The sequence below is a fragment of the Symphalangus syndactylus genome, chromosome 17 (assembly GCF_028878055.3).
Source record: "Symphalangus syndactylus isolate Jambi chromosome 17, NHGRI_mSymSyn1-v2.1_pri, whole genome shotgun sequence".
NCBI lineage: Eukaryota > Metazoa > Chordata > Mammalia > Primates > Hylobatidae > Symphalangus > Symphalangus syndactylus.
This window is the reverse complement of record NC_072439.2, coordinates 80,710,679-80,836,532: the sequence shown is the minus strand read 5'-3', so window position 1 is coordinate 80,836,532 and position 125,854 is coordinate 80,710,679. Positions and strand designations below refer to the sequence as shown.

Below are 125,854 nucleotides of genomic sequence, written 5' to 3'. Positions count from 1 at the left end.
AGGCTATAGATTTGATTCAAGGTGGTGTCTTGGTGCTGCGTACCTTAGAAGTCTGTTTGCTTGAGAGTAAATCAATCTGTTGACTTTTGAGATTACTACTGATAAGGGTTCGGTACTGTGCGTTTTTCTCCCCCTACTGGGCTTTTGTTGTAATACTGGAAAAGCGTAGGAGCAGTGATTAGAAGTCTGAGATACAAGTACTCCAGCATCGGTTCCTCCTTGAATTTTTAAGTAATAGAGGGCTTGGGAAGTGACCCATCCTAGAGATGTTACAGTCCTACTTGTCCTCTAGAGCAAAACTCTGACCAATAACAGTCTTCTTGAACACCGCACGTGCGTCCATACCCCAATGGTAAATGAGATGGATCTGTTCCTCTTTGTGGTCGTAGTTTTACTTGACTGTATTTCTTTATTTCTTGTGTTTTCTTTCTTTCTTCCTTTTTCTCCCTTTAGCTCGGGTTTTCACCTCACATTCCAGGGGTTTGTGTTTCTAAATGTTTTTCTCGAACCAATGTTTTTCAGCAGTTTTAGAACACTGTTACTCCAGAGTAGGGAATTTTTTTAAAAAAGCAACACTGAATTGCTAGTCAAAGTAAATCTTAAGGCAATATTTCCCAAATTGTGTTTCAAGCACAGAGTTATATGAGATATTAATAGGTAGACCTTGGTGGGGAAGAATATACTAGGGATATTTTTCCTTACAAAATTTATTTTTTATTTATTATTATTATTTTTTTGAGCCAGAGTCTCACTCTGTAGCCCAGGCTGGAGTTCAGTGGTGCAGTCTTGGCTCACTGCAGCCTCTGCCTCCCGGGTTCAAGCGATTCTTCTGCCTCAGCCTCCCGAGTAGCTGGGATTACAGGCACTAGCCACCATGCCAGCTAATTTTTGTATTTCTTAGTAGAGACGGGGTTTCACCATGTTGGTCAGGCTGGTCTCAAACTTCTGACTTCAGGTGATCCACCCCCCTCGACCTCCCAAAGTGCTGGGATTACAGGCGTGAGCCACCGTGCCTGGCCTATTTGTGATTTTTAAAAATGTTTTATTTTTTGTAAAGACAGGGTCTTGCTTTGTTGCCCAGACTGGTCTCCAACTCCTGGGCTCAAGAGATTCATCTACTTCGGCCTCCCAAAGTACTGGGATTACAGGCTTCAGCCGACATGCCCAGCCTAAAATTTATTTTTTAATAAGAAAATGCTAATTACATAATATGTTTTTTGTTATGTGATGATCTGCCCTTAAGAAGTCATGTGTTATAGCAGAAAAAGCCATACCTGGTACTTGAATGCATGACACCATTCATTGGTGCAGGAGTAGCATTTACTATTCAATTCACAGTTGATATGTTTGCCTTATATGTTAGCCATTGGTCTTAGGTGTCATCTTGCTTTCAAAGGTTTTTTGCAATGTTATTCAGTGTTTAAAATACCTATATGATATAAAAATATCTGTATGATATAAGCATCTATATGACCAAACTCATCACTCAAGGATTAGAAGCTGAAAGAAGGTTTTAAAAAAATAATGATTCTCAGGCTGTAAATGAAACAAAAAATGATATGCTTCAAAATTAAATAATTGCATCCTAAGGGTTCTAAAGGCAGGAGGTGAAATGTCCAGTTTGTAGCTATCATTCTATTCTAATAATCAGAATTATAATGACAGTTACTTGCCTTTTGGGTTTATTTCCATTGAAAATCATAACTTATACTCAAATATGCACCAAAACATTCTCTAATAGCACTTAAGTCACTACTAAGCTTTGAAGTCCTTTGTAAATAAAAGTCAAGTTGATTATGTAGCAGTATACTTTAGATGTATAAAATTGCCAAGTCAAACAATAAAAACACACCAAGAGATAACGATATGAGCTACCATATAGCACTTTTTTTTTTTTTTTTTGAGATGGAGTCTCACTCTGTTGCCCAGGCTGGAGTGCAGTGGCGTGATCTTGGCACTGCAACCTCTGCCTCCCGGATTCAAGTGATTCTCCTGCCTCAGCCTTCCGAGTAGCTGGGACTACAGGCACGTGCCACTATGCCCAGCTAATTTTTGTATTTTTAGTAGAGACGGGGTTTCACCATATTGGTCAGGCTGGTCTTGAACTCCTAACCTCGTGATCCGCCCACCTTGGCCTCCCAAAGTGCTGAGATTACAGGCGTGAGCCATCACACCTGACCGAGACTCCATCTTAAAAAAAAAAAACCATACACACACACACACACACACACACACATACACACACGTACTTTTAAGATTTCAGTTCTTTTCAAGTTAAGATTTGTGTTGCCCCAGAATATCTTGGTGAATGTCCCATGTGCACTTATGAAAGAATATTTTGTTTGCTATTGTTGGGCAGAATGTAGTTTCTTACCAAGTTGATGATTTTGTTAGCATTGATGTTTCAAAATATAATTGTGGATTTCTTTATTTCTCATTTCACTTCTGTGTATTTTTACTTTGTGTGTTTTGGAGCTTTGTTGTTAGATGTATACACATTTAGAACTCTTGTGTTTTGATACATTGACTCTTTTTAATCAATCTGTACTCTCCTTATTCCTAGTAATATCTTTGTTCTGAAATCTACTTTGTCTGATATTAATACAGCCAGTCCAGCTTTTTTTGATTAATTTTTCCATGATATTTTTCCCATCTTTTTTCTATCTATTTTTATATTTAAAGTGAGTTACTCGTAGACAACACATATTAGATCTCTTTTTAAAAATTCCAATCTGACAATTTCTGTGTTTTAATTGCTGTGTTTAATTTACATTTAATGTAATTATATGGATTTAGGCTTGCCATTTTATTATTTGTTTTCTGTTTTTCCTCTATATTTTTGTTTTTATGTTTCTACTTTCCTGCTTTCTTATGGATTATTTGAAAAAGTTTTAATATTCCATTTTAATTTCCCATATTGTAGTTTTAATATATTTCTTGGTAATTTTTTGGTAATTCTATGGATTATAATATACATACCTAAACTTTTGCGGTCTACTTAGTATTATTATTATACCACTTCAAGTAAAATGTAGAAAGAAGCCTTGCAACCATATAGATTTACCACTGTCTCCTACCCCACTCCCTGATCTTTATGTCATTAGTTGGTATATGTATTACATTTATATATATGGAAGCCCCATCAGATATTTTTATAATTTTTGCTTTCAACAGTCATATAGAACTCAAGAGGAAAAATAGTCTTTTATATTTACTTATCCATTTACATTTATGTTTTGCTTCATTCCTGAAAATCCATTTTTCCTTCTGGTATGATTTCCCTTTATCCTGAAGAATTTTAGCATTCTTTTTAGAGCAAGTCTGCTTGTGACAAATTCCCTTCGTTTTCTTTCATTTGAGAATATTTTACTTTTGCCTTCATTTCTGCAAAATATTTTAGCTGATTATACAATTCTTGGTTAACGGTTTTTCTCCCCTCCCTGACCCATCAGTACTTTAAAGAATCATCATTGCATTTCTTAGGAGATAAAGAGCAAACCCTGTACTTTCCTCAAAATTCCACTATGTGAGCTAAGAGATCTAGCATCTGAGAAGTTCACCTTAAAACACTTAACAGTCAATGTTTTTCATTCCAGCCATGCCTTGCCTAGAGTCAGATATGAATGTCATTACTATTACACAACCATGTTAAAGTCTAACTGCTCTACTTACACTTAGCACGGGAGGATTCTGGCAAAGCTCCTTTCCATACTTGAGATACAGAACAATTCTGGCCACAGAAAGGAGACAAATATGCAGTGTTCTCAAGTTACCAGGAGTGCACTTATGGAAAAATCAAAGCTTCAAAACTTGTAAAAGACTATTTTAGGCCAGGTGTGGTGGCTCATGCCTGTAATCCCAGCACTTTGGGAGGCTGAGGTGGGTGGATCACTTGAGCCCGGCAGTTTGAGACCAACCCGGGCAACATAGCGAAACACCGTCTCTACAAAATAATACAAGAAAATTAGCCGGTCCTAGTGGCATGCACCTGTAGCCCCAGCTACTCGGGTGGCTGTTGCTGAGGTGGGAGGATCCCTTGAGCCCAGGAGTTTGAGGCTGCAGTGTGCTGTGAGCATGTCATTGCACTCTAGCCTAGGCGACAGGGCAAAACCATGTCTCCAATAAATAAATAAATAAATAAATAAATAAATAAATAAATAAATTTAAAAAACATAAAAAGACTATCTTCAGGTCTCATCTGTGGTCATTCAGATAGTTTCCCTCAATACTTAATTTTTCGTTTTTCTCTAGATTATATCAAGATTTAAAAATTTAGTTGGGAGGCCGAGGTGGGTGGATCACGAGGTCAGAAGATCGAGACCATCTTGGCTAACATGGCGAAACCCCGTCTCCACTAAACAATACAAAAAGTTAGCCGGGTGTGGTGGCGGGCACCTGTAGTCCCAGCTACTCGGGAGGTTGAGGCAGGAGAAGGCGTGAACCCAGGAGGCGGAGCTTGCAGTGAGCCGAGATCGCACCACTGCACTCCAGCCTGGGCGACAGAGCGAGACTCCGTCTCAAAAAAAAAAAAGATTTAAAAATTTAGGTTTTAAATGGTTTGATTCTGATATGTTGAGGTATTGTTTTATTTCTTCTGTTTGTGTGTGTCTAGTTCCTGAATTTGTAAAATTATGTATTTCGCTAATTTGGGGAAGTTTTCAGAAATTACTTTTTCCAAATATTTTTCTGCCCCAGTTATTTTATTCTCTTTTGGGAATCCAGTGACAAGAATGTTAGCTGTTTTGAAATTGTTCTACATGTCTCTAAGGCTCTGGTCATTTTTTTTTTTTCCAATCTTTTTTCCTCTCTTTTGTTCCTCATATCTATCTATGCTGGATATTTTCTGTTGCTATATCTTGTAGTTCACTTACTTTTGTCTCTGTCATATCTGTTCTGCTATTGAGCTCACCCAGAGATTTTTAAAATCTTAGATACTGTATTTTTTAACTCTTCATTTTCTGATTGGCTCTTTTTTCAATGGTTTCTGTTCCTCTCCTGAGTACCTATACCTTTCTGTTCATTTCAAGTTAGGTCTTTACCTCAGGGACCATAGTTAGTAGCTACTTTAAAGTCTTTCTCTGATAATTCCAACATTTGGATCAACTCAGGATTGGCATCTGTTGATCGTCCTTTCCCTTGAGAATTGGACGCATTTTCCTGTTTTTTTTTTTTAATACGTCAAGTCATTTTGGATTGTATATTGGAAAATTTGAATATTATGTTGATTTGATTATGTGTTCTGTTATCCTCTGGATAATATTAATTTTTTGTTTGTTTTAGTAGGCAATCCATGTGACTAAGCATACTCTTGCTTTCTGTGGAAAGTGATTCTAATCTCAGTTGTCATTTTAATGCCTTTCCTATGCTGCTTTGTTCCTACCCTGTGGATGTGCTTGCTACTCAGGGGTTAGTCTTAGCTATAGTTAGAATTTTCTTTTTCATTTTTCTTTCCGACTCTTATTTTGGGTTCAAGGGGTACATGTGCAGGTTTGTTACAGGGGTAAATTGCATGTCATGGGGGTTTGGTGTACAGATAATTTTGTCACCCAGGTAATCTCATAATACTCGATAGGTAGTTTTCCGTCCTCACCTTCCTCCCACCCTCCACCCTCCAGTAGGCTTCAGTATCTATTGTTCCCTTTTTTGTGTCCATGTATACTCAATGTTTAGCTACCACTTATAAGTAAAAACATGCAGTACTTGATTTTCTGTTCCTGTGTTAACTTGTTTAAGATTACAGCTTCCAGCTCCATCCATGTTGTTGCAAAGGCCATGATCTCATTTTTTAATAACTGTGTAGTATTCCATGGTGTATGCATACCACATTTTCTTTATCCAGTCCACTGTTGATGGGCTTCTAGGTTGATTCTGTGTCTTTGCTATTGTGAATAGTGCTGCGATAAACATACGCATACCTGTGTCTTTATGGTAAATGATTTATATTTCTTTGGATGTATACCCAGTAATGAAATTGCTGGGTCAAATGGTAGTTCTATTTTAAGTTCTTTCAGAAATGTCCAGACTGCTTCCCACAGTGACTGAACTAATTTACATTCCCACCACCAGTGTATAAGTATTCCCTTTCCTCCACAACCTTGCCAGCATCTGTTATTTTTTTGACTTTTTAATAATAGCCATTCTGACTGGTGTGAGATGGTATTTCACTGTGCTTTAAATTTGCATTTCCCTAATGATTAGTGATATTGAGCATTTTTTCGTAGGCTTGTTGACCATGTGTTTATCTTCTTTTGAGAAGTGTCTATTCATGTCCTTTGCCCATTTTTAATGGGGTTGTTTGTATTGTGCTTGTTGATTTGTTTATGTTCCTTATGGATTCTGAATATTAGACCTTTGTTGGATGTGTAGTTTTCAAATATTTTCTCCCATTCTGTACTTTGTCTGTTTGCTTTATTGGTAGTTTCTCTTGCTGTGCAGAAGCTCTTTCATTTAATTAGGTCTCATTTTTCAATTTTCGTTTTCATTGCAATTGCTTTTGGCATCTTTGTCATGAAATCTTTGCCTGGGCCAATGTCCAGAATGGTATTTCCTAGATTTTCTTCTAGGGTCTTTATAGTTGTAAGTTCTCTATTTAAGTCTTTAATGCATCTTGAGTTGATTTTTGTATGTGGTGAAAGTTACAGGTTTAATTTTAATCTTCTGCACGTGACTAGCCAGTTATTCCAGCAGCATTTATTAAATAGGAAGTCCTTTCCCCATTGCTTGTTTTTGCAACTTTGTTGAAGATCAGGTGGTTATAGATATATGGCTTTATTTATGGGCTCTGTATTCTGTTCCATTGGTCTATGTGTCTATTTTTATATAAGTACCATGCTGTTTTGGCAACTTTTTTTTTTTTTTTTTTTGAGATGGAGTCTCGCAGTGTTGCCTAGGCTGGAGTGCAATGTCAAGATCTCAGCTTGCGGCAACCTCTGCCTCCCAGGTTCATGCCATTCTCCTGCCTCAGCCTCCCGAGTAGCTGGGATTACAGGTACCTGTCACCATGCCTAATTTTTTTTTTTTTTTTGATATTTTTAGTAGAGACGGGGTTTTACTATGTTGGCCAGGCTGGTCTCGAACTCCTGACCTTGTGATCTGCCCACCCTGGCTTCCCAAAGTGCTGGGATTACTGGTATGAGCCCCCTCGCCCTGCCTGGTTACTCTATCTTTATAGTATAGTTTGAAGTCAGATAATGTGATGCTTCTGGCTTTGTGCTTTTTGCCTAGGATTGCTTTGGGTATTTGGCCTCTTTTTTGGTTCCAAATGAATTTTAGAATGTTTTTTTCCAATTCTGTAAAAAATGTCATTGGTAGTTTGACAGGATTAGCGTTGAATCTGTAAATAGTTGTGGGCAGTATGACCATTTAAAAAATATTGATTCTTCCTATTCGTGAGCGTAGAATGTATTTTCATTTGTTTGTGTCACCTCTGATTTTTTTCAACGGTGTTTTGTAATTCTCACTGTAGAGCTCTTTCACCTCCCTGGTTATCTGTATTCCAATTCCTTTTTGTTGCTATTGTGAATAGGATTTCACTCTTGATTTGTCTCTCAGTTTGGATGTTATTGGTGTATAGAAATGGTACTGATTTTTGTACATTGATTTCATATCCTAAAACTTTGCTGAAGTTGTTCATCAGATCTAGAAGCCTTTGGGCAGAGACTATGGGGTTTTTTAGGTATAGTGTCACATCATCCGTGAAGAGAGAGAGTTTGACTTCCTCTCTTCCTGTTTGGATGCCTTTTATTTCTTTCTCTTGTCTGATTGCTCTGGCTATGACTTCTAGTGGTATGTTGAATAGGAGTGTGAGAATGGGCATTTTTGTCTTATTCCAGTTCTCAAGGAGAATAGTTCCAGCTTTTGCCCATTCAGTATGATGTTGGCTGTGGGTTTGTCATAGATAGCTCCTATTATTTTAGGATATGTATCTTTGGTGTCTAGTTTGTTAAGGGTTTTTAATATGAAGGGATTTGAATTTTATCAAAAGCCTTTTCTGCATCTGTTGAGATGTTCATGTAGTTTTTGTTTCTGTTTATGAGATGAATCGCTTTTATTGAATTGCAAATGTTGAACCAAACTCTGTATCCCAGAAATAAAGCCTACTTGATTGTGATGGATTAGCTTTTTGATGTGCTGCTAGGTTTGGTTTGCTAGTATTTTGTTGTGGATTTTTACATTTATGGTGATCAGGGATATTGGTCTGAAGTTTTCTTTTTTTTGTTGTGTCTCTGCCAAGTTTTGATATCAAAATGCTGCTGGCATTATCAAATGAGTAAGGGAGGAGACCTTCCTCCTCAATCATTTGGGATAGTTTCAGTAGGATTGGTACCAGCTGTTCTTTCTATGTCTGGTAGAATTGGGCTGTGAATTTTTCTGGTCCAAGGCTTTTTCTGGTTAGTAGGTTTTTTATTACTGATTCAGTTTTAGAACTCATTATTGGTCTGTTCAAGTATTCACGTTCTTTCTGGTTCAATCGTGGGATTAAACCAGATTCCAGGAATTTATCCATTTCTACTATGTTTTCTAGTTTGTGAGGTATTGGTAATATTCTTGGTCAGTGGTAATGTCCCCTTTGTCCTTTCTGATTGTGTTTATTTGAATCTTCTCTCTTTTTTCTTTATTAGTCTAGCTAGCAGTCTATCAATCTTATTTATTCTTTTAAAAAACGCACTTTTGGTTTTGTTGAGCTTTTGTGTGGTTTTTCCTGTCTCTGTTTCATTCAGTTCAGTTCAGCTCTGCTCTTCTTCTGCTACCTTTGGGGTTGGTTTGCTCTTGTTTATCAGATTCCTCTAGGTGTGATGTTAGGTTGTTGATTTGAGATCTTTCTGACTTTTTGATGTGGGCATTTAGCACTATCATCTTTCCTTGTAACACTGCTTTAGCTGTGTCCAGAGTTTCTAGTATGTTGTGTGTTTATTTTCATTAGTTTCAAAGAATTTCTTGATTTCTGCCTTAATTTCATTGTTTACCCAAATGTCATTGGGGAGTTGATTGTTTAATTTGCACTTAATTGTTTAGTTTTAGTAGATCTTCTTGGTATTGATTTCTGGTTTCTTTGAGTTGTGTTCCAAGGGTGTGGTTGGTAGGATTTTTTTTTTAAATTTGTTGAGAATTGCTTTACAGCCAAGTATGTGATCAATTTTAGAGTATGTGCCATGTACAGATGAGAAGAGTGTACATTCTATGTTGGGTGGAATGGTCTGTAGATGTCTGTTAGGTCCATTTTGTCAAATGTCAAGTTAAGGTCCCAAATATCTATGTTAGTTTTTCTGCCTCAACGATCTGTCCAGTACTGTCAGTGGGGTGTTAAAGTTTTCCACAATTATTGTGTAGTTATCTAAGTCTCTTCATAAGTCTCTAAAAACTTATTTTATTAATCTGGGTGCTCCAGTGTAGTGTGCATATATATTTAGGATAGTTAAATCTTCTCATTGAATTGAATACAGAGCTACTGCCAGTAAGAATGCTCAGTTGAGTGTGGGACAGCTGTTCCTGGGGGCCTTGCCTTGTGAAGAGCATGGGGTGGGGACTCAGAAGGAAGAGAGACTAGGCTCCTCTCTGTTTGGCAGCTGTGGTATCCTGGAAGTGGCAGTGAAGTGACCAGTCCCTTTGTTCCTTCTCCAGAGCAAGGGCAATAAGGGCAGCACCACTTCAGCTGCAGTGGCAGAGTGGATGTGGGTTGTCTCTGGGATTTCCTCATCAGTGAAATGTAGAGCTGCCACTGACTGAAATGTTCAAGTCGGGGCAGCAGAGTTGTGCTGGCAGCCCAGGTTGAGAGGCCCTGCCCAGTGAAGAGTAACAGGGACCCGTATGGAAAGCGGCCTGGCTACTTTTCCATAAGGCAGCTATGCTGTGCTGAAGCACAGTCGTCCTTAAGCTCTTTCTCATGAGCCCGAGGCCAGTAGGAGTGGGGCTGCTCAGTGGTAAAAATGGTGGGCCTGCCTATTACATCTGGGGGCTCTGTCCCAGGGAAATGCAGAACTGCTACCAGCCTGAGAGCTCAGGTGGGGCTGGGGTGGTCATGCTGGGGTCCCAGGCCAGTGGGCCTTGTCCAGCAAGGTACAGCGAAGGCAAGGCATGCAGTCTGCCCACTCCTCAGCCGTATAGGTTTGGCCCTTATCCTAGGGGCATGAAAGAGAGCCTGGCCTCCCCCATTGCTGGAGCTATAGCTACTAGTTCCGTGAGCTAGTAGGGGTCCAAGGCCCCTTGGTCTCTGCATGTGCCTGAGTGGTGGCTTTGCCCCGACTCCATGCAGCAATCTGTGTCGGTGCAGAGGCCTTAGGTGGAAGGGGTCAGGAAGGATCTTCTGAGCTCAGAGTTGCAAAGGTCCATGGCAGAAGTGCGGGTACCCAGGGGCTCTCACTCACCATTTCCCCACATTGATTGGGGAGTCTCCCTTGGCTCCACACCAATCCTGGGTGAGCAGCTATCCTGTCTCACTCCTCTCTGTTCTCCATGGGTTACATTGCTTCCTTGATGAATCCTAGAATGTCCTCCTGGATGATCCAGTTGAAGAGCTAACGTTTGCTTACCACTCTGTCTCCTCTCCATGAGAGCAGTGCACACTAGCCGCTTCTAGTCAGCCACCTTTTGTAATTTAAATTTTAGTTCAGGTTTTAAAACCTTGGCTATGCTTCTTTTGATCTGTGCAACCTTTATGAAGCTCAGGGATAAGCTCAAGTCTTGCGTAGGCTCATATACAGACTTAGATGATCCCCCTTTCCAGCTCTCTCCTCTCTGGAAATTCCCACACATTCTGGCCTTCTGAGGCCCCTTTTCCTAGTTCCTCTGTCCAGAAAGATGGGTTTTTATTGCAGTTTTAGCCACTCGTGCTGCTACTCTTCTGCACAGTTCTGTGACTAGGGCCTTTCCTTGGGGAAAAGCCATGAGATAGAAAAACAAAGACCTAGGAGACTTACCTCTTGGAGGTAGCACCTCAACATTTTTGAGTACCTTCCATGACCGACTTACTTTTGTTTACTTTTCAGAGTCCTCAAGTAGTTATTTCATTTTATCTAGAGCTTTAGAGGGAGAATTAGGCTCTAGTGGGCTTGTCCTACCATACTGGAGGTAGGACTTTTAAACTATGGTTAAATACTTTATTATTTGTTTCTTTATATGAGTCATGGCACAAGAAAGTAAGTTCCATGAGACCAATACTGTTTTCCTAGCACTTAAACAGTATTAAAAGTGCTAGATTTATAGAAGGACTCAAATTGAATGGGAAACATGTCGATATGTATGCTGCTTGTTAGAAAAGGAACAGATCTTTATTACAAATGGAAGTGTGGCACCAGACATCACCTAGTGTCATGTGTTACAGAGACAAGCACTAGCAATGAAAAGAAAATCTACATCTCTCAACAATTAAGAAGTATCATCTCAAAGTATAATTAAATGTAATAATTTTCAATTTATTTGGAGTGAAGCAATAGATTATTTGCAGATAGTATCTTTTAAACACACAGAGTATTATCCACAAGTAAAATTTGTATTAGTTTATTTGAGCTATCTTATGAACTATATATTTTTAACTTTAAAAACATTTTTATTGATACATAATATTTGCACATATTTATGGGGCATATGTGATATTTTGTTAGTTGCACAGACTGTGTAATGATCAAGTAGGGATATTCACGATATCCCTCACCTCAAGTTTGTGTCATTTCTATGTTTGGGGAACATTTCAAGTCCTCTCATCTAGCTATTTTGAAATATACGTTGTTGTGAACTATAGTCACCTACTCTGCTATCAAACATTAGAACTTATTTCTTCTATCTAACTGTATGTTGTACCAATTAACCAACCTCCCTTCATCCTCTGCCGCCAACACATGTACCCTTCCCAGTCTCTGGTAACCATCATTCTACTCTCTACCTCATGAGATTAGTGTTTTAGCTCCCATATACGAGTGAGAACATGCAATATTTGTCTCTCTGTGCCTGGCTTATTTCACTTAGCATAATGACCTCCAGTTCTATCTATGTTGCTGCAAATGACAGGACTTCATTCTTTTTATAGCTGAATAGTATTCCATTATATATATGTATTATATATATATATGACATTTTCTTCATCTATTCATCCATTGGCAGATAGATACTTAGGTTGGTTCCATATTTTTCCTATTGTGAATAATGCTACAATAAACATGGGAGTGCAGGTATCCCTTTGACATACCAATTTCTTCTCTTTTGGATAAATACCCTGAAGTGGTATTGCTGGATCATATGATAGTTCTATTTTTAGTTTTTTGAGATATCTCCATACTGCTTTTCATAATGGCTGTACTAATTTACATTCCCATCAACAGTATGAAGCGTTCCCTTTTCTCTGAGTCTTTGCCAGCATCTGTTATTTTTTGTCTTTTTAATAACAGCCATTCTAACTGGGGCAAGATGGTATCTCGTGATTTTGATTTGCATTTCCCTGATGACTGGTGATGCTGAGTATTTTTTATATACTTTTAGCCATTTATATGTCTTTTGAGAGTTGTCTACTCATGTCCTTTCCCCAATTTTAAATGGGATTATTTGTGTTTTTTGTTTTTGTTTTTGTTTTTTATGTTTTTTTTTTTTTTTTTGCTGTTTAGTTGTTTGAATTCCTTGTATATTCTGGATAATAGTTTCTGGTCAGATGAATAGTTTGCAGATGTTTTCTCCTATTCAACAGGTTGTTTCTTCACACTGCTGATTGTTTTCTTTGCTGTGCAGAAGCTTTTTAGTTTAATATAGTCCCATTTTTCTATTTTCGTTTTTGTTGCCTGTGCTTTTCAGGTCCTAGGCCTAAAATATTTGACTAGACCAGTGTCCTGAAGTGCTTCCTGTGTATTTTCTTCTAGTAGTGTTATATTTTCAGATATCTTTTAAGTCTTTAATCTATTTTGAGTTTATTTTAGTATATAATGAAATATCTGCCTTATTCTGCATATGGATATTCAGTTTTCGCAGAACCATTTATTGAAGAAAGTGTCCTTTCTCCCATGTATGTTCTTGGTGACTTTGTCAAAAATCAGTAAGCTGTAAAAAAATGTGGATTTATATTTAGGTTCTCTATTCTGTTCTATTAATTTATGTGTCTATATTTATTCAAATATATTTTTCTTTGGGTTACTATATCCTTGTAACAGTTTGAAGTCAGGTAGTATGATGCCTCTAGTTTTGTTCTTTCTGCTTAAGATTGCTTTGATTATTTGGGCTCATTTTTGTTTCCATATAAATTTTAGAATTGTTTTTTCTATTTCTGTGAAAAATGGCACTGGTATTTTGAGAGAAATTTCATGGGATCTGTAGGTTGCTTTGGGTAGTGTGGTCATTTTAACAGTATTAATTCCTCCAATCCACACGCATGAGATGTCCTTTCATTTGTTTGTGCCCACTTCAATTTCTGTCATCACTGTTTTGTAGTTTTCCTTGGAGAGCTTTTTTCCCACTTTGGTTATTTCTAGGTATTTTACTTTTTGGTAGGTATTATAAATGGGATTTCCTTCTTGATTTCTATTTCACCTAGTTCATTATTAGTGTAGAGAAATGCTACTGATTTTTATATGTTGATTTTGTATTCTGCAACTTTACTGAATTTGTTAATCAGATCTAATAGTTTTTTGGTGGAGACTTTAGGTTTTTCTAAATATAAGATCATGTCATCTGCAAAGAGGGATAGTTTGACTTCCTCTTTTCCAATTTAAATGCTTTTTCTTTTCCCCCTTTCTCTTGTCTGATTGCTCTGGCTAAGACTTCCAGCACTATGTTGACTAGTACACAGTGGTGAAAGTGGGCATCCTTTCCTTGTTCCGTTCCAGTTCTTACAGGAAAGGCATTCAGCTTTTCCCCATTCAGCATGATGTTAGTTGTGGGTTTGTGATATATGGCCTTTATTATGTTGTGTATGTTCCTTGTATGCATAGTTTGTTGAGAGTTTTTTTTTCTAACATGGAGGATGTTGAATTTTTCTGCATCAATTGAGATGATCAATTGAGTGCTTTTTCTGCATCAATGCATCAATTGCATCAATGCATCAATTGACTGCTTTTTCTGCATCAATCGAGATGATCATATGGTTTTTGTCCATCATTCTATTAATGTGACATATCACATTTATTGATTTGAATATGCTGAATTATCCTCGCAACCATGGGATATATCACACTTGATCATGGTGTATAATCTTTTTGATGTGTTGTGGGATTTGGTTTGCTAGTATCTTGTTGAGGATTTTTGTGTCTGTGTTCATCAGGGATATTGGCCTGTAGTTTTTGATGTTGGGTCCTTGTCTATTTTTGATATCAGGGTCATGCTGCCCTTAGGAGAATAAGTCAGGGAGGATTCCCTCTTCTTCCATTTTTTTGAATAGTTTGAAAAGAATTTGTGTTAGTTTTTCATTGAAAGTTTAGTAGAATTTGGAAGACACCTGGTCCTTGGTTTTTGTTTGTTGAAAGACTTTTTGTTACTGATTTAACATCGTTACTTATTATTGGCCTGTTTTGGTATTCTATTTCTTCCCGATTCAATCTTGGTAGGTTGTATGCATCCAGGAATTTATCTATTTCTTCTAGGTTTTAATGTGACCTTTTTTGTTTCTGGTTTTGTTTGAGTCTTTTCACTTTTTTTTCTTGGTTAGTCTAGCCAGAAGTTTATTGATTTTGTTTATCTTTTAAAAAATCAATTTTTGGGCTAGGAGCGGTGGCTCATGCCTGTAATCCCAGCACTTTGGGAGGCTTAAGTGGGCGGATCACCTGAGGTCAGGAGTTCGTGACCAGCCTGCCCAACATGGCGAAACCCTGTCTCTACTAAAAATACAAAGAATTAGCCAGGCATGGTGGTGGGCGCCTGTAATCCCAGCTACTCAGGAGGCTGAGGCAGGAGAATCGCTTGAACCCAGGAGGCAGAGGTTGCAGTGAGCCAAGATCATGCCACTGCACTCCAGCCTGGGCGACAAGAGCGAAACTCCATCTCAAAAACAAAAACAAAAAAACCCCCCAAAAACCATTTTTGTTTTGTTGATCCTTTGTATTGATCTTTTTAGTCTCTATTTCATTTAGTTCTGCTCTGATATTTGATCTTTACTATTTTTTCTACAGATTTGGGATTTGGTTTGTTTTTGCTTTTCTGTTTCTTTGAGGTGTATCATTAGGTTATTTGAGAGCTTTGTGGGTTTTTTTTTTCCGATGTAGATGTTTGTTGCTATAAACTTCTCTCTTAGCATTGCTTGCCATATCACATAGGTTTTGGTATACTGTATTTAAATTTTCATTTGTGTCAAGACATTTTTTGATTTTCTCCTTAATTTGTTCCTTGACCCAATGGTCATTTAGGAACGTGTTGTGTAATTTCTACTTGTACAGTTTCTGAAGTTCCTCTGGTCATTGATTCCTAATTTTATTCCACTGTGGTCTGAGAAGTTACTTGGCATAATCTTGATTTCAAAAAACTTGTTGAGGTTTGTTTTCTGGCCTGACATATGGTCTATCCTAAAGAATGTCCCACGTGCTGATGAGAACAATGTATATTCTGCAATTGCAATTTACAGAATGTAATTCTGTAAATATCTCTTATGTCCATTTGGTCTAAAGTGCAGTAAGTCCAATATTTCTATGTTACATTTCTATCTAGATGATCTTTCTAATGCTGAGAGTGGGTTGTTGAAGCCTCCAACTCTTATTGTATTGGAGCCTATCTCTCCCGTTAGATCTAATAATATTGTCTTTATATACCTAGGTGCTCCGTTGTTGGGTGCATACGTATTTAGAATTGTTATATCTTTTTGCTGAATCGATCTCTTTATTATTATATTATGACCATTTTTGTCTCTTTTTACCATTGTTGACTTACCATCTGTTTTGTCTAATGTAAGTATAGCTACTCCTGATCAGTTTTGGTTTCCAATTTGTATGGAATATTTTTTTCATTCCCTTTACTTTCAGGCTATATGTGTTTTTACAGGTGAAGTGAGTTTATTGTGGCAGCATATAGTTGGGTAATTTTTTTTATCCCTCAGAGAGCCTACAAATTTTAAGGGGAAAATTTAATTCACTTACATATTCAGGGTTAATATTGTTCTGTGAGGGCTTATTCTCGTTGATTTATTAATTGATTTCTGGTGGCTTTGTATATCCCTTGTGCCTCTCTTATTGTTTTATCATTGTGGCTTGATGATTTTCTATAGTGGTAACATTTGAGTCCTTTCCCCCCCTTATTTGTATGTTTGCTATACCAGTGAGTTTTATACATTTATGTGTTTTCATGATGGTAGATGTAATTTTTTTACTATCAGTTGTAGGACCCTGTAACCATTTGTTATAGAATCAGACTAGTGGTGATGCATTCTCTCAGTTTTTGCTTGTCTGGGAATCAAGCAAAAACTTGCTTTCTGCTTCATTTGTGAAGGAAACCTTTGCTGGGTATGGTATCCTTGGCTGGCTTTTTTTTTTTTTTTCACTGCTTTGAATATATCATCTAATTCTCTCCTGGCCTGTAAGGTTTCTGCTGAGGAATCTATAGTTAATCTGATGGCAGGGGTCAGGGAGAGTTCTCTTATATATGATAGATGCTTTTCTCTTGCTGTTTTTATTTTTTTATTTTTATTTATTTATTTATTTATTTATTTATTTATTTATTTATTTATTTTTGAGACGGAGTCTCGCTCTTTCACCCAGGCTGGAGTGCAGTGGCGCGATCTCGGTTCACTGCAGGCTCCGCCCCCCGGGGTTCATGCCATTCTCCTGCCTCTGCCTCCCGCGTAGCTGGGACTACAGGCGCCTGCCACCTCGCCCGGCTAATTTTTTTGTATTTTTAGTAGAGACGGGGTTTCACCGTGTTAGCCAGGATGGTCTCGATCTCCTGACCTCGTGATCCACCCGCCTCGGCCTCCCAAAGTGCTGGGATTACAGGTGTGAGCCACCGCGCCCGGCCTCTCTTGCTGTTTTTAGAAGTCTCCCTTTGTCCTTGACTTTTGACAATTTGACTATAATGTGCTGGGAGAAGACCTTTTTAACTGTATCAATTTGGTGATCTCTGAGTTCTTGTATCTAGATATCTAAGTCTTTGGCTAGACTTGGGAACTTTTAAGCTATGATTTCATGAAATAGACTTTCTATTTCTTTGGTCTTCTATTCATCTTCTGGAATGCCAAAAATTCAAACATTTGATTATTTTATGATGTCTCACATGTCACATAGGTTTTGTTCATTCTTTTTCTTTTCTTTTTTAAAATAAATTTTGGTCTGGCTGGATTATTTCAAAAGACCTGTCTTCAAGTTCTGAAATTCTTTGTTCTGCTTGATCAAGTCTACTGGGGAAGCTCTGAAATGTATTTTTAAATTTTATTTATTGAATTATTCAGTTCCAGGATTTCTGTATCATACTTTTTTATGATATCTATCTCATTCATATCCTGAATCACATTTCCGATTCCTTTGTATTCTGTGATTTCTTGTCTCTCACTAAGCTTTAAAATTAATATTTTGAACATTTTTCCCGGCATTTCATACGTCTCTTTTTTATTGGAATCTGTTGCTGCAGAATTATTGTGTTCTTTTGAGACATCTTATTTCCTTGCTTTTTCATGTTTCTGTGTCTTTATGTTGATATCTGCACATCTGGCATAACAGTTATTTCTTCCAATTTTTGGATTGGATTTCTTAGGGCAAGATTTTTTTCTTGAAGATGTATCTGTGCTGTTGGTTGGGTTGGACATTTTGGCTTTGATTCTAGGTGCATGCAGTAGTGTAGTCTCTGTATGATTTCTTTGGCTATAAATAATGTCAGTGCTGTTTGTGATTTCTTCGGCTATAAATAATGTCAGTGTTGTTTGTGATTTCTTCAGTGGCTTACGCTGTGGTTGTTAGTGGAGGCTGTGGTTAAGTTTTACTGGGGACACAGATGCCAGCTGGGGCAGTCCTTGTCCCATTGGTAATGGTAGGTTCAGCATACCTGTTCTTGAGTCACCAGGTGGTATACGCAGCCAGTGATGCTAGTGGGTGTAAATGGGCTGGTTCTTGGGCCTCCAGATAGTTTGGTCAGGTGCCAGCAGTGGCAGTGGTGAGCTAGGTGACTGGATGGGTCCTTGGGCTTCTGGGCAGCATGCATGGTGTGGGCAATGGCAGTAGAGGTGGCAATACAACCCTCAGGCTCCTAAGTGGCACATGCTGGTGTTAGCAGTGGCTACAGTGGGTGCATGGGCCAGCCCACAGGCCCCCAGATGGCATGTGTGGGTGGATGCCAGCTGTGGTGGTGGTAGCAGCAGATAGGATGGGCTCATCTTCAGCCCCCTGATGGGGTGGATGGGGTGGAACGATCCTCAAGTCCCCAGGTGGCGTGTTCACGCACTGGGAGTTGGGGGAGGGGATGTGGCAGGCCAAGTGGCTCTGTCCTCAGGCCCTCTGGTGGTACACATAGTGGGCAGTGTGTTATAATCTTCAGCCTCCCCGAAGCAGTGTTTGTGTAGTAGCAGCAGCAGTGGTAGGTGGCGACAACCTGTCCTTAGGGGCATGGAAATGTGCTATGCCCCTGCTGCTTGGGAAGGCAGGGTTGCTGTCAGTGGCAACAGCTGCAAGCAGGCAGACCTCAGGCTCTGGAGAGTGCATGCTTTGGCACCCATGGTGGTGGCAGTGTTGGCAGCAGGACCGCCAATCCTCAGAGTACTTTCAAGTGCCCTGCTGCTGGAGTGGGCAGGTTTGCTGCCAGTGGAGAATGCTTTGGCTCTTGGTAGTGGCAATGGTGGCTGCACCAGTGATGGCAAGCATGGAGGTCCTGTCCTCAGGGTGCATGCAGGTGTACTGTGGTCTTGCTGCTGGCTGAGTTGCTGTCAGTGGCAATGACCCCAGGCAGGTGGGTTTCTGGCTCTGGGGAACACATGCTGTGACTCCCTTTGTCCTGGGTGTATCCTCCCTCATGTGCTACACCACCTATTTCAGGGGTGTGCTGGAATGCTGGGAACCCTTCTGCTCCATTAGGTTCAACTGGCGTCATTCTGCTGCAGTCCTCTGGCTGGATGTGGGAGGATGACCTAGGGCTCTTGGTCCCCAGATCAGGATTCAGTCTTGTCAGGGCTGAGCTCCCAAAATGTCACTGTGCTGCAGCTGCTAAAATCTCAGAGGGGTGGTGTTTGGGACCCAGTGTGAGCTCCCTATCTGGAACAATACTGTTGTGAGGTCCCCAGGCAGCTCCCTATGCTAGTCTCAGGGCCCAGGAAGGTTGAGGGGCTCTCCCATGGCTAGAGTCATGAGAGTTTGTGGTGGGAATGTGAACTGCTGGGGATCTCTCACTTACCCTTTGCCTGCACTGAGAAACCTCTCTGGGTTCCCAGTTGATCCTGGCCTAACTGGATACTTTGCTTTCCCGCTCCTTCCATGCCTCAGGTGTTTGCTGTCATTTCTCTGTTGAATCTTAGTGTTCTGTCTTAGGTGCTCTATTCAAAGTGTGATTATCTACTTGCTATTTTGGTTTTTCTTTATGGAGGAGGTGAGTGCTGGATGCCTATAGTCAGCCATCTTGAAACTCCTCTCTATATGTTACAAATATTGTTTCCCAGTTTGTCATTTATCTGTTAATTTTGTTCATGATATCTTGCATAGTGCAGAATATTAAAATGTTTATATAGTCAAGTCTACCAGTCTTTTCTCTTTTTAGTTTTCAGGCTTGGTGTCATACAAGGAAAATTCTGGCTGGGTGTAGTGGCTCATGCCTGTAATCCCGGCACTCTGGTAGGCCGAGGTGGGCAGGTCTCTTGAGCTCAGGAGTTCAAGACCATCCTGGGCAACATGGTGAAACCCTGTCTCTATCAGAAATACAAAAAATTAGTCAGGCATGGTGGTGCATGCCTGTAGTCCCAGCTATTTGGGAGGCTGAGGTGGGAGGTTCACTTGAGCCTGGGGGGCAGAGGTTGCAGTGAGCCAAAATTTTGCCACTGTACACTCCAGCCCGGGCTACAGAGTAAGACCCTGTCTCAAACAACAACAACAACAACAACAACAACAGAAAATCCACCTTTACTTTACAAAGATAAAATACTATTGTATTTTTTAAATCACTTAGTTTAATTTTTACAGTTTATATATATATCACATGTTGAGGCATGTATATATAAACTGTAAAAATTAAACACGTGCAAATTTATATGTATGTGTGTGTGTATGTGTGTGTATAAAAAACTGGGATAATGTGATTCCCCCAGTTTTGTTCTTTTTGCTCAGTATAGCTTTGGCTACTCTGGGTCTTTTGTGGTTCCATATACATTTTAGGATTGTTTTTTCTATGTCTGTGAGAAATGTCATTGGTATTTTGATAGGCATTGCATTGCATCTGTAGATTGCTTTGAGTAGTATGGACATTTTAACAATAGTGATTCTTTCAATCCATGAACATGGAATATCTTTCCATTTTTTTGGTGTCCCTTCCATTTCTTTTACCTATGCTTTATAATTTTCATTGTAGAGGTCTTTCATGTCTTTGGTTAAAGTAACTTCTAGGTATTTAATTTTATTTGTAGCTATTGTAAATGGGATTACTTTATTGGTTTCATTTTCAGATTGTTCACTATTGGCATATAGAAATGCTACTGATTTTTTGGCCAGGTGTGGTGGCTCACACTTGTAATCACAGCACTTTGGGAGGCTGAGGTGGGCAGATCACTTGAGCTCAGGAGATCAAGATCAGCCTGGGCAATATAGTGAAACCTTGTCTCTACAAAATTAGCCAGGTGTGGTGACACATGTCTGTGGTCCCACCTACTCAAGAGGCTGAGGTGGGAGGATTGTTTGACCCTGGGAGGTGGAGGTTGCAGTGAACCAAGATTGCACCACTGCACTGCAGTCTAGGTGACAGAATGAGATTCTATCTCAAAAAAAAAAAAGTACATAAAAAGAAAGGAAGGATACTAATTTTTGTTTATTGATTTTATTACATCCTGCTACTTTACTGAATTTACCAGTTCTAATAGTTTTTTTTTGTAGATTCTTTAGATTTTTCCAATATAAGATCATATCATTTGTAAACAAGGGTAATTTGACATCTTCCTTTGCAATTTGGATGCTCTTTGTTTCTCTTGTCTGATTGCTCTAGCTAGGACTTCTAGTACTATGTAGAATGATAGTGGTAAAAGTGGGCATCCTTGTTTTGTTTCAGATCTTAGAGGAAAGGCTTTCCATTTCTCCCCATTCAGTATGATACTAGCTATGGCTCTGTCATATATGGCTTTTATTATGTTGGAGTATGTTCCTTCTATACCCAGTTTTTTGAGGCTTTTTATCATGAATGGATGTTTTTGTATGTATGTAATATATAAATAAAAATATGTATTATATATATTATATATTTTTATATTTATATATATATATTTTTGAGACAGAGTGTCATCCTGTTGCCCCAGCTAGAGTGCAGTGGCATGATCACAGCCCAATGCAGCCTCAACCTCCTGGGCTCAAGAAATCCTCCTACCTCAGCCTTCTCGGTAGCTGGGACTAGAGGTATGTGCCATCATGCCAAGCTAATTTTTAAAGTTTTTATAGAGACAGTGTCTCCCTATGTTGTCCAGGTTGTTTCAGGGATGTTGGATTTTATCTAATGCGTTTTCAGCATTAATTGAAATGATCATGTGGTTTTTGTTCTTCACTCTGTTGATGTGATGTAGCACATTGATTGATTTCCATGTGTTGAATCATACTTGCATCCCTGGGAAAAATCCCACTTGGTTATGATGACTGATCATTTTAATATGTTGTTGAATTCAGTTTGCTAGCATTTTATTGAGGATTTTTGTATCTATATATCAGAGATATTGGCCTTTGGTTTTCTTTTGTTGATGTGTCTTTGTCTGGTTTGTTATCAGGGTGATCCTGGCCTCACAGAATGAATTTGGAAGTGTTCCATCCTCCTCTATTTTTTGGAATAGTTTAAGAAGCACTGGCATTGGTTCTTCTTTAAATGTTTTGTAAAAGTCATTAGTGAAACCCTTGGGTCCCAGAGTTTTCTTTGGTGGGAGACTTTTTATTATGACTTTGATCTTGTTACTTGATGTTAGTCTGCTCAGGTTTTAGATTCCTTCATGGTTCAATCTTGATAGGCTGTATGTATCTAAGAATTTATCCATTTATTTGAGGTTTTTCGATTTAGTGGCCTATAGTTGCTCATAGTAGCTACGAATGATCCCTTGATTTTCTGCAGTTATCGGTTGCAATGTCTCCTTTTTCATTTCAGATTTTATGTATTTGGGTCCTCTCTCTTTGTTTTTTAGTTAATCTGACCAAAGGTTTTGTCAGTTTTGTTCTTTTCCATACAAAAAACAACTTTTGATTCATTGATCTTTTGTATTGTTTTCTTCATTTCAATTTCATTTATTTCTGCCATGATCTTTATTATTTCTTTTCTTCTAATAATTTTGGGTTTGCTTTGCTCTTGCTTTTCTAGTTCTTTAAGATACGTCATTGGTTTTTTTTTTAAGTTTTTTTTTTTCTTTTTTGATGTAGGCACTTATAGCTATAAATTTCCCTCTTATTGTTGCTTTCACCATATCCCATGGGTTGTGGTATGTTGTGTTTCCATTGTTGTTTGTGTCAAGAAATTTTTTTAATTTCCTTCTTAATCTCTTCATTGACCTGCTGGTCATTCAGGAGCATATTGTTTAATTTCCACGTGTTTATATAGTTTCCATCATTTCTCGTGTTATTGATTTCTAGTTTTATTCCATTGTGGTTAGTTGAAATTATTTTAATTTTTTGTATATTTTAAGACTTGTTTTATGGCATAACATATGGTCTATCCTTGATCCATGTACTGAGGGAATGTGTATTCTGTAGCTGTTTGATGGAATATTCTGTAAAGATCTATTAGGTCCATTTGGTCTACGGTACAGATTAAGTCCAACGTTTCTTTGTTGATTTTCTGTCTGTTCAATGATGAAAGTGGGGTATAGGTCAGAATAATACTCATTTCTTATGTACTTTAGGAGTATAGGTAAAAATAATAGTCACAATGCAGAAGAAAATCCTTTTGATTTTGAAAACTTTCCCAAAATGTTGACTTGGAAAGAGCTTAAACATTCACTAAAAGCTTCTATTGTCTCTCTCTCTCTCTCTCCCTCTCTCTCTCTCTCTATATATATATATATATTCAAATTTTTAAAAATACACTGAAGGAATGGAAACACATCAACACTATACTTAAAACGTGTACTGTGCATCAGGTTTTCATTCCATGAATTCATATTCATTTTTTATTTTTATGCATGAAATTTTACTGGGTAGTGGAATTTACCATCCCTGTTTAGAGTTCTGCATTGATGACATATCCTGTTCAATGTCATAACCCCTAATTAACCAGCATGTTCACCCCAAATGGATCCATTTATGATACATGGAGAAAGAACTTGTTTTTGTTGGTGGTCAATTTATGCCTGTATGGACTGATCACATTGTGCCTTATTCAGCAGGCATAATCACAAGTTCTTTAAAAAAATAATAAAACGGGGGGAGGGGGGAGGGACAGCATTAGGAGATACACCTAATGCTAAATGACGAGTTAATGGGTGCAGGAAATCAACATGGCACTTGGATACATATGTAACAAACTGCACATTGTGCACATGTACCCTAAAACCCTAAAGTTTAATTAAAAAAAAAAAAACAACTCAACAGTAAAAATAACAACAACAAAAAAAAATAATAAAACATGTAAAAGTCACTTGACGTTTCAGAATCTAAGTCCCTTTTTAATTCCAAAAATACATGAAACAATATTTTCTTGGTGAGTATTTTCTCATATACTTTGCTACTTTGACAAAGATTAATTCATTTAAGTCTTATTTTTAAAAAAATGACTCAAGTGTCTCTTTTTTTAGGTAGCATGAGTATTTCAAGATAAAAGAAGACAGCTTGGTTCCTAACTAAGCCTGTCCTTCCCGACCTTGGTACTTACTTCATTTTTATATTTCTTTAAGATTAAAGCAAGACCAAGGGAGGTACAGCTTCCCCCTGAAAAATCACAGTTCTGTTTGATGCATCGTTTCCCTCGAGGGGAGAGAAGATAACACCTGAACTATGTCAAGGAATTAACTGTTAATGATTTCTGTGTACAAATATTTTAAGTTGGGAATGTTGAGAAACTTGAAATTTATATGGGAACTTCTTTTCCCTTTCCGAAGCCATTCTTCAGAAAAAAATTCAAATTCTTGTCACAATTCAGATATGGGAAATTATTTTGCTTTATTTTAAAATGAATTTTTTTGTTAAGTCTGTATTCCCTTTATTGTGTAAATCAAAAAAAAAAAAATGACCGAGACAAGTCTCAGTCATTTTAGGTTTATTTGCCAAAGTTAAGGATGTGTGCCTGGGAGACAGGTCTGTGCCTTTCTCTGAAGATGATTTTGAGGGCTTCGGTATTTAAAGGGGAAAGGGCAGGATATTGGGAAATACACAATTTTCATGTGAGAAGTGGGAGGGGAAAACAGTCATTCATGCCTTTGTCTGGATCAGTGAATCTGCATTTTTACATAAGACAACATCGACAAATAGAGCAGAAGAAGCAATCAGATATACATTTGTCTCAGGTGAGCAGAGCGATGATTTTGAGTTCTGTCCTCTGTCCCCACACCTGTGAAGATAGGCTATCAATTTACATTGCCATGGTGAGCTTCAGCAGAACTACTTTAGTGTAGAGATCTCAGGGCCCACAAGGATTTCCTTGTGGGCAAAGTGTGAGGGAGGTGTGTAGCTTTTCATCTTTGTAGCCATCTTATTTAGGAACCAAAATGGGAGGCAGGTTTGCATGACCCAGCTTGACTTTTCCTTTAGGCTTAGTGAGTCTGGGGTTCCAAGATTTATTTTCCTTTCACAGATGTCTTTATGTGTAAGTATTTAGATGTTTTATCTGATCAGGAAGATGATATAAATGCCAGTTTAGTGGTTTTTAGGAAGTGATTAATGCACGAACACGCGTTCTTGAACTTTCCTCCAATCACACAATCTAAGACTGTTTATGTAAATAAGAGCTTAGACCAGTGGATCTCAAACTCTAGAGAGCTTCAGACTCACTGTGAAGACTTGCTAAAACACAGATTGCTGGGTTCTACCCTCAGGGTTTCCAAGTCTGTAGTCCTGGGAAGGGATTTATAAATCTGTATTTCTAACAAGTTTCTATGTGACGCTGATGTTGCTGGTCCCCACACTCTGAGAACCACAGATTGAAACTACTTGGTTAAATTATTAGTGGCTATCAACCATGGTTCTGCCCTTACACACTTGAAGGATAGAATGTTAATGGTAGCGTGTCAATTTAAGGGTCAAGGCGTGGCTCGTGGGAGCTTATGCCTGTAATCCTCACTCTGTCACCCTGGCTAGAGTACAGTGGCATGATCGTAGCTCACTGCAGCCTCGACCTCTGCGGCTCAAGTGATCTTCCCACCACGAACTCCCAAAGCACTGGGATTACAGGAGAACACCCACACCTGGCTAACTGTTTAATTTTTTGGTAGAGATGGGGTCTCACTATGTTGTCCAGGCTGGTCTTAAACTCCTGGCCTCAAGCAACCTGCCCACCTCAGCCTCCCAAAGTGCTGGGATTACAGGCATGAGCCACTGCGCCTGGCCTATCCTGCCTTTGTGCCAGGTAATCCTCCTCATGTGTATTACAGTCTCTTACCAACAATTTAGAAACCTCAAGTGCTCTGAAAACTACAGGTTTTTTTCTTTTCATAAATCGTGTAGTGGCAAAACCTCATATGATCTGAACTCATTTGGTGGCACAGCGTGACCTGAACTATAAAAACATGAAGCTATTGCTTAGTCTGGTATTTTTTGTTGTTTTTGTTTGTTTTGTTTTTCGAGACAGAGTCTTGCTCTGTTGCCCAGGCTGGAGTACACTGGCACGATTTTGGCTCACTGCAACCTCTGTCTCCCAGGTTCAAGAGATTCTCATGCCTCAGCCTCCTGAGTAGCTGGGTCTACAGACTCACATCACCACACCTGGCTAATTTTTGTATTTTTAGTAGAGACGGGGTTTTGTCATGTTGGCCAGGCTGGTCTCGAACTCCTTACCTCAAGTGATCCACCCGCCTCAGCCTCACAGTGTTAGGATTACAGGTGTGAGCCACCATTCCCAGCCTGCTATTATGAAATTAGATGCCATTTTAATGTCCTTTTTTTTGAGCCATTAAAGCGTGTATTTTCTAAGAACAAAGACATTCATTCACATAACAACAGTGCAATTATGAAAATCTGGAAATTTAACATTGATGTACTTTTTTCTATAATCTTTATTAAAATTCTATCAGTTATTCTAATAATGTCCTTTAAAACATCAAAAAAATCATGATCTGTGACCCAATCTAAGGTCACACATTGCATTTAGTTTCCAAATGTTTATTTCTTTAATCTAGAACAGTCCTTCAGACTTTCTGCCTTTCATGACATTGACATTTTTGAAAACCACAGACCATTTATTTTATAGAATATCCCTCAGTTTGGAGTTGTCAGATATTTCCTCATGCTTGGATTCAGCTTACATACTTTTGGCAGGAATACTACATAAATGCTGATTTCTTCTTAATACATCACATTGAGAGGCACATGTCAGTTTGCCCTAGTATTCGTGATATTAACTTTGATCACTTGGTTTAGGTGCTTTTGCCAAATTTCTCCACTATAGGTTACTATTTTTCCTTTTGTAATTAATAAATGATATATGAGGGAAATACTTGACTATGTAATTATTCTGTTCCTAAATTACTTTCATCTGCTAGTTTTAGGATTCTTTGATGATTCTTGCTTAATCAATTGTCATCATTTTAGAATGATCTGTTTTCCTCTGGAAGCATGTAGACTCTATTTTAGGTGTACTATAATTTCGTGATTCTGATGCTGGAATTTGATGATAACTAGTGTATTCTTTTTTTTAATTCATACTACTGAGTGCTCAGTTGATTTTTTAAATGGAGATTCTTCTCCTTTGGAAAGTTTTATTTTCATTATTTTTTACCATTTTCTTTTTTCTGAAATTCTCATTGGTCAGATATCATACCTCCTGTGTCATTCATTTTTATTTTTGTTAATATTATCTGTATTACAGTCTGTCTCTTTAATCTTCTCTTTGCTGTACTATCTAGAACTTATCAGTCCAGTACCTCTATTGAATTTTTAATTTTTATGACCATGCTTTTAATTTTATAGAGCTATGTTTTCTCTTAATGTTACTTTTTAAAAAATCACATCTTGTATATCATTTATGTAATGTGTTCTTTGCATATATGCATAACAAAATGTCTGGATGTTTTGTTCATTTTTCTCTCATCTAGGTTGGATTTCCATTTTCCCTGCTGTTTTGTTTATTTGAGTATTGTATTGTTAGGGGCTTTCCTCAAATGCCTGGTGACCCAGGCTATCAGTTTATATTTTATAATGAGGCGCCAAAAAAGCTGGGTAGTAGGCTTCATTGGAGGGCGATCAGCTGTTAGGATCTGCAGAACTAAGGCACCTGGTTCAACCATAGTTTGAGCCTCCCAGGGGTTAAGTGAGGTGAGTCAATATGCTTCTTTTTGGTAGTTAACTTATGGCATCCTCCTCTTCTTTGTTGTCTTTCTCCATCTTTTTTTTAATCTTCCAAAAATTTGTTGACATCTTTTGTAAGTTGGTGTTCCCAATTTTCCTTATTTTCCCTGTGAATTTATCCTTTACAAAAATACATTTAATGCCATTTTTAGGTAGGACTAAAGGGAGAGGAATTAAACTTCTGTAGTCAATGTAGCATCTATTTCTGGTTATTTTAATGTATTTTATTCTCCTAATGAATTTTATAATCTGTTTTCCATGTTATACCAGCTTATCTATCTATCTACATATGGGAATTTATTTAGAATTGTATTAAATCTATAGATTAATTTGCAGGGAACTGACATTTTAACAACACCGAGTTTTCCATTCTAGGAATTCTCCATTTTTTAAGTGTGCTTTGATATGTATTTCAGTAAATTACTACCAGGTCCTTTAAATAGAGCTTATATGTTTCTTATAATCTTGTCAATAGATATTTCATTGTCTTGGTTGCTATAGGGAACAGATCTGTACTCCAACATTTCCATTACATTTTATAACTAATTATAGAAAATAAAACTGATTTGTACATTTGTCTTGTATCTGATCACCTTGATGAAATCCCACAAGTTCTGAAAAAATTTAGTTGATTCTCCTATAAAAATGTGTATAAACATAATTTGCAAATGTATATCATATTTTATAACAAAAGCATGAGATTAAAGTTGTTTTTCTAAGCTTGATGTATTTTGTTAATATATTTTATTTTCTTGCAGCAATTAATTTGTGAGACTTTTTTTCTATTTCTTTTTATCCAAATTATACATGATATATTAGAAATTCCTCTGATGGAGATTTATTATACACTTTCATTTGAGTATTCCATCATCAAATGAATTTGAAAAATCCTATCTTAAAATACTCAACACCTAAAACAGTGCCAGGTACTTAATAGCAGCTCAACAAGTACTTACTAAATGAATGAGTAAATGTTTTCAATCTTCTCAGTCATCTTCCTCAGGCTTAATTCTCTAAACCCTTATAGACGGGACATTTTCCAAAAACTCTCCAAAGTGAATATTTCACAACATCTCTGGACACCCACATTAGTGTTTAACAAATTTCAATGTCAGGAAACTTCTTTACTTTCAGGCTATTTTGCTGTAGCTTAAGTCATTTCCTTTCATTTTCTTTAGTACTCCTAGAGAGCAGGTTACTGGTCGCTGTGTATGGATATGAGAAGAGCATTACATGGAACTCAAAATTTAAAGATTTGCTTTACAAATTCTTTCCTCTTTCCTCCACTTTGATTCCATAAAATGAGGATAATTCTGGGACCTAGGGGGAAAAGTAGATTTATTCACTGAAAAATATTAGAAAACCATGTCTAACAATTTTAGAGAAGGGTAGTATTTAAATATGAAGGAAAAGTGATACTTAAATATGAAGATGTTTAGCTCACTCTCCTCAGAATTCTTTGGAAAAATGGTCTCCAAACTTGGCCACATTTTTTTTTTTTTTTTTTTTGAGACGGAGTCTCGCTCTGTCGCCCAGGCTGGAGTGCAGTGGCGCTATCTCCGCTCACTGCAAGCTCCACCTCCCGGGTTCACGCCATTCTCCTGCCTCAGCCTCTCCGAGTAGCTGGGACTACAGGCGCCCGCCACCACGCCCGGCTAATTTTTTGTATTTTTTAGTAGAGGCGGGGTTTCACCGTGGTCTCGATCTCCTGACCTCGTGATCCGCCCGCCTCGGCCTCCCAAAGTGCTGGGATTACAAGCGTGAGCCACCGCGCCCGGCCGGCCACATTTTTTAAATACCTGAGGAATGTAATAAAATATAAATATGTTTAGTCCTCACCTCAGATATATTGAATTTGGATCCTAGATAGGTGTTGCTTAGAAAATGTAATAAAAACAAAAAACTCATAACAGTAATTTTCCAGGTGAATGGCCAGGTTTACCGTGTTAAAGTTTCTTATAGTCAGAACTTGATTTAAGTTATGTAAATATTATTTACTTTGAGCCATAGAGTGTATTATTGTTATTTTATTTTTCATATACCTTTTCTTTTTTCTTTTTAAGAGATGGGGTCTCGCTATGTTGTCCAGGCTGGCCTTGAACTCCTGGGCTCAAGCAATCCTCCCACTTTGGCCTCCCAAAGTGCTGGGATTATAGGCATGAGCCACTGCACCCAGTCTCATACACCTTTTAATATTTCTTGGAGTTAAAACTATCCTATATTTTCATTTGTTTTATCTTTATGTATATATTGCTAATTCTTTCCACACTCAGTCAACTATATATAGGATGAAACCTGTTAGATAATTTATGTCATATGCATTTTTCCCCAGAGCCTTATATTCTCCAATTTTGACTATTTTCAGTCTAAAACAACACAAGTGCATGGTTCCTATATTGAGATTTTACGGATTTTCTGTGTCAAATCTGCTTATTTTATCTCATGTCATTTTCCTTCTTTCTGTATTCCCTAATTTTAATAACATGTATTAGCTACAACATCCTAAGAGAGCATGAGGCATACATTTCTGAGACCTTACATGTCTGAACATTCTTTGTTTGCCCCTCACAAGTAATTAATACTGTCTTTGCTTGGGCTATGATAACAAAATACCATAACTGGGTAACTTAAACCACAGAAATGTGTTTCTCACAGTTCTGGAGGCTGAAAGTCTGAGCGCTAATATGGCAGGTTTCTGGTGACGGCCCTCTTTCTAGCTTACAGAGTGCTGCCTTCTAACTGTGTCCTCATATGGTGAGGAGAGTAACAGAGTAAGTTTTCTGACGTCTCTTCTAGGGACACAAATCCCATAATGGGGTTTTCTACTCTCATGACCTCTTTTTTTGTTATTGTTATTAGACTCCTGTTCTGTCACCCAAGCTGGAGTACAGTGGCATGATGATAGCTCAATGTAACCTCAAACTCCTGGCTCAAGCGATCCCTGCCTGTCAGCCTCTCAAGTAGCCAGGACTACAGGCACATGCCACCATGCCCCACTCTTTTTTTTTTTTTTTTTTTTTTTTAGAGATGGGGTCTTGCTATGTTGTCCAGACTGGTCTCTAACTCCTGGCCTCAAGTGTTCCTCCCATCTTGGCCTCCCAAAGCTTTGAGATTACAGGTGTAAGCCACTGCCACTGGCCCCCAGATGGCCTCTAAACGTAATTATCTCCCAAATACACCATCCCTATATACCATCACACTGGGGGTTAGGGCTTCAATATACAAATTTTGGGGAGTCATAATTCATTCCATAGCAAATCATTTAGTTGATTATAGAATTAAGATAGAAGTTGGCTGAGTGTGTTGGTTCACGCCTGTGATCCCAGCACTTTGTGAGGCTGAGGCGGGTGGATCACCTGAGGTCGGGAGTTTGAGACCAGCCTGACCAACATGGAGAAACCCCATCTCTACTAAAAATACCAAATTAGCTGAGCGTGATGGCACATGCCTGTAATTCCAGCTACTCAGGAGGCTGAGGCAGGAGAATCGCTTGAATCCAGGAGGCAGAGGTTGCGTTGAGCCGAGATCACGCCATTGCACTCCAGCCTGGGCAACAAGAGTGAAACTCCATCTCAAAAAAAAAAATATATATATATATATACATATATGTTGTATTCACCCGGAATTTTGAAGACATTACCTCATTGTTTTCTAGATGCAAGGTTGTTGAGAAGTTTCATATCATGTTTGTCCTGGTTTTTTGTATATATTTGTCTTTCTATCCTGGAAGCTTTTAGTATCTCCTTTTTATTCTGATGTTTTTATGTTTTGGTCTGGCTCATTTTTTAATACATTGTGCTCAGCAATAGGGAATCCTTTTATGAAGTTGGAGGCTTATGTCCTTCAATTCTGGGAGAATCTTTTAATTATTGATATAATTTGGATATTTGTCTCACCTGAATCTCACATTGAAATGAAAATCTCCAGCGTTGGAGGTGGAGCCTGACGGGAGGTGTTTGGGACAAGGGGGTGGATTTCTCATGGCTTGGTGCTGTCCTTGCAATAGTGAGTCCTCATGAGATCTGGTTGTTTAAACGTGTGTGGCCTCTCCCCGACTCACTCTCTCTCTTGCTCCTGCTCTTGCCATGTGACACATCTGCTTCCCCTTTGCCTTCTGCCATGATTATGATTGTAAGCTTCCTGAGGCCTCCCCTGAAGCTGAGCAGATGCCAGCATCATGCTTCCTATACTTTCTGAAGAACTGTGAGCCAATTAAACCTCTTTATTTTATAAATTATCCAGCCTTGGGTATTTCTTTATAGCAATGCAAGAACAACCTAATACAATTATGTCCCACTTTTATATTTGTTCTTTCTTCTTGAAGTTCCAATAATTTGGGTGTTTGAACTTCTGGATTAAAGCTCTATTTTTTGAGCCATTTTTTTCTCATATTAATCATCGCTGACTTTTGGGCAACCTTTTTCAACTTTACCCGATAGTACTTCTACTGAATTTTTATCTTGATGGTCGTGCTTTGATCACGTATATAATCATTTCCTAGAGCAATTTTTTTTTGTCTTGTGTGGTGGTTTAGTATGTCCACAAATTTTTTGATGCTCCTGTCAAAAAACTGTAGCCTGATAACCCTCTTCTTGCATATGGACTAGATTAGTAACTTGCTTCTAATGAGTTTTAAAAAAAGAGCAAACAATGGTGTGTGACTTTGGGTACTAGATTATAAAGGACACTGTGGCTTTCTGATTGCTTTTTCTCTTGATTACTTGCTCTGGAAGAAGTCAGTAACTATGTCATGAGAACCCACCAGAATCTTATGGAGAGGTCTGTGTAGCTAAACTGAGGTATCTTACCAGCAGCCATGTAATGAACCATCTTAAAGAGGGTCCTCCAAATCTTCAGAAAACTGCAGCCCCAGATGACAGCTTGACTGCAATTTTATGAGAGACTCTGATTCCAAACCATTTAGCTAAGTTGCTCCCAGATTCTTGACTCACAGAAACTATGTGAGATAATATTTGTTGTAAGCTGCTAAGTTTCGAAGTAATTTGTCATGCAGCAATAGATAACTAACATGCTTTGCCTCTGAGTGTTCTTATAGTATCCTGCTCTTGTTTCACAGATATCCTATTGTCTGTTATTTCACAGGACATGAATAGTCATTATTTGTGTATTTTAAGTTTTCATTTGCTCACTGCATTGTCTAATTCTTTTGGATTTCATTTTTTTTTTTTTTTTTTTTTTGTATAAAGGATAGTTGACAAAAAGCCAAAAAGATGGAAGGGGATACAGATTCTGGGAGTGAGGTGTGGGGAGAGGAGGCAAACAAATGTCCAAGTCGGCTACAAAAATCAAGAAAAATAAAGCGGAGTAAATGATAAATATCCTATAAAGGAGATAATTATGTATAATCATGGGAAGCATTAAACGTAGTCTGTCAACCTGATTTAATCAATTATCATTGGCACTCAAATTTCTTTCTTTCCTTTTTTTTTTTTTTGAGACAGAGTCTCGCTCTGTTGCCCAAGCTGGAGGGCAGTGGCATGATCTCGGCTCACTGCAACCTCCACTTCTGGCTCAAGAAATTCTCTCACCTCAGCCTATGCAGTAGCTGGGATTACAGGTGTATGCCACCACACCTGGCTATTTTTTTGTATTTTTAGTAGAGACAGAGTCTCACCATGTTGGCCAGGCAGGTCTTGAACTCCTGGTCTCAAGTGATCCACCTGCCTCAGCTTCCCAAAGTGCTGGGATTACAGGCGTGAACCACTGCACCCGGCCTCAAATTTCTTAATTCACATTGACAAATATTTCTAATATAATGTAAGTTAGAAGTACTCGGTGGTGATTCTATACTGTTGCACTTGAATTCTCCTGTCCTTAAGCTGTGTGATGGATAAACCAAGACGTTACAAGACTGTATTTAGAAAACCTACATATTATTTATCTAACAAGTGGACTGAATGTGGAATTAGTTGAAGAGTAGTTTTCAGACAAAGATAAAGGTCAATAGAATCTTTGTGAACCCCATCACCTACTGTCTGTGTCCTTGAGTAAGTTTCTTAAACTTTAAGAGCCTCTTTTGTAAAATGGGGTTATTTATATATCTACAATAAGGTTGTTATAACAATTTAATGAGATAAATTACTTAGCATAGTGCATGGAACATTTTTAGCCTTTTTTTTGTCTTCTTCTCCTAACTTCTCCTTCTAACTTCTCTTCTCCCCACTATTCTCTTCCTTATACTACCTCTCTCTCTCTCGCTCTTTTTTTCTCTTTTCTTTTTTGCTTCTCCTCTATACTTCTCCATAGTATTAGTATTACATAACAATGAGTTATCATGAACTTTGGATCTGTCTTGGAAGGGCTTCTGACTTATTGACAAGTTTTCTTTTCTTTTCTTTTTCTTTCTTTCTTTCTTTTCTTTCTTGACAGGTTATTGCTCTGTCACCCAGGCAGGAGTGCACTGGTGTGATTACAGCTACTGCAGCCTTGACCTGCTGGGTTCAAGTGATCCTCCTGCCTAGGTCTCCTAAAGTGCTGGGATAACAGGCATGAGCCACTGTACCCAGCCTTTATTGGCCAGTTTCATAAGACTTATCAATATGCTACCACACCCAAAGATATTGGTACCTACATTTATGAGTCATAATCAGACCTCAAACACAGAAGCTTGACTTTCTATAACACACGTAAATCACTGAACAAAATTTTACAGAAAGCCTACTCTGTGAGAGAAATTGCTGGGTGGTGGCTATACCACAATATGACATACTGCTGAAAGTCTAGTGGAGGAGGCAGTCAAATATGCGATTACATGGAACTATCACTAATACAGGCATTTTCAGAATGTTATGGGAGCCCTGATATGCTTATGATGGTCACTGAAGGCTTGGCAAGAAAGAAAGAACTTGAAAGGGATGGTATGTGTGTTTGTGGTTGTCTGTGTGTGTGTATAAGGATGGGCATCTTTCCACATGTAAGAAATAACATATGCAAACTACAGAGGTATGAGAGTATATTATTATGATTGGAGACTAGTAAGTAGCTGAGTGTAAAATCTGAGGACCTGCTATGTATCAAAGTTGTGTGGTAAACATAGAGTCTTCAAAGACAAAAATATAGTTTTTGCCTGTGCAAAAGCAACAAATTAAGTCTGTGCTTACTATCGGAGAATTATAAAATCAGCAGAGGAAATACTCTCATAGCACTTCGTTATAGTCTTTGTTTAATAATCTATCAATGTTTAATTTATTATCAATGTATTTGTTACTTAATCTGTCAATGCATTTAATAATCTATCAATATTTATTGGATAAAGAAATAATGACAAATCTTGAAAAATGTTCAAGAGTCAGTCAAGATGAAGCTTTATTTCTCTTTCCCAGATATTACTATTGCCTCTACTCACTCCAGTGTTTCAATATTTATGGGGTACCCATGTGTTTTCTTTTATGTATTTGGCCCTTCTCATTGTTTGCTGCCATCTAGTGTAATGAAGTTGATGTTGTAATGTTTTGTTAACTAAAATGATATTCTGTTGGTTTTTGAGGCGTACCGCCCTTCATAATTCATTTAAAAACAAGCCCTAATCAAAATTTCAATAAAAGGTGAGAGAGTGCCATCATTATAATGATATTATTTAATAGTGTATAATGATAATTTTGGAGATTAGATTCTATGCATTAAAGCTAAGTAAGTGAAAGAACCTGTATAAAATTCGAGAGACAGTAGGGCCAGTAATGGTAATTAATATGATTTTAAAAACTAAATACACTCTGAGGTAATGAAATGAGATGAGGTGCAATCTGAAACACCTTCTGTTCAATATCACTGTGTCCTGAATTCCTGTACTTCATCTGCTCAAAGTTCATTAATCTTTTGCTGACAATGATTTTTTTTTTTGTGAGACGGAGTCTCGCTCTGTCGCCCAGTCTGGACTGCAGTGGCGTGATCTCGGCTCACTGCAAGCTCCGCCTCCCGGATTCAAGCCATTCTCCTGCCTCAGCCTCCCGAGTAGCTGGGACTACAGGCGCCCCCCCACCACGCCCAGCTAATTTTTTGTATTTTTAGTAGAGACCGGGTTTCACCATGTTAGCAAGGATGGTCTCGATCTCCTGACCTCGTGATCCGCCTGCCTCAGCATCCCAAAGTGCTGGGATTATATGCATGCACCACCGCTCCCGGCCGGCAATGATTTTTAAAATGTAAAAATGAGGTAGGTAATATTATTTCTTGATAATTAAAACAACTGTAAGTAAATTAAGGTCAGAAAATATCACTTAATTTATTCACTAGCTTTCACTGTTGCTATGGTCTGAATATTTGTGTTCCCCTCAGATTCATATGTTGAAACTTAATCCCCAATGCAAGAGTGTTAAGGTTGGGGCCTTTAGGAGGTGATTAGGTCAGGAGGGCAAAATCCTCACCGTCATGAATGTGATTGGTGCCATTATAAAAGAGGCCCCAGGGAGCTTGTTTGTTCCTGCTACCACATGAGGACACATAAAAGGCACCATTTATGAGGAACAAGCCGTCACCAGACACTAAATCTGCTGGCATCTTGATCTTAGACTTCCCAGCCTCCAGAACTGTCAACAATAAATTGTTTTTGTTTATAAGTTACTCAGTCTAAGGTATTTTGTTATAGCAGCCTGGATGGACCAAGACAATTGTCATACACTTATTATAGTGTCATTTTCTCTCTCTCCCTCTCTACTCCGCTTTCTTTTTGCCTTCTGTGAAATAGGAAATGTTTTTATTTTTTATTTTTATTTCACTTTTAGAAAACTTGTGGCCCTAAAGAAAATGTTGGCTGGGTAGGCGTGCCATGACAACATTACTAGACTTTTCAAAGCAAATGTAAAATTAAATTGTTTTTGAAACCAGCGTTTGCTGTGATGGAAGAGACTCCAGATGAAGGACTTCCTTCTGTTCCAGACATAGGGCCTCTTAGAATTTCCTCTGAGAGTCATCAAATTAGAAATGGAATGCCTTATTAGAATATTTCATCTTGGTTGGGCATGGTGGCTCAGGTCTGTAATCCAGTGCTTTGGGAGGCCAAGGTGAGATCGCTTGAGGCCAGGAGTTTGAGACCAGCCTGGGCAACATAGTGAGACCCTGTCTCTAAAAAAAAAAAAAAAAAATTTTTTTTAAATTAACCAGGTCTAGTGGTGGATGCCTATAGTCCTAGCTACTAGGGAGGCTGAGACAGAAGGATTGGTTGAGCCCAGGAGTTTGAGGCAGTGAGCTCTTATTACACCCCTGCATTCTAGTCTGGGCAACAAAGTGAGACCCTGTTTCTTAGAAAAGAAAAAAGAATATTTCATTCCCCCCCTCCCCAATTCTCCATCCACTTCTACCATTAACATCATGAATTCCTACATATGAGAAACTCTAGGCTGGCCCTGGGGAGCCTGAATTCTAATCCTGGCTGTTTGTTGTAAGTAGTGGTGTGACCTTAGTCCAGACACATAGGCCACTCAGGGTCTCATTTTCCTGTTTTATACATTCGAGCATTGGGTTTAGGTGTGTTTTTGTTTTGCTTTCCATTTCTAAGATTTTTTTTTTTTCCCATGCCATTTACTTTGCAGAGCTTTGTTTATCCTCCAGATTTGGGAGGAAAGCAAACCTAGATTAGAAAACAGTCCCTGAAAAGGGAGGAAAATAGCTGCGGAAAAGTTGTTGGAGAAACAAGAAAGGTTAACTCCTTGTCTTTTTTTTTTACGTCCATCTGCTCTGCTTAAAAGGTAGCAGAATAGTTTCAGGTGTATCTCTCATCCTCCCCAAATTAAAAACTGGCTAGATTGATTCTGAACACGTGTTTCTGTTACTCAAAGGATACAATATCCAGTATTGGGAAAGATGTAAGTTCACAATAGATAGTTTATCACAGGGAAATGCAAAGCACAGGTGAGATAAAATGAAATGGAAAGTACAGTACTGCAGTCATGTTTAAATATTCAAAACACCACAGGAGATAAAGAATATACTGACTCCTCACTGAGAAGTTGTAGGCTGTGACCATCTTCTTACGTTACTTGTGGAAACTGGAGTTCTGCTATATGAAGTAATTACTAATTCTCTAGAGTGGTTTATGGAAATTGGTTTTATTGTCTCATAAATAGGATATTAGAAATAATGAACAAATTATATGGAGAATCTGAAAAAGAAAGAATTTCACCTTTAAAAGTGAGGCAACTTAATTTCATTTGGAGATGGCAGCAAGGAACCACTTAACTTTATAAAGAAAATTAAAGAGTTATGTGTCAGATTGTGAATTCATCACTGCTGAAAACCTTCCCAGGAGCTTGTATTATGGAGAAAAATATTCAACCATTTAGTTATGCTTTCTTTTCAATTTTCTTCTTTAAGGCTCCTATGATCTATCTAAAAGTATTTATATAGCACCAATTGTTCCCCACTATCTCAAAAGCCCCTTTTTAAAAGCATGAAAAATTTTAAGAAAATGCCTACCTTATAGTAATTATATTTTTGTATTTAGTAATTGGGAGAAAACACAATATATAAAAATCTCCCTGAAGTTAGACCACTTTTAATGGAATTTGATTAACTGTACCCAACATCTCTACATATTTCAAACATAGTGTATATATTATCTGGAGATACTGTTTCAGACTACAGATAATTTTTGTGTGCCAAAGGATTGGATGATCTCTTATATATCTCCGCACGGCCGAAGGTCCAAAGGTAGGTACCTGACTGCTCTAGAATAATGACACTCAACCAGATCGGGGAGGGGAAGACCTGAGATACAAGGTGTTGAGCTTTTGCTCCTATAGTTAGCATTATGAAAACAAGGGGTATATTGAAGGTGTGTTTCTTCCCCCTCAAACATTATCCTGCCCCCTCCCCACCATCCTTCAGTTCTTCTCTAGGAGCTGGGGTTCCTGCACTTAGTAGTTTCATGCACAGTGAACACTTAATAAGACAAAACCAAACAAAAACACATAAATGCTCGGGAGAGGGAATAGGGAAATTGTATGATTAAGAACATCAAACAACCACCACTGACTGTTATGGTCATATTATAAAAGAAGGCACATAAAAATTAGGAAGACGATAGATCTCAACATAAACAGTCAAATTTGAGTTGAATAAATTTAATATAATAGAAAATTGAATGCATTGTTCTTTTTCTTGTTTTCTGACAGACTGGTGAAAATATATTTATGGACTGGTGATTGGGAATCACTACTTAGAAGATAAAAATATGATCTTCATTTCTAATCACTTATAATTTTGTTGAATATTTTTATTTTTTTCTATCTAGAGCTTATGTTTAAATCTGTTTTAAAAGTTTCAAATAAAACTGTAGTTTCCTCCACGTTGAAGAAAGCTTCAAACTTAGGTGTAACATGCAATGTTTATTTATTTGCTTCTATTCTATTATCTTCCTCTGGTTATATTTTGTCATAAAAATTACTTTGCCTCATTCCTGAAAACTATTCGAGGTGGCTTATGGCATATTGTAGTAAAGTTAAATAAACAGAAAATGGAATTAAAATTTTTAAAAAAAGGAAATACAGCAAAAAAAAATGCTAGAGTAAAAAAAAAAAAGATGGGAGTCCTGTGTAGATTTTAGAGGTGAGTTTCATATTTGAATCTAGGATCCATAATAGCCAGAAAAACGAGTGAAGATGATTGATAAATTATCTATTACTGTATAACAAATTACCTCAAAACTTAGCTGCTTAAAACAACAAACATTATCTCTTAGGATCAGGGACCTAGGAGTGGCTTAGCTGGGTGGTTCTGGCTCAGAATTTTTCACGAGGCTGCAGTTAAGATGTCAACAAGGGCTGCAGTTATCTGTAGGCTTGACCGGGGTTGAAGGATCCCCTTCCAAGATAACTCATCACATGGCTGTTGGCCAAGTCTACTGACCTTGGCTCCTTGCTGGACTGGCTATTGGTAGGAGACACCAGTTCCTTACCATGCCTCTGAACAGGGCTGCCTGGGTGTCTGTATAACATGGCAGCTGGATTTACCCAAAATGAGTGATTTAAGAAAGGTAGAGAGGAAGCTATATTGCCTTTTATGATCTAGTCTGGGAAATGGCATACTAACATTTCTATGGTATTCTTTTGGTCACAGAGACCATCTCTGGTACATTGTGGAAATCAATTAAACAAGAATGTGAATATCAGGAGGCTGGGATCACTGGGGGCCATCTTGGCAAGATATCCACCACAGGGATCAAATTACAAGATACAGTGTTATTAACTTGAAAAAAAAAAACCAGTCTCTTAGGAAAAGGAAAGTTGATTTTTTTTTCTAGACTGAGGTAGGAAAGACATTTATTTCTTTGAACTGCATAAAAGGGACATTATATGAAATTGTGTACAATGCTCTCAACAATATACCAAGAATAGCTCTAGTAGTGAGTTATATGTGTTTTTTCTGTTACTCCCTTAATGTAAATTGATGGCATAAAAATGAAGTATCACTCAGTGAAAGCACTGATGAAAAATCTACACAATCAATCAAAATTCAAAGTGGTCAGTGTCCTAGTATGATCCAAGCATAATCTTCAGGGAAACGGAAGTGATGCTTCTCAAATTACGGTAATTTTACCCCTAGAATTATACATATTAGTGTGCTGGGGGTAATTAAAACCAAAGAATTCACAAGTCTCATCTTTCTGAAATCTATGTTAAGATTTTGGAGGAAAGTCGTGGATTTTTTTTTTTTTGTGGAGGAGACAGTCTCACTCTATTGCTCAGGCTGGAATGCAGTGGCGCAATCTCTGCTCACTGCAGCCTTAATCTCCCTGGACTCCTTGGCTGAGGTGATCTTCCCACCTCAGCCTCTTGAGTAGCTGAGACCACAGGTGTGTGCCACCATCCCTGGCCAATTTTTATATTTTTTTGTAAAGATGGGGTTTCACCATGTTGCCCAAGTTGGTCTTGAACTCCTGGGCTGAAGTGATCCACCTTCTATGGCATCCCAAAGTGCTGGAATTTCAGGCGTAAGTCACTGCACCCGGCTGGATTTTTTTTTTTTTTTCTTAAAACATTTGTCGTATAAATCCATAAGCAAAAGCAGCAGTTATCGTTTGCATTTATACTAATTTTATATTTTATATTTGTTCAATTTTTATATGTTTTTATATTGTTACAAACCAAGAATTGCTAAGAAATTTTGACTTTTATATCATTGGTTTATTTGCTCTCCTCCCCACCCATACACAATTGGGTACATTATTACTATGAGTCTAGATTATGTAAATGCAATTTCCTCCTCACTATCCACTCCCTCCAAAGTAGTGCTTGCACCCAGACCATGTGATTTCTCAGTTGTCCTATAGAGGCTTACATATTCGTTATTTTGAAGAATGAGGTTGCATCTTTTCAAATTCCTATATGTATTTGTTTGTGTATTTACTTACAATTTTGATTATAGAGAACATTTCATTCTCACAAATCAGTGTAACTTACTAACATAATTTCCCATAAACAAATCTTTTGTTTACATATGTGAAGCTCTGCTTAGTTTTACTTCCTATGCCAGTGAGTTTTCTTGTAATACAAATATACCTGAAATTCCATTTTAAGAACTATTGTAATAATTCTCTTTGTCATCTTAAAATATTACACATTTTAAATTACATCTTCAATTAGGACCACCCATTGATGGTGGAAAATAAAAATTTAGATGCATACGCTTAAAACCCATGAATATATAAAATGTTCATACTAAAATAAAATAACCAAAATGATCAAAGGTTGTGAACAAGTGGAAGGGTCCCTGAAGACTTCCTCATTAAACTTCCCAGAAAAAAAGTTAGCATTACTCCAACTACAGCAGAGTGAGCAGTAGGAGGCAGCAGTAAATGAAAAATGGAGAATGTACTCCGATTCTAGGTTATGGATGGTAGCATATTAACATCAAAATCTTAGTGGCTTAAAGCAATGGCTTATTTCTCACTTGCCTAGTTGATTATAGATCCGATAGACTCTCCAGGGCAGCTCCCTTCCAAACTGATACTCAGGTATCTAGTCTGCTTTCATATTGTGACTCATCGCAAAACACAGCTTCCATATTTGGAAGATCATGTACTGGCTGTTAAATGCTTTGACTTGGAAATTGCTTACGTATTTTCTTTCCCAGCCCAGAATACTTACATTGAGATTATCTGGCTGCAAGTGTGTAAGGAAATGTGGAGAAGCATATAGATATTTGGTGGGCAGGAGATGCCTCTTCCGTGGATATTTCTCTAAGCATTAATCTTATTGAGGATGTACAAAATAGCTTAAACCTTAGTATGATTTATGGGGACGAACTCTGAGTAACTATATAAAACAACCTCTCTTTTAAACACCTCTAGTGGTGTTTAAAAACCAACCACACAAATGAAGAAAGTCATTAAAAATTTTCAAACTGAAAAAAAAATCATACAATAATTTAAACAGAAAAATGATATAATTAAAGCCACCTATAAAATCGTTTCAGAATCCTTGTGGGTAACGAAGCTACTGACCAGGAGGAGATTTGATGAAGATTTGGAACTGCAGATTTGGCCAGAACATGTTTTGCCTCAGAAATTGGTATTCGAACTGAAACAGTGGACCTTTTTGAACTCTATTATTGAAGGACACATTTTCATATGCTCAAAGCGTATTCACACGTTACATTGAAGACAAATATTGATCTAGTTTTTCACTGATTTTTGTTTACTACTGTTTGCAATGAGAATATTTGTGAAATTATGTCTATTTGCAAAGTGCAAACAAAAATATTTCAATAAAATACATGAGTTGTTAGTGAACAGGGTAGCAACTTAAAAATAATAAATGGGGCCAAATTAATCACATGTAAAACTTTGGGAGTGCTTATATCATGAATTTATTAGTGAACACTGCTTCTGTTATGTATTTAGACTAGTCAAATGCAATGGCAAGAAGTGGGGAAGTAGAAACAGGAGTTCAATTTATAACTGACTAGGAACAAACAATTGACGTAACTCACTACCTTCGGATCAGCCTGCTTCATTTTGAGAACATCCCATCTCAAAACCATTTCTCTTTACTTAGTATGTTTAAAAGGATGGTACATGATAAATTGTGAATGTTTTCACTGAAAACAATAGTATTGCTTCAATCAAAAATGAAGTTTGAGCATGGTGTGCAGAAAGTTGATCTTGAAGACTGCAAACTATTTAAATGTGATAAAAAATTACAGCTTCAATGGTAAAATGTCACTATATTCACTGAAAATGTTTTTGGACAGGTAATCCCAAGATTGACCCCAGAGTAGGCAACCTATCAGTCTTCCTTATGTCATTAGTGACTTGTTCTCACAGAATATCCGACAGTAACTTGAAATTTCTGCTTGCTTTCTGTCTTTGTAGCTGCATTCTAAGTGTCTTTCCTTGATTATTTCTCCTCATAGCTTACAATGTAGTAAAAACAAACAAGCATACATACAACAAGCATACATACACACAAACTTCTTGTCATCTCTGTTCACATATTTTTGAGACTCTGGGATTCCCAAAATATTGTTACTCCAAGAGAGAAGAGAAAATTGACAAGAAACTGAAACTGATACTTGATAATAGCTTGCTCCAATCTGATTTTGCAAAATTGATACATTCATTGCAATGGCATCTTACTCATTTATCACAAGACATGCTTTTTGATTCATTTTTTTCCTTGCAGTAACTAATTTAAAATATTGTTTCTATATTCAAACATATAAAGTAGATTGTAAGAGTTCTAATAGGCAATTTCTGTTCTGGAGCTATCCATTGAGTTGGAGATCTGTACCCTGAGAACCTTCAGAGGCACCCATCTCTCTCTATTAAGAGTTAGCACTCTCATCTCCTATTCCCAGTATGGGAAGACACTACGGAGGCCTCTGCTGTGCGAAGCAACACAGGCTCCCTCAGGATTTGCATTACCTTTCCTGGCTGCCTGGCTGATAACTAAGACTAAGTAACAGTATAGCCCATGCAGGAATGAACTAGACTTGACATGGAAAGAAAAAGACCATGTCCCAAAGAAGCTGCAAGAATTAGTCTACCTGCACTGAAAGGAGCTATGGAAGGTTCTTGGCCAAGGTCTGTAATTAAAGACTGGATGAAGAAGAGTGTATTGACTTGGGGCCACTCTCCTGGGATGTGAGATTTCCTGACAAGGACCCTAGAGTATAGTGCAGACTCATTGCTAGGGAGGCTCTTAGAAGCTTAGAAAATGTGACAGCCCAGGCTGAATGAAATTGAAATGCCTACATCCCTCTCGTCATAGCAAGAGGGATATAAGATCTTGCTCATAGAAAGAAAATTTGTGGGCCAGGTGTGGTGGCTCAGGCCTGTAATCCCAGCACTTTGGGAGGCCGAGGAGAGTGGATCACGGGTCAGGAGATCAAGACCATCCTGGCTAAGACAGTGAAAACCCATCTCTACTAAAAATACAAAAATATTAGCCGGGCGTGGTGGCAGGCCCCTGTAGTCCCAGCTACTCAGGAGGCTGAGGCAGGAGAATGGCGTGAACCCAGGAGGCGGAGCTTGCAGTGAGCCGAGATTGCGCCACTGCACTCCAGCCTGGGCGACACAGCGAGACTCCATCTCAAAAAATAATAATAATAATAATAAAATAAAAAATAATAATAATGAAAGAAAGAAAGAAAAGTTGTGAATTCCTGGGCTTTGTTCCAGGAGAAATTGTAGTCTCTCCTTTCTGGCAATTCTGAAGGAAAATATAGTCAGCTATTTTTATTATATTCAATATGAAATCTAGCCTGGAATCATAGTGCTCATTCTAAATAGCAATAATTAATTATTATTCCTCTGCTTTATTGAGCTATAGCTCCCTTTTGAGACACAGTGATGGATATTTTGCTTACATGTTTTATCTAATTTAATCTCAATATCTTTTCTGTCAATTTTTATTATTATGCTTATTTTGCAGATAAGTACCTTGAAGCTTAGAGAGGTTAAATTACTAATATTAATGAGATCCATGGTCCAGATGTCATGGAATTCTCTTCAAGGTGCCATTACCAAAATGCATGGTCTGAAACTGTCCCCATTCCTTTTCACTTGATTGAAAATTCTGATTCCCAGGAGAGGTCACTGATTGGACTTAGCTCGGATCCTCACTCCCTGGCTAGGAGAGGGTGACACCCTGACTGACAGTCATTTTATGCTGTGTGTACCAGGGTAGAAATAGTTCTGTAAGGGAAAATCAGAGTACTGTTCCAAAATGATTGCAGAGGCTGATAATATCTACTATTAGGTCACATTACCAGCAGTGTCAAGAAATGGAGGTAGAAATACTTGGTAGTAGGAAAAAATAGGAATTAGTTTAGTTTAATTCCAACATCCCACTCCCAGCTTCTGAAGAGGTTATATTTATCTGAGTTCTGCATATCCACTAGCTTTCAACAATTCAAACTCTTTTTTTTCTTAAGAGAACAGGATGCCATCTGTCTCTATAAAAGTGTGCACACACATGTGTGCATGTATGTGTGTTTTGTGTACTGAGAAAGAGAACAGAAAAAGAGAGAGAGAGAGACAGATTGAATATGCTATTTGGGAGCTTTGAAAATGGTGAGTGTCCCAGCGTGTTGGCTCACACCTGTAATCCTAGCACATTGGGAGGCTGAGGCAGGCAGATCACTTGAGGTCAGGAGCTCAAGATCAGCCTGGCCAACATGGTGAAACCCCGTCTCTACTAAAAATACAAAAGTTAGCTGGGCATTGTCGCACACACTTGTAATCCCAGTTGCTCAGGAGGTTGAGGTGGGAGAATCGCTTGAACCCAGGAGACAGAGGTTGCAGTGATCTGAGATCACTCCACTGCAGTTCAGCCTGGGCAATAGAGCAAGACTCCGTCTTAAAATAAAAAAAAAAAAAAAAAAGAAAATGGAGAGGAATGGGAAGATACGTGCTGTTTTAGAAACAGGTACTGGATGATGGCTGGGCGCAGTGGCTCACGCCAGTAATCCCAGCACTTTGGGAGGCTGAGGCAGGCGGATCACAAGGTCAGGAGATCAAGACCATCCTGGCTAACATGGTGAAACCCCATCTCTACTAAAAATACAAAAAAGTAGCCAGGCATGGTGGCACATGCCTGTAGTCCCAGCTACTCGGGAGGCTGAGGCAGGGGAATTGCTAGAACCCGGGAGGCAGAGGTTGCAGTGAGCCGAGATTGCGCCACTGCACTCCAGCCTGGGCGACAGATTGAGACTCTGTCTCAAAAAAAAAAAAAAAAAAAAAAAAAAAAGAAAAGAAAGAAAAAAAGAAACAGTACTAGAATAAGTCAATCTGCTCCGCTTTGGCATGATGCTTCACACCCTGGAAGTGGGACAGCTTTGGATGGGGTCTAGTTTCATCAAGAAAAAGGGGGTTAAGATCTGTAGGGCATTAAATACATTCAGGTAAGTTTTTTTAGCTCTTGACTTAGAATAATCAAAAGAGAAAGAGGCATATCTCTTTTCTGAGTTGCTGCTAACCTCAAATAGCACTTGGAGGTAGTTGGCGAAATGGAAGGAAACCTTCGAAATGTCATAGTTTTAAAAACCCGAGCCAAGTTCATTGAATTGTATGATTTGCTTTATAATAGGCCTTTCCTATTAGAGCAAGGGTACATATTCAAATGACTTCAGGGCCAAGTAGATAATAGGTGGATCATAAGATGATAAATGCCAAATGACACTCTCCCTCAGTACGGGTCATACACTAAGGAGTAGTGGGGACTGTGGGTGGTGAGGAATGCATGATGTATGTGAAGGCAGCAGCTGTTATTTACCCACACCTCTCTGTGGAGACCAGAAGTCCCAAGTGCAGGAAGGGAAAGCTTGAGTCTGGTGCCTGAGACCACTTGGCCATTCTGACACACTCAGCAGCTGTTACTTAGTTGTAGCTGAATATTGCAACGTGGACTGCAGTCCTAGTGTTACTAGATAATGACAAAACCTAACACGTAATTCTGCTTTAAGTACTTTATATAAATTAATTTATTTAAAGACCCTGCTTTAAGTACTTTATATAATTCTGCTTTAAGTACTTTATATAAATTAATTTATTTAAAGACCCTGCTTTAAGTACTTTATATAAATTAAGTTTTTTAATCCCAGAACAACCCTATGATTGCATACTATTATTAGCCCCACTTAGCAGATGAGAAACTGAGGCATGAGAGAGGTTAAGTAACTTGTCTGAGGTGACATGGCTAGTGAGAGGCATAGCTAGAATTCAAACCCAAGTTCAAATCCAGAGTCCATGCTCTTAAGCATGATGCTCAGATGAACTCTTGATTTTCAAGAGAAGCTAGGATTTGTCTCATGTGAAATCTACCGATTTAAAAAATGTTAATGACTAAATAAAATAAGCCCGTGTACTGAATTTAATACCAGCTAGGACTTCTCGATTGGGCTTTAATATAAACACTGGAGCTGCAGCAGTAAACAGAAAATAAGATGTAAATTAATAACGTAGGAAAATCACAATAATCAGTGCAGGCAGAGATTTGGGAAATTCCCAAATGCCAACGCATAGAAAGTTGTCAGGCATAGTTAGTGCCTACATCTTGGTTTCTAAATACCATTCTTCAGTGAAAAGACCTAGGGCTCTATGGACATGAGGTTGATTCCAGGACTATGACAGGGAAAGTAGGAGGAGAAGCCTAGAACATCTTGTGGTGCAGAAAATAAGAAAGTGCTTAAATAATAATGGGAATACATCAAAGGACACAAGAGACAACTTTAAGGACTTTCCATTGGCCAAATCTAGGACAATTTGTGCAACAAATTAAACGATGACAATAATGGGTTATAGCCCATAGAATAAAATAAATGCACGAGTCCATACCAATATAAATAAATAATTGAATATATAAATAAATGGGGGAGAACGGAAAGCTCTTTCTTACAGCTGAATTCTAACTAATACATGTAGAATAATAATGGAAAATGGATTATTACCATTTGGCAAACACCACAGTAACAATTATTTCAGGCAAGAATCATCCATGGATGCTAAAATCAGTGAAAGTATGATGATCTTGTAAACAGAATATTCACAAAGTATTAAAGTATCTTCCCACAAGACACTTATTAGTTATAAAGATAAAAAGAGTAACTTTATGGTGGAAGAAACTGGGAGACACCACCTTAAATTATCAAAGGTAACACCACCAATAATTAGACATATTCACATCATATGCCTTCTGTTATGATGCACTGTAAAGAACATAGTCTCAGCTGGGTGCAGTGGCTCACACCTGTAATCCCAGCACTTTTGGAGGCCGAGGTGTGGTGGATCATCTGAGGTCGGGAGTTTGAGACCAGCCTGACCAACATGGTGAAACCTTGTCTCTACTAGAAATACAAAAATTAGCCGGGCATGGTGGCATGAACCTGTAATCCCAGCTACTTGGGAGGCTGAGGCAGGAGAATTGCTTGAACCTGGGAGGCGGAGGTTGCAGTGAGCCAACATTGCACCACTGCACTCCAGCCTGGGCAACAGAGTGAGACTCTGTCTTAAAAAAAAAAAAAAAAAAAAAGAGAACATAGCTTCACTTCTGTGATATTCTTGTCAAAAATACAAAACCTGAATTTAATCATGAGGAAACACTAGACAAACTGAAATTCAGTGATGTTCTACAAAACAATTGACCAGTACTCTTCAAAAATATCAAGGTCAAGAAAAGCAAAGACTAAGGAATTATTACACACTAAAAGTGATATGAAATCAAATGCCACATTTGGTTTTTATTTTCTCCTTTCCAACTTTTATTTTAGAATCGGGATACATGCGCAGGTTTGTTACAAAAGTGTATGTGTGATGCTGAGGTTCGGGGTGTTATTGAATCTATCACCCAGGTAGTAAGCATAGTACCAACAGGTAGTTTTCAGTGCTTGCCCTTCTCCCTCTCTCCCGAGTAGTCCCCAGTGTCTATTTGTTCCCATCTTTATGTCCATGCATACCCAGTATTTAGCTCTCACTTATAAGTGAGAATATGTGGTATTTGATTTTTTGTTCCTGCATTGATTCAGTTAGGATAATGACCTCCAGCTGTATTCATGTTGCTGCAAAGGATATTATTTCATTCTTCCATAGCTGCATAGTATTTCATGGTATATATGTGCCACATTTTCTTTATCCAGTCTACCTGATGGGCAACTGGGTTGATTCCATGTTTTTGCTGTTTTGAATAGCTCTGCAACAAACATACAGTTGCGTGGGTCCTTTAGGTATAATAATTTATTTTCCTTTGGGTATATACCCAGTAATAAAATTGCTGAGTTGAATGGTAGTTCAACTCTTAGTTCTTTGAGAAATCTCCAAACTGTTCTTCACAGTGGCTGGACTAATTTTACATTTCCACCAACAGTGTATAAATGTCTGCTTTTCTCCACAGCCTTGTCAACATCTGTTATTTTTTGACTTTTTAAAAAATGCCATTCTGACTGGTATGAGATAGTATCTCATTGTGGTTTTGGTTTGCATTTCTCTTATGATTAGTGATATGAAGCAGTTTTTCATATGTTTGTTGGCAACTTGTATGTCTTCTTTTGAGAAGTGTTTGTTCATGCCCTTTGCCTACTTTTTAATGGGGTTATTTATTTTTTGCTTGTTGAATTATTTACGTATAGATTCTAGATATTAGACTTTAGTCAGATGCGTAGTTTGTGAATATTTTCTCCCATTCCGTAGGTTGTCTGTTTACTCCCTGGATAGGTTCTCTTGCAGTGCAGAAGCTGTTTAGTTTAATTAGGTTCCAAATCAATTTTTGTTTGTGTTGCAATTGCTTTTGAGGACTTAGACTTACTTTTTTTTTTTTTTTTGCCAAGGCTGGTATCAAGAAAGATATTTCCTAGGTTTTCTTCTAGGATTTTTATAGTTGGAGGTCTTACATTTAAGTCTTTAATCTATCTTGAGTTAATTTTTGTATATGGGGATAGGTAGGGGTCCAGTTTCATTATTCTGCATATGGCTAGCCAGGTATCCCAGCACAATTTATTGAATGAGGAGTTCTTTTCCCATTGCCTATTTTTGTTGTGTTTGTCAAAGTTCAGATGGTTGTAGGTGTGTGGCTTTATTTCTGGGTTCTTTAGTCTGTTTCATTGGTCTGTGTGTCTGTTTCAGTATCAGTATGATGCTGTTTTGGTTACCGTAGCCATAGGAGCAGTGTCCAATCTTTTGGTTTACTTGGGCTACATTGGAAGAAGAATTGTTGTGGGCCATACATAAAACATGATAACATTAATGATAGCTGATGAACTAAAAAAATTGCAAAAGAATCTCATAATGTTTTAAGGAAGTTTATGAATTTGTGTTCGTCACATTCAAAGCCATTCTGGACCACAGGTTGGACAAGCTTGCATTATAGTATAGTTTGAAGTTGGATAATGTGATGCCTCTTTTTGCTTAAGATTGCTTCGACTATTTGGGTTCCTTTTTGATTCCATATAAATTTTAGAATTTTTTTTTAAAATTCTGTGAAAAATGATGTTGGTAGTTTGATAGGAATACTGTTGAATCTGCGCATTGCTTTGGACAGTATGGACATTTTAACAATATTGATTCTTCCAATTTATGATCATGGAATGTTTTTTCGTTTATTTGTATCACCTCTGTAGGCTTTATTCCTGGGACGCAAAGTTGGTTCAACATATGCAAATCAATAAATGTGATTCACCACATAAACTGAATTAAAAACAAAGTCCTGTGATCATCTAAATAGATGCAGTAAAAACTTTTATAAAATCAGACATCCCTTCATGATAAACACTCAACAAACTAGTCATCAAAGGAACATACCTGAAAATAAGAGCCATCTATGACAAACCCACAGCCAACATAATACTGAATGAGCAAAAGCTGGAACCATTCCCCTTGAAAACTGGAACAAGACAAGGGTACCCACTCTCACGACTCCTATTCAACACAGTACTGGAAATCCTAGCCAGAGCAGTCGGTCAAGAGAAAGAGATAAAAGGCATCCAAATAGGAAAAGAAGAAGACAAACTCTCTCTCTTTGCTGATGATACGATTCTATACCTAGAAAACCCTACGGACTCTGCCAAAAGGCTCTTAGAACTGATAAACAACTTCCGTGAAGTTTCAGGACACGATATCATTGTACAAAAATTGGTAGCATTTCTATACACCAATAGTGTTCAAGCTGAGAATCAAATCAAGAATGCAATTCCATTTACAATACACACACACACACACACACACACACACCAGGGATACATCTCAACAAGGAGATGAAAGATCTCTGTAAGAACAATTACAAAACACTGCTGTGCTGGCAACATATAATTTTGAATGGGATCCTGGTTCCCCAAAAAGGACATGATTGGTATAATTTGTAAAATTTGAATAAGGTCTATAGACTAGTTTAAAAATATTCTATCAATGTGAATTTCGTGGTTTTTATTATTATATTATACGCTATACATTAATATTTGGGAAACCTGTGTGATGGTTATATTGGAATTATTTGTACTAACTTTATAATTCTTGTAAGTCTAAAATTATTTCAAAATTTAAAATCAAAACGAAGTCAAAAATTGTCAGACATGAGCTGGGCGCGGTGGCTCATGCCTGTAATCCCAGCACTTTGGGAGGCCGAGGCGGGCAGATCACGAGGTCAGGAGATCGAGACCATCCTGGCTAACACGATGAAACCCCGTCTCTACTAAAAATACAAAACAGTAGCCGGCCGTGGTGGTGGGCGCCTGTAGTCCCAGCTGCTCAGGAGGCTGAGGCAGGAGAATGGCGTGAACCCGGGAGGCGGAGCTTGCAGTGAGCTGAGATCGCGCCACTGCACTCCAGCCTGGGCGACAGATTGAGACTCTGTCTCAAAAAAAAAAAAAAATTGTCAGACATATGCAGTGAATTTCATTGAAGGATGACCAGAGAACTGCAAAAATAGCTAGTTTGAGAGTAGTGAGTGACCACTTGAACAGCATGTTTTCTGGTTTCAAGACAAGGCTTTGTATCAGCTAGTATAGACCAGGTTATGCTGTGATAAAAAGAAACCTAGAAATCTTAGTAGCTTAACACATAGAACTCTATTTCTCACTCACACAAAGTCTACTATGGGTCTGGGAGGGCAACTCCCGAAGCAGCAATTCTCTGTTTCTACTTCTCATGTGGCTTCCACAGTGCCTTGACAGGGAGGATAAGCATAGACAGTCTTCCTCTTTGTCCAGGAAGTTCCATGTCACTTCTGCTCAAAGCTCATTGGCCATAAGTAGTCATGTGATCCCTCTAACTGCAAAAAGATTGGAAAGCATGGGGGAAGCCTATTGATAGCAATAAATGCCTTTGCCACAGTGCTATTATCTTGCAGATGAGGAAACTGGCTCGTCCAAATTAAGTAAATTCTTCAGGGCCATATAGTTTATTAATAGTGTATGAAACTTATTGTTTGACTTAATTATTTCCAAACAATTGATGAAAAACCTTTTTTTTCTCTGAATGTCTCATATGGTAAAAAGCCAGCAAGGGAGTCTCAAAGGCTTATCCTCATGAATGTAACCAGAATGGAGGATTCACAAGATGGCTCCCAAGAACTTGTTAATATGGGAAAGATTGTAGCTTGAGAGTTTAATTAAATCCACACTTGGTAGGTTAATAACTTGACCATAGGGTATACATTGGTGTGATTTTCATTACCACTGACCTAACGTCTCTATCAGAGGCCCACTCTCCCTTCCCTGATCCTACGATTACACTCTGTAGGTCTTGTTTTTTATTTTTATTTTGAAAATATAGCATACATACAAAAAAGTATATGAAAACCTATATGTATAATTTAAGGAAAAATAATTCATATTCATATACCCACTAATGGGCCGAGTGTTTTTAATTTAAATACCCTGGAATCCCTGGATATATTCTTGCTGGATTGCATGCCAATCATTCATCTCCAGAAGGAGTTACTATCCATAATTTGTGTTAATAACTCCCTTAGTTTTCTTTATTGTTTTTACAACCTGGTAACATGTCCCTAAATAATAAATAGCTTAGTTTTGCCTGTTTTTAATCTTTATATAAAGGTAATTACTCTTTATGTGTTCTTCCTTGGCTTATTTTTTCAGTTTAGCATTGTTTTTGCGATTTATCCATGTGGATGTAAGTAGCTGTAGTTTAATTTTCATTGCTTTGTAGTATTCTATTTTATGAATGTATCATAACTTATTAATAAATTCTACCTTGAGGAGTGTTTGGGTTATTTCAATTTTGTTTTTTAACATTATAAACAGTACTGCTGTAAATATTTTTCTTCACATTTCCTAATGAACATTGGTAAAAGTTTTTCCTGGATTTTATATCTAGGACTAAAATTGTTAAGCTGTAGAGTATATACATGTTCAACTATACTACATAATTAAAAACTGTTTTCCGAAGGGTCTGTGCCAATTTAACTTCACCAAAAATGAGAATTGCTTCATATCATTATCAAAACTGGGAATTTGAATTTTCAAGTTTTTTTCTCTGATATGGTGATGTGAAATGATATCTCATTGAGGTTGTAATTTTAATTAAAAACTCCATTCCCCTGATAATTATGTTAAACATCTTTATATAAGTTTATTAGCCATTTGAGATTTATTTTCCTTGAAATTCTTTTTATTACCTTCGCCTATTTTTCTATTGGGTTTTATCCTTTTAATTAATTCACAAGAATATATATTTATAAATATACATATATTTATAAAGAATTCTTGTGTGTTGTATACACATGTATAATTTTAATCTTTTGTTGGTTTCTAATCCTTTTTTTTTTTTTTTTTTTTAGGCAGGGTCTCACTCTGTCATCGGGGCTGGAGTGCGGGGGCATGATCACGGCTCACTGCAGCCTCGACCTCCTGGGCTCCAGCAATCCTCTCACCTCAGCCCCTGAGTAGCTGAGACTACAGAAGCACACCACCACACCTGGCTAATTTTTGTATTTTTTGTTGAAGTGGGGTTTCGCCACGTTGCCCAGGCTAGTCTCAAACTCCTGAGCTCAAGCGATTCACCAGCCTCAGCCTCTCAAAGTACTGGGATTATAGGCGTGTGCCACCACGCCCAGCCTGATTTCTAATCCTTCATTGATTATACATATGCCAAAGATTTTTTTCAGCTTATGGCTTTTTATTCTCTTTGTGTTGTCTTTGTTTTGTAGAATGACATTTATATTTATGACTTTATCTTTACAACATTACATACCCTTTGCACAGCAAGACCTTATTAAATATATAAATTGCCTTGATAAGGTAAATCTTTGGGGGAGATTCAAAAAACTGAGGCTTTCAGACCTTTAGTATGTTTGGGAAGATTAATGGTTGACAGAGTTTGCAATATATGATTATAATACAAATATAAAGAAATCCAAGAAACAGACTTTTTTTAAAATCACGTCCAGACTCCTAATAAATTGTCTTTCTAGACAAACACTTTTCCTTGTGATATATTCATTTTGTTCTTTTGGTTTTTGTTTATCTTATAGTCTCTGATGATTTCTTTGAAAATAAATTGCAATATAATAATATTTTGAGTTATTGCACTAGCCCAATAAAACAAAGTTGCCTGTTTGCCTCAGTACATTTATACTGTTTAGAATAGGATGTGCTCATTTGCCCAGTTATTCTCCAGAACACATAATCGTCATTTATTTCACTGATCTTCAACTGATTTCAGGAAGATCTTAAATTACTGGTGGATCTCCTCCTATTAAATGGAGACCAAAAGAAAAGTGAAATTAAACAATAGAAACAATTAAATAAACTTGAAGAGAAGCTGACCAAGATATATAAATTAGGATATCTAAGTGTTTTTCTAAAATCTTTAATCTTTCATGACTACATTGAATGTTTATTAAAGTTTACTGTACAATTTTCCATTTATCATTTGAAAGGCCTTATTATGAAGGCAATTCTTCCCATTTGATGACAAACATCAGCCTTAGGGTGAAATTTGATTTTCCTTGAGATACAAACTTCCTTCTTCATTTCTAAAGTAAAGTTTTATTGTTTCTCCAGTGCCTGACCAACCTGGATGCATTGGTAAATCCAGTTATTTGCTTTCCACAGGATGCTGAGTAGTTGCAAAAGAGAGCCGGGCGCAGTGGCTCGAGCCTGTAATCCCAGAACTTTGGGAGGCCGAGGCGGCGGGTGGATCACGAGGTCAGGAGATCGAGACCATCCTGGCTAACACGGTGAAACCCCGTCTCTACTAAAAATACAAAAAATTAGCCGGGCGTGGTGGCGGGCGCCTATAGTCCCAGCTACTCGGGAGGCTGAGGTAAGAGAATGGCGTGAACCCGGGAGGCGGAGCTTGCAGCGAGCCGAGATCGTGCCACTGCATTCCAGCCTGGGCGACAGAGAGAGACTTCGTCTCAAAAAAAACAAAAAACAAAAAACCAGAAAAAAAACAAAAGAAATTGCAAAGGAGTGAGATGGTCTTCCTACTCACCTCCAATCTTTGGAACTGGGGTTATCTTTTCTGTCAAGGAACCTTATTAACACTGTATTTTCACTACCTCAATTACTAATACCCAGCATAGCCTTTGACTAGGCGATTGCTGGGTCAAATTTCTGCCTCTAGGTCTTTGAGGAATCACTACATTGTCTTGCACAATGGTTGTACTAATTTATACTCCCACCAACAGTGTAAAAGCATTCCTTTTTCTCCGCAACCTCGACAGCATCTTCTTCTAGGATTTTTATAGTTGGAGGTCTTACATTTAATCCTGAATCCATCTTGAGTTAACTTTTGTGTATGGTGATAGGTAGGGGTCCAATTTCATTCCTCTGCATATGGCTAGCCAGGTCTCCCAGCACCATTTATTGAATAGGGAGTCGTTTTCCCATTGCTTTTTTTTGTCAAGTTTGCCAAAGATCAGCTGACTGTTATTTCCAGGTACTCTATTCCATTGGTCTATGTGTCTGTTTTTGTACCAGTAGCATGCTGTTTTGGTTACTATGGCCTTATGATATAGTTTGAGGTTGGATAATGTGATTCCTCCAGCTTTTATCTTTTTGCTTAGGATTGCTTTGATTGTTTGGGCTCTTTTTTGATTCCATATGAATTTTAGAATAGCTTTTTTCTAATTCTGTAAAAAATGATGTTTGTAGTTTGATAGGAATAGTGTTGAATCTATAGCTTGCTTTGGACAGTATGGCCATTTTAACAATATTGATTCTTTCAATCCATGAATATGGAATGTTTTTCAATTAGTTTGTGTCATCTATGATTTATTTCAGCAGTGTTTCATAGTTCTCCTTGTAGAGATCTTTCACTTCCTTGGATAGATGTATTCCTATTCCTTTTTTGGTTGCTATTGTAAGTGAAATTGTATTCTTCTTGATTTGACTCTCAGTTTGAACATTACTGTTGTATATAAATGCTATTAATTTTGTATCCTGAAACTTTACTGAAGTTGTTTTTCAGTTCCAGGAGCCTTCTGATGAAAGTCTTTAGGGTTTTCTAGGTATAGAATCATATCATCAAAGAAGAGAGCTAATTTGACCACTTTTTTTTTTATTTGGATGCTTTTTCTTTGTTTCTCTTGCCTATCTGCTCTGGCTAGGACTTCCTGTTTGTCTTCTTAATTAGCATGCCAGAACAAAGAGCTTAGGGATTTCTTTGTTTTGTTCTCTGCTGTCTCCCCAGCATCTAGAATAGTACCTGACACATAGCAGGCTTTGACTGAATTTGTTAAATGAATGAATACATGAATGAGGTGATGGATTCCCCTAAAGTAATGGCAACTTTTTTGGACACCAATGAACCTTTCTCTACTCATATATGTTTCTAGATGAAACTTCAACTGTAGACATGCCTCTATTACCTGTGGTTGTTGTTTCAAGCCCTTATTTTGTTAAGGAGAGGGAGGGTGGGATTGCCTTGCTTGAAAAGAAAAACTAATTTGACAGTGAAGGCCAGAGTTATAACAAATCATAAATAGTTCTATCAACTTCAAGTGCACTCTTTTTTCAAATGCATCTTGTAAGTCACCTTGACATTAAAGAACATCAGCACTGGTATGGACCTCTAGGACTTTGTCAGGCATGACTGTCATTCTTCAATAGCTTGGAAAATACTAAAGGCCAATGGTGCCATTTTGTAGATTTTTTTTAAGCAGCTTACATTTAAATTTGAAGAAATCCTACATTTCTATCATCTATATATATAGAGAGAGATAGAGATTCATAAAATGTTATATTTGTCTATGACTGAGATATAATCTAATCCAAATAATTTATTATGCAAATAAAGATGATGCCCAGTGCTATTGATTTATCAAAAATCATTTCAGAAATGAGTGGCATAATCAGTACATCTATCTAGGTTCCTGACACCTAGTTCAGTTTTTCCTTCCAGCACTTAAATATCATTCAGTATAGTAGTTACCAACTTACCAATTGAAGTAGCTGGTACTTCACAGCAAGACCCGCTTCTCTGAGCTTCTCCTTCTGACCAGAGATGATGGATCCAGGCATGGACATCTGACCTACTCTTATTCAAGCAAATTCTGTTTCAAGGTTGTTAAGTTTGGAATAGAATGATAGACACTGAGATTCGGTCTTCCCTGATGGTGGAAGTCATGAGCTGAAAGCCTTGGGAACTCTGGGCACCCATGTTTCCTTCCTTGTGGGAGAACCAAGGCTGCAGTGAAGCAGACTGAGCTCCGTTTGCCCTAAGAAATATACAACTCCTAAAGAGCAAGAGAGACTCCAGACAGCATCTGAGTCCTCACTTCCAGGTTCCCAGCTGCCTTCCCTATAGTAGGGCTACTAGAGAATCTCAACAGTCTTTTCATTCCTTTGGACCAAATCAATTTGAGTGTGTTTCTGTCATTGTCACAAAAAATATACATACTGAATACCTAGAAGATTTATAGCAACATTCTAATCTCCCAAGGAAAGACAAATCAATACGGAGCTTCTACTACATGTCAGGTACTGGAAATACGTTGTTTTTTCAACGTAACAATCCTATGAAGCTGGTCTTGTTTTCTGCATTTTAGATTAGGGAAGTGAAGTTCCATGCTAAGTCAGAAGGCATTAAGTACCTGCATTCGAATTTGAATTCAGATGCTCAAATTCCAAAGTTTGTAATCCTTCCAATGAGTCACATTGCCTTAAATTCATTGTGATCTATGCTTTGCTACTCAAAGTGTGACATCACCTGGAAGCTTGTTAGAAATGCAGAATCACAATCCCAACCTCAGACTACTGAGACATTATCTGCACTTTAAAAAGATTGCCAGGTGATTCGCATGCACGTTCAAGTCTGAGAAGCTCTGATCTAGCAGAAACCAACGTACAGGGAGATGTAAGGTGAATAACTTTGAACTGTAACCTCACATTTCGGAATCATCTCTAAAATGAGTAAAATAATATCTACCTCTCTGGAATTATTGTGACTGAGAAAAGAAAAATATCTCAGAGCAGTCTGAGCTATGCAAGGTGTACAAAATTTATTAGGCCAAGAATAACATGAATATGGGACTTCAGTCATTCATGCACTAACCTCCTCGTGCCTAGGGCAGTTATTTAAAGGCATTTGTTCCTGACTAGCTGCCTCACTCACTATCTCAATGTTCTGGAATTTGTGTTACAAAGAACAATGTATAGTCAAACAACAGCTTAAAATTTTTTTTTAGAGATGGTGTCTTGCTATGTTGCCCAGGCTGGTTTCAAACTCCTGGCCTCAAGGGATTCTGCCACTTCAGCCTCCCGAGTAGCTGAGATTATAGATGTGAGCCACTTCACTGGGTCTCATGTTTTGTAATGTAAATTCTTGGTAAACAACTTAGGAACTGCCTCTTCTTCTGCTTTATAAACCTACTTGTAACTGCTGCTAACTGGAACGTATATTCAGGGCAATCTCTGCTCCCAGGTTGCAATCCTCAAACTTGCCCCAATTAAACTCTCTACTTATATTAAATTTGCCTCATTTTTTTCTTTAGGTCAACATGAGGATGATATGAGCTAGGGTATAAAAGCCCTAGCTAGGGCACTGAGCTAGGGTACAGTGCCTGGCATAGTAGGCTCTTACTGTAGTATCCTTGTATTCCAACATTAAATAAATGTATCATTCTTCTCGTTGTTGGACAGCATTGATAAACACATACACAAAATGATGCAGATAAGAATGTATGGATGCATAATGAACAAACATTTCCTCAAAATAGTATTGTGACTGCAAGCGTAAAAGGTCAAAGGGAAATATGGTTGGATTTTCTTTGTCATAATGGGTATGCAAAATTAAGTTCACACTAGTGATGTCAATAGCAAAGCAACAATGAAAGCTAACCAATTTGAATAAGAGACACAGTATTAAAACAAAAGTTAACTCCAGTAATTTTAGAAGTAGCAGAGAAGTTGTGTAGGTTGAGAGAGGGAAAAGAATATTGGATCAGAAAAGGAATACAGTTTTTAGGAAAGTTGCTAATTATTTCTACTGCTTTCAGATCATAAGACCTAAATTGGATAATCATATAACTCACAAGATACAGAAAAGAAATGTGATTGCTATTGTATTAAAAATATTCATTTTCTCTCTTGTATATTGATAGACCTGTCCATAAGGAAGAGTGTAGAATTTTCACAATAGTACCAGCAGACAATAAAGTATTTTAACACTTGAATATAATTCAAGACTTTGGTAATTTTTCTCTATGCCAGAAATATTACATAAAAGAAAATAGATTCCATTCACTAAAGAGAAAAAGCATACTTTCCCCATTTTCATTAAATATTGTACATACAACGAAGAAAATCACAAAATGTTAGTGAAGAGCATGAAAGTCTTCAAATCACTGTACAGTGGTAGGAAAGAGAATAGTGTAAGATTTTAACTTATCCACGAATGTATGTATACATTTGACGAAATTCAATTGAAATCCCAATGGAAGTTGAGGAATTTGACAATGTAATTCTAAAGTTAATCAAGAAGTATAAAGAACAAATACTAAGCAAGGAAATTAAAAATAAAACAAAAAACTAGGAATGAGAGATACACATTTTTAACAAAGTAATCTATATACATAGTTTAAAGAGTCACAAAAAGGTAGGGGGACTTATATTAATCTCTGCATAAAAAATTACCCCAGGCTGGCCGGGCACGGTGACTCACGCCTGTAATCCCAACACTTTGGGAGGCCAAGGTGGGTGGATTGCCTGAGGTCAGGAGTTCAAGACCAGTCTGGCCAACATGGTGAAACCCTGTCTTTAATAAAAATACAAAAAAATTAGCTGGGCGTGGTGGCGGGTGCCTGTAATCCTAGCTACTGGGGAGGCTGAGGCAGAGGTGGAGGTTGCAGTGAGCCAAGATCGCTCCATTGCACTCCAGCCTGGGTGACAGAGCGAGACACCATCTCAAAAAACAAACAACCCCCCACCAAAAAAAACCAAAAAGCCCCCAAATTACCCCAAGCTTAGCAGTTTATAACAACATTCATTACCTCACATGGTCTCTGTGGTTCGGTCTCTGGGACTGGTTTAATTGGATGGTTCTGATTCAGGGTCTCTCATGAGGTTGCAGTCAAGTCAGGAGGCGGCCATCTAAAGGCTTGACTGGAACTTGGACGATCTACTTCTAAGGTCACATGCCATGTGGGCCCCTCCAGAGGGCAGTTTCAGTGAGGCAAGGGTCTCAAAAAGAGCAAGAAGTTCATCTTCACAAGTAGCTCTTTTAATAGGTTCACATTCTGATCTTTTAGGAACAAAAATTTCCAGAAGCAAGTAACCCCTAAGTTTTGTTCTGCTTGCTCTAGTTTTGTTAAACATAGGTACAGGAAAGTATGGCTGGTCTCAGAATCATTTAACATAAGACAGGAAGCTATGTTTGGTTTTAACATTGTTTAGCACAGGAGCAGGGTATTATGTTGGCTTATTTCTCAGATCTATGAAGGGAGGTATGGGATACTTGGCATATATGCACCCAGGAGGGACTGGTAAGTGCAACTTTAGAGTTAGAATAGACTTCACAGAAGAGGTGTCATAGAAGCTGCGACCCATAGGATGAGTAAAACTTCCTTTCCTTACCTGTCTCTCTCTTTCTTGTCTTGTCTTGTCTTGCTTTGTCACCCAGGCTAGAGTGCAGTCACCCAATCTCGGTTTACTGCAGCCTCAACCTCCTGGGTGCAAGTAATCCTCCCTCCATAGCCTCCTATCTAGGTCTACAGGTGCATCCCACCATGCCTGCCTAATTTTGTTCATTTTTTGTAGAGATGAGGTGTCACTATATTGCCCAGGCTGGTTTCAAACTCCTGGGCTCAAGGCCTTCTCCTGCTTCGGCTTCCAAAGTGCTGGGACTACAGGCATAAGCCACCATGCCTGGCCTAAAATTTCTGTAAGTAAAAAAATATTGGCCGGGTGTGGTAGCTCATGCCTGTAATCCCAGCACTTTGGGGGCCAGGACAGGCGGATCATCTGAGGTCAGGAGTTTGAGACCAGCCTAGCCAACATGGTGAAACCCCATCTCTACTAAACATACAAAAAATTAGCTGAGTGTGGTGGTGGGTGCCTGTAACTTCAGCTACTCAGGAGGCTGAGGCAGGAGAATCATTTGGGGGGGGTGGAGGTTGCAGTGAGCCGAGATAGCACCACTGCACTCCAGCCTGGGTGACAGAGCAAGGCTCCATCTCAAAAAAAAAAAAAAAAAATATATATATATATATAGAGAGAGAGAGAGAGAGAGAGCGAGTGAGAGAGAGCAAGTAAACAAAAAACTAAAGAACTACTTTTAACATAAAGAGACAATGGGTTGATATTCTCAAAAGTGTATACTACATAATTAATGAGATTAGTCTCCAAAAGAAAAATAAAGGACAAAATCAAACAATTCTCAAAAAATAACTGCAAAGTTTAAATATGTAAAGACATGAAAATGATAACATACCATTTTGTTGCTTAGCAAATTGTAAAGAAGAAAAATTTTGTAATAAGCAACATTGTGTGTGAACAGTGAGAGGATCACACTCAGAAAAGGCCTAGTGGGAATGTTGAGTGGGCCACTGTTTTGGAAAGCCAATTTGGCAAAATGTATTATAAGCCTTAAAAGTGTTCATTCCCTTTGATCTAGTAACTTCATAGTATAATAATTTAATCTAATAAAAGTAATTATAAATTCAAATCAAGATATATGAACAATGATGAGGTGCTGTTTATTTTAGTGAGAAAGAAACTCAATGTCCAACGATAAGTTAATATTTAAATTTTTTTTTTTTTTTTGAGATGGAGTTTTGCACTGTTGCCAGGCTGGAGTGCAGTGGGGTGATATCATCTCACTGCAACCTCTGCCTCCCGGGTTCAAGTGATTCTCTTACCTCAGCCTCCCGAGTAGCTGGGACTACAGGTGTGTGCCACCACGCCCAGCTAATTTTTGTATTTTTAGTAGAGACGGGGTTTCACCATGTTGGCCAGGATTGTCTGGATATCTTGACCTTGTGATCCACCCGCCTCGGCCTCCCAAAGTGCTGGGATTACAGGCATGAGCCACCGTGCCTGGCTGAATGTTTAAATTTTACTATGTCTATTGGATGGAATATTATGGAGCCATTAAAAATGCCATGTTCTAGGATTATTTATTGAAAGCACTTGTGGTATAAGTAATCAAAAAAGGTACATATATAGCGTAATCCAATTTCACTAAAAATATGTCTTTACGTGGGTAGAAAAACGCCTGAAAGGAAATGGTGCAAACTTAATAAGAAAAAGCATGGCGTGACTATGAGAAGTCTATTTCTGCTTTGTATCTTTATGCATTTTATACAATGACGAGGTGTTATTAGTTTTCTTCTGTTTTTAAAAGTTTCCGGGCTGGGCGCGGTGGCTCACGCTTGTAATCCCAGCACTTTGGGAGGCCGAGGCGGGCGGATCACGAGGTCAGGAGATCGAGACCATGGTGAAACCCCGTCTCTACTAAAAATACAAAAAATTAGCCAGGCGTGGTGGCGGGCGCCTGTAGTCCCAGCTACTCGGAGAGGCTGAGGCAGGAGAATGGGGTGAAGCCGGGAGGCGGAGCTTGCAGTGAGCCGAGATCGCGCCACTGCACTCCAGCCTGGATGACAGAGCGAGACTCCGTCTCAAAAAAAAAAAAAAAAGTTTCTGTATTGTAAAATATGACAGATATTGAAAAATGCATTAAAAAGTACATTTTAATGCATTATTAGAAGTTCTATTCCTTGACCACCACCTGTGTGAATGGTGAGGACTACTGTTCCAGTACTAGTAAGGTTTAGTAAGTAGTAAGGATAGTGGTTATTATTTAGGAAGTTAGTAATTTAGTAAGTAGCTTAGTATTTAATAAGTAGTAAACTAGCAAACAGTGCGGACACTGGAGTAGCTGGTAAATGGTGAAGGTTCCTCACCATTCGCCAGCTTCTCCAGAAACCTTCCATGTTTCTTCTTCCAATCACACCCCATCTGCCTACCCCCAGGGAAAAAGAACCACTCTTCCGATTTTTATTGTAATCAATTCTTTGCTTTTTGTTATGGCTTAACACCCAAGCATTCATTCTTAAACATTGTAATTTGATTTCGCCTGTATCTTAAAATCTTTTAAGACTTTAAAAAATCTCCACATTCTGCTTTCATTCCATGCCCCGCCTTTTCTGTGTAATGTACTTGTTGTATAAATCAGGTCATTGTCCTACAGTCTGGATTTTGCTGAGCTCAGGCCCATAGTGTAGTTTAAGGTATTTCTTTGCCTTCTGTATTTCTTGCAAGCTGGAAGTTGAATCACAGATGTGATCAGAAGCTGACGGATGGGTGGTTTAGGACACATTTCTAAATTCAGACTCTAGAGCTCCCTCTGCTCTTGTCCTCCTGTCATTTTTCAAAGGCTGTGACTTACTTTCTGAGATCTCCTCGTTCCTTCCTGTTTTTTTTTTTTTTTTTTTTTTCATATTTCTCTAACCTATACTCTTTGGATTCAAATCCCAGCATTTTCTCTTCCGTTTGGGAAAGGAGTTTGGGATAGTTAGTTCCAAGAGTTTATGGGTACCAAACTGCTTCCATCTATGGGAAAAATGAAAATCAGAATATAAATTTTAAAAGTGGTCCAAGATAGCTACAGGTTGGAGATATGGGTAATAAAAACCAGGTTTATGAACTAAGCTGTATTCACACCTGCAGGGCTGGAGTCTGTCAAATATTTCACTGACTTGTAGTGATTACAACCTTGCCTATCAGATAAAACACAAAGGCAGGATAAAATCAATCATTCCTTTCCAGACCCTGAGGCCTACATGTTTGTTAACCACATATTTGCTTTATCTTACATATAATGTCACTGAGCACCAATCAAAACTGTAAAACATCCCCTTTGCTTCACTACTCCCCTTCTCTCATTTTCTAGTAGCAGAACCTATAAATACTGTGTCTTGTGTAGTCTACTCAGGAACACACTCTCAGCTAGCTCCGAGGTCTGTGTTTCCAGGGTTATTAGTCCTCAAACTTGGCCCAGAAACTAACTTTAAATTTCTTTAAGCTACAGTGCCTGTTATATAACCATTCTGTCCACAAGTCCTGTCAAAACTCACCTCTTACCCATTGCACAAATCCACTCTTAGAAGTGCAAAGCTCCTCTCAGTTTCAGTTACTGTTCTCAAATTGGCTCTCTGAGCTTTCCAGTGAGTCCCATCAGCTACAGCTGTCCCTCAGTATGTGGGGGATTGGTTTCAGGACCCTCCAGACGCAGCATACCCAAATCTGCAGCTGCCTTGATATAAAATGTCATAGTATTTGTATATAACATATGTATATCCTCCAGTAAACTTTAAATCATCTCTAGATTGCTATAATACCTAATACAATGTAAATGCTCTGTATATCATGTTTATATTATTTTTAAATTAAAAAATTATTTTTGATCCATAGTTGTGGATGCAGAACCCAGTGGATATGGAGGGCTGAGAGCACCTCGGTTTTCTTCTGTCAGTTGCCCTGTTGTTTCTCTCTACTTTCTCCTGTTGATGCCACACAGGTCTTGTAGCTATTGGTGGTTTGTCCCCACTCCCTCCTATATTTTGTTATAGCTGGCTATAGGCCTTTGGTTTTGCTATCTATTTTGCGTGCCCCCCCCCCTTTTTTTTTCAGAATACACATTCTTCTCAAGGTCCATTTTTAAAATTAAGGGAATTCAGGGAAAAAAAATTTGTGACTGCTGTTGCCATGTTTCCACTATTTCTTCATATTTTATTTTTAGGTTAAAAAATGTTACAATATTATTAAAATGCACGAGAGGCTATTTTGCTGGATTTGAGATTTTTGTATTGCTTTACTCTGATTGTAAGGAAGGATTGTGTTGAAAAGCAGAGGTTATTATGAGAGACGATGAATGTTGGAGGCATTCTCTGATGATTTAAAGAAAGATGTTGGTCTGGAAGACATTATGTGATATGAAAGAAAAGATATGTGGAGTCTCAAAGGATGACACAAATTCCCATACAAGAGAGGATCTGACCTGACAAATTGTATCAGTCCATGGAGAGGGATGAGTGTTTCTCTCCTTCTGATTGTGAGTACATCATGTAGCTTTCTGGATAGATTCCCAAAAACTCAAGCCATGCCACCAAAAGTTAAGTGTGTTAGGACAATCTGCTTGGTAAATAAATACAAATGTAGATTTTCTCAGTATAGGATCTAGCATAATGAAAAATAATTATCCTTATTTTAATGTGAGAGTTCCTTTCTGACAAATTCATAGAGTTTCCCACATAATACTTAAATTAAAAAAGGAAACATTGCAGTGAAGTACATTGTCAGGCACTATAATGCCTATTACGGAATGGAGAAAATAAATTCCTCATTCATTCATACATTTATGCAATCAACTATGGTCATCCAAATGTACTGGTTATACTATATCAGGTCATGAAAGTCAGCATATAAAAACATTTCTTTGAAAAAAATAATTAAAATTAGTCTCGATGTTGAGATCCTGTTCTTTTTAAAGAGAGAAAAAAATTAGTCAATTCTACATGTACTTCTATTACCCACAAATCTCTCCTGTCTCCAAGTCATTTCTGGCTAATACGTAATCACTTCAAAATGATCTGCTTCCCCTTATTTTTCTGAGGATAACCCTAAAATTTGGGGTGGGGTTGGGTGGAGTGGGGAGGCAGGTGGCAAGAGGAAGTAGACATCAGTGCAAACACCCCTTGGCTTTGGCCTCAATAGGCGATGTCTATTTTTTCTCTGCTATCAGATCAGTGATCTGTTCATTCAGTTCTGTCCTTCCTCTTTCCGACCTGTAGGCTCATCAGCCCCCTACAGCTCTCTGTCAGCTCCTCTGAATAGTCTCTAATGCCATCAATGCTAAAAAAAAAAAAAAAAAAAAAAAGGTTTAGGGACATTCCTCTGGCTCAAACAGTTCAGGCTAACATCCTACTCTCTTTTGACTTATTGAGGGGAAACCCCAGACCTTGATTGCTTTTCTGATCCCCACTGGAAATAGAGCTCAGATGCCCCCAATCTCTAGATCTTCAAGCACATGTGGGAACTGTATTATTTCTAGCTCCACAGTTTCTTTCAAACGAATCCCAAGGACTGGGTGTGTGTGGCTGGTGGGTGGGTGGGGATTTATAGGCCTTTCTTTGGGATATACACCAATATCTCTGGGGAGAGAAAAGTGGTTCCCCCATCTTTGTGGCAGATTGCATTATTGTTTACAATTAACCACACAACCCCCACTCCAAAAAAATTACAATCCATGCCCATTGCCATGTGATTTGCCTATGAAAGAAGTAGACTTCTCCACTTACTTGGGGTTTGGCCATATGAAAGGCTTTGGCCAATGGGATTTGAGTAGACATGTCATGAGACATTGGAGAAGCAGCTTTAAGAGGCTTCACAAGTTTCTGACAGCTTTCTGGCTCTTCCCATCTACCTTGAGAATTGCCAAGTCCCACATAGGGGCAGCTTCTTCAGCTTGGGCACTGGATTGAGGAGACCCATGGAGCAGAACCTTAGCTGACCCAGCATGTAATACAAATAAGAAATAAACCTGTGTGGCCATCAGCCATTGTGACTTTTTTTTTTTTCAACAGCAAAAGTGATGAATATATTGTTTGTGGCTTGTTTTCCTTTCACCTTATGTGCTGAAACTCATGAAGTCCAGCTAATTCTAAACTACAAACTCTGACTTATGAGACTACTGTCACTGCCATGAGCTTCAAATGTCTATTACACAAGCATCAGATTTGCCTTTTCTTTCTCCCCGAGGCAGGGAAGGAAATGCCCTAGCTGTCTGAGAAGAGTATGTGAGCAGAGAACATGGAATTGTTCAGATTTTTATCCTGATGGACAAGAATACATCAAACTATCAACCATAAAACTTGAAAACTCCAAGACATTTATCCTTCCTGGACTCAAGGTATTTATAGGGCAGAGGAAATATCTCTTAAGTAATTATAATGTGGGACAACAAATAGTGTGTCGTCAAGGTGTGCAGAGAAAAGTGCTGTGGGAGCTCGTGAAAGAAGAGGCCTGGAAGGATAGGTAGGATTTGACAATTCAAGGGGAGGGGAGAGAAAGCATTTTGCATTCAAGATGCAGACAGAGCTAAATTACAGAGGCAGGAAATTAAGGAGCATGGATGGGGGTGTGAGTGAAATGAGGAGAGGAGACTGGTGGAAGGTCAGATCGGAAAGGCTCCCCAAGGCCTAGTTGTGGTCCTAGATAAGGAGTGTGGACTGTGAAGTTCTAAGACTGGCTAAAGACCATATAGAAAAGGGGCTGGAGAGTGGATTTCAGCAGCATTTATTATTTTAGAAACAATATAGCCCTTTAAAATAGTGACACATAAAGTAAATGTACATATACAGCTGGAAAAACAATTCAGGTGATGGATTACTCTCCCCAAATGGCTGGTGTACACTGTGTGTATATGTTTGTTAAACAATCGTTTTACTTACGAAGTCTTTTATGGTTTGCTGTTGTTGGTATTGTATTGGTGCATTTTTCAGCCAAAGAAACAGCCTTAATTTCCTGCAGTTGTTTCCCTATTACTAGGGCACATCTTACTATACTTAGATCTCCTTGGCATTTTAATTCGTGTTTTAAAAAATAACCACACAATAATGCGAATGTAGTTAACGCCACTGAACTGTACTCTTTTTTTTTTTTGAGACGGGGTCTTGCTTTGTCACCCAGGCTGGAGTGCAGTGGCGCGATCTCGGCTCACTGCAAGCTCTACCTCCCGGGTTCACGCCATTCTCCTGCCTCAGCCTCCCGAGTAGCTGGGACTACAGGGGCCCGCCACCACGCCCGGCTAATATTTTTGTATTTTTAGTAGGGACGGGGGTTTCACCGTGTTAGCCAGGATGATCTCGATCTCCTGGCCCCGTGATCCACCTGCCTCGGCCTCCCAAAGTGCTGGGATTACAGGCGTGAGCCACCGCGCCCGGCCTGTACTCTTAAAGTAGTAAATTTGTTATCGTTTGCCACACACAAAAATAATACCCCAGCAGATCTTCATACGGGTTAATTTACGCTAAAAGTCTAGAGCCGGAATTTCCTCAGCTCATCACTCAATGTTAACCCTGAGGATGTCCAGGTTGGTTATGAAGGATGTGACATCCTAGCGTTGGCCACCCTTTTCCTGGTCCTTCCTGTCTTGCAGGTGAGCCTCTGGGGGTCAGGAGAAAGTCTCCTCCATCTCCTGCTCACTTTCGTGTAGGGGAGGGGAAGTGTGTGTGTGGGTGGGTGGGGGCGTTTTGTGTGAGGGAGGCCACTACTGGGCAGGCAGCCACGCTTCTCTTCCTCCATCCTGGGGCGGAAGTGGGGAGAGCAGCAGTTTAAAGGTTCTGTCGCAGCAGTTTAAAGGATCCACTCAGACGCCTTAACCGCCAACCAGCAGGCTAAGGGAGGAATAGAATGAACAATGTTTGGATCCCAATGACTGGAGATGAAAGTTGCAAAAGCTCTGCCCAGGCTTCTACCAAGGATTAACTTTCCAGCTCATCTGCTGAACAGCTCTTCGGGGCTGTCTGCTGAGATTGGCGGTGGGAGCCTTCCGCCTCTCACTCGTGCCTTTGTTCCCCAAGCCGGCCTAACCCCGCGCCTCTGCGCTCGCGGCCACGGCACCTGACCCACGCGCCGCCCGCCGGGGATGCGGGAGCCGCCACTGCTGCCACTGCCACCGCTGCCGGGCCTGCTCCGCCAGGCACATGCGCAGTGGCGACGCCGAGCCGGCGCCCTCAGTCTCCTCCTCCACCGCCTCCCGGTTCCGCAGTCACTTCCTGCAGCTGTTTCCCTGTGGGTCGGGTTGGACTGACTTTTGACAGTCAGCCTTCGGCTGCGGAGGGGGCTTGGCGGCGGCCAGCGAAGAAAGTTGCTCCGAGAAGAGGCTGGGTCGAGCTGGGACGAGCCGGGCGCGCAGGGCTGGCGTCGCGGGCGTCCCGGGCGGACGCGGCGCCGAGACTGCCGGCGCGTCCCGGGTGTTCCGGTAAGTGCGGGCGATTGGGAGCCGCGGGGCTTTCAGGACGAGCCCCCGGAGCGCCGGGGACTAGCGGTTCCTTTCCGATGCTCTTTCCAACTGCCCTCCACGTGATAGGGCTTGCGCTGCTTCTATTTATCAGTTTGCTTGTTTCAGGCATTTCACGTGGACCAGGTGGATCATCTGTACGTGCAGCTGCCTTGGCCCTCTCAATTGCCCCCGCCCCGTGGGAGTCGGGGGATTCCATCCTTCGTGATGGCATCCTTACCGGGTTGAGGTGCGTGTGTGGGTTCGTGTGTATGCATGCACATCTTAGGAATGTAAGGTGGATGTGGGCGACGCTGAACTGTCTGTAGCTTTGATTCAAATCTGTAAACAGTTCTCTAGGATTAGGAACCGTCACAGCGGAGACTGAAAAACATTCGCCAATTCACCAAGGCCTCTTCCCCAGTTTTCTGCGTTCTTTTGAGCCTTCTTTATAGGATATACCTTGCCTCAAGTGATTATTATTGTTATTATTTTTACTTTTCTCCCTCTCATTCCTTCTTGCTGCGTTCTGATGACCTTTGAGTAATGCTTGCTGCCTTTCCCTCATTTCCAGAATTCCCAATTGCAGACTTACCTAGTTTGCTGAGGTGCTGCTAACCTGTTCTTTTATTCTATTCTCTTTCCTCTGTAGATTTCTCCAAATGAGACAAGAGATTGTCTTTAACACAGTATGTGAAGAGTAGGCCCCAGTCCAGTCATTAAAACTAAGTATGCTATGATAATTAATTTTCTTTAAACAGGGTACCTTGTGAAGCTTTGATTTTCTTTAATGTCGTCTTAGCTCCTTTCCAAACCAGGACATTAACCAGCATAAATCCTTCATTTATGCCATTGCAAGCATCAAAGTGACTGGTTTTTAAGATTTGAAGAATATTTATGCCAGTCTTCAAATTAGTCCCTTTTAAACCACTGCAACAGTTGAACAGATCTGAGTTGCATATTTTGGGTCTCTGTATTCCATCATTCATGCATTCACTGAAGACTTGGTTTTATTCATTTTAAGATTTATATTTTATGCTAATTTTTGTTTGCAAATGTACTAATATTTGATGCAATTGTCATATATAGATTTTTTTGAGGAGTCGACATTGTGTTGATTGTTAAATGTAACAAGAAATAAATTTGGGATATCAAGCTACTTTTTAAAAATTGTAAAGATCAAATGCGATAATGGGTAAATCTGTGTTTGGCAAGAATTTTTTCTTTAAATCAGGTAACTTTATCACCTCTGGTAGGAGGCCTTTTGTACCTCTGTGCTTTGAGAAGGATCTTTATTTTGAGGGAAACCTGTAGATAACACGGGGGGAGACACATGCTAGAATTTCCTCAAGTGAAAGTGAGCTTTCATAAAACAAGTCCAGACATGCCTAGGCAATTGGTAGCATTTTATTTTCTGTTTATATTGCTGATTTCCTTTATCCAGAGGTTTTGACACCCCCCCTCCACCTTTTCACTAATGAACTAGCAGAATGTTTGTGGCAATTTGACATCAGTAGCTTTTTAACATTATGAAGTATTATTATTAGGTAGTTAAACTTTTTAAAAGCTGTTCTTTGTCTACTTAGTTCCGTTTTCTAAAATGACCATATCTGTCTTTGCTTTCTGGATTATCTTTGCTTGATTCAATTAAGAGAAATAATACCATTACAGAGAACCTGACTTTTTAAATGTTAAAACTCTATATTGCTTTTCTTTATGTTCCCAGAGATATGGGCAGTACACTTCTGCTTAAAAATTAAATAATACTATCATTTTTCTGAATTTTGTGATTAATGAGAAGTATTGTTAAATTCTGTGACTAATACTTATGCACTTTGCCCTTAACTACATTATTTTCCCATCACGCTGATTTCCTTTGTTGCCTCCCCACCCCAAATTTCGTATGAAAGTTGTTACTTGATTTTCAGGTGCTGTGTGGTTATCAAATGTGGTAAAATAGACTTTAACTTTTCAAAATTTACTTGATTCATTTTAGTAATTCTATTATTGCCTTAATGTACACATTTCCATTGCAGATGGAAAATTTCAGCAGCTTAAAATAGCCATGTTCTATTGACCAAGAGAAGAGGTTTTAATAATACTGTATTGAGAGAGTGGAGGGAATTGTGGATTTTGAAATAAGGATTCTAATTTGGGTTAATTAGAATCTTGGGAACTCAAAGGGTGTACTGTGGTTCATTTTGAGACACTCAGGGTTAGACGACGCCATCTTGGGGGGGGAGGCAGGAGACATTATGGATAAAGATTGAAGAGGGAGAGGAACATTTTGGGTCTTTTCTGAGGGAATTATAATAGAGACTATCAGTTATTTGTTAAGAAGGAGGAGGGAAATAGCCTCAAGACTGAGGAACTGGAATTATACTGTGGCTTATGGTGGTGTGATCCATTACTCCACTGGACATTTCCTTGATACCTTATTTTGTGTAGGTAATTTACCTAGAGAAGGAGGAAAAATTTGCATTTTACAGGGACTGATGAATATAATCTAAGGCTGTATGAGGCAGGGCCGTAAACTCAAGAGCTCACAGAGAACAGGCAAGTAACAAGTACAGGCAGCAGCTGAGTGGGGACTGAGGTGTCCCAGAGAAGGCAGGCCTGGCTAGAGGGCACAGTGCCTCTGAGCGCTAACTAGCTAATTGCGTCCCATATAGGAATGTGGGCCAAGTGATGCCAGATCATCCTTTTTCAAGAGAAGCCACGAATCTCTTGAATTTTAAATGCTAACAACTAATTCGACTTAAAAAAATGAAAACGAAACTGTATATTCCAAACAGCACATTTGTGGCTGTATGCGGCCCACAGGCTGTTTGCCACCTCTGCTATAAATTTGCTCAACTACTTAAATGTTGCTAGTTGATTAGAAGGAACATATTTTATTTATTTCTGTCATGCTTTAGGCTATTCCTAGAGTTCCTTGAAATTTTAGCTATTTCTGTAAGTGCTTTAAGGATTCTGCAAGGTGATATTCTTTTATTCACTCTTTTTGATATTGGTTGGTTGGAAGATATGTGTGCTAAGATTTTTAGCTGGTGGTCTTTTTTTTTTTTCTTTTGAGTCACAGTCTTGCTCTGTCACCCAGGCTGGAGTGCAATGGCACGATCTCAGCTCCCTACCACCTCTGCCTCCCCAGTTCAAGCGATTCTCCTGCCTCAGCCTCCTGAGTAGCTGGGATTACAGGCGCTCGCCACCACACCTGGCTAATTTTTGTATTTTTAGTAGAGACAGGGTTTCACTATGTTGCCTCGAACTGGCTGGTCTCAAACTCCTGACCTCAGGTGATCCACCCACCTTGGCTTCCCAAAATGCTGGGATTACAGGCGTAAGCCACCACACCTGGACAGCTTGTGGTGTTTTTGTCTGTGCGTGATTATCATTAAGAGTGTTTAAGTGTAAGTGTGCCTGAGGGAAGGGGTCTGGACTAGGCGACCTTTGATGTCCATTTCAGCCATGTGACTTTTAGATTTAGCCATGGATGCAATGCTATTAATGTTCATGGGCCAGAGGGATAGCAGTTGGAACTGTGCCAAGCAAAATGAAGCCAAATCTATAAAGCCATTCTCAGTGGAAGAGCACCGTGTTAACATGAATTAACAGGCAAGGGAAGTCTGCTAAATGAGGCCAAAGGAAAGAAGTCCCAAAGATGGGTTTGGAGAAGTAGAAGAAAGGGTCAGATTATGTTGTCATTTATGTGTTATCTTGCTGAAGTCTCATTTTCAAGTGAGTTTTTTGTTTCTGTTTTTTTGCTGTTGATTCAGATTTGAAGACCTTGCTTCTCATCACCCACTGGATTATGCCCAAGGCTTTCCTACCCAATGATCCTCTTGCAACACGCCGTGCTTCCTCCACCTAAGCAGCCCTCACCCTCGCCTCCTATGTCAGTGGCCACCAGGTCTACAGGAACCTTGCAGCTTCCACCACAAAAGCCTTTTGGGCAGGAGGCTTCCTTGCCTCTTGCAGGGGAAGAAGAGTTATCGAAGGGAGGGGAGCAAGACTGTGCCCTGGAGGAGCTATGTAAGCCCCTGTACTGCAAACTCTGCAATGTCACCTTGAACTCTGCACAGCAAGCCCAGGCTCATTATCAGGTAAAGGGAGAAAAGAAAACCAGGCATTTAGTAGGGTGAACATTTCAGGGCTCTGGCTATTTAGCAGTTGTCTCTCCAGATATGACTGTGCCTGGAATATCAAGATGGCTTAGAGAACAACTAAGTATGAATTTGTTTGATTAAAAGCCTTATGTTTTTACTTTAAAAATAAGTATCACTTTTTGTAGAATGGATCTCAACCTGTTACACTAAGCTGTGTGGCATGCGATAGCTTACCAGTCTTTGTAGGCAAATGTAAATTATCTATGCTGGCATTTGAACCTGTAGTCTTAAGAAGAACAAGTATTTAAACCACGATTTACCAGCCTGGGTGACAGATCGAGACTTTGTCTCAGACAAACAAAAAAACCCATGATGTACCGAACTCAATTCAGCGTAAAATTGTTTAGAAGCTAATATAATTTGCATCATTTCGAGGTGACCTCTGTGCATGACTCTTATGCTTTCTGTTTTTGACTTCTAACTCTTATATATCCTATCACTGGTAAGGAAAACACAGGTATCTTTTTGTGGTGAGAATCAAATGACTTTGCAATATTGAGCCCTATCCTTCATGCATAATAAACATACTCTGATTTATTTTAGCCCATTAGTGTAAACTAATACTGGGTTTTAAGATTTAAAGCTTTCCCCTCCATGTTGAATAGCTAGTGGAAAGGACCATTTTAAAGGATAATATTACCTAAGAACAAATGGAAAATTAAACTTTGGTTAGCAAGAGAGGGTACAATATTTCTTTTTATTCTAGACATTTGTATATATAAAGTTAAATAATTTCCTTTTTTGGAGAAAAGAGACCTGGGAAATAATCAAGGACAAAACTCACTGAATGATGTCTTCCCGGGTCATCATTGATTTGATTATTTATTATCTGCATGAAAATCTCTAGTAATAAGAGAGTGTGGTAGAAGACTGTTACACAGGTATTTCTTCTGTTGTGCACTATAACTTTCTCCAACTGAAAGTTTTTGTTTACTGTGGGTGTTAAGTCTTTTCTGTTTTGTTTTGATCCCAAAGACTGATTATCGTGTTGCTTTTTGATTGTATGTCAGAAGTATTTTGATGGTCAATTGTTTTCTCTGGTTTTTAGGGGAAGACATAATATGTTGCCTTCTTTAAGTTCCCATTATGTGGTTTTGTTTTGCCCTCAGGTGCAGAGTTGAGTTAATTATATCTAGCAGCTCTTGACATATGTCATCATTGGTTCCTAAAGGCCTCTTCTGGTTTTATTTTTACATTTTCCCTCTTTCCCCAGTATCTGCTGTCATCACCTGGCTCTCCTGTACAGTTGTTTGATACAGGGTCTTCCTTTGCCTGTCTTTACCATTCAAGCAGAGTCTGTTAGGATGATTAAACTCAACTCCAAGACTGTATTAGCTTTTTTCATTTATTCCTATGGAATGTTCAGTTTTATAGCCTAAGACTCACTTTGAAAAAAGAAGCCAGGGTTCTAAAGGTTTAATTATTAACCGTATGAAGCCCCTAACAAATCATTAACTTGGGGGCAAACCCACTTGTATGCTATATACATATATAATTATCTTTATTTTTGTTTTTGAGACAGAGTCTCGCTCTGTTGCCCAGGCTGGAGTGCAGTGGCGCCATCTTGGCTCACTGCAGCCCCTGTCTCCGGGTTCAAGCGATTCTCATGCCTCAGCCTCTCGAGTAGCTGGGACTACAGGCACACACCAGCACACCCAGCTAATTTTTGTATTTTTGGTAGAGATGAAGGTTCGCCATGTTGGCTAGATTCAGCCTCCCAAAGTGCTGGGATTACAGGCGTGAGTGACCTACCACACCCAGCCTGTAATTCCCTTTTAAGGAAGAGTTGTTTACTTTTATGAGGGAAAACTCTTGGGCAGTGTGTAATTTTAACATGTGTGTGGATTATACATATACCTTATTTCTTTTTTTCTCCTAATAAAACTTTTTGACTTCGTGGACTTTGAAAGGTGCTACTGATGATACATAGAGAAGATTCAGTTTGATGCAAGGTCTTTGGATTATAAGGCTAAAACTAGATAAGCAGAATCAACATTTGTTTTTTTCTTTTATTTTACATTTTTGCGTGTTTGTTCTAAACTTTTTGGTTGACAAGATCAGTAATTATACTTAATTTCAGTTTCCTCAATGATACAGTGAATAAATAAATTAGAAAATATAAGAAAAGGGAAATACAATTTAGGTAAATTTCTCAAAAATCAGAATTTTTAAGTGGAAAGGTTGAAGGAGAACAGGATGTAATGGGACAATTTAAGCAGCTAAAAACCAGGGTAAAACATGGGAAAGAAAAGAGAAAACATGGGAAAGAAAAGTAAAACAGGGTAAAAACATGGGAAAGAAAAGAGGCAAACAAGTAATCAGAAAGTAGAAGCTTACAGAAAATGAAAAGTTTGGGTATAATAAAGTATATTGCTAAGAATTTAGAAGCAAAGATTCGAATGAGACTGATGTTATTGGTAACTCTTAAAGAGAGAAAGTTTTAACAGAGAACTAAGGCAAAGCAGTTCATGTGTAAAAATACAGAGCAATTACTTTAGGGTAACATAGAAGAAAGGTAATCTTACAAGTGTAATCTGGATTTCAATAAGATAGAAATGGTCAAGGTGAGAGTGTATAGTGCAAAGTGTAGATCAGAATAATAAACAGAGTGTGAACATAACTCTAGAAGTGGGTGAGCTACCAAAGAAGGAAAGCATAGAAATGTTAGCCAAAAAGATGCATCAGAGGGTGTACATGAATAAGCAGTAATAAAAGAAAGATTACTGAAGACAGGGCTAAGACCAGGCCAGGTGTGGTGCCTCACACCTATAATCCCAGCACTTTGGGAGGCTGAGGCGGGAAGATTGCTTGCGTTCAGGAGTTCAAGGCCAGCCTGGAGAGCATAACAAGACTCTGTCTCTACAAAAATACAAGGAAATTAGCTGGGCATAGTGGCAGACACTTGTAGTCCCAGCTACTCATGAGGCTGAGACAGGAGGCTCACTTGAGCCTGGGAGATTGAGGCAGCAGTAAGCTATGATCATGCCACTGCATTCTAGCAAACAAAGACAACAACAACAAAAAACACACAAAAAAGAGAAGCATGAGACCAATGAGTAAGGTTTACCAAGCACAGGAATAAGTAGAATGCCAATGATTGTAGACTAATAAAACAAAGTGGTTTAGGATTAAATGAGATGATGGATGTAAAATTTTATGTCAAGACTAAAAACTTACTTTCTAATTTTTAATACAGAGCATTACCAAGCTGTACCTTCATTATTTCAGTTATGTGTGAGATAAAATGGGTCATGGGTAGCCTGTTTATGAGCTAGAAACACATTTGTGTGAAGTGATAAATCACTGTGATTACATTACTCAAAACTTTTTAGTCAGTTGATGCCATTGTTGAAATCGTGGAGTTTCAAATTGCCTCGGGTATTGTAAACAATGGTGGTTACACTAGAGCCGGACTGTATCATGTTCCAGTAATCCAGGACACGCAGTGGAAACTGCCCAATAAACACTTCCCTTTAAGCTCACTAGCGTTTTTTCCTGACATCCCAGTGTTCCCAAGCTGGGGCTACCTTAGCAGTGACCCATGTGTATCTGTAGTCATCACAGATTTAGTTTTATTCCAAGGACTTTTTAAAACTGGTCAGTTGGCTTCAAAACATCATCAGCTGTTGTTTTATTTTTAATGAAGCCGTCGAATCTTATATTCTTAAAATTAGGGCTTTGGGTATAACTTAATTTAAAATCCAATCTTTGGAGGAGAAACATATTTTCATTTTATTAAAGTCTATCTGCAGGCTTCAGGTTACTTAGGGCAAGACTGGCATGGGGTAACATACCACTGTTTCATCAGCATAAATGCCCAAAGGAAGAATTCCTTTAGCAGGGAAGGTTATTAACAGAAATAAAAAAAAGCAAAAACCATGGGTGAATTTTGCTAAGGCATCCACAGTTTAAAGTCACCAGTTTATTTGCTAATTTGCATGTATATATTTGACAGGATCTACTTACTCAAAGTACATTTATAAAATTTGTCATAAAGATGGTTTTCTATTTGTGATATTTAGTAGCCAAATAACAACCTACCATGTTAATTAGATTGATTAGAGAAAGAGAACACAGGTGAAAGAGTAGTTTTAGAATTAGGATGCTGAGTGTAGTGGTCTTAATTCATAATTCATAATGAAGAGAATGCTATTAGATTTTTCCAAAAATTTAAAGCACTGATTTTGGCACTTACATTTTAATATTGATCACCCAGGTTTGGATCAGTGAATTAAATCTCAGCTAATTTTCATGTATTCAAAATTCTCCTATCTGATTTTTTTCCAAACAGACTTGGGGTGGACTGAGAATGGCCAAAACACACTTCAGATTTGGTTTTAATGCATGTGCTTTACATGTGGCATATATGCTTTGGAATCTAACAGCTTTGGGCTAGAATCTTGGCTCAGTTACTTTAGGCAAGACACTGAATCTCTCTTTATTCAATATCTGTAAAGTAGGGGTCATTGTACTTCCTCTGCAGGATTGTGAGACTTGCATATGTTATCTTAATAAATGCTGGTTGATTGAAATAGGTTGCTATTATTTAGAAGTGTTTGGGTCTCAAATGAGCAGAATGAGATGGTCTTACTGTTGTTACTACCTTGATAGTAACTTGCTGTAGGACCTTGTGTAAATAAGCAAAACTTTGTTTTCCTTGATCGTTCTCCCGAGATAGTCTTTTAGATCCAGATACCAGGTTACCTTAAAAGATTCTCATGAAGAATAATTCAACCAACAAATGAGGCAAAATAAAGTGATTTTCAAATGTAAATATACTTTCAACCGTACTACTCGTCTGTCAGCTTAGTCCATTTACCCAATAATCAATCCTTGTTGGTTTTCTTGTTCTGCTCTCTGAAATCACCAGCTCTGTAGGCTTTTCTAGCTCTTGCTTTGATCACTTTAGAGGACAGAAGCTCTCTGTGATCCTGCCAGTTTTTTGCCTCCTCCTCTAGTCTACCCCTAACTCATTTCTTCTTATTTCAAAATGATAGATACCCTTTCTTTTGTCCAAGTTTGATTCCTCATCCTGTTTTCTGGATTTCATCACCTTTTCACATCAATCAAAAACTATGCTCAAGTCTCTTCTATATAAATAAAAATAGCAGCAGCAACCTTCTGTTTACTTTTAATCCCTTCTGTTAGCAACCTTTCTCCTCTCTTCTCCTGCCCTTAGCATTCTGCAGGTAGAATTGTTCCCTTCAGGTCTTCATTTCCCATTCATTCCTCAGCCCACTGCACTCTGATTTCCATTCCCATAGGCCACTGCAATGGTCCTTTCCAGGGTCACCATGATCTTACAGGCCAACTCTAACTCCTTCTCACTTGACCCCTTTGTAGCATTAGCCAATGGTAACAACTTTCTCCTAAAAAATTTTTAAAATATTTTTATTTAAAATAATGCCCGAGGAACCAAAGGGTTTATAATGAAAAGTAGTAATTACCTATTCTCCACCCATTCCCTACGTTTTTTTCCTCTCTATTCTCTTCTTTCTGACTCCCAACTTGAGCTGGGTATAGTTTTACTTTGACACTGTTAAGATTGATGACATTTTTATCCATTCTGTCATCAAATTAAGTTTTCCACGCTCTATTTGCAGGCTGATGCCAATTGTTGAAAATTAGCATTCAGTTTTTGCATTATTATGAATAGGGAATTTTTATTATTATGAGTAGGGAAATATTGTTCACTGCAGAGCTGTTTCCTTTCCTATATTTCCAGTGTCATGATCCCATGCTACTCACAACAGATGTTCAGATAGGTAACCCTTTCCTGAATGCCACCAGTTGCTCAAAATTGTGTCTATTTTAGTTTGCTTCATATGTGGATTATAACTTTGAAATAACTTTTTGTTTTTCCTTGAGTTTCTGGTACTTAAAAAAAAAAAACTAGAGAGAAGAATCTTAAGCCTTTCAAAAAAGGTATTAGCATCTCAGTCTTTCTTTATATTGCTTACAACCCATTTCATTTATCTTCATGAAACCTACTGTTTTCTGATTCTGATTTTGACTAGTTGTTCTAATTTGGATTAGTTGTTCCATATTTGAATCACTACTTCATTGTGTAGGTTTTGTATTTCCCAGAGTTTTTAGTTGCTTTTCTTCTCCCCTCTTTTTCTTGCATTATATTTTTCATATCATCGTTCTCCCTGCCATCCCTAAATCTCAATCCCACTATTTATTGTGTGGAATTTTCCTTTTATCCTAGATCCCTCTATCTCCTTGCTCCATTTTCAGCTGGTGTCTGCTGGGTTTGCTGCACAGCTTTGTCAACTTTGGACTTAACTGCTCTTTAGGTTGGACCACTATTTTCTAAATATATGTGTTTTCTTTTTTAAATCTTGTTTTGTTGGAGTATATTGTCACATTAAGGAAGAAAGAATGAATATAAATGTATAACACATTTTTTTCCTTGAAATAAAATGAGGGAGTAATGGGAAATAATTTTTTTTGAGCCCTTTTGTTTCTAAAAAATGTTTGCATTGTGCCTTCATATTTGACAGTTCAGTTCCAGGTTGGAAATTATTTTTCTTTGGAATGTTAACAGCTGCCCTCTCTTTTCTGTTTTTATCTAATGTTGCTGAAGAGAAATCTTCTGATTCTTATTCTTTTGTTGGTGACCTGTTTTAATTCTGTGTCTTTCTTTTTTTTCCCCTGGAAGCTTTTAGGCTCTCCTTTTCATCCTTGTAGTCTGAGATCTGACAATGATGGTTATGTCTAGTTTTCCCCTGGATACTTTTTCATTTGTCCTGGTCAGCACTAGTAGATCCTTTCAGTTTGTGTACTTCTGGTTCTCTTGCTCTGGAGAATTTAAAAAATATTCCTTTTTTTTTTTTTTGAGACTGAGTCTCACTCTGTTGCCCAGGTTAGAGGGCAGTGGTGCAGTTTCAACTCACTGCAACTTCTGCCTCCTGTGTTTAAGCGATTCTCCTGCCTCAGCCACCTGAGTAGCTGGGATTACAGGCACCTGCCACCACGCCCAGCTAATTTTTTTGTATTTTCAGTAGAGACAGGGTTTCACCATGTTGGCCAGGCTGGTGTCGAACTCCTGACCTCAGATAGTCCACCTGCCTTGGCCTCCCAAAGAAAAAAATATTCTTTCTTAGTTACTATTCTCTAGAATTTTTGTTTTTCCTTCTAGGAATCCTGTTAGCCATTATCATGGTTCTGCTGGATTGATTCTCTTATTTTTCTAGCTTTATTGAAGTATAATTGATGGATTGATTCTTTATATTGTTTGTCTCTGCTATCTTTTATCATTCTTTTCTTTTTTTTGTTTTAATTTGAGACATGTTCTTGACTTCTAATCTCATATCGAATTTTTTTTTTTTTGCAGTTGCAAGATTTAATAGAGTGAAATAGAGTGAAAACAGAGCTCCCATACAAAGGGAGGGGACCCAAAGAGGGTAGCTGTTGCTGGCTCAAATGCCTGGGTTTATATCCCGATCATTGTCCCTCCCACTGTGCTCTGAGGCAATAGGTGATTGGCTATTTCTTTACCTCCTGTTTTGCCTAATTAGCATTTTGGTGAGCTCTCTTATTGGTCGGGTGTGAGCTAAGTTGCAAGCCCTGTGTTTAAAAGTAGACGTGGTCACCTTCCCAGCTAGGCTTAGGAATTCTTAGTGGGCCTAGGAAATCTGGCTAGTCCTGTCTCTCAGTCCCTCTCTCAACAGGAAAACCCAAGTGCTGTTGGGGAGGTTGGCTGATGACCGCTCTCACTACTTCCTGCTGAATTGGGGCCATAGTAGGGGTTGTGCAGTTGAGATTTCCCCCGGAGGGGTGCCGACGATGTCATTAACATTGGAGAATGGGCTAGCAGGTTGGTCCAGGGGTCCGTGGTAGATTTTAGTCGTGGACTGCATCTGGGGCTCCATTTGAAGAATGATTTGTAGTTTTACAGCTTCGATTCTGGAAGAGACAAACTTAACAAGGAGGTTAAAGATACAGGGATTGAAATGTATGGCCTGCAGTGCAGGGGATTATTTCTTTGGCACACTTCACAGGCCCTGACTATCTGCTTGATAGTTTTGAAAAGGCCTGGTACAGTAAGTAATACTTTGGCCATCTGATGGGTGCTATCAATGCCTAAGTGAAAGGTTTGGTGAAGGGTTTTAAGTAATTTCCATTGGTTAGCTGCAGGCAAAAGTATTTCTCCATCTTCGGTGGCTAGCCATCCTGAGGGGAGGAAACTATGTGCTCGTGAGGTTCCCCATTCTATTTCTTCTTCTGAGTACTGGGGCTTGGTTTCCCAGAGGGGATTACCCCATATAGGGGTCCTTCTATAAGCATTTCTAATGGAGGGTCCTGCCTTGTGGCTCTTTTGGCTTCATTATCCGCTTGGCATTTCCCTTCTATTTCCCTTTCCTTTCCTTTCTGATGACCCTGGCAGTGTAAGACTGCCACCTGTTTAGGTTTCTGTACAGGCAATAATAATCTCCTAATGGCTTCCCGATGCTTGATAGGTGTTCCCTCGGAAGTTAGGAATTCCCTTTCTCTCCATATTGCTGCATGGGCATGGAGGACTAGGTAAGCATACTTAGAGTCTGTATATAGAGTTATCCTTTTTCCTTCTCCTAATTCTAGTGCCCAAGTGAGGGCTATTAGTTCTGCCAGCTGAGCACTAGTTCCTGGAGTGAGGGGATTACTTTCAAGTATTCCATTATCACTGACCGCTGCATAGCCCACTTTTCAAAGTCCTTTTTCTACAAAGGAACTTCCATCAGTATACAAGTTGAGGTCGGGATCACTCAAGGGAACCTCTAAAAGGTCCCCTCGAGCGGCGTAGGTTTGAGCAATTACTTGTTGACAGTTATGTTATATCTTTTCTTCATTGTCTGGAAGAAATGTGGCTGGGTTAAGAGTTGCACAAGTGCTCAGTCACAGCACTGGCCCTTCAAGTAATAGAGCCTGATATTTAAGTAAATGGTTGTCTGACAGCAAGTCTCCTTTAGCAGTGAGTATGCCGTTCACATCATGTCCACACAGTAATATCTCTTCCCTGTATTATTTTAACTGCTTTAGATACTAAGACTGCTACTGCCACCACTACCCATAAACAGTGAGGCCAACCCTTTGCCACTACATCAATTTCTTTACTCAGGTGTACCACAGGTTGCAAGCCCATCCTTTGGACCTGTGTAAGGACTCCTAGAGCTATTCCTGTTTTTTCTGTGACATATAAAGAAAAATCTCATCCTGTTGGCAAGCTTAACACTGGGGCTTGGGTTAGGGCCTTCTTTAGGGCCTGGAAAGCTACTTCTGCTTCAGGTGTCCATCTTACTAAATGGGTATTGGCTTTCTGAGTTTCTTTAATTAGTGTATAGAATGGTCTGGCTATTTCACCGTACCTGGGAATCCATATTTGGCAGAAACCTGTTATGCCAAGGAACCTCTTAGTTGCTTTAGGGTTTTGGGATGAGGATAAGCCCGTATAGGCTGGATACGTTCCTCACTGAGGGCCCTGGTGCCTTTGGATAATTTTAGCCCTAAATATTCAACCTGCTGTGAGCAGAGCTGAGCCTTTGGTTTGGAAACCTTGTAGCCACAGGTAGCGAGGAAATTTAAGAGCGCTTGGGTGGCTTGATGGCACAAGGTTTCTGAACGGGCGGCTAAAAGTAAATCATCCATGTACCGAAGGACAGGAATGTCCAGGTATTATGAGAATTGGCTCAAGTCTTGGGCTAATGTCTGGCCAAATAGATGGGGGCTATCCCTGAACCCTTAGGGTAAAACAGTCCAGGTGAATTGAGATGTTAGGTTTGAAGGATCTTCAAAGGCAAACAAGAATTGAGAGTCAGGATGTACAGGGATGCAGAAAAAGGCATCCTTAAGGTCCAGGACTGTAAATCACTCTGCTTCCTCTGGTATTTGGGAAAGCAGAGTCTAAGGGTTAGGTACAGCTGGGTGTATAGGGACAGCGGCCTCATTGATAATCCTGAGATCTTGCACTAACCTCCACTGCCTGTTGGGTTTCTGTACTCCTAAAATTGGAGGATTGCAGGGGCTATTGCGTGGTTTCACTAGGCCTCGGGCTTTTAGGTCCGTAACAATCTTTTGGAGTCCTTGTTGAGCCTCGGGTCTAAGGGGTACTGCCTTTGGTAGGGAAAGGAGGCGGAATCCTTTAGTTTAACTTGAACTGGACGAGTATTCTTTGCTCATCCATATTGTCCTTTTGTTGCCCAGACTTCAGGATTAATTTCTTCCTCAAGCAGGGGATAGCAAACGGGTGTTCCTTCTCCTATGTTCAGGTGTATAATGGCCCCTGCTTTTGCTAGAATGTCTCTCCCTAACAAGAGAGTGGGGCTTTCAGGCATAATTAGAAAAGCATGTGAAAAGAGTAAAGTTCCCCAGTCACAACTTAGTGGCTGGGAGAAGTATCTAGTGACTGCTGTCCTAGGACCCCTTGGATAGTGACAGATCTGGAGGACAGTTTTCCAGGACAGGAGAGTAAGACTGAGAAAACCGCACCAGTGTCCAGGAGACAGTTAACCTCCTGGCCCTCAATGGTCAAGCATACCCAGGGCTCTGTGAGGGTGATGGCAGGGCTGGCGCTTGCCCCGGGCACCCTCAGTCCTGCTGCTGGATCATCTGGTTAGTGGCTTCTGACTCAGAGGACCGACCTTCATCCCCTGGGGCAGTGGGCCTTCCAATGATTCCCTTGACATAATGGGCATGGACAAGGGGGCAGCTTATTTCTACTTGGACAATCTTTTTTAAAGTGTCTTTGTAGACCGCACTGGAAGCAAGCCCTATTAGGCATTCAATTTGCCCAGCTTTTCCCTTTTCCAGAGCCTCCAAAGTCCCCTTGCCTGAGGGCCATGACTAAAGCGGTGGCCTCTTTTTTATCCCGTTTGTCCCATTTCACCTGCTCCTCCTGATCTCTATTATAAAAAACTGAGGTTGCCAAGTTCAATAGGGTTTTTAAGTTCTGCTCCGGGCCTAAGGCGGACTTTTGAAGTTTTTTCTAATGTCTGCAGCTGACTGAGTGATAAACTTATCCTTTAAGATTAGTTGGCCTTCAATAGAGTCAGGTGACAGGGAGGTATGCTTCCTCAGTGCCTCCCTTAGTCTCTCCAGAAAGGCGGTAGGATTTTCTTCCTTCCCTGTGTTATAGTGGACATCATTGAATAATTCATAGGCTTCTTCCTAGTTTTCCTTAGTCCTTCTAGCACGCAGGTTAGCAAATGTCTGCGGCACCAATCTCCATGTTCTGATTCTGTGTCCCAGTGAGGGTCTACACTGGGAACTGCCTGGTGCCCTGTGGGGAATTGTTCTTTCCTCTGTTGTCATCCTATCGTTGACCTGACCTGACTGAGATACCAAAGATCGCCAAACTCTCGGGCTGCAGTTACAGCGGCACTTCTCTCATTTGGGGTTAGTGTCTGATTTAGTAGTAACATTGTATCTCTCCATGTCAGATCAAAGGATTGTCCTAACCCTTGTAAAACATCAATATAACTGTCAAGGTTATCTGAGAATTTACCTAGGTCTATTTTAATTTGCTTTAAGTCTGAGAGAGAAAAAGGTACAGGCACTCTGGCTGGGCTGAATTCTCCTCCTCCCACTGCTTGGAGAGGCATAATCGGGGAATATTGGCACTCTTTGGTTCATTGTTTACCCCTTTGTCTATCTCCTTTTGGACCGTTTGGGTTAAAGGGGGGTCCTTGTTAGTTGGGGAAGGAGTCAGGGGGACGCTGGTGTAGGGAGGTAGACTCTGAGGGCTTCCCGTAGGGCATAAACCACACTTTTTTACATAATTGTGAGTTGTCTCTTAATGAAAAGAAAGGTTGCACATATGGCACTTCACTCCATTTGCCCTCCTTTCTACAGAAGAAGTCTGGCTGTAAGATGATGTTATAATTTATACTTCCCTCAGGAGGCCAGGTTTCTCCCCCTTGAAGAGGACATTGTGGCCAGGTGGTACTGCAGAAGACTATAAGTCATTTCTTTCTTAGCATCTGAGGGTCAAATTGGTCCGAATTCTCTAGAATACATCTTAGGGGCGTTTTTGCCTTAGGGGGAACGTTTCCCATCGCTTTGGAGGTCCCTTCGTGGTTGCCAAAATGTTACTGGGGGGTCCTTGCTCCCAGAGCTCCCAAGATGGTGGCGGACCACTTCAAAGATGGCAGTGGGCCACTTCCAAGATGGTGGCAAGCCTTGTGTTCTCTGACCTGGGGTTCTTGGCCTCAGGGATTCCAAGGAATGGAATCCAAGGAATGGAATCTTGGGCCATGCGGTGAGTGTTATAGCTCTATTAGAAGCCGTGGGTCACAGAAGAGAACCATGGAACCCAGTGACTAGTGTTCAGCTCGATTAGGATGAACCTGGGCACTTAGCCATGCAGGAACAATGGCAAGCCTTTAGCCCGATCGGGAGCGGCAATGGGCGCCTCGCTGGATCAGGAGCACAGCGGACACCCTGCCAGATCCAGAGGGATGGAAGTCAGCGGCGGGTCTGCGATGGAGGCAAGCAGCCAAGTGTTGGATGGCGAGCGAAAGCTGCTCCAGCGGTAACAAACACGGACCGGAAGAGTGCAGTTGCAAGATTTAATAGAATGAAATAGAGTGAAAACAGAGCTCCCATACAAAGGGAGGGGACCCAAAGAGGGTAGCCTCATATTGAATTTTTTAATTTGACAGTCATATTTTTAATTTTTAAATTTAAATGTTACATTTCAAACATTAACATTTTACATAATTACAGTACAATTGTCAAAATCAGGAAATTAACACTGATTTAAATAAATAAGACTTCTGGATTTCTTATTCTCAATTCATAGATATTCCGTATCTATATTCTATATCTATACCTGTGTTCTAATTTTATTTATTTTGATTTATTTTATTTTTTTGAGATAGAGTCTCGCTCTGTCGCCCAGGCTGGAGTGCAGTGGTGCAATCTCTGCTCACTGCAACCTCCGCCTCCTGGGCTCAAGCAATTCTCCTGCCTTAGCCTCCTGAGTAGCTGGGATTACAGGTGCCTGCCACTGTGCCTGGCTAATTTTTGTATTTTTAGTAGAGACAGGGTTTCACCATGTTGGCCAGGCTGATCTTGAACTCCTGCCCTCATGTGATCCACCCGCCTCGGCCTTTCAAAGTGCTGGGATTACAGGTGTGAGCCACCGCGCCCGGCCCAGGTTGCTGCAAATGCCATTATTTCGTTCCTTTCTATGGCTGAGTAGTATTCCATAGTATATATTAATATATGCCACATTTTCTTTATCCACTCGTTGTTTGATGGGCATATTTTTTCAGTTGCAAATTGTGCTGGTATAAACGTGTGCACAAGTATCTTTTTCATATAATGACTTCTTTTCCTGTGGGTAGATACCCTGGAGAGCGATTGCTGGATCAAATGGTAGATCTACTTTTAGTTCTTTAAGGAAGGAATCTCCACACTGTTTTCCATAGTGGTTGTACTATTTTATATTCCTAACAATAGTGTAAAAGTGTTCCCTTTTGACCACATCCATGCCAACATCTATTATTTTTTGTTTTTGATCATGGCCATTCTTGCAGGAGTAAGGTGGTATCACGTTGTGGTTTTGATTTGCATTTCTCTGATAATTAGTGATGAGCATTTTTTTCATATGTTTGTTGGCCATTTGTATATCTTCTTTTGAGAATTGTCTGTTCATGTCCTTAGGCCACCTTTTGATGGTGTTGTTTGTTTTTTGTTGCTGATTTGTTTGAATTCCTTGTAGACTGGATCTTTGTTCTTTGTTGGATGTATAGATTGAAAAGATTTTCTCCTACTATGAGTTGTCTGTTTACTCTGCTGATTATTTCTTTTGCTGTGCAGAAACTTTTTAGTTTAATTAAATCTCATCTATTTATCTTTGTTTTTGTTATGCTTGCTTTTGGGTTCTTGGTCATGAAGTCTTTGCTTAAGTCAATGTCTAGAAGAGTTTTTCCAATGTTCTAGAATTTTTATGGTTTCAGGTTTTAGATTTAAGTCTTTGATCCATCTCTAGTTGATTTTTATATAAGGTGAGAGATGAGGATCCAGTTTCATTATTCTACATGTGGCTTGCCAATTATCCCAGCACCAGTTGTTCAATAGGGTGTCCTTTCCCCACTTTGTATTTTGGTTTGTTTTGTTGAAGATCAGTTGACCGTATTTGGCTTTATTTCTGGGTTCTCTATTCTGTTTTATTTGTCTAAATGCCTGTTTTTATACCAGTACCATGCTGTTTTGGTGACTATAGCCGTATACTATAGTTTGAAGTCAGGTAATGTAAGGCCTCTAGATTTGTTCTTTTTGCTTAGTCTTGCTTTGGCTATGAGGGCTCTTATTTGGTCCCATATGATTTTTTTTCTAGTTCTGTGAAGAATGATGATGGTATTTTGATGGGAATTGCATTGAATTTGATGATGGTATTTTGATGGGAATTGCATTGAATTTGTAGATTGCTTTTCACAGTGTGGTCATTTTCACATTGATTCTACCCATCACGAGCATGGTTTGTGTTTCCGTTTGTTTGTGTCATCTATGATTTCTTTCAGCAGTGTTTTGTACTTTTCTTTGTAGAGGTCTTTCAGCTCTTTGGTTAAGTATATTCCTATGTATTTTATTTTTTTTTGTAGGTATTGTAAAAGGGATTGAATTCTTGATTTGATTCTCTGCTTGGTAGCTGTTGGTGTATAGTGGCGTATAGCAGAGCTACTGATTTGAGTATATTAATTTTGTATCCTAAAACTTTGCTGAATTCATTTACCAGTACCAAAAGCTTTTTGGATAAGTCTTTAGGATTTTCTAGATACACAATCATTTTCATTAGCAAACAGTGACAGTTTGACTTCCTCTTTACTGATTTGAATGCCCTTTATTTCTTTCTCTTGTCTGATTGCTCTGGCTAGGACTTCCAGTACTAGGGTGAATAGAAGTGGTGAAAGTGGGCATCCTTGTCTTGTTCCAGTTCTCGGGGGGAATGCTTTCAACTTTTCTGCATTCAGTATAATGATGGCTGTGGGTTTGTCATAGATGGCTTTTATTACCTTAAGGTGTGTTCCTTCTATGCTGATTTTGCTGAGGGTTTTAACCATAAAGGGATGCTGGATTTTGTCAAATGCTTTTTCTGTGTCTATTGAGGTGATCATATGATTTTTGTTTTTAATTCTGTTTATGTAGTGTATCACATTTATTGATTTGAGGATGTTAAACCATCCCTAGATGTAAAACCATCCCCAAATCCCTGGTGTGAAACCCACTTGATCATGGCGTATTATCTTTTTGATATGCTGTTGGATTTGGTTAGCTAGTATTTTGTTGAGGATTTTTGCATCTATGTTCATCAGGGATATTGGTCTGTAAATTTCTTTTTTTTGTAATATCCTTTCCTGGTATTAGGGTGATATGGACTTCATAGAATGATTTAGGGAGGATTCCCTCTTTCTTTGTCTTTTGGAGTAGTGTCAGTAGGATTGGTGTCAGTTCTTCTTTGAATGTCTGATAGAATTCAGCTGTGCATCTTTCTGGTCTTGGACTTTTTTTTTTATTGGTAACTTTTTAATTACCATTGCAATCTCGCTGCTTGTTATTGGTCTGTTCAGTTTCTATGTATTCTTGGTTTAATCTAGGAGGGCTGTATATTTCTATCCATCTCCTTTAGGTTTTCTAGTTTATGCACATAAAGGTGTTCACAGTAGCCTTGAATGATTTTTTGTATTTCTGTGGTATTTGTTGTAATAGCTCCCATTTCATTTCTAATTGAGCTTATTTGGATTTTCTCTCATATTTTCGTGGCTAACCTCAATAATGGTTTGTCAATTTTATTTATCTTGTCAAAAAACCAACTTTTTGTTTCACTTAATCTTTTGTATTTTTTTTTTGTTTCAATTTCACTTAGTTCTGTTCTGATCTTGACTATTTATTTTCTTCTGCTGGATTTGGGTTTGGATTGTTTTGTTTCTCCAGTTCTGTGAGGTGTGACCTTACATTGTCTATTTGTGTTCTTTCAGACTTTTTTTTTGAGATGGAGTCTCACTCTAGACTAGATTAGAGTGCAGTGGCGCGATCTTGGCTCACTGCCAGCTCTGCCTCCCAGGTTCATGCCATTCTCCTGCCTCAGCCTCCTGAGTAGCTGAGACTACAGTCGCCCACCACCACGCCTGGCTAATTTTTTGTATTTTTAGTAGAGACGGGGTTTCACCGTGTTAGCCAGGATGATCTCAATCTCCTGACCTCGTGATCTGCCTGCCTCGGCCTCCCAAAATGCTGGAATTACAGGCATGAGCAACCATGCCTGACTCAAACTTTTTGATGTAGGCAGTTAATGCCATGAACTTTCCTCTTAGCACTGCCTTTGCTGTATCCCAGAGGTTTTCATAGGTTGTGTCACTATTATCGTTCAGTTCAAATAATTTTTTAATTTCCATCTTGATTTTATTGTTGACCCAACCATCATTCAGGAGCAGGTTATTTAATTTCCATGTATTTGCATGGTTTTGAGGGTTTCTTCTGGAGTTGATTTCCAATTTTATTCCACTGTGGTCTGAGAAAGTACTTGCTATAAGTTCAATTTTCTTAAATTTGTTGAGACTTGTGTTGTGGCTATTATATGGTCTAGAAGAATGTTTGATGTGCTGATGAATAGAATGTATATTCTGCAGTTGTTGGGTAGGATCTTCTGTAAATATCTGTGAAGTGCATTTGTTGTAACGTATAGTTTATTGTTTCTTTGTTGCCTTTCTGTCTTAAAGAGCTGTCTAGTGCTGTCAGTGGAGTATTGAAGTCCCCCACAATTATTGTATTGCTGTCTATCTCATTTGTTAGGTCTAGTAGTAATTGTTTTATAAGTTTGGAAGCTCCAGTATTAGGTGCATATATATTTAGGATTGCGATATTTTCCTTTTGGACTAGTCCTTTTATTATTGTATAATGTCCCTCTTTGTCTTTTTTAACTGCTGTTGCTTTAAAGTTTGTTTTGTCTCAAATAAGAATAGCTATTTCTGCTCACTTTTGTCGTCCATTTGCATGGAATATCTTTTTTTACCCCTTTACCTTAAGTTTATGTGAGTCCTTATGTATCACATGAGTCTCTTGAAGATAGCAGATACTTGGTTGGTGAATTCTTATCCGTTCTGCCATTTGGAATCTTTTAAGTGGAGAATTTAGGCAATTTGCATTCAGTCTTAATACTGAGATGTGAAGTACTATTTTGTTCATTGTGCTGTTGTTTTTTTTTTGCCTGAATACCTTGGGTTTTTTTCCATTGTGTTATTTTATAGGTCCTGTGAGATTTATGCTTCAAGTGTATTTATGCTTTTTGTGTATTTTGAGGATTTGTTTCAAGATTTAGAACTCCTTTTAGTAGTTCTTGCAGTGCTGGCTTGGTAGTGGCAAATTCTCTCAGAAGTTTTTTGTCTGACAAAGACAGTATCTTTCCTTCATTTATACAGCTTAATTTCACTGGATACAAAGTTCTTGGCTGATAATTGTTTTGTTTAAGAAGGCTAAAGATAGGACTCCAGTCCTTTCTAGCTTGTAGGGTTTCGGCTGAGAAATCTGCTGTTAATCTGAGAGGTTTTCCTTTATAGGTTACCTGCTGCTTTTACCGCACAGCTCTTAAGATTCTTTCTTTCATCTTGACTTTAGGTAACCTGATGACTGTATGCCTAGGCGATGATCTTTTTGCAATGAATTTCCTAGGTGTTCTTTGAGCTTCTTATATTCAGATGTCTAGATCTCTAGCAAGGCTGGGGAAGTTTTCCTCAACTATTCCCTCAAATATGTTTTGCAAACTTTTATATTTCTCTTCTTCCTCAGGAACAGCAATTATTCTTAGGTTTGGTCATTTATCATAATCTCAAACTTCTTGGAGGCTTTGTTCATTTTTTAAAAATTCTTTTTTCTTCGTCTTTATCGATATGGGTTAATTCGAAAGCCTTATCTTTGAGCTCTGAAGTTTTTTCTCCTACTTGTTCGATTCTATTGCTGAGACTTTTCAGTGCATTTTGCATTTCTCTGAGCATGTCTTTTATTTCCAGAAGTTGTGATTGTTTTTTATTTATGCTATCTATTTCACTGAAAATTTTCCATTCATACCTGTATTATTTTTTGATTTATTTAAGTTGGACTTCACCTTTCTCTGGTGCCTCCTTTTTTTTCTGAGACTGAGTCTCACTCTGTCGCCCAGGCTGGAGTGCAGTCACATGATCTCAGCTCACTGCAACCTCTGCCTCCCAGACTGAAGCGATTCTCCTGCTTCAGCCTCCTGAGTAGCTGAGACTATAGGCGAGCACCACCACATCTGGCTTTTTTTTTTTTTTTTTTTTTTGTATTTTTTGTAGAGGTTGGGTTTCACTATGTTGGCCAGGCTGGTCTTGAACTCCTGACCTCAGGTGATCTGCCTGCCTCAGCCTCCTAAAGTGCTGGGATTACAAGCGTGAGCCACCGCGCTTGGCCTGGTGCCTCCTTGATTGGATTAGTAGTTGACCTTCTGAATTCTTTTTCTGGCAATTCAGAGATTTCACCTTGGTGTGGATCCACTGCTGGCAAGCTAGGGTGATCTTTTGGGGGTGTTAAAGAACCTTGTTTTGTCATGTCACAAGAATTATTTTTGTGGTTCTTCCTCATTTGGGTAGACGATGTCAGAGGGAAGATCTGGGACTCAAGGGCTGCTCTTCAGATTCTTTTGTCCCGCAGGGTGCTCCCCTGATGTGGTGCTCTCACCTTTCCCCTAGGGATGGGGCTTACTGAGAGCTGAACTGCAATAATTGTTATTTTTCTTCTGGATCTAGCCACCTAGTGGAGCTACCGGGCTCTGGGTTGGTACTGGGGAGTGTCTGCAGGGAGTCCTGTGATATGATTCATTTTCATGTCTGTCAGCTGTGGATACCAGCACCTGCTCTGGTGGAGGTAGCCAGGGAGTGAAGTGGACTCAGTGAGGGTCCTTGGTTGTTATTTTGGTGAAGTGTGCTGGTTTTGTGTTGGTTGGTCTCCAGCCAGGAGGTGACGCTTTCAAGAGTGCGTCAGCTATGGTAGTATAGAGATGATCACGTGGTGGGTGGGGCCCCAGAGCTCCCAAGAGGTTATGTCCTTTGTCTTCGACTACCAGGGTGGGTAGAGAAGACCATCAGGTGGGGGCAGGGTTAGGCATGTCTGAGCTCAGTCTCTCCTTGGGTGGGGCTTGCTGCAGCTGCTCTGGGGAATAGGGGTGTGAACGGGCCAATGGAGTTATGTTCCCAGGGGGATTATGGCTGCCTCTGCTGTGTCACACAGGTCACCAGGGAATTGGGGGAAAGCTGGCTGTTACAGGCCTCACCCAGCTCCCATGCATCCCACAGCCCGAAAGGCTGGTCTGCCTCCCACTGTGCCTCATCTGCAGCACTGAGTTCATTTCCAGGCAGCTGGTGGGCAGGGCTGAGAACTTGCCCCAGACCACAAACCTCCCAGCTGAGAAAGCAGGCAGACTCAGTTCCTCAGCTGTCCCACGGAGCCTGCAGTGGCAATCCGCCTCCTTCAAGGGGTCTGTGGATACCCTCGGCTTTCCTGGTATGTTCCTGCTGTAGTTCTTGGAGCAAAAGTTCATGATGTGGGTCTCCACACACTGCTCTGTCCGTCTGAGTGGGAGCTAATAGTTGGTCCTGCCTCCTGTCTGCTATTTTCCCTGCAAATTTGCATACTTTTCTTAGTTGCCATTATTATCATTACGTTGTGGATGCCGTATCTGCTTGAATACTACTGGGGATGCTGCTTTGGAAATAAAATACCTGATATTATCTAACCTTGACCCCTCCACTATTACTGGGTACCTCTTCTGCCTTTTCGTGGACTGTGTTCCTGTAGTCATGCTCTTCAGCTCCTATATCAGCTGTTCTGCTTTTAGTGACTTCTTCCTGTTGTCATACAGATAAGCCTGTAAAACCCATCTTTCAAAGAGTTTTCCATTGATCCCATTTCTCTGTCTAGCTGCATGCCGGATTTCTCTGCTCCCTGTCATAGAGCTCTTCTGCATAATTGCCTGTACTGGGTGTTTTCCTAGTTAAACCACTTCACATGACCTTTATCTCTCACTGTTCTACTGAAGTGATTCTTAGCTAGGCCAGTTGTGACCTCTGTCTTTGCAAATCCAAGTATCACTTCTCTATCCTGACTTTATTCACAGTAGCTTTTGACCTGATGAACCACTCCCTTTTTCGGTTATTGTTCTGTTGAATGATTATGAAATCCTTCAGATATAAGGTACCAAAAATATAATAAACATTTGTATTTGCCATCTAGCTTATAGAGTAAAAATTATTAATTCAGCTGAAGTCCCCATATATCTGTTCCCAATTGTATCCCTATCCTATGCCCCTAGATGTAGCCACTATACTGGATTGATATTTATTGTTACCACACATTGTTTCTGTGTATTTGCTACATATGTGTTCCCCTATATAAGTATATAGTGTTGTTTTTTATATTTTTAGACCATATATTAAAAATTATTCTTACATATCTTCTTTTGCAGTTTGCTCTTTTTATTTAGTATTTTGTTATGAGACCCATTCATGTTCCCATGCATGGCCCTAGAGTGTTTACTTTCACTGCTGTGTAGTGTTCCTCTGTATGAATAATCTACAATTTATCTATTATCCTGTAGGTGGTCACTTACATTGTTTCCACCTTTTTTGCTGTTACAAACAATACTTCTAGGAGCATCCTTATGGATGTCTCCTAGGTATGTTTCTGTTTGGTAATACCTGGAACTATAGTTCCTGGGTCATAATGTATTTAACTAGACTCTTCTTTTGAGCCACTTTGTTCCAGACTTCTATGACACTACACTTGTCTGGCTTTTATCTTATTTCATGGGCATTCTCAATCTTATTTTTGGATTCTTTGCCACACTCGATATTGTAGTGTCTTAGAGGTTTGTCCTTTGCTCTCTATCACCGAGTTGTCTAGTAACTTACCTAGTTTCATGGTTTTATTTAATTTTATTTATTATTATTATTATTTTTTATACTTTAAGTTCTGGGGTACATGTGCACAACATGCAGGTTTGATACATAGGTGTACATGTGCCATATTGGTTTGCTGCACCCATCAACTTGTCATTGACATTAGGTATATCTCCTAATGCTATCCCTCCCTTAGTCCCCCACCCCCTGACAGGCCCTAGTGTGTGATGTTCCCCACCCTGTGTCCAAGTGATATCCTTGTTCAATTCCCACCTATGAGTGAGAATATAAGGTATTTGGTTTTCCGTCCTTGTGATAGTTGGCTGAGAATGATGGCTTCCAGCTTCATCCATGTCCCTGCAAAGGACATGAACTTGTCCTTTTTTATGGCTGCATAGTATTCCATGGTGTATATGTGTCACATTTTCTTTTCTTCTCTTTTTTTTTTTTTTTTTTTGAGACGGAGTCTTGCTCTGTCGTCCAGGCTGGAGTGCAGTGGCGTGATCTCGGCTCACTGCAAGCTCCACCTCCCGGGTTCATGCCATTCTCCTGCCTCAGCCTCCCGAGTAGCTGGGACTACAGGCGCCCGCCACCACACCCGGCTAATTTTTTGTAGTTTTAGTAGAGACAGGGTTTCACTGTGTTGGCTGGGATGATCTCAATCTCCTGACCTCGTGATCCTCCCACCTCGGCCTCCCAAAGTGTTGGGATTACAGGCGTGAGCCACCGTGCCCAGCCACCACATTTTCTTAATCCAGTCTGTCATTGACGGACATTTGGGTTGGTTCCAAATCCTTGCTATTGTGAATAGTGCTGCAATAAACATACGTGTGCATGTGTCTTTATAGTAGCATGATTTATAATCCTTTGGGTATATACCTAGTAATGGGATTGCTGGGTCAAATGGTATTTCTAGTTTTACATCCTTAAGGGATTGCGACTCTGTCTTCCACAATGGTTGAACTAATTTATACTCCCAGCAACAGTGTAAAGTGTTCCTATTTCTCCACATCCTCTCCAGCATCTGTTGTTTCCTGGCTTTTTAATGATTGCCAATCTAACTGGTGTGAGATGGTATCTCATTGTGGTTTTGATTTCCATTTCTCTGATGACAAATGATAATGAGCATTTTTCCATGTATCTGTTGGCTGCATAGATGTCTTCTTTTGAGAAGTGTCTGTTCATATCCTTTGCCCACTTTTTGATGGGGTTCTTTGTTTTTTTCTTGTAAATTTGTTTGAGTTCTTTGTAGATTCTGGATATTAGCCCTTTGTCAGATGGGTAGATTGCAAAAATTTTCTCCCATTCTGTAGGTTGCCTGTTCACTCTGATGGTAGTTTCTTTTGCCATGCAGAAGCTCTTTAGTTTAGTTAGATCCCATTTGTCTATTTTGGCTTTTGTTGCCATTGCTTTTGGTGCTTAGTCATGAAGTCTGTGCCCATGCCTGTGTCCTGAATGGTATTGCCTAGGTTTTCTTCTAGGATTTTTATGGTTTTAGGTCTAACATTTAAGTCTTTAATCCATCTTGAATTAATTTTTGTATAAGGTGTAAGGAAGGGATCCAGTTTCAGCTTTCTACATATGGCTAGCCAGTTTTCCCAGCACTATTTATTAAATAGGGAATCCTTTCCCCATTGCTTGTTTTTGTCAAGTTTGTCAAAGATCAGATGGTTGTAGATGTGTGGTGTTATTTCTGAGGGCTCTGTTCTGTTCCATTGGTCTATATGTCTGTTTTGGTACCAGTACCATGCTGTTTTGGTTACTGTAGCCTTGTAGTATAGTTTGAAGTCAGGTAGCATGATGCCTCCAGATTTGTTCTTTTGGCTTAGGATTGTCTTGGCAATGGGGGCTCTTTTTTTGGTTCCATATGAACTTTAAAGTAGTTTTTTCCAATTCTGTGAAGAAAGTCATTGGTAGCTTCATGAGGATGGCATTGAATCTATAAATTACCTTGGGCAGTATGGCTATTTTCACGATATTGATTCTTCCTATTCATGAGCATGGAATGTTTTTCCATTTGTTTGTGTCCTCTTTTATTTCCTTGAGCAGTGGTTTGTAGCTCTCTTTGAAGAGGTCCGTCACATCCCTCGTAAGTTGGATTCCTAGGTATTTTATTGTCTTTGTAGCAATTGTGAATGGGAGTTCACTCATGATTTGGCTCTCTGATTGTCTGTTATTGATGTATAGGAGTGCTTGTGATTTTTGCACATTGATTTTGTATCTTGAGACTTTGCTGATGTTGCTTATCAGCTTAAGGAGATTTTGGGCTGAGATGATGGGGTTTTCTAAATATACAATCATGTCATCTGCAAGCAGGGACAATTTGACTTCCTCTTTTCCTAATTGAATACCCTTTATTTCTTTCTCTTGCCTGATTGCCCTGGCCAGAACTTCCAACACTATGTTGAATGGGAGTGGTGAGAGAGGGCATCCTTGTCTTGTGCTGGTTTTCAAAGAGAATGCTTCCAGTTTTTGCCCATTCAATGTGATATTGGCTGTGTGTTTGTCATAAATAGCTCTGATTATTTTGAGATACATTCCATCAATACCTAATTTATTGAGAGTTTTTGGCATGAAGGCTGTTGAATTTTGTCAAAGGCCTTTTCTGCATCTATTGAGATAATCATGTGGTTTTTGTCATTGGTTCTGTTTATGTGATGGATTATGTTTTTTGATTTGTGTATGTTGAACCAGCCTTGCATCCCAGGGATGAAGCTGACCTGATCATGGTGGATAACCTTTTTGATATGTTGCTGGATTCGGTTTCCCAGTATTTTATTGAGGATTTTCGCATCGATGTTTATCAGGGATATTGGTCTAAAGTTCTCTTTTTTTTGTTGTGTCTCTGCCAGGTTTTGATGTCAGGATGAAGTTGGCCTCATAAAATGAGTTAGGGAGGATTCCTTCTTTTTATTGATTGAAATAGTTTCAGAAGGAATGGTACCAGCTCCTCTTTGTACCTCTGGTAGAATTCGGTTGTGAATCTGTCTGGCCCTGAACTTTTTTTGATTGGTAGGCTTTTAATTATTGCCTCAATTTCAGAGCCTGTTATTGGTCTATTCAGAGGTTCAACTTCTTCCTGGTTTAGTCTTGGGAGGGTGTATGTGCCCAGGAGTTTATCCATTTCTTCTAGACTTTCTAGTTTATTTACGTAGAGGTGTTTATAGTATTCTCTGATGGTAGTTTGTATTTCTGTGGGATCGGAGGTGACATCCCCTTTATCATTTTTTATTGCGTCTATTTGATTCTTCTCTCTTTTCTTCTTTATTAGTCTTGCTAGCGGTCTATCAATTTTGTTGATCTTTTAAAAAACCAGCTCCTGGATTCATTGATCTTTTTGGAGGGATTTTTGTGTCTCTATCTCTTTCAGTTCTGCTCTGATCTTAGTTATTTCTTGTCTTCTGCTAGCCTTTGAATTTGTTTGCTCTTGCTTCTCTAGTTCTTTTAATTGTGATGTTAGGGTGTCAATTTTAGATCTTTCCTGCTTTCTCTTGTGGGCATTTAGTGCTATAAATTTCCCTCTACATACTGTTTTGAATGTGTCCCAGAGACTCTGGTACATTGTGTTTTTGTTCTCATTTGTTTCAAAGAACATCTTTATTTCTGCCTTCATTTCGTTATTTACCCAGTAGTCATTCAGGAGCAAGTCGTTCAGTTTCCATGTAGTTGTGCAGTTTTGAGTGAGTTTCTTAATCCTGAGTTCTAATTTGATTGCACTGTGGTCTGTCTGAGAGACAGTTTGTTGTGATTTCTGTTCTTTTACATTTGCTGAGGAAGACTTTACTTCCAATTATGTGGTCAATTTTAGAATAAGTGTGATGTGGTGCTGAGAAGAATGTATATTCTGTTGATTTGGCGTGGAGAGTTCTGTAGATGTCTATTAGGTCTGCTTGGTGCAGAGCTGAGTTCAAGTCCTGGATATCCTTGTTAACCTTCTGTCTCGTTAATCTGTCTGATATTGACAGCGGGATGTTAAAGTCTCCTATTATTATTGTGTGGGAGTCTAAGTCTCTTTGTAGGTCTCTAAGGACTTGCTTTCTGAATCTGGATGCTCGCATATTGGGTGCATATATATTTAGGATAGTTAGCTCTTCTCATTGAATTGATCCCTTTACCATTATGTAATGGCCTTCTTTGTCTCATTTGATCTTTGTTGATTTAAAGTATGTTTTATCAGAGAGTAGGATTGCAACCCCTGCTTTTTTTTTTTTGCTTTCCATTTGCTTGGTAGATCTTCCTCCATCCCTTTATTTTGAGCCTCTGTGCGTCTTTGCACATGAGATGGGTCTCCTGAATACAGCACACTGATGGGTCTTGACTCTATCTAATTTGCCAGTCTGTGTCTTTTAATTGGAGCATTTAGCCCATTTGCATTTAAGGGTAATATTGTTATGTGTGAATTTGATCCTGTCATTATGATGTTCGCTTGTTGTTTTGCCCATTAATTGATGCAGTTTCTTGATAGCATTGATGGTCTTTATAATTTGGCATGGTTTTGCAGTGGTTGGTACCAGTTGTTTCTTTCTATGTTTAGTGCTTCCTTCAAGAACTCTTGTAAGGCAGGCCTGGTGGTGACAAAATCTCTCAGCATTTGCTTGTCTGTAAAGGATTTCATTTGTCCTTCACTTATGAAGCTTAGTTTGGCTGGATATGAAATTCAGGGTTGAAAATTTTCTTTAAGAAAGTTGAATATTGGCCCCCACTCTTTTCTGGCTTGTAGGGTTTCTGCCGAAAGAACCACTGTTAGTCTGATGGGCTTCCCTTTGTGGGTAACTCGACCTTTCTCTGGCTGCCCTTAACGTTTTTTCCTTCATTTCAGCCGTGGTGAATCTGACAATTACATGTCTTGGGGTTGCTCTTCTCAAGGAGTATCTTTGTGGCATTCCCTGTATTTCCTGAATTTGAATGTTGGCCTGCCTTGCTAGCTTGGGGAAGTTCTCCTGGATAATATCCTGAAGAGTGTTTTTCAACTTGGTTCCATTCTCCCTATCACTTTCAGGTACACCAATCAAACATAGATTTGGTCTTTTCACATAGTCTCATATTTCTTGGAGGCTTTGTTCATTTCTTTTTACTCTTTTTTCTCTAACCATGTCTTCTTGCTTTATTTCATTAATTAATTTGATCTTCAATCACTGATACCCTTTCTTCCACTTGATCGAATCAGCTATTGAAGTTTATGCGTGTGTCACGAAGTTCTCATGCCATGGTTTTCAGCTCCAGCAGGTCATTTAAGGTCTTCTCTACACTGTTTATTCTAGTTAGCCATTCATCTAACCTTTTTTCAAGGTTTTTAGCTTCCTTGTGATGGGTTCGAACATGCTCCTTTAGCTTGGAGAAGTTTGTTATTACCGACCTTCTGAAGTCTACTTCTGTCAGCTCGTTAAAGTCATTCTTTGTCCAGCTTAGTTCAGTTGTTGGTAACGAGCTGCGATCCTTTGGAGAAGAGGCACTCTGATTTTTAGAATTTTCAGTTTTTCTGCTCTGGTTTCTCCCCATCTTTTTGGTTTTATCTACCTTTGGTCTTTAATGTTGGTGACCTACAGATGGGGTTTGGTGTAGACGTCCTTTTTGTTGATGTTGATGCTATTCCTTTCTGTTTGTTAGTTTTCCTTCTAATAGTTCCCTCAGCTGTAGGTCTGTTGGAGTTTGCTGGAGGTCCACTCCAGACCCTGTTTGCCTGGGTATCACCAGCGGAGGCTGCAGAACAGCAAATATTGCAGAACAGCAAGTATTGCTGCCTGATCCTTCCTCCAGAAGCTTCATCCCAGAGGGGCACCCACCTATACGAGGTGTCCATTGGCCCTTAATGGGAGGTGTCTCCCAGTTAGGCTACACGGAGGTCAGGGAGCCACTTGAAGAGGCAGTCTGTCCATTCTCAGAGCTCAGACGCCGTGTTGGGAGAACCACTGCACTCTTCATAGCTGTCAGACAGGGACTTTGAACTCTGCAGAAGTTGTCTGCTGCCTTTTGTTCAGCTAAGCCCTGTCCACTGAGGCAGAATCTGGAGGCAGCAGGCCTTGCTGAGCTGCGGTGGGCTCTGCCCAGTTCGAGCTTCCCAGCCACTTTGTTTACCTACTCAAGCCTCAGCAATGGCTGACGCCCCTGCCCCAGCCAGGCTGCCACCTTGCAGTTTGATCTCAGACTGCTGCGTTAGCAGTGAGAAAGGCTCCATGGGCGTGGGACCTGCCAAGCCAGGCACGGGAGAGTATCTCCTTGTTTGTTGGTTGCTAAGACCTTGGGAAAAGCACAGTATTTGGGTGAAAGTGTCCCATTTTTCCAGGTACAGTCTGTCACAGCTTCTTTTGGCTAGGAAAGGGAAATCCCCTGACCCCTTGGCTTCCTGGTTGAGGTGAAACCCCATCCTGCTTCAGCTCACCCTCCGTGGGCTGCATCCACTGTCCAACCAGTCCCAGTGAGATGAACCATGTATACCTCAGTTTGAAATGCGGATATCACCCGTCTTCTGCGTCCATCACGCTGGGAGCTGCAGACCAGAGCTGTTCCTATTTGGCCATCCTGTATTTTATTTTATTTTATTTTTTGAGACACGGTCTCGCTCTGTCACCCAGCTGGAGTGTAGTGTTGCAGTCATGGCTCACTGCAACCTCAACCTTCTGGGTTTAACCGATCCTTCCACCTCAGTGCTCCCGGTATCTGGGACCATGGGTTTGCACCACCATGCCTGGCTCATTTTTTTTTTTTTTTTTTTTTTTAGAGACGGGGTTTTGTCATTTTGCCCAGTTTGGTCTCAAAGTCTTGGACCCAAGTGATCCTTCTGCCTCAGCCTCCCAAAGTGCTGGGATTATAGGCATGAGCCACTGTGCCTGGCCCTAGTTCCATGATTTTAAATTCCACCTACATACTGATAACTCAGATTCTATCTCTAACCTGACCTCGTTCATAAACTCCAAGTTGGTCTCTCTTTGGACATCTGAAAGGGATCTCAGACTTAACACAGCCAAGTGGGTCTCTTGATGTCCAGCTCTTCCCTCTTTCTCTACATTGCACGACTGGAGCCATCTCATGCTTCAGCTTTTAGCTGACATGTATCTCCCCAGAGAAGCCTTGTCTGTCCACCCCACCCTATCCCTGTCCATTATCTGTTACATCATCCTATTTTATTTTTTGCAGAGCAGTTGTCAGTCACTCTGTTTTCTTTGGTTGTGTGTGTGTACATATATATATGTACATGTATATATTCTGTTTATGTCCCCTAGAAAAGTTTCTTGAGGGCAGAGACTTTGCCTTTGTTCACTGTTTTTTCTCCTTTTCTTAGAATGGTGGCCAGAGCATAGAGGTTAGTCAGTAACTATTTAACTCTGTTATCTTCTGCCAGAGTTGTAGATTCAAATTCTCACCTGTTTTTAGAAGATTTCTAAACCTTCTTAGCCTTGACTTCCTTAGTGCTAATGTTGCAGCTTTTGTAGTTCAGCAAGCGGGAGGAAATGGCACAATGTCTTTTTCTCCCCCGTTGCTCAGTGAGCGGGAGGGAGGGTTGCAGTGTAAGGATTCCGTTGGTGCTGCTTCACCAGCCAGAAATCTCTGTGGCTGCTGTGTCCTCTGCCTGGGGCCTCATTCCACCAAGCTCACTCCGCCCACTCAGCCTGGCAGGCTGTGCTTGGCTTGTGCCTTGGCCTGGATCCTGTGCCCACTGAGGGATCTGCACTCAGCCCGTGGCTCCACTGGGTGTGTTGCCAGCAGCTTCTGCATTGGGTGTTGTCGTCTAGATGAGGGGAATGTGGGTGGTGCCCAAAAACTCAGAGATGTCAGCAATGGCAGAGTCCCAAGGTGTGTTACAACTTTCACCCGGGGAGTCCCAAGATCTGACCTCCCAAGAAATGTTGCAGCTTTCTCTTGTTCCCGCCACCTGTAGCTTGGCGAACAGGGGCATGTTACAGCTCATTCGGTCCCACCATCCGCAGCTCAGTGAATGGGTGTTTGTTACAGGTTGGCCTATTCTGGGTTCTTGTCCCGTGACCAAGAGGAATAAGAGGAATAAGGTACATGGACACTGGAGAGTGAGTAGGGTGGAGAAGAATTTCATTGAGCGACAGAAAGAAAGCTGTCAGTGGAGAGGGGGCCCAAGAGTGATTAGCCCTCTGTGTGAGAGGGGACCCAAAAGAGGTTTGCCATCTGTGGGGTTGAGTCTGGGATTTTTATGGTCTCAGAATGGGGGAGTGCGTGCTGATTGGTTCACGGGTGGGCTTGGAAAAAGCACTATTTGATTGCCTAAAAGGTGTCGAGGAAGTTCTCACTCTGGTTGTGGACTCCACCTGGAACTGGCAGCTCAGTTTTCAGGCTTTAAACTGCCTTTGGCATGAAGGTTGGGTTTCACAGGGACCCATCCCTGTCTGCCTAGGAATTTGTCTGTCTCCAGTTGCTGTCACTAAGCCACACATTGCACTCTCTTGGATTCATTAAAAGGTCTTTCGGTTGTCTCAATCTCATATTGAGATTGAGATTGTTGACTCTATCTTCTTCCCCAAAGCCTTTTTTCCTCCCCACACCTTTAAAAATTTTTCATAAATATTTCCATCTACCCTGTGGTTCACCTCCTTTCTACCCTCTTTTCCAATATGCTATTACTTGTTCTTGCCTTCTTCATAGTTCCTGTGTCTTTCTCCTTTATCCAGCCATTATCTTGCTTCAGGCCCATTTTGCAAGCTCTTATCTGTCTCCACTCTGTCTAGGTGATGGTTTTTGGCTCCATAGCTTTAAATACCATCCACATTCAGATCATTCCTGAGAGTCTGTCTTCATCCTGACCACACTCTTGAACTCCAATTTGGTTGTGGGCTTCTACGATAACATACTGTCTGATTTTTATCTTACTTTTTGGCTAGACATTCTCAATCTCATTTTCTGGATCTTCATTCTCTACTAGACTCTATATTGCAGTGTCTAGGATTTTGTCCTTGACTCTCCTCTGTGTATCTTCCCAGCTTCCAGCTTTGGTCTGCTACCCTGATGCTCATCTTTGTCAAATACAATCAAGTCATGCACTGCTTTGCTTAAAGTTCCTCAGAGGCTCCCTGCTGCCTCTGAAGTCCAAGTTCTTTATCGTGGGCAAAGGCATTAAGAATGAGCCCCCTGTGTGTTTCCATTTCTGCCTCTCCTCTAAAGGATCTAGAAGACCGTTATCTCTCCTTGTGGCCCCTCAACACTGAAGGCTGGGCTTTTGCTCTTGCTATTTTGTCGGTGCACAGTTTTCTTTTCCCTTCCTTCTTACCTCCCCTGTAAACATTTGCTAATTTAAAAAGATGAGTCAGTGGCGCCCTTTTCAGGGAAGTCTTCCATGATACATTCAGGCAAGAGTAAGAAATTCCTTCTCTGTGTTCTCCTAGCAGTTTATTATCTTCATTATAATACTTGGTTCATTTATCCAACAGTTATTTATTGCTTGCTTGCTATATTCTGGAAACCATTCTAGGTGTTGGGATTAGAACAGTAAACAAGACAGATAAGGTCCTCATTTTCAAGGAGTCTACATCAGAGAGCGGAGGAAAGAGAAAAAAACAAGTAAACAGGCCAGGCGCAGTGGCTCACGCTTATAATCCCAGCACTTTGGGAGGCCGAGGCGGGTGGATCACGAGGTCAGCAGATCGAGACCACGGTGAAACCCCGTCTCTATTAAAAATACAAAAAATTAGCCGGGCGTGGTGGCGGGCGCCTGTAGTCCCAGCTACTCGGAGAGGCTGAGGCAGGAGAATGGCGTGAACCCGGGAGGCGGAGCTTGCAGTGAGCTGAGATTGCGCCACTGCACTCCAGCCTGGGTGACAGAGCGAGACTGCGTCTCAAAAAACAAACAAACAAAAAACAAGTAAACAAACTATATTATTTTAGATAGTGATTAATGGTACTAAGATAAAATAAAACCAGACAGTGTGGTAATATGATGGAGTGTGTGTGGTGTGGGGAGGGGGAATGGTTGTGACACTTGAGAGTGAGTGAGGTCCAGTTTGAGTTGAGACTTGAAAGATTAGAAGGAGCCAGCCATACAGAGATCTGTAAGAGGTACATTCTAGGCAAAAGGAAAAGTTAAGTGCAAAGGCCTTGGAGCTGGTGTGAGCTTGGCATGTTTAAGGAGCACATGCAGCCTAGTGAGCCAGGAGCATAATGAGCAGGGGAAGGAAGCAGTGCTGTCTGACATAAGACCCGAGAGGTAGACGGGGCCAGATCATGTAGGGCCTTACAGGTAAGATTTGTCAATTAGACGGGGCCAGAACATGTAGGGCCTTATAGGTAAGATTTGTCAATTAGATGGGGCCAGATCATGTAGGGCCTTATAGGTAAGATTTGTCAATTTTAAGTATAGCAGGAAGCCATTGGAAGAGTTTTATGTGAGGGAGTGACATGGAACTGATTCATGTCAAGAATTATTACTTTGGTTTATAATGAGGAGAATTCTAGGACAAGATTAACAGCAGAGACCAATTAGGAGTTGTTACTTAATGCAAATGACCACCGTTACCTACTGCAAACGAAAAATATTGGTACCTTGGATTACTGTGGTATTTGTAGTATCCATGGAGAGAAGTGGAGTGATGTGAGATGTATTTTGAATGACAAGACTTGCTGATGGGTTGAATGTGTTGGGCTTAGGAAAGGATGGAATCAGGAAAAGGACCCCTTGGTTTTTCTTGGGTAACTTTGTGGATGATGGTGCCATTTACCTACTGTGGATGACTAGTGGTGGTGGTGATGGTGATGATGAGGAAGTTCTATGGAGGAGGAATCAAAAGTTATTTTAAGTTGGATATGCTTCTTAAGACGTGAAAGTATGGATGACCAGGAGGAAGTTGGATATATGGTTAATGGTACTAAGATAAAATAAAGCAAGACAGTGTAGTAATATGATGGAGTGTGTGTTGTGTGGGGAGGGGGAATGGTTGTGACACTTGATAGTGAGTGAGGTCCAGTTTGAGTTGAGACTTGAAAGATTAGAAGGAGCTAGCCATACAGAGATCTGTCAGAGGTACATTCTAGGCAAAAGGAACAGTTAAGTGAAGGTCAAGGATGGAGATTGATGATTTGGGGAGTCACCAACTTACTCATGGTATTTGAAAGCTATAGGTCTGGATAAAATAACCTAGAGTCAGAGAATAGAAGAGGGCCAAGGGTGGGTCCTTGGACATTGTAGAGTTTAGAGGTCTGATAGAGGAGGAGAGGCGGGGAGGGAAGAAGAAGGAGTATAGATGATAGAAAGAGGAATGTTTCAAGAAGGAAATGAACTGTATCATGCTACTTTGAGTTCCAGTAAGATGGAGGCACATATGTGACCACTGGATTTGACTCCGGAGTTCACTGTGACCATGGTAAAAGCACCTTTAGGGTATTGAAGTGAGGAGAAGATGGATCTTAGTTCATTACTCTATTTAGCTGCTTATGTATCTGTCTCCTCTTCTATGTGCTAGTCCTTAGTTGATTTCTAGGGCTTAGCATATAAATAGATGGTGAATAAATGTTTGCCTGCAGGTTTGAGTTTTACAATGCAGTTTAAAGAATAATATACTGTTTTACCCTTATTTAGAATGCTTTTGTGCTATTGACCCTTGCCACTAGTTTGTGTCAGTTCAAGGAATATAATCATGTGACTAATAAAACGTGATGAGAAAGGCAAGTTCATGTTAGTAGAGGTTCTTAGTGCATGTTGAAGCCATCATGCTGTAGTGGAAAGGGCCATTCTTTGATTTGGAAGGCCTGTCTCAGGCTTTGGCTGTGCTATTTAGCCCTTGAGAAGGGAGCTGGGGGCAAGTTCCTTACAGTCTCTGGATCGCAGTTCCTTGGCTGTCATAAATGGACAATATTAACAAATTCCTCTTACAAGATTTTTGTGAGCAGCAAATGAATAAATGCAATGAACATCCTTTGTAAGTAAAAAGATACTCTGTAAGTGCAATTTTTAAAGAATAATTGGATTATCCATTTCATTACTAACTTATAAAGTACATTAGATCAGAGTGTCATGAAATTCATATTTAACTGTGGCATATAAATGGCAAGAAGTTCGGTGAGGACATAAGTCACTGGAAAATGTGATACTTCTTTTTTTTTTTTTTTTTGAGACAGAGTCTAACTTTGTCACCCAGGCTAGAGTGCAGTGGTGTGATTTCAGCTCACTGCAACCTCCACCTCCCGGGTTCAAGTGGTTGTCCTGCCTCAGCCTCCCGAGTAGCTGGCATTACAGGCGTGCGCCACCACGCTTAGCTAATTTTTGTATTTTTAGTAGAGATGGGGTTTCACCATGTTGGTCAGGTCTTGAAGTCCTGACCTCAGGTGATCCACCCTCCTTGGCCTCCCAAAGTGCTGAGATTACAGGCGTGAGCCACCGCACCCAACCAATGTGATACTTTTTAAGAAACATATAGGAAATTAATTTCCTTTGGCTGTGTTCTGTTGTCTTTCCCAGATAAATTTAATTGTTCTGTTAGAGCCAAAGAGTAGGCTCTTTTACTTCAAGATCTAGCAATCAAATCTAGCACTATAGTAGTCTGTTTACCCCCAGGGTTGTGTATGTATGAAGAAATAAAATGTAGTTAGTATTACTTGTGTATTTTTCTTTTTTTTAAAAAGTAATTAAGTAAATACATTGATTAACTCAGTTTGACACACTTTCTCATGGTGATTAGTTTTCTTTCTTTTGTTTTTAATCCATAGGAGATATCAAGATCCCTAGTAGATGCCTAAAACCGTGATATTTCTGAACCCTTCTATATACGTTTTTTTTTCCTGTACATACATAACCTATGATAAAGTTTAATTTATAAATTGGGCCAGTAAGAGAATAACAACAATAATTAATTAGAAAAAAGAACAATTATAAAAATATACTGTCATGGAAATTATGTGAATGTGGTCTCTCTCTCAAAATATCTTAATATTTTTGGACCACAGTTGACCATGGCTAACTGAAATTGCTGAAACTGCAGATAATGGGGGACTGCTGTACTCATTTTGTTTTTATTTCTAGGGTAAAAATCATGGTAAGAAACTCCGAAATTACTATGCAGCAAATAGCTGTCCTCCTCCTGCTAGAATGAGCAATGTGGTCGAGCCTGCAGCTACTCCAGTTGTTCCAGTCCCTCCACAGGTGAGACATGTGTGTCAGGGTGAAGCAGCATTAGGGTGGAAGCTGTAGTATGCACAAATGGTTATGGATGACATTTGTTGTCCATGTGTCCATTAGGGTACAGTTGGGAAAATAATCCTGAAAGATGCTACTTGGTACTTTTAACTCCTTGAACTACAGTGCTGGATTTAATGCAGGCTGTTGTTATATGAGTCTTTATACATTTCTTAAAATTCTGGGCTAAATGGGCTGGGTGAGGTCACTCACGCCTGTAATCCCAGCACTTTGGGAGGCTGAGACGGGCAAATCATGAGGTCAAGAGATCGAGACCATCCTGGCTAACACGGTGAAACCCTGTCCCAATTAAAAATACAGAAAATTAGCTGGGTGTGGTGGCAGGCACCTGTAGTCCCAGCTACTCGGGAGGCTGAGGCAGGAGAATGGTGTGAACCCGGGAGGCGGAGCTTGCAGTGAGACGAGATTGCACCACTGCACTCCAGCCTGGGCAACAGTGTGAGACTCTGTCTCAAAAAAAAAAAAAAAAAAAAAAAAAAAATCTGGGCTAAATGATCCTGAATGTCTAGGCTAACCCCAAAATGAAAAGAGAGATTTTCAAACATGTGTTCCTTTATTGCAGTTCATCCCATTTATTTCAGATTTTGTCTTCCAGTTGCAAAATTAGGTGTTTGAGATTGCTTATTACTTACCTCTATTCAGAGAGCCTGTGTAAACATGTTTTGGACCTTGCTATTATGAAACAGACTTGAAAACCAAGTTCTTTTGCTCTTTGGGAGATAGAACAGGTGATTTAGGCAAGATATTCCCGTACCTTAGTAGCCTCTGAAACATGGAGTCTACTCTTAATCTGTCTTTGAAGTGTTAGATGTCCATAAAACAATACAGTGGTCATAAATAATAATAGTTATAATTGAGTACATACCGTGCCAGGCACTGTGCTGAGCATGTTTCATACGTTGTTTCGGTCAGGGCTGGGACTACGATGAGGTGATGGATGCACTAAACTTGGGCATCAAATTTAAGAAGGAGCCAAAAAACTCAGTAATAAAGATAGATATTTAATACAATATTTTAGAAATGTAAAATTGATGTAAAATAGTGGTGAACAAAACATTAAAAACTTAAAATAAGTATTACGGATTTTCCTTTTGCTCCAGGCTGCAGTATGACTTGGCGTGGCACTGTTGTTACTGATTCTGAATGTAAAATTTTGGCATTTTATTCCTCCTTAATTTTTTGCATTAAATTTAATTTTTTAAGCTGGGTGTGGTGGCGTGTGCCTGTAGTCTCAGCTACTTGGGAGGCTGAGGCACAAGAATCACTTGAACCCGGGAGGTGGAGGTTGCAGTGAGCCAAGATTGTGCCACTGCATTCCAGTCTGGGTGACAGAGCGAGACTATCTCAAAAAAATAAAAAGAAAATTTAATTAAAAAAAATTCCATTAAAGTATTATTAATCTTGATTACTGAGTTTTTTTAATGCTCCATTAAATTCTGAGCCCAAGGCAAGTGTCTCACTTGCTTCATTTTAGTCCCAGGCCCTGACCTCATTTAATGCTTGCAACAACTTAGAGGTATTGGCCATATTACTCAAATTGGTTTCCATAGGTCAGCAGTTTCAGCCTCACTCGAAGTTTATTAGAAGCTTAGATGAGCTAAGTAACTTTCTATGGTGTTACATGTTTTGTAAAGTGGTGGAGCAAGAATTTCTTTTTTTTTTTTAATTTTTTATATTTTTTTGAGATGGAGTTTTGCTCTTGTTGCCCAGGCTGGAGTGCAATGGTGCAATCTCGGCTCACTGCAACCTCCGCCTCTTGGGTTCAAGCAATTCTCTTGCCTCAGCCTCCTGAGTAGCTGGGGTTACAGGTGCCTGCCACCACACCCCGCAAATTTTTGTTATTTTAGTAGAGACACGGTTTTGTCATGTTGGCCAGGCTGGTCTCGAACTCCTGACTTCAGGTGATCCACCTACCTTGGCCTCCCAAAGTGCTGGGACTACAGGCATGAGCCACCGTGCCCGGCCCAAGAATTTCTTTTGATCTTAGACCTTTGCTTCTAACCAGCTTGTATCATTTTACTTTTCTGAGTGTTAGTTTTTAGTATTTAAAAGTGTGGGTAGCAATTCTGGCTGTTCTTCCTTCTCATGGATTTGTGGGGAAAATGAGATATATAAAAAACCAAATCAGAGAAGAAGAAGATACCCAGAGAGATCTTCAAGCTGCATAGTTTTCCTGTCACTGGTTTCTGAAGGCTGCTCTAGAATAGCTGCCCCCAGTGGGGGCTGTTTTCAGTGGGCTCCACCCTCCTGGGCAGGCAGCCTAAGCCTTTCTTCAGAGCATACCCCAGAAAAAACTTCCCTTCCAAGTGAAATGATGCTATTTTCTGCAACTGTTCCTGATATATATGGTTTCCAGAATCTTTATCATGTACTATATTATTCTCTTCTGGCCAAAACCTGGTGTGTCATTTTTTTTGTTAACCTAATATTTACTGAGTGCCTACTATCTTCTGGGCACTCTGTTAGGCTCTCTTTAACATGTTATTCCACAAACTGAATACAATTATCTGGATTTGCTACTCATTTTTAATTTTTTCCTGATTATATCCGTAGCTAGTTTGTAGACTCTTTGTGGACAGGGGCTCTTTTTAAAAAAATATATGATTATCCCTTCTGGACTAGACAGCAACCCTAATAAAGAGTTAACAGTCACTAAATGCTTGTTGATGGATTCTGCAGACTTTACTCATTCCTGTAATGTGATTTTAGGCCTTACCTATTTTACCCATGACTTACTGTCCTAAATCTAAGGTTTTTAAACTCTTTAAAAAAATGTCTTGAGTGGCGACAGCAACTAGCCATTTACTAATTTGGTACGTAAGTGATTATATGCAAAACCATGATTAAGTATCTCCCAGCCTTTTTGTTTTTCTGGAATGAATTATTTTCTTGATGAAGCTTAATGCTTGTGGTCATGCCATATCCTTTGGTTGTTTTTCAGCTCTTAGAAAGACCTTTGAGGAGAAGGAGGAAGCTCCGTATTTTTTTTAACCTTGTTTCTTCTTGTGTCTTTGATGTCAGATGGGCTCCTTTAAGCCAGGAGGCCGAGTGATCCTGGCCACAGAGAATGATTACTGTAAGCTCTGTGATGCCTCCTTCAGTTCCCCAGCTGTGGCTCAGGCTCACTATCAAGGGAAGAATCATGCCAAGAGGCTGCGGCTGGCGGAAGCTCAGAGTAACTCATTCTCGTAGGTATTGCCATTTTCTCTGAGGCCAAAGTGTTATGTGAGATTGACTGTCTTTAAAGAAAAAGAGTAGAAAGGGATTCTTGTTTAGAAGACTCACTCTTTTTTAAACTTCTTTTCTCCAGGGAATCCTCAGAGCTGGGTCAACGGCGGGCCAGGAAAGAAGGGAATGAGTTTAAGATGATGCCTAACAGGAGAAACATGTATACAGTACAGAATAATTCAGGTATCTTGTCTGTTTCCACATCCCTTGGGTACATTCTGTACGTGGTCTCCTTTGTTTTTATTTCTTTTAATGATATTAGATAGCCCTGAGAATTTGGAGTTAGTCAGTGTTTTATTGAATTAGTCTAGTGGTGGCCTTTCAGGCTGGTGTGTATTTCAGGTCTCATTTATTTACTGTATTATTGTAAATAATAAATATTTATTTTGGTTTTACACTATAGTCTGTGCTTTAGGATCTCTTATCATTGTCCCTTTATGTTTGTTTATATTTGCCAGCTGAGAAATGTAAAAGACATGATAAAAATGTGCTACTTGGTTTAAAGTTGTACCATGTTAAAAAAAAAAAAGATTCTAAAGCAGTGTTTTTTAACCAGGCTAGTGAAACAGAATCACCCAAGGAGTCTTTACAAAATACCTGAACCATGACTTAGAGATTTTCAATGAGTAAATTTGGAGCAGGACCCAGACATATGCGTGTTTTGAAAATGCTTGCTTGATGCTTCTGATATACACATTTAGTTCACAAACACTGATTTATAGGAATAAATTCTGCATTTTCTGCTTGTCTTCAGTAGGGAGAGTGGGCTGAGTAGTCCCTCACCCTCTCCTCTACTTCAGCCTCTGATTCATGCACATGCCAGCAGAGGTCATTTACTTGAACAGTGAAACAAATAGAAAACAGAGCTAACTGAAAAGCCAGAGAAGCCGACTAAAAAAAGGACATATAGAAAGCACAATTCAGGCCAGGTGCCCGTGGCTCATGCCTGTAATCCCAGCACTTTGGGAGGCTGAGGTAGGTGGATCACCTGAGGTCAGGAGTTCGAGACCAGCCTGGCCAACATGATGAAACTCCGTGTCTACTGAAAATACAAAATTAGCTGGGCATGGTGGCATGCACCTGTAATCCCAGCTACTTGGGAGGCTGAGGCAGGAGAATCGCTTGAACCTGGGAGGTGGAGGCTACAATGAGCTGAGATTACACCACTGCACTCCAGTCTGGGTGACAGAGTAAGACTCTGTCTCAAAAAAAAAAAGGCACAATTCATTATGATTAATAAAAATCTAAACATATATTAGTAATTATAATAAATGTAAAATTACCAAAGTCCAAAAAATGTTAAATTGGATGAAAGAAATCCATCTGAAATGAAAGAAGCTGGGATAGCTGTATTAATATCAGGAAAATAAATTTTAGGATAGATTATGTTCTCTGACCAGAGTCCAATGAAATGAGATGTCAACAACAAAAATAGAAAAGCAAACAAATTTTCCATTTGTTTGGGAATTTAAAAACACTTCTAAATAACTGATGGTTCAAAGAAACAATTATACTGGAAATTAAAAATTCTTACAACAAAAAAGTAATGAAAATATATTAACACTTGCAGGATGCAGAGAAAGCAGTATTTTGAGAAAAGTATTACATATATATTATTATAGTGGAAGTGAAAAGCAGAAAGTTAACGAACTAAGGGTCCAGCTTATGAGGTCAGTAATGTAAAAAGAAGAAAATGAAATGATCAGTAAAGTCACCAACACTTTTGCAGATTTCATTCTAGTCTCTTCATATATATGACTTCTTTAAAATAGAAATGGGATCCTAGTTTGGGATATTCATAGTTTACTTAATAGCATAAGAGTTTTCTATAGCATTATTATATTTAGCAACTGCATAGTTTTCCATTGCCTTCATTACCATATTTTCTTTAATCCTATTTTTGAATCTCTCCTTCTCCCTAAATTTTTGCTTTTATAATCACTGCTGAGATAAACATATTGCTATTAAATCTCAGTGTGAAAATTCTTAATATTTTCTTAGGATAATTCTTACAAGTAGAATTTTTAGATTAAAGGGGTAGCATAAGCATAAGACTTCTGATATAATGCTTGGAAATTAAAGTATTTTTAAAAGTGTATTCACTTTTTTACAGACACAGCCATTTGGAATTTGGGTTTGGCTCTACAGCAATTTTTCTGACAATAGTTGGAGGAATCATTTTATCTTTTTTAGATCGAACCTGTGTAAAATTGTAATTTTAAAAATCCATTAACTTCACATTCACTTAAAGCTAAGAATCTGTGAATTTTATAATTTGAACTTAGAATTACAAATTACAGTGATGATTGGTCAGGTTGTCATTCACTTAATGAATATTTTGAATATGTGATTTTTATCTCTTGCTTTAGCAGGTCCTTACTTCAATCCCCGCTCTCGGCAGAGAATTCCACGTGATCTGGCTATGTGTGTTACTCCAAGTGGCCAGTTTTACTGCTCAATGTGTAATGTTGGAGCTGGCGAAGAGATGGAATTCCGGCAGCATTTAGAGAGCAAGCAACATAAGAGCAAGGTGTCTGAACAGCGGTACAGGAATGAGATGGAGAATCTGGGATATGTATAGTGATTATCATATTACGATAGAGCAGCGTGTCCTGCCTGTTGTTTGCCTTTTGTCAACTTGCCCTGCTTTGTGGTCCTTTTGATATGAGTACATTCCTCTCCTTAATGTTAATACATGTAACCCTCAGTGGTACCATGAGATGTCAAAACCTGGGGGCCCGGGGGCGGGGCGGGGGGAGGCGGGTGTGAAGAATGTGCTTCTTAGGTCATAACGCTTTTGCAGGGTCAATTGTGTTGAGCTGCTCATAGCATGTGACCTACCTACCCCATCAGAAATAACTTTTTATCTTGCTCAAGTTCTGGTCAACTAGTAGCCTGACTGCTTAGAACTTTGACTATTTAAAAGTTTCATTTTCTTTTGCAATTTTAGTTTTATGTACTGTTAAAGAATTGTATTGAATTCGTTTTAGATCACAGTAAAAATAGGTTGGCAGAGATTTCAGTTTCCCAGGGCTTAACCAGATTGGCCACCTCAATGCATTGTCAGTAGAATACATTATTAGAAACTGTTAAGGTCTTTCCTGGGACATTTTTTTTCTGCCATTTTCTTTTGCAATTGTAGTTTTATGTACTGGTAAAGAATTGTATTGAATTCTTTTTAGATCAAAGTAAAAATAGGTCAGCAGGGATTTCAGTTTCCCAGGGCTTAACCAGAACCTCCACCTCAATGCATTGTCAGTAGGATACATTATTAGAAACTGTTAGGGTCTTTCCCAGGACACTTTTTTTTCCTGTATCATGTCTCCCCATCATTGAAATGCAAGTTTTTTTGAATTCAAATACTCCCAATGAGCTTGTATACTTCCAAACAACTAAACTTGATTTCCAGTTGTGGATTTCACACATGTAATTGCTGCCTTCTTCCCTCTTCTTTTTTCCCCCCTAGTTGAATCAGCTTGTCTAACAAGCCCATTTTTGTGCCCCAGCTGTGCTGTGGGTTTTCCAAGCCTCATATTTGAATATTCAATGAGTTTAAGATGGATATGATTTTAAAAAATATATTTTCCAGCAGATTTTAGGAAACAAAGGTGTGTTTGATTTTCCAATTTAGAGTTACTTCTTCATTGATAGTAACATGCGCTTATATCATGATCTAAACCATAAGTTCAGATTGCTTGATATTTTGTTTTGCCAGACTTTTTTGGTAATCTGATTCTTACACTTTACTTACATTTTCCTCTGTCTTGCCAGTCTGGTGGCCATCCTGAAAAATATCACCACCTGCTGTTTTATACACAGAGAGGAATTTTTTAAAAAGCAAATAAAGTTTCACTATCTTCGTTTCCAGTAGAAATATACACGAACTATGGTTTTATTCTTTGTAATTTGGCTTTCTTGAAGATACTAACAAGTATATGATAGATCACTTTGGCATCTGCTAATTATATCAGTATTATTATTTTTGTTTTTTTGCGTTTAAAATAAGAAGCTGTATGAACCCAGGAGGTGGAGGTTGCAGTGAGCCAAGATCATGCCACTGCACTCCAGCCTGGGCGACAGAGCAAGACTCCATCTCAAAAAAAAAAAAAAAAAAAAAAAAGCTGTAATGTATATCCAGATTAACTAATGAAGTGCTCTGTGAATATTCATTAACTACATTTCATCTATTTACTATATTTTATATGGGTAAGACCAGTGGTCATCCATATTTCTTTTGAAAGGCCACTTGATCAGGAAATTTGTATTTTAAGCAGTATATTTGCACAATGGTCAGTTCACATTTGGTTGCTTGTATTACTAATTAGAGATAAAACTTCTATTTTTTCTTGGGAATTCTTGTAGGCAAATAGATGAGGGAAGGCAAATTACAATCATTCTTTTTCTGTAATACTTTGGGACAATTTTTAAACAACTCAGACCCATGTTTAAAAACGAGTTTTGTGTGATTAACCCTTGTGTGGTATCCAGTTACTGTCTTCTGTTGAAGTGGTGGTTCTTTGAGAAGTAGAATTATTTTGTAACTTTTTTTCTCCCAGAAACAGAAGAATCAAATGCTAGTCTGTTAGGATTCTGTCTAGACCTGTGATTCTTAGTATAATCCTTTTATTTTATTTTTTTTGCAGTAATCTATAAAGTAGAGTTGCTTAGTTTTGAGCAATTTAGGGCTTTTCTTATTGGCCAGTAGGTTATTCATTTTGCTGCTAAGTATAATTTTTTGGTTAATTTTAACATTATAGTGCTGGCCACTTGGTTCTATGATTACCCAAAAATCTAGTTTTTTTCCTCTGTAGGTAGATGTGTGTGTATGCACACCCACACACACAATGCACATATATGTTGCCATAGAGAGGTATTTCAACCCTTATTTCAAATAACAGTAGAAGAAACGAACATGAATTTATATTTTTTAAAAATGGCATTCATCCACTTTGTTTTCCATTGGAAATAGTTTTAAAAGAATGGTTCCCCTTGCTCTCTCCACTTAAGAATTTCATTATATACATAGAAAAAGCAGCAGACTTAAGGGCTTGATGTTTTTTCAGGCCTTGTGTATTCAGGTTTCCAGTTTCCCAGTGCCCTTAATGGATGTTATGAATGCATAAACGCATTTTCTTTTTAAGAAAGAAGTTAGATTTATAGTGTTATTTCTTACTTGCTATATTTCTTTGCACTAAAAAAGAGCTATGTGTTTGTTTTATATGACACTTTAGTACCGTATTGCCTACAATAACTCAATTTGCTCCTTAATTTCCAAACTCTGGGAAGTTGATAAGTAACTTCCATGATCACTTGTAAAAGTTACATGCACATCTGAAAAAAAAATCACAAATCTCTAAGACAGTAGGTTGTGTTTTGAGCTTGTTACCTTGCAGTATTCTTCTCTGTTCCATAGGTGAAAACAAAGGGTGACAGAGGTTATCAGGCAGGAAATGCCTAAATAGATACATCTCTGCATGGTACAATTTCTCATATTCATGTATTCCATAGACAGTGTTTTTTCTCTGTTTAAGCAGACTGTTGTTTCTTCTGAGTCAGTGATTTGTGATCTTCGTTGGTTTCCTTTTGTGAAGCTCAGTCTGTCTCTGTAACATACTTAGGAATTACGTTAGTATCTTTTTCTATGCTGTCTTCAAGGATGGACAGAGGCCTCAACAACAACAACAACAAAAATTAGAAAAAAAACATACTTAGATTTCAGTAATCATCCATAGGAACTCATAGCATCAGTCTCTTTTCTCTGTGAATAATATCTTTGTGTCAGTTGTCATAAAAAATCAACGTTAGAAGATGACAATTAGAATTCTTAGGTATTGAGGGTAAGAAGTTGTAAAGAAAGAAAATTCATGTTTCAATTAAAAGATTGAATTGCATATACCTTTGAAGTGGCTTTGTAAAAAAAAGTTCAGTTACCAAACTGAGTGTGCCCTGTAATCCTTTTGAGTACACTGAAGATGCTTTGAAAATACTTTGTTGGTCTTGACTTTGTACATCATGTCCTGCAACTTGTAAATATGTGCATGTTGTTTATGTTTGTCTGCCTGTCTCTTATTGTACTAAATTCTGCAAGGTGAATAATTTTTTTATACCATTGATTTGGGAAAAGTTCCTCCTCCAACTCTTCCTCACTATTCACCTTTTAATTAGTTGGTAAACTTAGAAAACCAGTTAGGATTTTTGAAGCCCTGAGTTTAAAAGAAGAATCATGACTATTTGACATCATCCTTACATTCCCCTGACTTAAAAAGCTAACAAGAAGCATGAGATCTTCCACCTCGTTTTAGAAAGCTTTTCTGCAGAACTATATGCTTGCTTATAGCTGCCTATCTACGGTTTGAACAGGGAGAAAGGGAGGTATGTATGTCTGGTTACATCTTCCTTCACTCCTGAATTGGCTGGGACAGCAAGCAACAACAGTTTGAGGTCCAGTGACCTATGTAAAATGAGTGTCGTTTGTGTCAGGGGACACATGTAACTGTGCGACATGGTATTTTCTACAGAGAGGGCCAGGAAGGGTGGTTTTGGAACCTAACCTACTTTGTGTCTTCGTTGTCAGAACTTAGGTTGGAAATGCCCTCTAAAGAACTTGGTGAGGCATATACCAGGACAATAGAGCTGCTTTAGAAGGAAATTGAGACATGTTTTGTCAGGACAGATAAAAGTTTAATGCAGGTTTTTGAACAGATGTTTTAAACAAAAATTCGACCTTACCAACTATTTTTTTCTTCTAGCCAAATCATTGTACAGGAGTTTCTTATAAGATAAAAAGTGTTTTGTTATTGTTTTTGCTTTCTTGGCAGGGGAGAACCCCTACCATTGTGAGCTGTTACTGTCACTCTGGCTGAATGGACAAATAGCTGTGTAAATAGCTTCTCATAAAACATTTCTACTGATAGCTGTTTGACTTTTTCTTCCCATTATGAATGGGAGGAACATTTGTAAACTTCCTTTCTGGGTAGCTACCAAAAAACGTACTGGCTTATGGTCCCATGTGACCTTGTCTCCGTTAAGCCCAGAATCTGAGTGCCTTTAGCAAGTGTTAGCATTTCACAGAGAGAAGAGATGACAGAATTATTGCTATTAATCACCATTCATAAATAGGAGCTTGGAATAACAAAGGTCTGTGTGAATTCTGTTCTACATCTTTTTTTCCCTTAATGAAATCTCTATTTGATATCAAGTAAAGCTGTTGTCATTATTGACCAGAAACCATACATTCTGAAAATGAATCCAGTTGTCCCAAGCTGGCAGCAGTCAGAGATCATTTTTTACCTTGATCTGTGTTGCATTTGTACTTAGTGAATGGCAGTGTGGTCGACTGGAAGAGCTTGACCCTGATGTTTGGAAAAATTCTTTATTCTAGTGGTCATTTTCAAACTTGTCTTCTGTAGAGAGGGTAAAAATTATGTATTTGCAACTAAAGTGAAGAGACTGACACAGTAATTATTAATTGTGTTAGTTCATTTCTATATTAAATGAAGCATCTTCACAAATCAGGTTTGAGGCCATTCAAAGCAAAATTTTCCCTAGTTTAATTAATTTAAAATTTTAAATTGCCTGACTACTTAGAATCTTAGAAACACACTGCTAGACTAATTTTATTATAGAAACGTTAACATGTTCCTCAACATTTTCTCAAGAAGATTTTCAGACATATATCAAAGTTGAAAAAACTTTGCAGTATAACCACTGCTAGATTCTGCCATCAACATTTGACTATACTTGTATTGCCACATATCTGTTCATATCTCCGTCCCTCTTTTCATCCATCAATCCATCGGATTTTTTTTTTAAAGAACATTCCAAAGTAAGTTTTAGGCAATACACTGCCCTAAATTCTTAGCATGGGTGTCATTAATTAAGGTTTAGTATTCGTTTAAATATCTATTTTGAAAGTGGTGTATGAAGTTGATAATCTGAGCCAATTAACATCCTTTTTTTTTTTTTCCTCCTGTGGACTTTTGTCTTCCAGTTTCTCTTCTTGTGTGTGCTTTCAAACACACGTTTATTTTAGAATTGGTCATTTTTAAGTGCTTGTCATAAACTTTAAAGTTTCAATATAATTTTTCATTTCCCCACTTCTGATGATGTATTTTTGGCAAACTATGCAGCTTCTTCAAAAAACTGTAAATTACTGATTGGGGTTTATGAAATCAGCGAATACCTCATTTCAATCTGTTGCTGCTTTTCTCCCTCTTGTCACTTCTCCTTTCACTACTTTCAGCTGCTCTACCAGAAGGTAGAGGGGAGTAAAGGGTCAAACCCCTATATAATTAGCTGTTTTAAACAACTCTAGGAGAACAGATTAAGTAGCTTAGTAAGTTGAAATTATTAATTTTTCTAAAGAATTTGATTTGAATTCCTTGAGAATTATAATTATCCACACTTCCTCCAGCTATAATTAGCAGAATCAAAAATGATTGTACTGTACAATGAGTTGTTGAAATTGTAAGCCTTAGTAACCATCTTTAGCTTTACTGTAGTCGTGTTTAGAAAACTTTTTTTTTACATATGCCTTTATTTTTATGCCCACCTTTTGTGGATAAAATTCTTTAGATAAAATCTAAAGAATTTAAGTGACTTTCTCCAGGTCATGAAGATTCAATGGGTAGAATTGAATCAGAATTGAAATGTTCCGGATTCATATTCTTGTGTGTGTTTGATAAAATTCATGGCTTCCAAAGTAACTGAACACTTCCTTTGGGCCCTTGAAGGGAAAATACATATTTTTACTAATTACACTTTTGTTTTTGGACATTTGGCAGTTCTTTGAACTTAAAGATATTCTCATGGCTATAGTTCCAAATTAAGCCCAATGCAGTTGCTAAAAATCTTGCTGCACTGTTGAATACTAATAATGCAACATTTATCGGATTTTTTTGCATTTTGATGACCTTCATGATTCATTTATAAGTCTTTGTAAGTGCTTAAGTGACCCCCTCACTAGTGAAAATAATAAATGTTCTATATCATTTATTATTATTTGTGTATTCTCTACATGATATATTTTTTTAAGGAAAAGTAACTCCACATGTCAGAATGAGTGATATCCTAGGGCAAAGCGCATGTAGAGCAGTTTATTTCTACTCTGCAAATATGGCATGTACAGTAACAAAACTCTTTTGGAGTGGCTGGTCATTGTTTTGCCCTCTTTTGGTACCTGAGTACCTTTCTGGGGTTTTGTAAATCGTGTGTCATTTGTAAGAATTTCACGTTAACTCTGCGTTACTTGGTGTTCACCTGTGGTATCCTTGACTGACCATAATGAGTTAGTTTGGGTGTGATGGGTCTGCTTGGAAATGCCTTACTGGAGTATGTCAGATCCTGCTTTAAAGCATTCCATATATCTGCTGGGACAATAAGTTGCTTCTCCTTGGATATATGCTCTAGATTCAGAAGCAAAACTGATTTTGCTTTCACCATTAAGGTTGCATTTTAATGCAGTTATTGTTTTAAATTAGAGAATAAAATGTAAAACCAAGGGAGGCTTTAGAACCCTTCATTGAATGGCATGGCAAACTTTTAAAACTGCTTTTGCTATTTCACTAGAACTATCTTTGGTAAAGGATATAGCTAAAAAATGTGAGCCCAAACTGTGTGTAATTAGGGTTTTTTATTAACGTTTTCTCTAAATGTCATACAGGGGCTTAAGATCTGTGTATGCTGTTGGGTCAGAGTGCCAGTCACTGCTTTGGAAGTCTGTGTTCTGGGGCTACAGAATGACAAACGTGTCATGGGATTAAAACCAATCAACTGTGAATTGTGAAATTGAAACTACTCTTTCGGTTTTATTTTCTTTAGCATATTGAGTATAGAAATCTGAAACTTATTTAAAATTTATACTGCTTTTGTTGATGGCTCATTTTGGCTGTGTATCCTCACTTATGTACTGATTTCTGATAAAGGCTTGACATTATTATAACAGGCATTTTGTGTTCCAGTTTAATAAAACGGTTTCTGAGTCTTGTCTGAAAATTGTTTGGTTATGAGTTGAAGATCAAGGGAAGAAGGTAAATTGTCATCACTGAGACGTTATTTTGATGCCGATTCTCGATGACTGTGGGTTCCCCATTCATCAGTCTGCACACAGTCTGCCGTGGTCTTCTGGAAATCATGCAAAGTACTGTAAGCTTTTAGGTTGGCAGTAGAATCAACCTAGCTGCTCACACTGCCTGTTCTCCCCATCACTGGAGTTAGCCTGGGACTGGAGTGAGTTCTCAATTTTGTTGATAGATATTAATATTTATTTTTCCTTCAATTTTTAAGAAAGTTGGCCTTAGTACCATAAACACTGCTGAAAATAAACACATTATTAAAAAGCATGTACCCATTAATCTTTTGGGGGTGTTTTACATGTAAAATACTCTTACAAATATAATCAATTTATATATGCAATATAATTGAGATGTGTTGCTTTAAACAGCCTGGTTTTCTGTATACAGTGTACTTTTGAATTTAAATGCTCACTTAAAAGAGTAGATTATAGGCTGTAAGATGCTGTTATGCTTTGATTAATCAGGATGCAAGACACATACCCTTACTGTTGTGGGAAAAATTCTTCGGTCTGCACACACAAAAAATGTTTCTGAATGAAGTGAATAGATCACATTGAATCTGTGTGTTGTAAAGTACTCAAGGCATCAGCACATTTTATTAAATCATCTCCAGGAGATTCTTAGCTTAAAAAAAGCCATGATAATATGCACCAAAAAAGTCTTAAATGATTTCAGATTTTCAGACTTTTTAAAGGCATTTCTGAGGCTTATTCATTGGCTGAAAATCTATTCAAGATCAAATGCTGGGTGTTATCCTTTATAATTTCTTAAAAGGCTACTGATAAAGTTTCTCAGTCTATGATAAATTGATATAGGATTATAAAGATCAGAAATAGATCTTTTTATGATGAGTTTTAAGATTTTTATCATCTGAGTTGAGGCTTAAACCACCAAGTTTTATTCTTAATTGTGGGATCTTCATAACTTGAAAATTAAGAATTACAAAAAGATGAAGACAGTTAACTATTGTGTAATATGAATATTATTTTAAAGGGATCTGATTATAAGTTCTTACCAAAAAAAAAAATTCCCTAAAAATACATTTCATGGTTTTTATCTTCAAGTCTGTGTGTGTATGTGTGTATATATATTTAGGGGGAATGTATTCTAGGAGGGAGTCTATGGAAACATGTTTAAGATGATCAAATGCTAGTAATGAAGTGTGTCCAAAAGAACAGATGTAAGTTTGCCACTGGAAGAAATACACTCCACCATAGGCAGTCTATAACTTATGCTTGGCATTTTGGATAAATCTTTATGTAATTAGAGCTTCAAATGTGTTTTGGCTGGAAGTTGTCCCTCTAGACAGGAACAAGATGTCTTTCATATTAACTTCAATTTTTCATCTTTGCTGATGCCAGAGGCACCTCTCTAACCCTGTTTTCTAGAAATCCTTACTAGGTTATGGACTTTGACCAACGGTATCTAGTGCCACCTTGTGGACTCTGTAGATTTTACAGTTAGTTTGTGGTTGGTGAACTAAGTTTAAAGCAGGATGTTTGGTTGAAAACCACCTTGTGGAGGATGAGTTTTTATCTGTAGTTAAAACAAAGAAGTCATATCTTTAAGAGATACTGAGGACTGTTTTTACAGCTTAAGCTGCTAAAGGATGACAGAGTGGGAAAGTGTTGAATTGGAAATCAGGATCCATATATATGTATGTATAGATATATATGCACAGGCATGTGTGAATGTCTCGTTTTTTGTGATTATTTAAAAACGTCTATTTTGTTTTAAAAAAATCTGTTCTCTACATATTCGGTTATGTGAACAACAACAAACATGGAAATTAAAATAATGGTCAATGAAAGCCCCAACCAGGAAGTAAAGGACTAGAAAAATCTTTCATCAAAGAAGACTTGAAAATTTAAAAACTCAATTACATACAGGGGCAAATGTTACCAAACATGGAAATCTTGCTGACATAAAAATTAAACTATAAAATAAAAACGTTTTCCCAAACATAGTTTATTTCTGGGGAAAGCGTAATACTTTCTGTTTTAATAAGAGCAATGAAGAAAGAGACTTTTTTTAAAAAGTATTTTTATTAAATATTTCAAACATTCAGAAAAAGTACATATTGGGTAACTGGTCTCAGTTCTGTCACCAGTGTGTTCCTTGGCTAGTCACTTGACCTTTTGAAATTCAGATCCCCATAATTGGGGCATTAGGGGTGGATCTAGTTATTCGTTATTCCTCTCTTTCAGTACTATGGATAATTTAGAAGATTGCTGTTTTCAAAAAGAATTTTTTTTTTTTTTTTGGAATACGTAAGTCCTGAACTCCATGCTGCCATATCCCCCTGCCAAGCGGCAATTGATCGCGGTTAGCAGGTTCTTGAGTCTTTTCCAGATAGTCTATGTAATGTGAATGCAGGCACTCCATCTCTGCTGTTCATCACCTTGGGGTGTGTGTGTGTGTGTGTGTGACCTTGGCAAGCACTCCATACCAGCACATGTGGATCTATTTCATTGTTTTTCATTCTGTGGTGTTTCCTTGTATGATTTCTAAAATTTCTGTTATTGATCCTCTATTGATGGACATTTATGTAATAAGTAAAAAACCCTTAAAAATTGTAAAATATATAAAATTTACCATTTTAACCATTTTTTAGTGTACAGTTTGGTGGCATTAAGTCCATTCACTTTGTTGTACAATCATAATCACTCTCCATCTCCAGAAATTTTTTGTCTTCCCGAACTGAAATTTCACCCATTAAACAATAACTCTACATTCCTCTTCCCCAGTCCCTGGCAACCACCATTCTACTTTCTGTCTCTATGATTTTGACTACTTGAGGTACCTCAGATAAGTGGAATCATACAACAATTGTCCTTTTGTGCCCGGCTTATTTCACTTGGCATAATGTCCTCAAGGCTCATCCGTGTTGTAGTATGTATCAGAATTTCCTTCATTTTTTAAAAATTATTTTAAATTATGGATACATAATATTGTACATATTTATGGGGTACATGTGATATTTTGATACAAGCATTCAATGTGTAATGATAAAATCAGAGTAACTGGGGTGTCTTATCACCTCAGGCATTTATCAACTTTCCTTCCTTTTTAAGGCTGAATAATATCCCATTGCATGTATCGATGACATTTTGTTTATTCATCACTGATGGACACTTATGTTGCTTCCACCTTTTAGCTATTGTAAATAATGCTACTGTGACCATAGGTGTACATAGCTGAAGACTTGGAAAATTATAAATTATTTTATATATGCAAAGTGTATAAAAGTTTAATTTTTTTTCACTGAAGCTTTGATAATTTGAGTCTGTAAAACAAACTGACCATAGATTAACAGGAAAAAAGGCATACAGATGTATTAATATACATATGGGCATGGGAGTCATACAAAATATGAAAAACTCAAAGAAATGTCCAGACAGCTGATGCTGTAAACCAAAAAGTATCTGAGACAGGTCTCAATCAATTGAGAGTTATTTTGCCAATGTTGATGATACACCCAGGAAAAAAAGACAGTAGCCACAATAGAATCTGTGGCCCACACTTTTTTCCAAAGAGGATTTTGAGTGCTTCCATATTTAAGGGGGAAAACGTGGGCAGGAGAGAAAAGAAGTGTAGATGAAAGAGGCAAGGAGTTGCAATCTTTTGAAGGTTTCATCAGCGTTCAGTGGATCCACATTTTACATGTGAAAGGAGAGAGTAGAAGCCTTTGGCTCATGCTCAGTGAATCTACATTTTTTCATAGAGGAAGCAGTCAAATATGCATTAGTCTCAGGTGAGCAGAGGTGTGACTTCTGGTTCTATCCCTTGTCCCGTTCCTCTGAAGATAAATATTGTTAGTTATTATCAGGGTGAAATTCAACATAATTGTTTTAGGGTAAGGATCTTGGGGGCCCACAAGAAATTTCCTTGTGAGCAAATTGTGAGGGAGGTATGTAGGTAGTGTTTCATCTTTGTAGCTGTTGAGGAACAAAATGGGAGGCAGTTTTGTGTGACTCAGTTCTCAAGCTTGACTTTTTCCCTCAGGTATGGTGAATATGGGGTCCTAAAATTTTATTTTCCATTGACAACTCTTTAATACTATCTTGAGGTTACAGAAAGAATAGGGGCTTGAAGCTTGTCAAGACAGGTTATGGTGGCATGAGAGTTTATGGGAAGGAGAGAAGAGGCAAGGTGTGCTGCAAAGGTGGTCTTATTATGCAGATGATCTCACAGGTAGCAGCCCTCAGAAAGGAGAGATGGGAGGCTGGGTGCGGTGGCTCACGCCTGTAATCCCAGCACTTTGGGAGACCAAGGCAAGTGGATCACCTGAGGTCAGGAGTTCGAGACCATCCTGGACAACATGGTGAAACCCCGTCTCTACTAAAAATACAAAATTAGCTGGGTGTAGTAGCGGGCGCCTATAGTCCCAGCTACTTGAGAGGCTGAGGCAGGAGAATAGCTTGAACCTGGGAGGTGGAGGTTGCAGTGAGCTGAGATCACACCACTGCACTCTAGCCTGGGTGACAGAGTAAGACTCCATCTCAAAAAAAAAAAAAAAAAAAAAAAAAAAAAGATGGGAGCCTGCGGTAGATGTTTCTATAAAACCTTTAAAGGTGTCAGGCTCTCAGTTAATCTTTCCTTGTTCTGGACAAGGTGGGGCTTCAGAAAAAGCCTGTTTGCATCTGTTGTTTACTTCACTTTATTTCCTCTACAGATGCAAATCCCCATAAAAGGCTCAGCTTTGCAGGCTGATTCTTGTGTTGCAGGCCCTCTGAATAGTCATCTCAAAATATGTCAAAGAAGTATATTTTGGAGTGAAACATTTCTTGGTTTCCTTTAGTGCCTCACTTGAAACTTTAGAAAGTTTCGCTTATTAATGTTTGGGCGCAGTGGCTCATGCCTGTAATCCCAACACTTTAGGAGGCTGAGGTGGGTGGATCGCTTGAGCCCAGGAGTTTGAGATCAGCCTGGGAAATATGGCAAAAGCCCATCTCTACAGAAAAAAAAATAATAATAATTAGCTAGGCATGGTGGCACGTGCCTGTAGTCCCAGCTATTCAGGAGGCTGAGGTGGGAGGATTACTTGAGCCTTGAAGGGGAGGTTGCAGTGACCTGAGGTTGTGCCACTCTGTCCTGAGTGACAGAGAGAGACCCAGTCTCAAAAAAATGCCACAGAAGTGTCACTTATTAAAGTAGGATTGGTAGCTATGGAGAGATTTGCGTTAGAAGTTTTGAGATAAGAGGGAGCAAAACAAATTGGGATAAGCAGAAAAGAACAAATATCAGTATGTCATGCCATATCTTCTTGAATCCGTCTCTTAGTTGTGATACTACATCAGTTAAACTGTTGTTTCCCATTGCAACAGGTGGCATTGCAGATGGGCTCTCAAAGTTAGGGCAAACATCTTTGATAAGAGACATTTCTATGAAAACAGAGAAAAATAA

General features: G+C 39.0%; 1 protein-coding gene across 4 annotated transcripts; it reads left to right on the top strand.

The window, feature by feature from the left end:
• Positions 1-68,302: 68,302 nt before the first annotated feature.
• ZMAT3 (zinc finger matrin-type 3) lies at positions 68,303-120,368 on the top strand. Of its 4 annotated transcripts, none has more exons than XM_063620454.1 (6): positions 68,303-68,925; positions 72,720-73,046; positions 106,974-107,093; positions 110,169-110,335; positions 110,458-110,558; positions 112,745-120,368. In XM_063620454.1, the coding sequence occupies exons 2-6, from the start codon at positions 72,777-72,779 to the stop codon at positions 112,954-112,956; spliced, it is 870 nt and encodes a 289-aa protein (XP_063476524.1). In that variant the 5' UTR covers positions 68,303-68,925; positions 72,720-72,776; the 3' UTR covers positions 112,957-120,368. The 4 variants fall into 4 exon arrangements, with proteins under 4 accessions (XP_063476524.1, XP_063476526.1, XP_063476527.1 ...); XM_063620456.1 differs by having other exon boundaries at positions 68,700-68,925; positions 112,748-120,368; XM_063620457.1 differs by lacking the exon at positions 68,303-68,925 and adding an exon at positions 68,932-69,193 and having other exon boundaries at positions 112,748-120,368.
• Positions 120,369-125,854: the final 5,486 nt, after the last annotated feature.

What these genes read in the sequence shown, in the direction of transcription:
- ZMAT3 (XM_063620454.1), top strand. Translation starts at nt 72,777, where the DNA reads ATGATCCTCTTGCAACACGCCGTGCTTCCTCCACCTAAGCAGCCCTCA. An exon ending in TTGTTCCAGTCCCTCCACAG is followed by an intron (nt 107,094 to 110,168) that starts GTGAGACATGTG and finishes CTTTGATGTCAG; the next exon opens with ATGGGCTCCTTTAAGCCAGG. An exon ending in GCTCAGAGTAACTCATTCTC is followed by an intron (nt 110,336 to 110,457) that starts GTAGGTATTGCC and finishes TCTTTTCTCCAG; the next exon opens with GGAATCCTCAGAGCTGGGTC.